Below are 144,179 nucleotides of genomic sequence, written 5' to 3'. Positions count from 1 at the left end.
AGCCTGTCGTCCAAATCAAATTACAGTAATTGGCCCCAGAGGTTACTGAGGTGCATCCGAGTCTATTCTCTGGCGCGCTGAAGAGCTTGTATTACGACGGAGCGCAAATAATGACGGCGCAGCGCACACTGGAGGAGCCGACGCACTTTCACACCGCAGTCATTAGAGAGTTAATTACTAAGATAATTACCACAGCAAATTACATCAATTTTCAGCAAAACAGGATTTTTATGGCCTGTGAACAAACCTCACAGAGAGAATTTAAATGATGCTGCGCTGGACTCAATGTCATTCATCTCCAGAGAGAGAGAGAGAGAGAGAGGTCAGGCCACAAACGCAGACTATAACACTGTGTCTCTCATGCAATCCAGCCTAAATACCACTCGAAAATAGAGTGTGTTCAAATGTATACCGTATCCAAAAATGACCCAGATTAAATTTCCATTAGACAGTGTAGAACCGTCACTACTCGCTTAAGTTGTTCATAATACATTAGGAGTTGAATGGGAATTTGATTAGAACTACAAATGTAGATCAAAGGTGTAAACAAACTACAAACATGGCGGACGCATAAGTCAGATCAGTGGAAAGGCTACTGTAAAGATAAACCTGATGTAAACCTCAGAGGTGTTATTCATGCTCCCTTCCAACAAAAAGCTGGACATCGGGTTTACAAGGACATAAAAAAAGCCAAAGACTGAAAGGTTTCACACCAAGAAGTCAACCATCAGTCAAGTCAACATGTCAACAAACTACTAATTAGGCCTGCTGAATGAAGCCCACCATCTGATCTGATGTGTTAGTGTAAAACATTCAAGTTTTTGGCTTTTTTATGTCCTTGTAAGCCTGATGTCAGGCTTTTTGTAGGCCGGGAGCATGTATAATAACTCTGCAGTGTCGATAGTGTTTGTCGTAAGCACAATTGAGGGTGGACGATGGAGAAAGTCGTAGTTAATGGATACAACAAGTTGGACATCAGCCTTATAAGGGTGCGTTAGGACATAAAAAGTCACAGACTTAAAGTTTTTACACCAACAAGTCAAACATCAGTCAAGTTAACAGGTCAACAAGCCATTAACTAAGACTTTAAGCTCAACAAACGACTAATTGAGACTGCTGAATGTTTACTTGGTGTAAAACCTTTAATTTTTTGGCTTTTTATGTCCTTGTAAACCCAATGTCCAGCTTTTTGTAGGCATAATAGCTCCAAAGTGTCGATAGGGTTTGTCGTAAGCGCAATTGAGGGTGGACGATGGAGAAAATCTTAGTTTATGGTTACAAAAAGATGGACATCAGGTTTACAAGGACATGAAAAAGCCCAAGACTTGAAGATTTTACACCAACAAATCAACCATCAGGGGAGGCAGTGGCTCAGTGGGTAGCACGTTCGCCTCACAACAAGAAGATCGCTGGGTTGCTGGTTTGAACTTGGCTCAGTTGGTGTTTCTGTGTGGAGTTTGCATGTTCTCCCTGCGTTCGCATGGGTTTCCTCCGGGTGCTCCGGTTTCCCCCACAGTCCAAAGACAAGCGGTACAGGTGAATTGGGTAGGCTAAATTGTCTGTATTGTATGAGTGTGTGTGTGGATGTTTCCCAGAGATGGGTTGCGACAATAATAATTCAGGACAAACACAATCAACACTTTGGAGTTATTATACAAGCTCCCTGCATACAAAAAGCTGGACATCAGGCTTACAAGGACTTAAAAGGGCACCCGCTGCGTAAAAACTTGCTGGATAAGTTGGCGGTTCATTCCGCTGTGGCAACCCCGGATTAATAAAGGGACTAAGCCGACAAGAAAATGAATGAATTAATGAAATCAACCATCAGTCAAGTCAACATGTCACCAAACCATTAACTAAGACTTTTAGCTCAACAAACTACTAATTAGGACTGCTGAATGTTAACTTGTTGGTGTAAAACCTTTAATACAATTTTGGCTTTTTATGTCCTTGTAAGCCTGATGTCCAGCTTTTTGTAGGCAGTGTGTCTATTGTGTTTGTCTTAAGTGCAATTGAGGGTGGATAATGGAGAAAGTCTTAGTTAGTGGTTCCAAAAAACTGGACATCAGGCTTACAAGGACATTAAAAAGGCCTAGACTTACAGGTTTTACACCAACAAGTCAACCCTTTAAACATTAACTATGACTTTTAGCTCAATAAACTACTAATTAGACCTGCTGAATGTTGACTTGTTGGTGTAAAACCTTCAACTCATTTTTTGGGGGCTTTTTATGTCCTTGTAAGCCCAATGTCTAGCTTTTTATAGGCAGGAAGCATGTATAATAAATCTGAAGTGTTGATTGTGTTTGTTTTAAGTGCAATTCAGGATGGAGCATGGAGAAAGTCTTAGTTAACGGTTACAAAAAGTTGGACATCAGGCTTATAAGGGTGTGTTAGACATAAAAAAACATAAAAAAATCCAAATAACTAAAGGTTTTACATCAACAAGTTAAACATCAGTCAAGTCAACATGTCAACAAACCATTAACTAAGACTTTTAGCTCAACAAACGACTAATTGAGACTGCTGAATGTCCTTGTTGGAGTAAAACCTTCAATTTTTTGGCTTTTTTATGTCCTTATAAGGCTGATGCCCAGCTTTTGTAGGTAGGGAGCATGTATGATAACTCCAAAAGTGTTGATTGTATTTTTCTAAAGTGCAATTGAGGGTGGACGATAAAGAAAGTCTTAGTTAATGGTTAGTTATTGGTTACAAAAAGCTGGACATCAGGCTTACCAGGGTGCGTTAGGACATAAAAAGCCCCCAAACATAAAGGTCTTACACCAACAAGCCACCCATCAGTCATGTCAACAAGAAGGTAGACTTGATGGTCTGAAAACCTTAACCATTTGGCTTTTTACATCTTAATACAGACTTTTATGTGTTACATTTTTTATTTTTTTTATTTTTTTTTGGGTGGGGGTGGTGGGGGGTTGGGTAAATTATTTTAATGTAATATTATTTTATATGCATTACATTAATGTGTTATTTTTAATGTATTTTAATGCACATCCCATGCTGTTAAGACCTCAATTATTCACTCTCAATTGTGCTTAAGACAAACACAGTCGACACTGCAGAGTTATTATACATGCTCCCTGCCTACAAAAAGCTGGACATGAGGCTTACAAGGACACAAAAAGCCAAACACTTAAAGATTTTACACCAACAAGTCAACCACTAGTCAAGTAAACATGTCAACAAACCATTAAGACTTTTAGCTCAATAAACTACTAATTAAGCCTGCTGAATGAAGCCTTCAACTTTTTGGCTTTTTAGGTCCTCATCAGCCTACTGTTTAACTTTTTTGTCGGCAGGGAGCATGTAAAATAACTCCAAAATGTCAATTGTGTTTGTCTTAAGCACAGCTGAGGGTGGACAATGGAGATGGAGTCTAAGTTAATAGTTAAAAAGCTGCACACCAGGCTTACAAGGACATGAAAGAGCCAAACAACTAAAGGTTTTACACCAACAAGTCAACCATCAGACGCTGGGCTTCATTCAGCAGGCCTAGTTAACTGAGCTAAAAGTCTTAGGTACTGGTTTGGTGAAAGCATGAATTGTACATTAAAATAAAGTGCTTCCAAAAAAATGTACAGAGATTCTCCATCCTCAATTGCATTCAGGACAAACACAATCAACACTTTGGAGTTATTATACAAGCTCCCTGCCTACAAAAAGCTGGACATCAGGCTTACAAGGACATAAAAGAGCCAAAGACTTAAAGGTTTCACACCGGCAAGTCAACCATCAGATGGTGGGCTTCATTCAGCAGGCCCCTCTCCGCCGACTGCCCTGAACTTTCACTCAAATGTCCTGCAGGCACAAAAACAAAGCAAGCAGAACTGATTGCTGCGCCGCGGCCCCGCTCCGTTCCGCTGCATCTCCACTCTGTTTGGCTTCCTAATGAGCTCACTAAAAACCCAATTCATCACCCATAACCCCTGCTTGAAATGCAGTCGGAGGGTGGGGTGTCGGTGCGCGGACCAGCGACATTTCAGTCCCTTTCACTTTAGGAATGTGTGCCTCTCTAAAAGCGGCCCTACAGCAGAGATTTCCACATTAATACCCTTCCTCATCCCTGGGAAGGCTGGAATTCGGTGGGAAGGGAATGCTGGACGGGCGGAGGGCTTGAAGTCAGAATGATTTGCCCTCCTGTGAATCTTTCTCAAATGTTTGCCAAAATGATGTTGAACAGATTCAGGAATTGTTCACAGTGTTTCCTCTAATATTTGTTCTTCTGGAGAAAGTCTTATTTGCTTTATTTCGGCTAGAATAAAAGCAGTTTTTAATTGTTTTAAAGCCAATTTAAGGTCAATATTATTCACCCCTTCAGCAATATTAGTGTTGGATTGTCTCCAGAACAAACCATTACCCTAACTTTACCCTAATTACCCCAGTGAAGCCTTTAAATGTCACTTTAGGCTGAACACTAGTGTCTTGAAGAATATCTAGTCTAATATTATGTGCTGTCATCATGGCAAAGGCAAAATAAATCAGTTATTCCACTATAGAAATCAGTTTCTATTATAATAGAAATGAGTAACTATTATGATCAGAAATGTGTTGAACAAATCTCTCCGTTAAACAGAACTTGAGGGGAAAATACACACAGGGGGGCTGATAATTCTGACTTCAACTGTACAGTTTTGGGATGTGTGTGTGTGTGTGTGTGTGTGTGAGAGAGAGAAAGGGGTGTGTGGGGCGTAAAGTCCCTGAGTTCCTCATTACACGCGGTCAGAGCGATTCCTCAGGGCTCCCGAGCTGAAAGCCGGAGATTAAAGCATTGATGAAGCCTCGGTTTAAAATGCAGCTGTTTTATTCTGCTTTGGTAATTAATTCTTTTTCCGATAGCGTATTGATTAAGCACAGCCCCTGATGAAGTTCAAACTGTGAAGGGCCCCCCCATGGGCCTCGGATACCTCATCGCCGAGTCAATGAAAACTTCCTCGGATCTTTGCTCACATGCACATCTGCAGTTTGCGCTCATGAATTAGTCAGCGTTTGGTCGGCCGCAGCTGTCCGGCGATGGGCAATCGCGTTTATAAATCTCCCAACTTCTCAATGAATGAAATCCCTTTTCATTTGAGTGTGGGGCGACACGGTGGCTCAGTGGTTAGCCTTACAATAAGAAGGTTGCTGGATCGAGTCCCAGTCAGTTGGCATTTCTGTGTGGAGTTGGCATGTTCTGCCTGGGTTGGCGTGGGTTTCCTCCGAGTGCCTCTGGGTTCCCCCACAGTACAAACCAGCACAATCTCACTGCAATTCGTAACTTTTTTAATTTAGTGGCTAATTCGTATGAATTCGTACGATCTAATTCGTACAATTTAGTACGACTTGCTCATCCCCCAATGACGGTTGGGTTTAGGGGTGGGATTTGGTGCCACGCCTCCTTTTTAAAAATCGCACAATTTTGTACAACTGAAATTGTACGAATTCGTACAAATTAGCCACTAAACTAGCATTACGTAAAATACTTACGTTTTCTCGTGAGATCAGGCTGGCAATTCGTAACTTTTTGATTTAGTGGCTGATTCGTATGAATTCGTACGATTTAATTCGTACAATTTAGTACGACTTGCTAATCCCCCAATAACGGTTGAGTTTAGGGGTGGGGTTAGGTGCCACACCTCCTTTTTAAAATTATACAATTTCGTACGACTGAAATCGTATGAATTGGTACGAATTAGCCACTAAACTGGCAAAACGTAAAATACTTACAATTTTTCATGAGATCAGGCTGGCAATTCGTAACTTTTTGATTTAGTGGCTAATTTGTATGAATTCGTACGATTTAATTCGTACAATTCAGTACAACTTGCTCATCCCTCAATGACGGTTGAGTTTAGGGGTGGGGTTAGGTGCCACGCCTCCTTTTTAAAATCTTACAATTTCGTACGAATTAGCCACTAAACTGGCAAAACGTAATATACTTATGTTTTCTCGTGAGATCAGGCTGGCAATTCGGAACTTTTTGATTTAGTAGCTAAATCGTATGAATTCGTACAATCCTATGTGTACAAATCAGTATGATTTGCTCATCCCCCAATGACGGTTGGGTTTAGGGGTGGGGTTAGGTGCCACGCCTCCTGTTTAAAATCTTACAGTTTTGTACGATTGATCTTGTGCAAATTTGTACGTATTAGCCACTAAACTGGCAAAACGTAAAATATTTACGTTTCCTCGTGAGATCAGGCTGTCCAAACACATGCACTATAGGGGAATTGATCAACTAAATTGGCCGTAGTGTGTAAATGTGAGTGTGTATGGGTGTTTCCCAGTACTAGGTTGCAGCTGGAAGTGCATCCACTGCGTAAAGCATATGCTGGATAATTTGGCGGGTCATTCCGCTGATGAATAAAGAGACTAAGCTGAAGAAAAATGAATGTTTGTTGTTGTGTGTTTCGTTTTTGTTCATTTAATCGGACAGCACATCGGTCAGCGAAAGTCGTTAAAATTGTGCTAGATGAATGCAACTGCCTCAAAATTGTCCTGGTGTCTGTGCATGGATCCCGATATGCTGACATGCACGAAATCAGAGTCTTGAGTTCAGAGACGCAGTTCGGCGTGTATAGGGAAACACCTCCGGAGTTCACGTGTGCGTTCAGCTGTGAGCTCCCATCAGCCCCGCGGCCCCTGGGGACCCAACTAGCAGAGAAATCAGATACCGCTTTACAAGAGCGCGTCTTATCCAGACACTTCTACCAGCTCCTTTACAAGTCAATAACCGCGGCCCGCTGTCCTTCCCACAGACGTTCCCTGTGTTCAGGCACTCTTCCACAAATGTGAAAATAATGAGCAGAACTGCATTAATGGAGTGAGAGAGACACTTCAGTTAATAACTCAATGATGAGTTGGATTGTCTCTTGTGTTTCATGTATATCCAGAAACTCATCGCATTCAAATCGGGTGATTTCAGGTGAAACTTGCGGCAGAACGTATTGCGAACTTTCTGATAGACAGAGAGATGCTTCTGTTTCCCAGCAGCAGGTTCAGATTACAGCCACTCCAGCTCCTCTAATGCATTGTCTTACTTCACTCCGCTGCTCTTTACATAAAACAAACACATTTGTTTGGCTGATGGGGGGTGTGTGGTGTAGAAATGTGCGTATACAACATCCTGAGCCCTTCGAATTAGTCCCGAAAACACATCTCGAAAAAAAAAATCAGCTTTATGTGTGTCTGCTTCTTCAAAGCGGCTTCGCTTTCCTCCTCCTCTGTGTATGTGTTCTCCCTCTCACTCTTTTTTGGCTTTTTATTGATTTTTCAATTTTCTCTTCCTGTAAAATCTCAACAGCAGATGCAGCCGTTCCCCTAAAGCTCCTGAGCGGAGGCAACGACTTCAACCATCAGGCAAATCAAAGGAGGCCAGAAAGAAAGAAAGAGAAAGAGAGAAACAGCAGCTTCTCCTGACTGTAATCAGGGTGTCCGCGGGGTCTTAAATAGCATTACAAGTTGATAAGTCAATTTAGAGACATTCAAAAGCATTTAAAATCTATTTTACAAGGTGTTAAAGTTTGCCTGAATTTAATCTTTGAATATAAGGAAGCTGCGTAGTTTATGAAATAAAAACAATCCTGCTAGATTTGACGTCACGCTGCTTTGTTTACTGCAGTGACCAAGGAAGCCGCCGTTATTCCTGCTGTTTTAGGCGCCACCTACTGGATTAGCATTTTTATTCAGCATGCGGATAATGTTGTAGGATTATTTTCTGACAATTAGTATTTACTGAATATTCTGTACGTTCAAATGTCACCAATGTTACTGGTTGAAACCTAAAGTGGCGATAAGATGTGTATGGAAAGAGTCTTAGGCCCCGTTCACACTAGTGCGTTTTAGTTTTAAAACAGGGTTTTAGATGAAAAACGTTCCGCGTCCACACTAGCGTTTTAACTAGCGTCTCTGAACATATCTCCGTCCACACTACGCCACCAAAAACGTATATCACGTGACCATTGGCGCACTCTGGGCATGCGCGTTCTAGTATAAACAGGAAGCATGTGTCTCGCTCGGCATTTGGTTATTTTTAGTCAACAAACACCGGTTGAACATTGAACAAAGCAAAGAAAGCAAGAGAGGTATTTTTGTGGACAGACGACGAGGTCGAGTTGTTACTAAACGTAACAAATGAATAACTGCACAATGGCGCCTAAAACAGACAAAAGTGCAAACAACACTCCCATTACTGTGTCCATGTTGTTGTTTACAGTACTGTCTTCCGGTAGCCCTAAAGCCATGTGTTATAGTCATGTGATAGAGGCTTGACGAATAAGGGAAGGATACGCAAAGACACAAAAGCCCCAATCAGGTGGTGAATCTCAGCAGCCCCGCCTCCGTGTTCAGATTTCCCTCCGTTTTCCCTCATCCACACTGAGACGGAGCAGCAGCGCTTCAGAATGAAAACAGCCTCTCCACTGTTTCCAAAACGCTCCGCTTTCGGCGCTTGAGAACTCCGGCGTAGTGTGGATGGATGGCGTAACCGTAGCAAAACTTATGCGTTTTCATACTAAAATGCATTAGTGTAAACGGGGCCTAAAAATAAGGGTCTTAAAAGATGATTCACTGATTTCTGTATATACCATGGTAATGCACGCATTGAGGAAAGAAGCGAATGTGGTAGAAGCGAACTAAACTTTGACACTAGCAAGGATTTCAAACCACAAAATGAGCCAAAATGAATTGCCAAAGACCTCCAGTTAAAGATCACCCTAACCTACCCGGCGCCTCCAGAACCGCAGGGAACACGACTGGTTTACTGCACAAAACTAATGTATTGGACGCCAGCCCACCCAACAGCAGGTGTGTTTTCCTGATCAGCACTATATTCAGGATATGAATGATTTTAGGATTCGTTGCTTACAATCAGCATTTAGTCAATAATTCTGCAATGTCAAAGCTAAAGTGGTGATGAGGTGTTAAAGTGTATCAAAATAGTCTTTAAAAAGGTCTTAAAAGGTATGAAATTTCACTCACTGATTTTTTTATACATCATAGTAATGCACACATTGAGGAAAGAATTGAATTTGGTGGAAGCGGACTATGCTTTGACCTTAGCAAGGGTTTTGAAACACAAAATGAACCGAGCCAAAAAGCTAGAGATCTCCAGCTAACCTAGCCGGCGCCTCCAGAACTGCAGGGAATGCGACTAGTTTACCGTACAATGGTGTATTGGACACCAGCCCACCCAACAGCAGGTGAGTTTTCCTGATCAGCACTATATTCAGCATAAGAATGATGTTTTAGTTTAGGATTTCTTCCTGACAATCAGTATTTAGTGAATATTCTGTAAGTTCAAATGTCGCCAGTGTTACCGGTTGAAGTGGTGATGAGGTGTTGAAGTGTATGGAACGCGTCTTAAAAAAGGTCTTAAAAGATATTGAGTTTCACTCACTGATTTGTGTATATACCATGGCAATGCACACATAGAGGAAAGAAGCGGATGTGGTAGAAGCATACAAAGCTTTAATTAAGGATTTTGAACCACAAAGTGAAAGATCACCCTAACCGGCGCCTGCAGAATCATCGGGTTTACCATACAAAGATGTATTGGACGCCAGCCCACCCAACAGCAGGTGCGTTTTCCTGATCAGGCCATCCTAACCTCTCCAGCACCGAGCTGCTCTTTACTCATAAAGAAGGAAAGTGATCTCGTGGGCATCCTGAGCAGGATCGCAGACCGCCAGGCCTTTGAGGAAGAAACAAACCCGTTCTGACGCGCTTCGGCCGGCTTTCCCTCTTGTTTTGTCTCTCTCTCTGTTTGTTAATAGCGCTGTAGTTTGTCCTGCGGGCCGTGCGAGGGCTAAAGGCAGCGTTCCCTCACTTCAGAGCGCTTCTGCGGGTCGACAGGTCGGATTCGCAGATGTCTCCCGCAGACAGTCGGTCGTCTGAGGACCGCGGCCCAGCGAGAAACACTCAATGCTGGCCTGACCCCGCAACACCGCTAAACACAACATGCCTTTTCTTCTCCATCTCTCTCGCTCGCCTTGTTTGGTTTTGTGCTTTGTCTACTCTGGTGTTTTCCCTCATGACTAGTAAAGCTTTTCCACTGGAGGATGTCGAATGTGGAAAAGCGGCTGCTATCGCGAAACGCCATTGTTTGGTATTACATTGCAGACGTCTCTGCTTAAACTTCCTGCAATTGTTTTTAAGAGGTTAAGTCATCGTAGGCTGAAGGGACAAGGGAAGATGCTTTCTAGAAGAAGATGGAAACAGCGGACACGACAGAATTTGTTCATAATGAGAACTGCTGCGCTACCGCAATTAAAATCGAGAAATCCCATGGGGAGCGTGCATCTGAGGAGCGAGGGGAGAAAAAGGAAATTAACTCCTTAATTCACGATCAGGGCACACACAAAAAATCAGAGATGATCAGCCAGGTCAGTAAAGTTGCAAACTATGAAACACCCACTCAATTCCCCGCCTCGCAGTTTATTTTGTTACACTAAGAAATCCATTTCAAGGGCGCATAAGATCAGAGGAAATGAAGAGAGGAGGCAGCGTTTACCATTCATCAGCCTTAAAACATGGCAAGTGTGTAACCGGAGCTACCTGAACAGCCCGCGAGTCAGTGCTTGAACAGCAGCCTCGTTTCCTCATCCTTTTTTAATGGTGTGTGTGTGTGTGTGTGTGTGTGTCTACAGCCTCCATTCTGAAATTGATCACATTCTAAATGAATTATCATGATGCATAATGAGCGTTATCTCGGCCTCCTCCCTGAAGCCCGCAGCCCTGCGTGGCACGTTGATTTGTTTTGTTGCACATTAGCCTCCGTTCTTCTAGAGAGCTCACCGCTCCAGGCGTGCAAATAAGAAATTATCCTTGCTGACTAACACTCCTAATACCTCCTTAGGGTAATTAGAAATTATTAGACGGCTGCCTCCAATAACGACAGCTAATAGCACTAAACGCCGTCAAAATTCCTCCACCGACAGGACGGCGAACAGGACGGACAAACGGACCGGAGCTCTTCCCCGATACGCTCCCCGGTGCTCGACGACTCATTATGGCACACGAGGGAGCGGAAATCAGACTATAAAATGAGCTTATCTGCAATAATGCCCAAAAAGATTTGCATAAATACGTTAGCCGTGCTTGGGAAGGCAGCATCTTTTTTTTTTCATCCGCCCACTCACTCGTTCCAGAGATACCTGTAGGGCATCGGTGCGGTGACGCGCTTCAGAGACCACACCGCCCAGCACTAGCCCTCCACCAGCTTTTTTAGGGGGAAAGGAGGAGGTGGTGGGCTGGATTAACACGTCCACAAACACAATGGATCTTTTACACAAGAAGTTTAACGGTCATCAGCATCTCAAATCCTTTCGTATTTAGAAACAATATTAATCCAGCCCTGCACTTTTCCCAGTGGCTGAGATGCAGATCTTCAGACCTCAGCAACCCATCGCCAGCGCAGAAACAAGGGTCAGAGTCTGATGAGAGCCGTCCGGGGAAAACATCGCTGGAGACTAGTGTGTGATGGGATTATCACCTCTTAAGGGTGACTTCTTGGCTGACCCCCTCAGGCACAGCGTGCTAAAACAAGAGCCTGGAAAACACTCTGCAGTGTTGTTTGAAGGGCCAGCGCAGTGCAGATCAAGCTACTAGAAGTAAGCAGGCATGTACGGTATTCTTCCATTCATTCTATTTCTACTCTGTCCTGGAGGTTTAGTGCACTTTTATTTTCTATTATTATTATTATTATTATTATTATTATTATTATTTTTATTATTATTAATAATAATAATAATAATAATAATAAATAATAATAGTAATAATAAATATAATAATGCTAATAATAATAATAAAAAATATCTAAATATAAAAAAGATAACAAAAATAAAGGTAAAAATATATATATATATAATAATAATAATAATAATAATAATAAATAATAATAATAATAAATAAAATAATAATAATAATAGTAAAAAATTATAATAATGAAAATAATAATAATAATGAACAGAATAATAATAAAAATAATATAAAATTATTAATAATAAATAATAGTAATAATAAAAATATAAGTAAAATATATATATATAAATATAATAATAATAATAATAATAATAAATAAAATTATAAATATAATAAAAATAATAATAATAATAGTAAAAAATTATAATAATAATAAAAAATAATAATAAACAGAATAATAATAAAAATAATATTAAAAAATAAGAAATAATAATAATAACAATAATACTAACAATAACAATATTTGTATTAATGATAATAATAAATAAATATATTAATATATTATAAATAGAATAATAATAGAAAATAAAAATAATAATAATAAAGAATAATAATAAAAAAATAATAAAAATGATAATAGTAAAAAAATAATAATGAAAATAATAATGATGATAATAATAATAACAATAATAATGATGATAATAAATAAAAAAATAAATATAAAATTATAACAAATAGAACAATAAAAAAGAAAAATAATAATAATAAAATAATAAAAAATAATATTAATGAAAATAATAATATTAAAAATAATAATAATATTTATAATAATATAACAATAATAATAGTAATATATAGTAATAATAATAATAATAATATTAATACATTCTTATTTTATGTTGCACATTTAATCGAAGCATCTCAAAGTGCTTTACAAACATATAAAAAGTATAGAGCTCAAAGATAAAGAAGAGCTCACAGTATAGAGCTACTCAAATATGAACTGTTATAAAGTATGAACATAATCTACATCACTTATCCAACCCAACAACTACCTTAATAACTATTAATAAGCAGATAATTAACAGTGTATTAAGTTAAAATTCTGAGTAATTGGCTTGTTAATAGCAGGAATTCTACATTAAAATAACGAGTGACTGATCTCTTCTTTTCTATAAAGTGGAACAGCAGCAGATTCCTGCACACTATTATGTTGAAATCTGTCAGCCGAGCAGGAAATGTGTGTGTGACCGAACGACACTGAACACACTCATGTGTGTAGAGATAAATGATGGACCGATGGCTTCATTAACTCATTAACACTGGACCGACACGCTCCTGTCATCAGTTAGCAGTGGTTTCACACACACACACACACACACACACAGACTGACGAGCAATCCTTGTGGAATGGCTGCTTTATACAATGCAATATATACAATATAACACAATGATCATTTTAATATTACCTGCTTCCCTACATCTGTGAGAACATTTTAAAAAGATTTGACCCACAACAGTACAGAAACACACACTCACACACACACACACACACACACACACACACACACACACACACACACACACACACACACACACACACACACACACACATTATGATAGCATTATGCACGGTATCACACATACACTAATGTTATCATAATGTGTGTGTGTGTGTCTGCTCTCCACAAACCAACACTAGAGTTAAAGCTTGTTACCTGTCTGTCTCTCTCTCTCTCTCACACACACACACACACACACACACATTCCAGCGCTGTAATAAATGCGTTCTTTGAGCAGGGAGAGCGTGTAGAGAGTGTGTTGTGAGTGAACAAGCGCTCCGAGCACAGAGCGTGAACATAATTGCAAGAATGTGAGAAATGAGGCGTCTGTTCTGCTGGCTGGGGTCAAAGGTCACAGGACGCTGCAGGACGCTGCATTACTGCACCTCATGCCTCTGCCTCCTTATCACCCATGGCCTGTCTCACTCTCTCTGTCCTGTCTCACTGGATCCTGTATTGTTTCATTCTCTGTCCTGTCTCACTCTTTTCCTTTCCTCTTATTGATTTTCTCCTGTTTTACTTCTTCCTCTCTGACCTGTCTCACTCTCTGTATCATTTCATTATCTGACCTGTCTCACTCTCTGTATTGTTTCATTATCTGTTCTGTCTCACTCTTTTAGTTCTGTCTCACTCTCGGTATTGTTTTTAATCTCTGTCCTGTCTCATACTTCCAGTTCTGTCTCTCTTATTAACTCGTATTTTTTTCTCCTCGATTACTTCTTTTTCTGTCCTGTCTCACTCTTTTGATCCTGTCTCCCTCTCTGCATTGTTTCATTTTCTGTCTTGTCTTACTCTTTTGACCCTGTCTCACTCTCTGTCCTGTCCCACTCTTTGTCATGTTTCACTCTTTTAGGCCTGTCTCACTCTCTGTCCTGACTAACTCTCTGTATTTTTCATTCTCGGCCCTGTCTCACTCTTTTGATCCTGTCTCACTCTCTGTCCCGTTTTGCTCTCTGTGTTGTTTCATTTTCTGTCCTGTCTCACTCATTTGGTTCTATCTCACTCTCAGTTTTTTCCCTATTTTAATCATTGCACTGTCCTGTCTCACTCCCTGTATTGTTTCATTTTCTATTCTGTCTAGCTCTTTGTCTTGTCTCACTCTCTTTCCTGTCTTGCTCTCTGAGTTGTTTCATTTTCGCTCCCGTCTTACTCTTTTGATCCTTTCTCACTCTGTATTGTTTTATTCTCTGTCCTGTCTCACTCTTTCAGTCGCACTCTTTGTCCTGTCTTACTCTCTGTATCATTTCATTCTCTGTCCTGTCTCACTCTCTGTGTTTCAATTTTTATCCAGTCTCACTCCTTAGATCCTGTCTCACTCTCTGTATTGTCTCACTCTCTGTGCTGTCTCACTCTTTAGATCCTGTCTCACCTTCTGTATTGTCTCACTCTCTGTGCTGTCTCACTCTTTAGGTCCTGTCTCACTCTCTGTATTGTCTCACTCTCTGTGCTGTCTCACTCTTTAGATCCTGTCTCACTCTCCATATTGTCTCACTATCTGTGCTGTTTCACTCTTTCGATCCTGTCTCACCTTCTGTATTGTCTCACTCTCGGTGCTGTCTCACTCTTTAGATCCTGTCTCACTCTCTGTATTGTCTCACTCTCTGTGCTGTCTCACTCTTTAGATCCTGTGTCACTCTCTGTATTGTCTCACTCTTTAGATCCTGTCTCACTCTCTGTATTGTCTCACTCTTTAGATCCTGTCTCACTCTCTGTATTGTCACACTCTTTAGATTCTGTCTCACTCTCTGTATGTCTCACTCTTTAGATCCTGTCTTACTCTCTGTATTGTCTCACTCTTTAGATCCTGTCTCACTCTCTGTATTGTCTCACTCTTCAGATCCTGTCTCACTCTCTGTATTGTTTCATTCCTCGTCCTGTCTCACTCTCTGTGTTGTTTCATTCCTCGTCCTGTCTCACTCTCTGTGTTGTTTCATCCTCTGTCCTGTCTCACTCTTTTAATTCTCTGTCACTCTTGCTGTTTTTTTTTCTCTTGTACTATTTTCTCTGTCCCGTCTCACTCTTTTTGGTCCTATCTTACTGGTCCTACCATGTCCTGTCTTACTCTCTGTATTGTTTTATTCTCTGTCCTGTCTGACTCTTCTGTCTCACTCTCTCTTTTTCCCCTCTTCAGTAACTTCTTTCTTTATCCTGTCTCACTCTTTCTGTATTTTTAAATTCCCTGTACTGTCTCACTCTTTTGGTCCTGTCTCATTTGTTTCTCCTTCTCGGTTACTTCATTCTCTCCCTCTCTCTATGTTTCTCCAGTCTGTGTTTGGGTTGGTTTGGGCCGGAGCTTGACCGGATCACTTCTAGGCAGTTCCGTATGTCGTACCGTAAGTGTGTTAGCCTGTATCGACCGGCCGTTACTGGATCCAGTGTGAGAGAGTCAATAACTGCAGTGCTCACTGGTACTTATGACTTCAACATGATCAATAATACTTATTTCCCTCTTGCTCTACATCACAGACAGCTGCTTAATGCACAACACATTATATCAAAATAAATTAAATTAAATTAAATTATATTAAATTATATTATATTATTTTATATTATATTATATTATATTATATTAAATTATATTTTATTTTATTATATATTATATTATATTATATTATATTATATTATATTAAATTAAATTATATTATATTATATTAATTATATTATATTATATTATATTATATTATATAAAATCAAATTATATTTTAATAATATATCATATTGTATTTTATTAATATATTATATTATATTTTATTAATACAATACATTATTTTATATTATATTACATTAAATTAAATTATTTTATATTATATTATATTATATTATATTATATTATATTAAATTAAATTAAAATAAATTAATATATCTTATATTATATTATATTATATTATATTATATTATATTAAATTTTATTATATTATATTATATTATATTATATTACTGGTGCATTGCATCGTTTTTGCACGCACCTAATATTTTCTAGTCCCTAAATGCCTATTCACACCAAGTACAACAGCTACAGCACACAGTATAGTGTTTAATAATTTATTCAAATCCCAACTATAACAATAATGACAAAGAAGATCAATGTCATCCAACTGACTTTCTGAGCAATTATTTACAGCTATTTAATAAACATCAGATATTAAAGAATTCAAGCGCTTACAGTGGAAGACAGCAATAGTATTGTACAGTGTTGCCGACACCAAATTTCTGTCCTCGCAAGTCAAGAAAGCCAGCACACACAAACACACACATGCCTGCATTCACACACTCAGGGCGGCCTGCGCAGTGTGTTGCTGTCATATCGGATCTGGTTCAGTACCAGATGGATGTTCAAATCTCAGACTCACCTTGTTCGCTGCTGTTGTCTCCGCTCTGCGACGCCAGGCCTCCGCTGGAGGGTCCCGGTGTGCCGGCCGAGTGTGTGGACGTGGCGTCGTCGTGATCTCTCCAGGACGCCGGATTCTGGAGACGGTCCGAGCGGATCCATCCGTTCCCCATCCGCAGCACAAAGAGAGAGAAAGGACTCATGAATGTGCTGAACGCTGATCTACAAGCCCTCACCAGCAGAAACACCCATACAGCAGAAGTTCTAGTCTAAATATCTACAACTATTAAATCAAGAAGCATCTGAATATAAACAACAGAACTGCATTCTTCCTCATTCACCTTCAGTATAAGGAAAAGAGCAGCGTGAACATTCTGATAACATTCTCTGTTGCAGAAAGTGACCCGTGGTTCGGGGATTAACCTAAACATTAGTCTTGAGGAGCAGTTCATCTTTTAGACTGAGACAATACACACACACACACACACACACACACACACAGACTGGCGCGAGCGGTGGGTTTGTCGTGTGTGAGTGGGCATCTCCTCCGCACCCTTCCGGAGGTTTCTCGGGGTCCGATCGGCCCGCAGGGAAACAGGATTTATTTCTACTGTACAGGAAGAGCTTTATCTGTGTTACACACTGACGAGCAAGAGGAGGAATTTCCTTTACCACTCCAGCAGGACACACACACACACACACACACACACACACACACACACACACACACATACATACATACATATACATTCACACACTAACAAACAAATTCAGACACACACACACACACACACACACACACACACACACACACACACACACACACACATACATACATACATATACATTCACACACTAACAAATTCAGACACACACACACACACACACACACACACAGACACACACACACACACAGACACACACACACACACAGACACACAGACACACACACACACACACACACACACACACACACACGCACACGCACACACATACATACATATACATTCACACACTAACAAACACATTCAGACACACACGTACACATTTACACACTAATAAACCCATTTACACACAGACACGCGCGGACACACACAAAAAACAGGTATACACTTACACACACTCCCACACAGCAAACACACACATTCACATACTCACACATACTCTCACACACACATACACACACACACACAAACACACACTTACATGCAAACAAACACACTCACACAAATTTGCACAATACCAAACACACATACACACACACATTCACACAATAACAACCACATTTATACACACATACACATATGACTTCACACAATAGCAAACACACGTATACACACATTCACACAATAGCAAACACACATACACATTCACACACAGTTGCCCACACAAACAAACAAACAAACACACACACGACATGACGTTTCTGGTGTACAGTTCAGGCTAATAACGATGCCCAAATCACATGTGACTTTCTGCAAATGAGCTTGTTATCAGAATGTTCACGCTGCTCTTTTCCATATACTGATGGTGAACGAGTAAGAATGCAGATCTGAAGTCAACAAAACTATCAAAACATCCTGAAAGCGTCCCCACAAGGTGAGAAATACAAGGCACACACTCACACACATACACACTATACGTTTATATCAATAAATATATTCAAATCTCTGAATTAACCTACATACAGAATACCCATTTACACCGAAAATCGCGCTCAACAGCGAACAACTACAGGTTGCAGTCTTTCACAGCCATGAAGCACACGCCTGATGCAACAGAGTCTCATCCAAACAAGCGCATTAAACACACACACAAACACACACACGCGCATTTCTGCAAAAGACAGTGAGCATTTGCTGTAAGCTCATTAGAGACAAAGCTCAAGTCTTAATCTGAGCGCAATCGAGTATGTGCAGCGAACACACACACACACACACACACACACACACACACACACACACACACACAGATTTAAGTGTCTTAGGAGTCTCAGCGGAGTATGTCTGCTGTTGATTCTCTATACACACACAGCTCTACCGCACACATGATCACGCTTATTTAGTATTTTCATGAATTACATCACATTCATCAATTCAATATTCAACATTGACAGTGGCTACTATCAGCAACAACGCTGAGTTCAGTTAGCAGGGACATGTTATTTATTTAAAAATGACTGATAATGTGGTGCCATTATTTATTTCCTTGTGTTCTGCTGTGAAAATACATTAAAAATCAACTGAAACAAAAAAAATATAAAACTGTTGAAATGCAATTGAATTAATGAAATACGGTAGCTTACTGTAAAATATTTCTAAACATGATGTGTATATGTTAGTACTTCAAAACGTTGGTGTTTTACACTATTAATTAATGACATACAGTAGTTTACCGTAAAATATTGTAATATGTGTAGATGTTACTTCAAAACTTTGGTGTTTAACACTATGGGTTAATGAAATGCGGTAGTTAACCGTAAAATATTGTAATATGATTTGTAGATGTTACTTTATAAAATTGGTGTATAACACTATGAATTACGGAAATACAGAAGTTTACCATAAAATATTGTAATATGATGTGTGGATGTTACTTAAAATCTTTGGTGTTTAACACTATGGGTTAGTAATATGCGGTAGTTTACCGTAAAATTTTGCAATATGGTAGTACTTCAAAACATCTGTATCAAACACTATGAATTAATGACATACAGTAGTTTGCTTTAAAATTTTGTAATATGTACATGTTAGTACATTAAAATACTGGTGTATTACATTACGAATGAATGAAATACGGTAATTTACTGTAAAATGTTGTTAGTACTTCAAAACATCTGTGCTTAACACTATTAATTAATGAAATACAGTAGTGTACTATAGAAATTTGTAATGTCTTGTTGTTAGTACTTCAAAACTTTGGTGTATTACACTATGGGTTACTGAAATGTGGTAGTTAACTATAAAATATTGCAATAAGATGTGTAGAAGTTACTTCAAAATATTGGAGTATAGCACTATGAATTACTGAAATACAGACGTTTACTGTAAAATATTGTAATATAATGTGTAGATGTTACTTCAAAACTTGTTTAACACTGTGAATTACTAAAATACAGTAGTTTACCACAGAATTTTAAAAAATTGCACATGTCAATACTTCAAAATATTACTGTATTACACTGTGAATTATTGAAATACAGTAGATTAACATATTATTTTGCAATATGATGTGTAGATAATACTTCAAAACTCGGATTAATAAAATACGGTAGTTTACCGTAAAATTTTGTAACATGTTAGCACTTCAAAATATTCATGTATTACAATGCGAATTAAGGAAATACAGTAGTTTACCATAGAATTTTGCAGTGTGTAGATGTTAGTACTTCAAAACATTGGTGTATAGCACTATTAATTACTGAAATACAGTAGTTTACCGTAAAATATTTGAAACATTTTGTATAACACTATAAATTACTGAAATACAGTAATTTACCATAAAATATTTAAAACATTGGTGTATAAAACAATGAATTACTGAAATACAGTAGTTTACTGTAAAATATTTAAAACATTGGTGTATAACACTATGAATTACTGAAATACAGTAGTTTACCGTAAAATATTTAAAACATTGGTGTAGAACACTATGAATTACTGAAATACAGTAGTTTACCGTAAAATATTTAAAACATTGGTGTATAACACAATGAATTACTGAAATACAGTAGTTTACCATAAAATATTTAAAACATTGGTGTATAACACTATGAATTATTGAAATACAGTAGTTTACCGTAAAATATTTAAAACATTGGTGTATAACACAATGAATTACTGAAATACAGTAGTTTACCGTAAAATATTTAAAACATTGGTGTAAAACGCTATCAATTACAGAAATACAGTAGTTTACCGTAAAATATTTAAAACATTGGTGTATAACACAATGAATTACTGAAATACAGTAGTTTACTGTAAAATATTTCAACATTGGTGTATAACACTATGAATTACAGAAATACAGTAGTTTACCGTAAAATATTTAAAACATTGGTGTATAACACTATGAATTACTGAAATACAGTAGTTTACCGTAAAATATTTAAAACATTGGTGTATAACACAATGAATTACTGAAATACAGTAGTTTACCGTAAAATATTTAAAACATTGGTGTAAAACGCTTTGAATTACAGAAATACAGTAGTTTACTGTAAAATATTTAAAACATTGGTGTATAACAATATGAATTACTGAAATACAGTAGTTTACCATAAAATGTTTAAAACATTGGTGTATAACACAATGAATTACTGAAATACAGTAGTTTACCATAAAATGTTTAAAACATTGGTGTATAACACAATGAATTACTGAAATACAGTAGTTTACCGTAAAATATTTAAAACATTGGCGTATAACACTATAAATTACTGAAATACAGTAGTTTACCGTAAAATATTTAAAACATTGGTGTATAAAACAATGAATTACTGAAATACAGTAGTTTACTGTAAAATATTTCAACATTGGTGTATAACACTATGAATTACTGAAATACAGTAGTTTACCGTAAAATATTTAAAACGTTGGTGTATAACACTATGAATTACTGAAATACAGTAGTTTACTGTAAAATATTTCAACATTGGTGTATAACACTATGAATTACTGAAATACAGTAGTTTACCGTAAAATATTTAAAACATTGGTGTATAACATTGTGAATTACTGAAATACAGTAGTTTACTGTAAAATATTTAAAACGTTGGTGTAAAACACTATGAATTACTGAAATACAGTAGTTTACCGTAAAATATTTAAAACATTGGTGTAAAACGCTTTGAATTACAGAAATATAGTAGTTTACCGTAAAATATTTAAAACATTGGTGTATAACACTATGAATTACTAAAATACAGTAGTTTACTGTAAAATATTTAAAACATTGGTGTATAACACTATGAATTACTAAAATACAGTAGTTTACCATAAAATATTTAAAACATTGGTGTATAACACTGTGAATTACTGAAATACAGTAGTTTACTGTAAAATATTTAAAACATTGGTGTATAACACTATGAATTACAGAAATATAGTAGTTTACCGTAAAATATTTAAAACATTGGTGTATAACACTATGAATTACTGAAATACAGTAGCTTACCATAAAATATTTAAAACATTGGTGTATAACACTGTGAATTACTGAAATACAGTAGTTTACTGTAAAATATTTAAAACATTGGTGTATAACACTATGAATTACTGAAATACAGTAGCTTACTGTAAAATAATTAAAACATTGGTGTAAAACGCTATGAATTACAGAAATACAATAGTTTACTGTAAAATATTCAGAACTTTGATGTATTACACTATGAATTAATAAAATATAGTAGATTACCATAATACTTTATTACTACTTTACAACATTGGTGTATAACTCTATGATTTAATGAAATATGGTAGTTTATTATAAAATTTTGCAATATGTTAATACTTCAAAATATTGATGTATAACACTATGGGTCAATAATTTGCAGTACTGTACCGTAAAATATCCTAATAGGATGTAATGTTACTTTAAAACTTTGGTGTATTACCAATTGGATCAATTAAATACGGTAGTTTAGCGTAAAATTTTGTAATATGTGTAGATGTTATCATTCAGAACACTGGTGTATGACACTACTATTTATAATATAAAATCTTTAGATTTTTTAAATTGTTTCTACCATATTTTTAACAGTAAAAGTCTGGTAACCACAGCTATCAGGGTTTTTTTTTTCCAGTAAAGATTTTCTTGTGACAGTGTAAAACACTGCTGCAGCTTCACTCCAACACAGCCGCGAGTCCAGAGCCGATCCCTAAGTGCTGACCGCTGCATGTTTCGCTCCAGCACACATGTGCGTCTTTGCTAGCCTGCTAGAGTTCTGCAGCTGATATCCAGTTTCCTCGCAGCAAAAAAAAAAGCAACAGCCCTTTTCCCACTTATGAATAATGCAGCCGCTCTCGCTCAGGCCTCACATCACAACAAAACAGTTGTCAGAGCTCCCAAGAGTCCATTAAAGTTCAAACAAGCTGTAAAGAAAGCCAGTGAGAGACACGGTGTGACCCAAACGCCCGCCCGCTCGCCCGGGCCTGGGACCCTTCCCCATAATGAGGAGTCAAACGCAGCCGCTCTAATTGTGTTAAAGAGCGCCGTTAGCAGGCCGCAAACACACAATAGAGCAGATAAAGAACAAGATAGAGGGTCGGCGTGTCTCCGGGGGCCGCCCTTCACCGGGGTCACGCACCCAGCGCTGATAATGCACGATGTAATTAATATAAAAGCCGGACACAATGGTGAAGGAGTGCTGCTGACCGACGCACCTGCCCTGCCCGTCAATGCAAAAAATGTATGTCGGATCGGGAATGGCTGCAAACGTGTAGAAATTCCCCTGCTAACACATGCGCATCTCCGAGCGTGACCTTTCTCTCCGCGCGCAGCTCTGTTGCATTTAACATGTAATTACAGCCGAGCTCACAAAACATGCTAAAGGGTCGCGGAAGAATCACTATTCAGAGCCAAACTGCCAATTATCTGACAAGAAGGAGAGCGCTGAGATGACAGCTGAGAGTGTTTTTAATGTCACACACACTGACATAAACACACCTCGGTCATACCGGGATGGAAGAAATGACCTAATGTGTGACCCCGCACTGTAAATCTGCCCTTATGTTTTGCACTGTGTGGGTCATTGTATTTTATGGAAAAAAATGCGTATTTTACATTCAATATTATCCAAAGTGACTTAAAAAGGAGGATACAGGAAGCACTTCAGATCAGTGTACAGTTGAAGTCAGAGTTATTAGCCCCCTTTGAATTTATTATTATTATTTTCTATTACCCCAATGATGTTTAACAGAGCAAGGAAATGTTCACAGTATGTCTGATAATATATATTTTTTCTTCTGGAGAAAGTCTTATTTGTTTTATTTTTTCAAGAGTAAATGCAGTTATTAATTTTTTTTTACCCAATTTTAAGGACAAAATGATTAGCCTGTCTAACCTATATATTTTTTCAATAGTCTACAGAACAAATCATGGTTATATAATAACTTGCCTATTTACCCTAACTGGCCTAGTTACCCTAATTACCCTAGTGAAGCCTTTAAATGCCACTTTAAGCTGTATAGAAGTGTCTTGAAGAATATCTAGTCTAATATTATTTACTGTCATCATGACAAAGAGAAAATAAATCAGTTATTAAAACTAATATGATAAGAAATGTTGAAGAAATCTGGGGAAAAAATAAACAGGGGATCTAATAATTTCTTAAGTATTTATATACTTCAACTGTATATAAATGCTATGACAAGTCTATTTTATATATTAAAAATCATATATTCCATGAAGACTATATGTGCAAACTGTAATTATATCAAACTTAACTTTTGATGGGTGATGTGCAACTTTAAAGGCCATTTTCCCTATATTTAGATGTTGTCCTATTCTAATAATCCACACATCGATTGGGAAGTCATTATTTAGCTTTAATCTGATGTATAAATTTCTTCTTTTAAGAGTTCACATCACAACAAAACAGTTGTCAGAGCTCCCAAGAGTCCATTAAAGTTCAAACAAGCTGTAAAGAAAGCCAAAATATTGCTTGATAATATGAGCAGGTCTGGCATGCTGTCCCTCCTGCCTGGTCAATAAGCATGTAAGGAGGCACGAGATCAGGTTGTTCTCGAGAGCTCCCCCTGGGAAAGGAGAAAAGGGGGATTTTGATCTAAGACCAGTGACAAGATGATCGCAAGGTTTCCATAATCCTGGACCAGGCCGTATCCTGAGCAGCTGCTGTGGTGGGTATGGAGGAGTGGAGAGCATGAGACTTTCTCCTGGGACGCTCCAGTGACAGACAAATCTTTGCTGAGGTCCAGTTTCTCCAGCGCCTAGACTGCAGCTCTGCGCAAGACGTTTGGCCATCAGAAAAATGGTCGTGCCCAACAGAGCCTGGTTTCTCTTGAGGTTGTTTAATTCTTCACTTTAGCCAATTGATGAAGTTTTTCCGCTGTCGCCACTAGCTTACATGGTTCGGGATCGACGGATTACTCTCCAGTGTTTGGACTCTCAGTGGTGATTATTAAACCACACTGAACTGAGCTAAACTGAACTTAAACACTGAAAACTGAACCACACTGTTTACATTCACTATAATCTTATATGTGAAGCTGCTTTGACACAATCTACATTGTAAAAGCACTATACAAATAAAGCTGAATTGAATTGAATTAAGATAGGGTGGGCAGGGGGATTCTTTAAAAAATAAAGATGAGAGAGTAATGCTAGTCAGGCTATTTATAGTGAGTTTGGAACGATCTGATTGGCTTTCTAATGATTACAGATGAGAGATTCAGCATACCACGTGCTCCTCTTCAAATTAGTTTGTGAAACTTCACATTGTTTTTTGTTTTTTTTAATGGACATGTAAGACTGGGTTTGTGGTTCAAGGTCACATAATGAAAACAAACTGCAGTTATTCTAAAGAAGTGACTTGTCACCTAGTATGTGTCATCACTTAATCTGTTGCACACTATGAGGCCATAGAGCATAGGGTGCTGTCACGAAGATCAGATCCATCTTTATTAAAAACAAACTACTTGTATACTAAAACATCCCAGCGGGCACAGGACGTCAACATGACGTCAGAGTGATGTTGTAAATTGGTTATTTTGTTTGGAAATGAAAATCAGACTGACATCAATGTCCAACATCGGACTGACGTTAATCAACCAAACATGTTAGTACTTTAAAACATTGGTGCACTACACTATGGGTTAATAATATGTGGTAGTTTACCATAAAATGTTGTAATATGTTAGTACTTTACTGATGTTACTTTAGTGTTTAACGCTATGGATTCATAAAATACAGTAGGATACCATAAAGTTTTGTAATATGTTAGTACTTCAAAACATCAGTATAAAACACTATGAATTAATGACATCCAGTAGTTAACCATAGAATTTTGTAGATGTTAGTTACTCAGAATATTGGTGTATAACTCTACGAGCTACTGAAATACAGTAGTTTACCGTAAAACATTGTAATATGATGTGCTTTCAACGCAACCTAAAATCAACCAAATATCAACAACAAGCTGGACGTTGTGTGGACGTTACCACTGTGACGTCTATGAGACGTTGGATTTTGGTTGCTCTACCTGACTAATAAATGTCAGTGTTTGACGTCAATATGATGTTGGTTTAAGATCGACGTCGAATTTTGGTCACTTTTTCCGACACAACCTAAAATCAACCAAAACCCTGCTGAAAAAAGCAGCTTAAACCAGACTAAGCTGGTTGGCTGGTTTTAGCTGGTCGACCAGGCTGGTTTTAGAGGGGTATTGGTCACTTCCAGGCTGGTTTCCAGCCATTTCTTAGCTGGTCAGGCTGGGAGATGAGCAGCTAAAACCAGCTTGACCAGTCAAGCCAAAACCAGCTATGTCCAGCTTAAACCAGGCTGGTCAAGCTGGTTTTAGCTGGATTTGGCTGGTCATTTTCCAGGCTGACCAGCTAAGACCAGGCTGGAAATGGCTGGAAAACATCTTGGAAATGGCCAAAACACCTCTAAAACCAGCCTGCTCAACCAGCTAAAACCAGCCTAGGCTGGTTTAAGCTGGATTTTTCAGCAGGGATATCAACGTCATTTCACATCATCATTGCACCTCACATTGTCCTTGGATGAAGGCGACCTGAATCTAACCTAATCTTGGGATAGCACACCTCTCTTTCTCCAACCTGTACATAATGACCCCAAACTTTTCACTACATTTCAGTAACTATTGTCTGATTATGATTATGCCCTAAATTAAAGCACACAAATAACATTGCAAATAGCCAACAATTAAGTTTAATTCAATAATAATCATCTAACAAAATCCAACAAGCATCTGTGCTTTCCTTTAATTCCAGTGTGTGCCACAAATAGACTCGAGCAACATCTTCAGGCGTCCAGTTTCAATAAGATCTCATTCTGAAATGGTGAATTTATTAAACGGGAAACCTAAAACCAGCAGAGACCATCGACAGAGAGGGACTTACACACTTCCGTCTGCAGCACTACAACCACAGCAACAAGTTGTGTGTGTGTGTGTGTGTGTGTGTGGGGGGGGGGGGGGGGGGTCCAGACGAGAGCAGTCAAGCCCTGATCAAACAGATCAGATGTGTGCTGCATGTCTCTCTTTCTCTCTCTCTCTCTCTCTCTCTCTCTCTCTCACACACACACACACACACACACACACACACACACACACACATGCTGCGTTATTACTGGAGGCCCGATGACCTAAATCACAGCACTTTCTGCATGACCAATGCGACACACACACACACACACACACACACATGTAAAATAACACAGCAACACTCACAGCGTGTCACCAGAACACAAGCTGGACGTCTGCTGGAAAACACACTCGATTTGTGGTCACCGAGTGTGTCGCTGGACCCGCAATGAGCACAATCCACGAAGATCACAACAGCGCGACGACGCGAAGTGTTTGCGCTTTAAAAACTTAACACAAACATCCATTTATTTATAATCAACATGACAGCCGCAAACAAATAGGAGAATGCGGATGCCAAAGGCGAATGTCACAACATTTCATAAAGTCACAACGACATGATGACAGACGGCACCGAGGCGATGTCAGAGGCACACAAAAAAACTCAACATGTCATCTGTGCCCTTATTTTAAAAAATAAATCTGCAAATACGAGAGACGAGGCAGAGCTGAGTCTACACAGCGGATTGTTAGCTGGATGTTTCAGATTATCAGACCCGTGGGCGGAGGGGTTCGGATGGTTCGAAAGACCCACCCCTCACTGACAAAAGTCCAGAATTTATCCCATACAAGAGCTCATTTGTCCTATTGTGACTGCCATTCCATAATAAATTGTTAAAATAAACATTGAAGAAGGTTTTAAGCTTTTAGATGCTGCTTTAGCAAGACTGAGGAAAGTTAAATGCGCTGGCCAGTTTGTGTTTGCCTAGTAAATGACAACATGGCTAGTTTTTAACCTATAATATTTAATCTATAAACTTTAAATCTCTCAAATTTTTTCTAATAATATGGTGTAATAAATTTGCATTTGGAAAGTAAGTATTGTTCTGGTATTTGTTTCTTCTATATCTTAAGGAAATGTTTTTGGTAGATAAAAAAAGTGTGGTTGATGACCATCCGACAAGCTAATCCAGCAAAAAAAGAGTGCTTAAAGTGTATTTAAAAGTCATATTTGCACGGAAAATGAGGTGATTAACTGCAAAAGGTCCATATTTTAAGAAAAAAAGAACCGAGCCTTTCAGCAGACCTGCCAATAGATCATCAACAGAGGAAGCGGATTGCAGATCTATTCACCAACTCTACACAGTCCAGAGGTGTTTATAGAGCTGGGTGATTTGGCTTTATTTTAATAAATGCAGAATTTAGGCTTTTGCATGGATTGGAAGCACATCAAAATGTAATGACATCCTGATAAAGGCCTTGATATCAGCATAAACTACACCCAGAGACAATGTAGTATTCAATAGTAAATAAAAGTGGGGATATTCACAGAGAGAGAGAGAGAGAGAGAGAGAGAGAGAGAGAGAGAGAGAGAGAGAGAGAGAGAGAGAGAGAGAGAGAGAGAGCATGTCCTTCATCCCGAGCAAAGCAACTTTCACCAAATGATGTAGCCTCAGGCAAAATCTATTAAAAATGCATATCAAAGCAAAAAAGGAGAGAGGAAAGGATGAGAAAGGTACTACCTAAATAAATTTGCATATCCAACAATCAAGCTGATGTCCTCAAACACACCAAAGATAACCATAAAAAAGGAGTAGAAACGCCACATAATAAAATGCAGGACCAAAGGAAATTAACGGAGCTAATTTATTTAGATTCGCAATAGAAAGCCAGCGGTTGTCTGAGCAGTGTGTCGCCTATGAAGTCGTGCGTTTCTCAGTATGTGGAGCAGCAACAGGCCTGTGATCATTTATTCTCATTAACAAACACAGCCACTCATGCACACTATGCAAATGTGACGTTTGGACCTTCAATGCACACACATACACACGCGCGCACACACACACACACGCATTCTCACATATTTACATAAAGCAAATAAATAAATACAATCCTTCACTTGCAGTCAAATATCTATTAAAACTGAGCGACACCACTAAATCATCAAAGTAAACAATTCATCCTAATTTACACTTTAATAACTTTATGTAATGCAACGCGCGCAAGACATTCCTGTTTTAAATTAAATTAAAGCAGGTAACTATAGGCTATTCATGCACACCCCGTAAAAAAATACGTGAATATTAATTCAAATAACCGTAAATTAAATTTCGACACACAAAATGCAGGAATGAACTTGCATGTTTAGCGTTGACATTATCAAAATGATAACATTCAGAATACACGGCGTTCGGATGGAAATATTCGCGTCTATAATTATAGCTACACTCTGAGATGTTAAGTAGCCTGCGTATACAGTGTGTGGCAATTTAAACAATTGCCTTTCCCGATTTTAAATCGATTAATTTAATGCACTTTAATGGAAGTTAACAGATGCTCAGATGCTCAAATCTGCTTTAATTCTCTCAGCAGGCTTGATCTGCTGCTCTCTGAATATCCCACAGGACGCTCCATATCAACTACACGACGCGGAAAACTTTCTGTTTCCCCAACATTTAACTTACACAACACCGAGATCAACGCGTTTACACAAAGCCGGGAATTTAATGACAAGATTCAGAGAATTCACAGTAATGGAGTCTATAAAACGGACTCAAACCACAACAAAAAAAAATCAATAAGAGACAATTAATGCACAATAACAACATCATCATCGTCGTCCTGGCAAACTAAAGAGAGACACATTATAAAAAGACTACCCAGTACTGCCCGCATAACATATTAATAATACAGCTATAAAATAGCACGTTAATTTGTTTTATCACAACTATAAACAACAATGTTATTATTTGCAAAGCAACAAATTAATACAAAACACAAAATCGCATTTAAATACACAAGCCACAAGTTCAGGGAAAAAAGCCCGAAACTACTTTTAGCATTTATCTCATCCATATCAGCCACTCGAATGCCATTTGTGCGTATATACACAATTCCGTGCACAACAATTAAACAATTAAAGCTTCCAGTTACTTACATGATCGGCTAAGTTGGTCGAAGATCCCGAGAGTTCCTCGTGGTCTGATTTTGAGCTGCCATCCCGTTCATCAATCACTAAATCTATGGGCATTTTTCCTTTCAAACAACTAATGTACCGATGGCAGAAATTGTCGCAGAGTTCGTGCACCTTGAGAAGAGAACAAAAATAAAACCTCTGTCAGTAGCCGCTCCAGAAATAAGCACAATTAAAGGACATCGTGAGTAAAGACGGGGAAACAATAGAGAAATTGTAGCAATGCTTATTATTCTCCTGAGACTCCAGCAACAAGTTAATCGACAAAAACAAACACTACAGCTTGACAATAAGACATATGAACGCGCTGGACATAATTTAGCAGAAAGTATAAAAATAAATTAATTTAATAAATACGAATTATTATATATTATATATTATTTTAAAATCAAAGATAATTTTAACATGGTTTTAATAGCAATCTAAATTTGTCCAAGATTATAATTGAATTTGAGCATCAAAATATAACATCTGAATCGTTCAATTAAAATAAAACACACCACAAAATCACAGTAAATTCGCCGGAAATATTTCTGAAAACACATAAATCCAAATAATTAAATGATTACCTTTTCTAACTCCAAAAGATGAAACCGTAATACTTGTATGGCTTGTATCATCTGTGGAGAGAAACCCAAGCTGTTAGCCGTGTCAATTCTTTGCATTTGAAATTTACATTTAATTATTTATTTTTTATTTTGAACATGCATTTTAATTTTTAATATTCGTTGCGTTATATTACAGTGCACAAACTTATCCAACCCCAAAAATAAAATGACATAAAAATAAGTAATGTTAAAAATAATCAGTAATGTGGCGGAGAAATAACAAGCAATTATTTTTGGATGTTAAATAAATCGCCGCTATATTAACTGGCCTGCGTGAAAGTGTTAACGGTGATATCAACCCCATAATGAGTGACTTATTTCACACTAATATTCCCCACTCCAGACCGCTGTGAGGGTCCCACTTCAAACAATCCTGTCACACATCAAAAATCCTCGTATTTGCTTTTACTATCTCCAAATCCGACGAAAGAAAATAATAAAAAAAATACTAAAGATAGTCTCTTCTTAAAGACAGTCTGATTTGTGTCCTTACCAAATTATCCAATTCTGGATTCGAAGAAAATAAAGGTTTTTCAGCGCGGACCTAAAACACACACACACACACACGGGAATGGAGGTTAATAGCAATCGATGTGCAGCAATTCAATAGTAAGATTTTAATTATGCATTAAAATTCAAATCGTTGCTAATCTGGTTTAAGTGTAGAAAAAGCGCCGATTTAATGCGGCTACTTAGAACTTCCAAGTGTAAACAAAACAGAAAGTCTTCGGGTGGAAGTGTTGCAGCGCGTATGGACCTGTTTGGCGAAGACAGCGATGTCCTCGTTGAAGGAGTCCGAGGAGCAGACGTCTCCGCCGGCCACCCCGGGCTCGCGGGGAGTGCATGTGGCCAGCTCGCACTTCTCGAAGACCAGAGCCAGGAGAGGAAACAGAGGATGGCTGCAGAAACAACAACACGCCAGCCTTTTAGATCTCAGCCATGTCAATGCACAGAGCAATAATGAGCAAAAACAGACACGCGAAACAATCAGTAATAATTCTGCAGAACTCGGAAGTCTCGAAATCGCGTCGGGGTTTGGCGATCTGAGCAGATTTGAACTTAAAGCGAATAAAAGTTTGTTGAGGCGATTCTGAAATAAATCAAAGTCCAAAGCGTGGATTCGCTCCCAAAATCCCGAGGAGAAAAGTTCCTCGAAGCTGCGGGGAAAACGTTAGCAGAAATCGAAGCGGCTCTGGAGTCCGCGGATCCGATTTTAATGCGGAACTCACCCGTAAATTTGATCTTTATCCCTCTTTAACACGTCGTTGACAGCTGAGCCCATGCTGGTGGGCATGACATTGGGATGGGGGGCATGTGTGCCGTAATGCTGGCTGGCGTGGAGCGGCGGTCCGTGGTTCAGATGGTGGACCTGCGGGAGCGGCCGAGGCGCGTGTGGATCCCCGTACATCCCGACCCCGTCCATGCCGCCGTAGTGAGCCAGCTCATCGTACTGCAAGAGAAGCAGAAAGTCAGCAAGAGCACAGAAAAAAGGAGACAAAGAAGCGAAAGTGTGCGAAAACGCGAGGAAAGTCGTGCAGTTTGCCCGTAATTACCAAAAACATGTTGAAGTTGTAAAAGCGCAGCGAGCAAAAGCAGGAGCCCGGAGCTCAGGATATTCCCAGCAAAGTGCGTCAGGCTCAAGTAGTTTTGCGCGTGCGGCGACAGTCGAGGCCTGTGATAGATAGTGCATTGGTGGAGGTGAGTGTTGGAGATTTTAAACCTACCCTTTGCGCCATCAGCCTGCGCTCCAATAAACCTCTGGATCTGTGTCGTAGATTTAATTTCCCAGTCCGCTCACAAACTCATGCGCCGCAAAGATGCCCCCTTTTTCGAGCCGAATTCTCTCCTATTCTCCAACACGGACGAGCGCGGGCATCGGGAAGAGTTTTGCAATTATTCTTCTTTTCCTCTTTGCCCCCCAGAAAAGAAAGGGAAAAAAAAAGTCAAGCACCAAACTGAAGGTTACAGCCGGCCCATCAACAACCTGCATGTAACTAAACTGTCGTGTCTCATGGCTTTTTGCCACTCCAGCTGTCAATCAAAGCCAGAGGTTGTCAAGGTAATGAATGAATGATGGTTGGTGATGATGTTCGGGAGAGGATGAATCTTTTTAGAGCCCCGTTTTCATCCCACAAGTCCCTGTCTCCTTTATGCCTCCGGTCCGCTTTCTTGTTTTATTACTACCACTACCACTGCTGGAGTGTAGCGAGGAGGATTTAGACGAGGAAAAAAGAGGGAAAAAGAGAAGAGTTTTTGAAAAGAGAAATGCGGCGGTCTCGTGCGCGGTCGGAGATGAGTGAGTGTCAGTGAGTGTTGGCAGGTCGGCCGCTCGCTCGCTTATAGAACACAGTGAGTTGAGCTGCGCGCATCGGCGGGAGAATGAAATGACGGAAGCCGGAAGTGGCGCTGAGCACAGCCAGTCCTGCACGAGCTCCACGCCAAAGCCTGCGCGAGAGGCGAGCGTCCAGTGCGCGAGGGGGGAGCCACGCACAAAATCCCACTCACAGAAAACGCGCTCAGAAAAAGACGCGACAGTGCGCTGGGCAGGCGGCCAACGCGTTATTAAAACTGCGCTGTTATTGCGCCTGGAGAAAACAAAGTCTTGCGCACTTTGCGCGTTTTAAAACTACAACTGCAGCTAGATATCAAGTGTCACACTCACAACGAGCCACCCCCCCCCCCCCTCTTTTTTATCTAGACAACTAAACTTTTCCAAAGCTGCATCAACTCCTCGGGAATGTCTTTAGTCACAAAAATTGAAACGCGAGCCGCGCGCGCTCCTCAATTATCAAAGAGATCATCAATCATTAGGAACTCTGAAGTTTCAGAGGAGGAGCGATGATATTGATTGTGCTACAGATGGCCCCTAAACACCACAAACAGACCCTTAAAACACCGCTCCTCATCAATGATCATATAGCCAGCCTGCGTGTGCATATCGCCGCGCGCGCGTGACATCATCATCATCCTATCGATCCGCGTTTATGCATAAATGTCTACATTTAGCGCTTGTTTTGTTGTCCAAATTAACAATTTGCGGGTTAGTGGAGCAGAGCTCGGCGGCAGAGAGGTCAGCACAAAAGCCGACGCCTCGACTTTTTAATCAAGCCGGCAATTAAAAAGAGGATTTTCGTAAATGCAACAACTGAACTCTGTTTATGACAGAGGGGAGGGAAGAGCATGCACGGGGAGAAAGTGCACGGGTTCACTGTGCAATAGCGACTGCAGTGGACACAGAACGCGTGCATGTCTGACCACTGCTTTAGCGCGAGGACGACCGGAGAAACGCACGCGGTAAGTCCAACGCAAACACACAGAAAGCTGAGGACGAGCGCGGCGCATTCTGCTCAACCACACAACCTCTTCTGGAAATTATATATAAAAAATGCTTTATGATCATTTATTTATGTATTATTATTATTGTTATTATTATTATTATTATTATTATTATTATTTCAACAACTTTAAAAATAAGTACAATTCTAAATAAGTACAGCTATAATAAATGTAAATATAATTTACAAGAACTATTAAATGTTGTGCATGCTTTCCAACAAGTGAAATAATACTTTTTCATGCCTACGAAAGTGCGCACATTTCGGTTTTTATTACACTGATTCTCCGCTATTTAAAAAAAAACACCTTTTCCGAGACAACATCTAGGCTAATTGTGTCACACACTCAAAAAATATATATACAGTTTATAAAACACGCTTTTACTTTCAAAATAGATATGGGAAATATCAAACCCGCCTCTTATTTCAGTTACATTAAAAATAAATACTATATTGATTTTAAAATAATCTATTTAAAAGCTGTAAATAAGTGTTTTGAACAGGGGTCCACCTAAAAGATGGCATTAACAGACGGTAAAATTTCATCTGCTGGTGTCAAATTGAGGTCATTTTAGGGTTAAAGCTCTCCATGTCTCTGCCCAGCTGCGTCGGGGAATGCATTTCAACTACAAAACCTCTTTTAAAAGCACTTCCTTTAAACGTAAATAAATTAAATAAAACTATTACAGGAATTACAATGTAGATGCTTAATGCAAAACACATCTCGGAGGCAGATCTTTTTGTATCTTTGCAAACAGTTTCATTTTCAACATGAAAGAAAGTCTCATTATTTAATCCGATAATTCCGATGTAAAGTTATTTGCAGTGATTATTAAAATATAGACGCACTATAAACACATTTCTACAGAACAACAGGTCACAAAAGGCGGTAGTTTATAAATGCGTTTAATAAATATATAAGTAAATAAATAAACAACAACAGAACAACACTAACACTTGATTCGCGCTTTTCATTCGTGCGTTTTAAATCAACTTTAAATATTTAGTCTTAAAATTAATTAGGATTTAGATAATAATAATAGGCCTATGTAGGCTATTTGCAGATATTCCTCTTTGATTCCAGTTCTGATGTGTGTCTGCATGTTTCCCCCCTCGCAGCTCTTGTTCTACAGTGAATATTTATGTTAAGATAATCATTCCTCTGTTTACCGCTTTAGCTGCGTTTAAACTCTCCCTGACCTTAGGGAACATGTCATGCTAGTCCCCGAAGGAAGGCTGAGGAGCGCCAGTGTTTGTAGAAGTTTCGTGAGTAACTGTAAATTCTGGTGTGCGAGGAAAAGGCGCATTTTCCTTCTTGCTGTTATTCTCACGGCTCTGCGAGACTCTCCGCCGGCGTGTTTCTGCGCTCTGCGGCGCTTTAGCGACACCTGCCGGAGCAGATCTGCGCCTCACTGCAGCCCAACGCACAGCCTTATTCAATTTAAAATGTAGAAATGCTAAATAAATAAATAAATGATTTTGAATAAATTGCATTTTAAGAACTATGCTGAGCGGTGGCCAATTACGAAGGGCGAAATAAACCGAGAGTTCGACAACATTTTTTAAATGCTTCTTTTATAATGCGTGATACTTTAATGCGTTACTTAATGCGTTATTTAATGCCCCACCCTATGCTTTAAATTCAGAATTAAATTTATTAAATTATTAAATACTTTTGACGGGCCCATGTTGTTTTTTCTCATCTCTGAAATGTTGAAAAATGTGTATTTTCATCATTGAAATTATATTTATTATTTAGTTTTTGAAAAAAAAATACATTTTAAAAATGTAAGATCATGTCCAAAAAGTAGTGTATGCACATTATAACTGCTCTTTATTATTGCACACGCGCACAAACAAAAATGCAGGGTTTTGAACCCGATGCTGGTGCAAATCTAAACTTAAATTACATTTAAATTACACCTTTTAAACCCGACGTTTTGACCCATCCCAAACGACTCATTAATGATAGGTTAAATCAACCCATCATTTTAGAATGTATTGCAATTAAAAGCTTCCCTCAGCATAAGTGCAAACATTCGATAAATATCTGATAAGAATCATTAATTTTCCTTCGGCTTAATCCCTGATTTATCAGTGGTCACCACAGCGGAATGAACCGTCATATCTGATAATATCTAAAAAATAAAAACTGTCCAGGCCGAATACTTCATTTAATAAAAATAAAATGTAAGTCTCAATATCTCGAATACTCTAATTAATAAGTGAGAAAGCAACAAACTAAATACACAAATCACAAATTAAACCATTCCAGCGTAACACCGCTCTTGACAAGTATCTTGAAATAGATCTGCGTGTCTGGATGTCGGTGAGAGGATTATTAGAAGAAGAAAGTGATCCTGTGATAATAGGCTGAAGTGTTATTTCTGTTCCCGTTTTGTGTGTCGCTTTGGTGTGTGTGCTAAATGCTTAAAACACACCTTACATTCTTCAAACGCGTTTAATTTCACGACAATACACAGCACGAAACGGAATATGTCAGCATGTAATTAAGAGTTTTCTTCCTTTAGATCCTATAGGCGCTTCTTTGTGGGGATTATTGTGACCTTATCAGAATTTCCCTCGCCAATGTACGTCTGTGTTAATCTAACAGGCCTACTTATGAAGCGTAAATCATCTTTTTAGACACGATTACTTCACTCCATGCGTCCAGAAATGCGATAAATGCGCGAAGGGTTAAAGTTGCGCGTACACTCGAGTTTTGGCGACTGCGTGTCAACCGTAATGAATCCCGAGCCACGCCCGCTGACGTCACTGACAACTCATTAGCGCTAATCATTTGCTTCTGGGCTAGAGGACAAAGTCATATCGTTAATGGCTTATTGGTAATTAGCCGCAGTGCAGGTATGCCGATATTCTGCTTTCCGCAGGTTCAGGCGTCATTATGAGCGATTCCCCCCTCAGGACCTCAGATTTTACGCTATTTAAACAAATTCCCGACACATCCAGTAGAACATCTTTTCCCTTCCCCATTCAAATTAAAGGTGTAAAATCCACACTGCTGTTCGCGACGTGCTCAAATAAATGCCGTTGCTATCTTTGTTGTTGTTTTGTTTTTCTCACATCTCCCCATTTGACTGTATCTCCCTTGGTTCTGGAAGAGTTTACATGATCAAGCAGGGGACCCAGGTAATTACCACACACTGTCAAACACAGGGGCCGCTGATTCAAATGCAGACTGAAGTTTCAAAGAGGAGCCTTCCCTTTGCAGAGGCCCCCGATCCACACACACATACACACACTCACACAGAGAGAAAGAGAGAGAGAGAGAGAGAGAGAGAGAGAGAGAGAGAGAGAGAGATTCTGCCACAGGACACACAGTGAGGATGTGACAGCACTTACACTACAGCCTGCACACACACACTCACACACACATGGTCGCACAGCTCTGAAGATTGCCTCTCTACAGCCCTGCAGCTTCACAAAAGAAATCAAAATGGGATTAATCTTTTGATACATTGTATTAATTTGAATGACTACATTTGATACATTGTGTCATTGTATTTGAGTTCGTCTTTGATACATTGTTTTACTGTATTTGTATTAATCATTTGATACATTGTTTCACTGTATAGTGAATTCATTTTTGATTCATTGTTTCACTGCGTTTTGATTATTACCGTATCATTTGACACATTGTATCATTACATTTGAATTAATATCGTTTGACATACTCTATCAATGTGTTTAAATGAATATCATGTCATGCATTGTGTCGTTGTATTTAAATTAGTACAATCTGATACACAGTGTGATTGGATTTAAATTAGCATCATTTTTGTTTGTGTTTTTGTTTTTAATTGGCCTTAATTACTATGTACTTACATTTAAATTTATATCCTGTACAAAAATCCTGGTTGCCTTAATTTTTTAAGCTGAATGAAATTAACCTTATGAGTCCACTGAACTTATATGTTAAACTGACTTAAAACAGCTTGTGTAACTTATAAAATTAAGTTAGAACATGATTAACTTAGTTTAATAAGCTACAAAGAACTAAACCATATGCTGTCAGGACTAATTCATCATATAATTATTTACAGTGTACATGTTTTTACAGTGTGCATTTATTTTTAACATATACGCATGTAATTGCATTATAATTATACTGTTCATGTATGTACCTTACACCTGAACCCACCCGAAAAATAAGCTCACCATCAATCCTGTCCCTATATGTGTTTTGCAATACAATACGAACACAATAAACACACATATTTATTTGACGTAATTACTAAGGGCACTTAAGCGAGACCCTTTATTTTATATGGTGTCCTTTGTTACATGTTTTACAGTATGAACTTACTGCAATAATAATTACAGTTTACCATCTCTAAACCTAACCCTGAATAATATTACTCAGTACTTAAACGTAAAGTTACACCTCACTGTAAAACCCAACAGTCGACTTTATCAAATTAAATGAGTGTGGTGAACTCAAAATTTACTGGAAGTTAATTCTACTCATTTGAAAGGAGTTTTGAACTCAGTGTCGAAGGTATTGCTTTGATTAAATACATCATTACTTCAACTTAAAATAAGGAAGTTCACAGTACTCAAATAGATTAGTTTTCCAGCTAAAATGATTCATAGCAATCGGCTTTCTCAAGTGGTTTGAGTTGCCTAAACCTATTGGGTTTTACAGTACTCAGTTGGTTTGAGTTCTCTTCATTTATTGGGCTTTACTGTGCTCAAATTGCTTCATTTACTCAAATGGATTAAGTTCACAGCACTCATTAAGATTAGATTTTGAACTTAAATGGTTTGTTGCAATCGGTTTCGTCAAACGGTTTGAGTTACCTTAAATTTTTTAGTTTTACAGTGTATAACAATGCTATAAAATAGCGTAAACCTATAATCTTACCACCCGAGACTTTCCCACAGCATTAAATCTGTGCTAAACATATGCAGAACCCAACTTAATAACAAAAAAAGCTGTAAACTAAAACTTAAAACATGCACCTAATGTAACAGACTAATTAATTATAATGTTATTAATTCATATTTAAATCGGAATTAATAAGGCAGCACATCCCACATGAAATACTGTAGTCATCTATATTATTATAGTATATTACACTGTGAATATTTAGTGTTTAACACACTGTGGTAATGAATAGACAAGCATAATATAGCATTAACTATAGTGAACGGATAAACTGTAATAGTCACTGTACTTTTGATTTTACTACAGTAAACAATGGTGAATGGTGGTATAAAACTTGTAGAAAACTATTGGGGGATTTGTTTATATTAGTTAATGTGTCCCCATAGCAGCTGTATAATCACCACAGCAGATTAATTCAAGTACTTTACTATAGTATGGTTCAAAAATACTGCAATATTTACTATAATGTGTTTAAACAGCAAACAGTGCTATTATTAATCTCGGTTAATGTTAGTCTCAACATTTACATTATTAAAGCAAAACGTTGGGTGTCTGCTAACATTAGAACATACAGCGAACTAACATTAATATTAATGATCCTATCAACATTAACACAGGATGGGAAAGGGATTTTGGGTTAACATCATTTTAAGGTGTGTTTACTATATAAATGCCGATCAATTAGGCCTAATTACATGCAATGAACAATAAACCTAACTAGCATTATAACCCTAATATAGTAAGTACATGCAGTACTTTGCAGTACAGGCAAAGCAAGGCAAGTTTAGTTCTACAGCATATTTCACACACAATAGTAATTCAAAGTGCTTTACATAAACAAGTATAAGGACTAAAAATAAACAATTGTTAGAAATATTTGGTAAATGAATAGTTACACAGTAACAACAAAAACATCTTAATATAAAGTATAGACCATTTCAGTGTGTTGATGTCATTGGCCCATGAATATTTCCCGCTTGTTCTCAAACTATTTCATAACTGTAACAAGAAGCAGTTCAATCATACTGTTAAGACAGCTCTCATAACAATATTCATCAATATGTGGCTCTTTTTGGATTCAAGGAAGCTCTAGAAATTATAAACGTAAAACAGGAACACCATTGTTATTGTTTGCAGCCCTCAAAATGGTCTTCTTTACTAGTTATTAACATTAACTAGTGTTAATAAATGTCCTGCGATCAATGCACACGTGATGATATGCACTCAAAAAGATTTGTGATGCTTGTAACTTAATTAAAATGAGCTGAAACACCAATTCTTGAGTTTTTACATTTGGAACAACTTAATCGTTTTATGTTCAATCCGCTTTAATTTGTAAAAAGAGTTAAGCTAACTTAATCGGTTCGTGTTGGGACAGCAAATGAAGGAATTGTGTGTGAGCCAGCATTGTGTACAGTATGTCCTGTGCTATTACAGCTCCACCGCTGCATCACTCACACATCTCACAGTAAGTCCAGATGATGACACATTTGTCCAACAAAAATAAATAATGTTTCTGAATTTTAAACATTTGAACAATCATTTACACTGAAAAAAAAATGATGATGGTGTCTGCAAACAATTTAAATGTGTAGAATTGAAACAAACAGGTTACATTTACTAATGCTGAAATGAATTTGTTTGTTTAAATTTAACAGAAATAAATGGTTTACAACCACTTAACATAAAATAAACTAGTAAATCCAGGCAATCATCTTTGAATTATTTTTTTAGTGTATTTGGTCAAAAATGAAATGATTAAGCTCAACAAATAAACACACGTGCACTCAATAAATGACTATTGCTGTTTGTTCAGACTACACTCTCAGAAATAAATGTACACGAGCTGTCACTGGGGTGGTACCTTTTCAAAAGCTAACCTAAAAGGTCCATATTAATACCTCAAGGATACATATTAATACCTAAAAAGTACAAAAGTGTTCCTCTTAAAATTTTTAGGTACTAATATATACTTTTAAGGTACCAATATGTAGCCTTTAAGTACAAACACGTACCTCATACCTTCATTTCTGAGAGTGTACATGCAGTATTTAAAATGAGCTGAAACAACACACTGCTTGATGTTTTGCTTTTTGGGAATGACCTAATTATGTCTAAGTGAATTAAAGTTATAAAAAAAACAATAAAGTGAACTAAATCCGTTTGTGTTGAATTGTGTGAAACCCAGCATTTCTTACAGTGAACTCAAAAATGATGTTTACTGTTTGTTTGAACGACTTATTTAAAATGAGCTGAAACAACACAATTCACGAGGTTTCTTTTTTTAGGGACTACTTAATTTCTTTATGTTCAATAAAATTTGATTGGATTAACAGTTAAGTTAACTTAATTGATTTGTGTTGGGACAACCATTGGAGGAGTTGTGTGTGAGCCAGCATTTTTCTACTGTGTTTATCCTCTGCTGTTACAGCTCCACAGCTGCATTAATCATAAATCTCACTGCAAATCTAAATAACATTTGGCCAACACAAATAAATAAATGTTTCTACATTTTGAACATTTGATTTGTCATTTATTAAGTCAAAAATGAACTGATTAGGCTACAAACAAACGCACATGTCCTCAATAATTTACAGATTTAAAATGAGCTGAGACAACACACTTCTTGAGGTTTAGTTTCTTGGGAACAACTTAATTATGTTCAATTCATTTAAATATATAAAAACAATTAAGCTAGCTTAATCAATTTGCGTTGAATTGTGTGCAAGCCAGCATATTTTACAGTGAACTCAAAAATGACAATTGTTGTTTGTTGAAACTACTTATTTAAAATGAGCTGAAACAACACAATTCTCGAGAATTCTTTTTTTTAGGGACAACTTAATTTTTTATGTTCACTCCATTTAAAATTGTTGACACGTTTAAGTTAAGTTAATTGATTTGTGTGGAACCCTGCATTGTTTACACTGTAAAAAATGTTGGGTTCCACACGATTCATTCAGGTTGTCCCAACACAAATCAATTAAGTTAACAAATTTAAGTGGATTAAATAAAAAACAATTAAATTGTCCCAAAAAAATCTTAAGAATTGTGTTGTATGAGCTCATTTTACATAAGGTTGAACAAGCAGCAAATTCTTTTTTCATCAAAAGTTGGCATGGTTTATTTCTTATTTTATATTATATTTAATTAATACATAAATTCATATTAAGTAATGCAATATATTTTTTATCAAACTTATATTTTACAATAAAAAACATAATTCCGTTTTTAATGCAATGGAATAAAAAGCAATTCGTTGAAAAAGTGAGCAAACTGAGTGAATGAACTATGTGCATAATTCTAAAAAAATCAAGTTAAGTCAACTTAACATTTCTAAGTTACAACAGAAATGCTTATATTATTTAAGTAATTTTTACGGCTATGGGTTTACTTGTTTAAGAAAAAGCTTTTTAAGTGTGTGTGCATAATTATAAAATTTAAGTCAAGTCAGAGGGTTTACTCAGTTTTTTAAGTTAAATAAACTTGTCATTTTGAAGGCAAAGGGTTTACTTGCTTTTTTAAGTGATCATTTTTTTACAGTGTACAGTAAACTTTAAAATGATGTTTGCTGTTTGTTCAAACTATTTATTTAAAATGAGCTGAAACAACACAATTCTTGAGGTTTTGATTTTTGGAACAACTTATTTTTTATGTTCAATCCACTTAGATTTGTAAAAACAATTAAGCTGACTTTGTTGATTTGTGTTAAATTATGTAAAACACAGAATTATTTTACAGTGAACTTAAAAAAAATGATGTTTGCTGTTTGTTCAAACTACATTTACATATTTAAAATGAGCTGAGACAACACACTTCTTGAGGCTTAGTTTCTTGGGAAAATATTAATTATGTTCAATTCACTTAAATTTATAAAAAAAATTAAGCTAACTTAATCAATTTGAGTTGAATTTTGTGTAAGCCAGCATATTTTAGGGTGAACTCAAAAATGACAATTGCTGTTTGTTGAAACTACTCATTTAAAATGAGCTGAAACAACACAATTCACAAGTTTTTTTTTTTTTTACAAATTTAAATGGAGTTAACATAAAAAATTAAGTTAACCGATTTGTGTGGAACCCTGCATTCTTCACAGTGAACTTAAAAAAATTATGTTTGCTGTTTTGTTCAAACTACTAAAATAACACAATTCTTGAGGTTTTGTGTTTTTAGGGACAATGTAATTGTTTTATTATAAAGTAGTAAAAAACTATTTAACTTAATTGATTTTTGTTGGGACAACATGAAGGCACTTTGTACAGCGAACTCAAAAAATGATAACTACTTATTTAAAATGAGCTGAGACAACACAATTCTTGAGGTTTAGGGTTTTTTTGGGTACAACTTAATCCACTCAGTTTATTATGAAAACAAGTAAACATAAAAAAAAAAACATTTAAAAGCTTCTCAATTAAGCCAACTCAATTTCTTCACATTATCCCAACACAAAAATCGATTGTGTGAAAGCTGGCATTTCCTCACAGCGATGTTGCGCTGGAATCTGAATCGCGTCTGGCGGGACATTTGAGCGTTTAACATTATAAACATGCCTCTCTCCTGCAGCTCCGAGGGATACTTTACATGTAAATATTCACACAGCGAGAGAGCAGCGCATGAATTATTGAGAGTCCAACAGAAGTCAAACGTCTCCGTGTTTAAACTGAAGATCGGACCGGAAGAGAAGACTGAATTATACAAAAGAAAAGCTAATTGGGGAGGAGGATGAAATAAAGCAGAGCTGGAAAATAAAGATGCCTTTTTTATCCTACATGCACGTGACTCTCTCTCTCTCTCTATAGGTGTGTGTGTGTGTGTGTGTGTGTGTGTGTGTAATGATGACAGGTATTACCAGGGGAAGGGCTCGCAATTTACAAGAATGTTCTATTAGTTAATGTGAGGTAATATTTTTACTAACATTTATTATGAACAAACAATACTTGTGCAGCATTTATTAAATTAATCGCAGTTTACAAATATTGCTAAAATCCACTACCTTTATTTTATATAATGTTGAATAAATACTGTAACAAATGTGAGTACAAAGACAGCATTATCAGTCAAAGAACTGATTTTTGTTTTGTTTTATGCTAAAAAAATCATTGTAATATTAAATTTAGATCACGTTCAGTGAAGACATCTTGTTACATTCCTACAGTAAATATATCAAATGTTAATTACAGATTGGTAATGTGCATAAGCACTTCATTTAGACATTTTAAAGGTGATTTTCTCAGTATTTTTGAAAAATAAATGCATCTCATCTCTTATCCTAACAAACCAAACATCAATAAAATTCAGCGTTCATTTATTTTCATTTCAATTTCCTTCAGTTTAGTCCTTTTATGCATCAGCGGTCGCCACAGCGGAATGAACTGCCAACTATTCCAGCATATGTACACAGCGGATGCCCTTCCAGCTGTAACTCACTAACAGGGAAACACCAATACACACTCATTCACATATGTACACATGCAGTCATACACTACAGCCAGTTTAGCTAATCAGTTTCCCTACAGCGCATGTGTTTGGATTGTGGGGGAAACCAGAGCACCCGGAGGAAGCCCACGCCAACACAAGGAGAACATGCAAACTCCATCCAGAAACGCACCCTGCCAAACCAGCGACATTCCTGCTGTGAGGCCACAGTGCTGACCACTGAGCCACCGTTCACTTTACTGGACTTTCAGATAATGCAAAAACCTCAAGTTCCCAAACTGCACACGTGTGACTCGTCTGGTTGTCAGAAATGTGTTTGTTATTAGTTGTTCATGCTTGTAAATACATGAACTAATAGAGAATTATTGTGTTGATATAAGTGTTAAAGGAGAAGGTGAATTATGAGGACACTGCCCAATCTCCCATTTTTCAAAAAGGCTTATAAATAATAAAGAATTTGTTTTCAGAAATTAAAACTACACACGTTTTCCTGGAGGTTGTGTTGGGGAAGGGGAATAGAAAATACAGTTTGCACAGTCAAAAAAAAAGAATGTAAACCTACGAAATGTCCCCACAATTCACACCAAAACTGTGTGCGAGTGTCTTGTGTTCCTTACATTGTGAGGACATAGCAATACCAGTAAATTGTCACCATGTAGGGACTTTTTTTTGTCTCAGTGAGAAAAAGGGTTCATAAATCAGACAGAAATAAATATTGTGAAAATGTAAAAGTGCAGATTGTTTGCTCTGAGGGGGAGAGAAGAGAATACACGGTCTGTACAGTACAAACATCATGAGAAGTCCTTATAAAGTCTGTGTGTGTGCGTACAGGTTTATATGGTTTACAGGGACTCACGTTTGTATACTAACACTGGTATGACTTAGTAGTGCTCTATTAAGGTGGTTTACAAGAACACACCTTGTGTCCATGTAATTCAGAACACTTAAAAACCATACACAACGAGGTTGTTGACGTTCAACGTTTACCACAAGTTTGCTGTGAGGGTTGGGTTTAGTGTTTTACAGTATACTGCAAAACTGCTTTGCTTAATTATGCTGTGTTCACACCAGACGCGTCAAGTGTGAGTGATTACATGTTAAGTCAATGCAAACGCGCGAATAGACATCCTGCGGCACGATATGCGCGAATGGCATGATGCGAATGGTGTGATACTCGTGAATGGTGTGCCGCAAATTGCGCAAATAGCGCGATGCAAATCGCTCGTGTTCAAAAATCTGAACTTCAGAGGACATTCGCACAGCGTTAACCAATCAGGAGCTTGCTCTTGTGGGGGCGTGATTTTGATGTAGAACCTGTTGTTGGTGTCCCGGGGAAAATCCTCCAGCCGACATCGACAACAAGTCTTAAAAAAAAGCCCCCATCATCCAGGTTAAGTTTCTCGGGGAGTTGATGAGCTCAGAGCTGGATGCACCTCTGAAAGGATCTAACTAGACACGGCCCTAAACGTATCAACACTGTTTTTCAGCCTTCCTAAAGCACATAAACACTGTTATTTTCCTAATAAAGTCAATGTTAGCCATTTAGCAACTAAGCTACTGTCACCAGACAGACAGAAGGCCTGCCCATCACGCGAATCCACGTCTGTTCTGAAGTGAATTTGATGCACGAATGAAGCGGATTTGATGCGTGAATGAAGCGACTAAACTCAAATGTTCACGCTGTTATTTACGTGCGAATTGCGCGATTTATCTGCACGTTCATTAGAGTTTTTGTCTTGTTTCTAGTCCAAATATCTAAATATTACTAAATCAAGAAGCCTTTTCTAGACAAGCAAAACATGTTTTCTTGTTTTCAGAAATAATATGTAGAAATTAAGTGAGTTTTTCCTTAAAGCAAGCTAAATAATCTAGGGTAAGCAAGTTAATATAATGTCTAAACCAAGATTATTTTGTTTACCCCATTGGCAGATTATTTGTCTTGTTTTAAGGAAAAACTCACATCATATGTACTCATTATTTCTGAATACGAGTCTATTTGTCTAAAAAATGCACCTTTATTTAAGAATTTTAAGATATTTGGACTAAAAATGAGACAAAAACTCTAAGAAAAGCGTTTTTCCCAGTGTATAAAATGCATTATGCCTATGGAGAGTCCTGTGAACCATATACAAGTATCTGTGTGTGTGTGTGTGTGTGTGTGTGTGTGGAGACCTATATACTGCATATATACATACCGTACTGTATATATGAATCCGCACAGGCAGAAGTCAGCCGTCAGAACTTGTCAGAGTTGTGTTTTCTGCAGGATCGTGTCTCGGCTCTTTGTTGTGATCTGGCCTGTGGCTCAACACTTGACAGACTGTCAGGTGCTGATGGGAAATGAGCGCCGGCACTAGAAAGACATTCATATCTGCGGCTCCATGCTTCATTATCAAACAGGTAATACTCAGAACACAAGCGCCAGAGAAACACCGGGAAATACAGCGAGATTTCAACACACACACACAAACAAAACATGCTTGTTCAAACTACTTATTTGGAGAACGCTTGAAATCAAAACTAGCCGAATTGAATTTGTTAGCTGACATTGCTAGTTTTGAGCTGAACAATTCATCAAGAAGATCGTGGGTTTCCTCCGGGTGCTCCGGATTCTCTCACAGTCAGTGTGGTGTAGGTGAATTGGGTAAGCTACATTGTCCATGTGTGTGAATGAGAATGTGTGGATGTTTCCCAGTGATGGGTTGCAGCTGGAAGGGCATTCCCTGCATAAAACTTATGCTGGAGTAGTTGGCGGTTCACTCCGCTGGGGCGACCTCTGATTAATAAAGGGACTAAGCCAAAAAGAAAATGAATGAATGAATGAATGTCTGAGATATTGGGCGGGGCTAACATACTTAACCCCGCCCCTCCAATAGTCCTCGCTATGACAACAAACAGAAAAGGTGAGAAGGAGGAGTCTGTCAGGCTGTAATAAGCAAAGACTATAGCTGTGTCTCATTTCAGACATTTCGAAGGCAATGGGTTAACTCAGTTCTTTAAAGTGGAGTCAACTAATCTCCATTTGTTCAGTGCATGACTGATGACTCTCATCTCGGATTCTCAGTTATGCCGCTGAATTTAAGAATGATTATGAATGTTCAGTCGCTCGCAAAACAGGCAGATCTCCGTGTTCTGCATAAACACTACACACAGAAATGAAGAATGCATGAAACAGCCCAGAGCGGCGGCGTATACGGCGTCTTAATCCCTGTACTACTATTAAATAATTGTGGATTACTGTATTGTAATTGTGCAAGTAAACTAAAAGTCTATTAGCAATTAAACAGCACACACACACGCACACACACACACACACTGAATTCACGAGTGGCCCTGACGTCTCAGAGGACTTTTAATATGTATGAGGAAGATCAAAGAGGAAGATCCTGACATGTGGCTCCACCAAATGATCAAGCTTATTATCACATATGCAAATGTTTGTGTGTGTGTGTGTGTTTGAATCTCCAGCTTCCTCTAATAAACCTGGTCACTTTCTGATTATGAGTTATGGTGTTTTTTTTGTTTGTTTGTTTGTTTGTTTGTTTGTTTGTTTGTTTGCAAATTGTAACGCACTTATGTGGTATTGAATTTTAAAAATCAGCACTTACTTACACTCACCGGCCACTTTATTAGGTACACCTGACTAGTACCGGGTTGGACCACCTTTTGCCTTCAGAACTGCCTTAATCCTTCATGGCAGAGATTCAACAAGCTGCTGTAAATATTCCTCAGAGATTTTGCTCCATATTGTCATGATAGCATCACACAGTTGCTGCAGATTTGTCGGCTGCACATCCATGATGCCAATCTCCCGTTCCACCACATCCCAAAGCTGCTCTATTGGATTGAGCTCTGGTGACTGTGGAGGCCATTTGAGTACAGTGAACTCATCGTCATGTTCAGCAGTCTGAGATGATTGAGCTTTATGACATGCTGCGTTATCCTGCTGGAAGTAGCCATCAGAAGATGGAGACACTGTGCTCATAAAGGGATGGACATGGTCAGCAGCAATACTCAGGTAGGCTGTGGCGTTGATGCTCAATTGGTACTAATGGACCCAAAGAAAATCTCCCCCACACCATTACACCACCACCACCAGCCTGAACCGCTGATACAAGGCAGGATGGAGTCATGCTTTTTTTCAAGCATCTGATAATATACTGTGCTTGTCTAGAAAATGCCTCTTGATTAGAGAATGTTTAGGTATTTGTACTGGAAATAAGACACCATATCAAAGAATGGAAATGTGTGTGTTCTTTCATTGGTTCTACATTTTTATAGCTGATTTAAAGGCGAATGAAAATCTCCTGATGCGAGTAGATTGAGAGCATTAACAAAAGCACAGAGCGCTGAATTAAACTCTTACAGGAGAGTGTGTCTGATTATAAACTGCCGGCTGGATTTATGAATATCATTCAGCTCTCAGACTTATTGAAAATCCCTCTGATCTCCTGTGATGTTTACATTTAATACACTTGAATATTTCTTTACCGACTGCGGCTCAGTGTTTAGCACTCGGTTCGCGTCTGGCTGGGTCAGTTGATGTTTCTGTGTGGAGTTTGCATGTTCTCCCTGTGTTGGCAAGGGTTTCCTCCGGGTGCTCCGGTGTGTGTGTGTGTGTGTGTTGTATATTATGCATGTTAAAAATGTGAGTGTGTGCATGTGTGTTTAATGTGCATGTCAAATATATGTATATTGTGTGTGTGTGTGTGTGTGTGATATCTGTCATGTGTGTGTTGTGTGTTTATTATGCATGTTAAATATGTGTTGATTGTGTGTGTGTGTGTGTGTGTGTGTCATATCTGTCATTTGTATTGTGTGTTCAGTATGCATGTTATATATGTGTTGATTGTGTGTGTGTGTGTGTGTGTGTTTGTGTGTGTTGACTGCGAATGTTAAATATGTGTTGATTGTGTATGTGTGTGTGTTTGATAGTGTGTGTGTGTGTGTTTGTGTGTGTTGACTGCGAATGTTAAATATGTGTTGATTGTGTGTGTGTGTGTGTGTGTGTGTTTGATAGTGTGTGTGTGTGTGTGTGTGTTTGTGTGTGTGTGTTTGTGTGTGTTGACTGCGAATGTTAAATATGTGTTGATTGTGTATGTGTTCAATTCAATTCAATTCAGCTTTATTTGTATAGCGCTTTTACAATGTAGATTGTGTCAAAGCAGCTTCACATAAATGGTCATAGTAATTGGAACAGTGTGGTTCAGGTTTTAGTGTTTAAGTTCAGTTCAGTTCAGTTTAGCTCTGTTCAGTGTGATTTAATCATTACTGAGAGTTCAAACACTGAAGAGCAAATTCATCGATGCGTAGCTCTACCAATCCTGAACCATGCGAGGCAGTGGCGACAGCGGAGAGGGAAAAAAAACTTCACCTGATGGGAGTGAAGAAAAAAAACCTTGAGAGAACCAGACTCAGTTGGGCACGACCATTTTAATTTCTCCGCTGGCCAAAAGTCTTGTGCAGAACTTCATTCGCCGTGGCTTATGCTGGAAGATGGCCTCAATGAAGACTCGTCTGTCCCTGGAGCGTCGCTGGAATCAGACACATGTTCTCCACTCCCCACGACCATCAGCGCAGCAGCAGCTCAGGATATGGCCTGGTCCCGGATATGGAATCCTTGGGATCATCACGTCGCTGGTCTTGGATCCAATCAGTGACTCCGCCTAATCTGAGGACCTCGGGATGAGTATCCCCAGGTGAAAATAGAGAATAAAGAGAATAATTAGCGTAGCTGCTGTTCATAGTGTATATAAGCAAGATGTAGAAGCCAGTGTGGAACCTGCTAGGTGATGCATTGAGTGTATGCTTTACTAAACAGATAGGTCTTTAATCTAGTTTTGAACTGGGAGAGTGTGTCTGAGCCTCGGACATTACCAGGAAGGCTATTCCAGAGTGTAGGAGCCATGAAAGAGAAGGCTCGACCTCCTTTACTTGATTTTGCTATTCTAGGTACTACCAGAAGCCCTGAATTTTGAGATCTTAAGGAGCGAGTTGGTTCGTAGCGAGACAGAAGGTTGGTTAGATAAACAGGAGCTAGATTATTTAGAGCTTTATAGGTGAGAAGTAATATTTTAAATTCAATACGAAATTTAACAGGCAGCCAGTGTAAGGAGGATAAAATTGGGGTGATATGATCATATTTTCATCATATTTTCATGATCATATTTTTGTGTGTGTGTTTGATAGTGTGTGTGTGTGTGTTTTTGTGTTGACTGTGAATGTTTAATGTGTGTTGATTGTGTATGTGTGTGTGTGTATGTGTGTGTGTGTGTGTTGACTGTGCATGTTAAATATGTGTTGATTGTGTATGTGTGTGTGTGTGTTGACTGTGCATGTTAAATATGTGTTGATTGTGCATGTGTGTGTGTGCATTTACTGTGTGTGTTAAATATGTGTTGATTGTGTCTGTGTGTGTGTGTGTGTGTGTGTATGTGTGTGTGTGTTGACTGTGCATGTTAAATATGTGTTGATTGTGTCTGTGTGTGTTATATCTGTCATGTGTGTGTGTGTGTGTGTGTGTGTGGTTACTGTGCATGTTAAATATGTGTTGATTGTGTGTGTGTGTGTGTGTGTGTGTGTGTGTGTGTGTGTGTGTGTGTGTGTTATATCTTTCATATGTGTGTGTGTGTGTGTTTACTATGTATATGTGGGGATTTTGTGAGTGTGGTATTGCGTGTGTGCGCATGTATGTTAAATGTTTGTTGTATGTGTGTTGTGTTTTAAATGTGTACTGTATGTATTTTGTCATATATGTTGACCCCTCCTTCTAAAGTGTGTGTGTGTGTGTGTGTGATGTGATGTGTTTTTCTTGTCATCGATGTGTATGTGTTTCTGTTAGTGTGTGTGTGTGTGTGTGTGTGTGTTTATGCATATGTGTGTGTGACATGTTGTGATGTGACGTGTTTTTTTTGTCTTCAGTGTGTGTGTGCGTGTGTGTGTGTGTGTGTGTGTGTGTGTGTATCAGCAGTCCAGCACACAGTCAGTAGCCCTTTTGTTGGTGTCTCTCCTCAGTGAGATCCCGCACGGCGTCTCGTCTCGTCTCGTCTGGCCTGGTCTGGTCTCTCCAGCGCTCTTGTCTTCAGCTTTAATAGTGTGTGCTGGTTAATTATTAAAGGTATGTATTTGAATTATAAATATACTAGTTATACAGAAGTAGGCAAAGCAGGCCCAGCGCCTCAGGCTAAACTCCTCCATTAGCCATTATTTTCCAGTCTCCTGCCTCCGTTTCTCTGCCTCCGACTTCTGTGTCATCTCCCCCGAACACAGTGTGTGTGTGTCTTTGTACTCTCCGTCTCCTGACCAGCGGATCCTTCATGTCACACCTGTCTGACATCTAATGAACGCCTTTTTTCTTCACCGTTTTTTTTTTCCCAGAATTCCCGGGTGTCAGCCGTCATCAGTGCGCTGCTGAACATCATTAGCCGTGTCAGGATGACGCCGCGCACAGGCTGGCGCTGGCCCTGCACACACACACACACACATACAGTGAAACAAACAAAGAGTTACAGCATCATCTGTGCATGTATGAATATAATACAATACCACACGCCGCCGTCACTGACAGATGAACGCTGAAATTCAGACGCCTTTCTGTGCTCTGCTGGAGGAAACCGCGTTGTTTTAGTGCAAAAAACCCAATGCTTTTCTTACTTAGAGACATTTGGCCCGGTCATACACCCAGCGCAGTAAGCCATAAGACATGTTTGACGTGATTTGTAGCTGTTTTTAGACCAGTGCTTTTTCTGAATTGTCGGTTGGATCTAGGGAAAGGGGGGAATGGTGTGATTGGTCAGTCAGTCGACAGCGGCCTCTGGTGGATTAACCTGAGAACAGCATGCCACTCGCGAGAGAAATTTGAGATCTGAAAAAGCGTTCACAGCGCATTCACAAAAACTGAAACGGCAAAAAATGTAGCTCCTGGTATGTATTTGGTGTTCTCCAGAAATGTATACAGGGGTACATTTCCCTAATGAGCTTGGTTTGAATAAGTGTGTTTTGTTCAAAAGAAATCAATTAAATTTAGGAAATAAATCAAATCCTACCCAACTTATGAAACCAACTTACTAACTATTATTAAACAGCCAATCAGGTGTTTATTGAGGCAAAATGCATAGTTAATGCTTTAATAATAGTGAGAATTGTACCAAATATTATAACTGGGTGCAAATTAATATTTGGGAAAAAAAGTGTCTTGTTTTCAGTCCAAATATCTAAACAAAAACAGTTACTAATCTGGCAAAATAGGGGTGAGGCAGTGGCGCAGTAGGTAGTCGCTGGGTCAAACCTCGGCTCAGTTGGCGTTTCTGTGTGGAGTTTGCATGTTCTCCCTGCGTTCGCGTGGGTTTCCTCCGGGTGCTCCGGTTTCCCCCACAGTCCAAACACATGCGGTACAGGTGAATTGGGTAGACTAAATTGTCTGTAGTGTATGAGTGTGTGTGTGAATGTGTGTGTGGGTGTTTCCCAGAGATGGGTTGCTGCTGGAAGGGCATGCGCTGCGTAAAAACTTGTTGGATAAGTTGGCGGTTCATTCTGCTGTGGCGACCCCGGATTTATAAAGGGACTAAGCCGACAAGAAAATGAATGAATGAATAATCTGGCAAAATAATGTTATTTCAAAGAAAACAAGATTATTTTCCACATTGTCAGATTATTTAGCTTGATTTAATGAAAAACTCCATTATTTTTGACTGATTATTTCTGAAAACAGTTTTTCGGTTGTCTAGAAAACGCTTCTTGATTTAAGAGTTTCAACACATTTGGACTAGAAACAAGACAAGAACTCTGCATTTTTTTTTGCAGGTGATGAGCAGTAATGATCACAGACAGCACCGAAGCTGTATTTACAGCCGACGGAAACCGAAACTCCTGGATGTTTGCATGTGTTTGTGTTTGTGACGGATGAGGGATGATTGCTGACAGCTTCACACTCGCTGAAAGATCTGTGCCGCTACACGTCTGTCTGCTTCAGATCAAGGAGAGACTCTTAATGAGAAATATCCACGCAGAAGACAAACACAACACATTCAATAACAGCTCAAGAGCGTGGAGGATTCACTGAGCGCTCGACTGTTCTCCACGACGCAAGATTGATCAACTCAAACAGCTACTAGATTGCAAAAAACAATGAGAGGTTTTGTCTTGATTCTAGTCCAGATATCTAAAAGTTCTTAATAATTTGGCTAAATAATTTTACTTTATTTCTCAGAGATGGGTTGCGGCTGGAAGGGCATCCGCTGCGTAAAAAACTTGCTGGATAAGTTGGCGGTTCATTCCTTTGTGGCGACCCCGGATTAATAAAGGGAATAAGCCGACAAGAAAATGAATGAATGAATGAATTTTACTTTAAAGCGAAAACAATACACTGCCCAAAAATACTTGTCTTACTTAAAGATTTTGTCTCGTTTCTAGACCAAATATCTAAAAGTTCTTAAATCAAGAAGCATTTTCTAGACAAGCAAAATGAGGCAAGCAATATAATCTTGCTTTTCCTTTTGACATAAGATTATTTTGCTTGTCTTAAGGAAAAACTGGCTTGTTTTTAAATTATTATTATTATTTCTGATTATGTTTTGCTTGTCTGGAAAATGCTTCTTGATTTAAGAGTTTTTAGATATTTTGACTTGAAACCAGACAAACACAGTCTATAAGTGGAAAAATTAACTCCTGCCTGTTGAATTATTGTAAAATAATGCATCATTTTAGGATTAGATATTGAATAGGTTTAGGGTTGTAAAATAAGGTGATGTAAATGTGTGCTTTCTGCATAACAAACAGCCAATATTTTATTAATAGATAGATCATAATACACTAAAAATAGTAAAAATTGGTACTTAAACTGAATTGTGACTGAAAAACGTTGCTCTCCTTCTGGCCAGACAAATTGAGGTACACACATATGGATGTGGTGTTGTGCAGTGGTGCCCAACCATGCACAATTGGTCGGTAGAGCATTTGCGGGCTGCACAAGAATTGATTCATTATTTCTGTTTTATTTATTAAGAGTCTGAACCATCTTTTATTTTGAAAATGACCGCATTCTCTTGGTTGCATCTCGGTCACTTGAGTGCCAAAATTTAACCTACAAGCAGCAAAATAAGAAACAGACATCTTTGGAAAGTTTGCGAAAGGTAAAATACCAAGTGAAGGACCTACACTGCAAAAAACACTTTTCTTACTTAGATTTTTTTGTCTTGTTTCTAGTCCAAATATCTAAAAACTCTTAAATCAAGCAGAATTTTCTCGACAGCAAAACATATTGTCTTGTTTTCAGAAATAATATGCCAAAATTAAGTGAGTTTTTCCTTAAAACAAGCAAAATAATCTGCCAATGGGGTGAGCAAAATAATCTTATGTCAAAAAGAAAAACAAGATTATTTTGCTTTCCCCATTGGCAGATTATTTTGCTTGTTTTAAGGAAAAACTCACTTAATTTTGGCATATTATTTCTGAAAACAAGACAATATGTTTTGCTTGCCTAGAAAATGCTTCTTGATTTAAGAGTTCTTAGATAGTTGGACTAGAAACAAGACAAAAAATCTAAGTAAGAAAGGTATTTTTTGCAGTGTACAATCTGCCGAAGAATGGATCCGCAACCCCTTTGTCAATAAATCCAACATAGGTTCATTCTGAAAACACAACCCTATTTCTTATGTAGACAGAAGTACGTGTGGCTGCATTTTGTCTTTAAAACAAACATTACGGCGCGGTATGACGCCGTTCCTTTTCACGCATACCAGCTGACTGCTTACCTTTGTATAGACGGCTATCCGGATGTTACCAGTTTGTCCAGTGGCTTACCATGTGTTTCGATAGACTTGAGATGCAGAAAGAAGTTGACCACGGTGACTGGGTTCGAGTCCTGCGAAGAACAGTTCCAGAAAGCAGATTAGACAAAAACGAGAAGCAAAAAATAAAACAAGTAAATAACAGGGGGAGAATGTGGTAAAATCTGAAAACGTGGTAAGAATCAGGAGAGGGCTTTTTTTCTGGATTGCCTTTTAAAACACTGTCGCTTGGGTTTAGGGAGGGAGGAGGGTGGATCGGTTGATTGTTCAGTCAGTCAGTCAGTCAGTCAGTCAGTCGAAAGAGTTTCTAAAATGTTTGTGAATTTATTAAAGATAAAAAGCTGTAAAATCCAACACAATCTCACGGCAATTCGCAACTTTTTCATTTGGTGGCTAATTCGCATGAATTTGTACGATCTTATTCATACAATTTAGTACGATTTGCTCATCCCCCAATGACGGTTGGGGTTAGGGGTGGGATTAGGTGCCACGCCTCTTTTTTAAAAATCGCACCATTTCGTACGAATTCGTACGAATTAACCACTAAACTGCCAAAACGTAAAATACTTAAGTTTCCTCGTGAGATCAGGCTGGAAAAATCACATGTACATGTACATTTTGTCTCCACTGATCATTCTGGAGATGTTTCAGCAGCTTCATTAGAGTTCACCTGTGCTCAATTCAGCTGATGAACATGACCTGAAAAGGCTACACCTGTCTATATAAGCTCTCAGGGTTGACAGTGCATGTCAAAGCACAAACCAAGCATGAGGACAAAGGAATTTTCTGTAGATGTCCCGGACAGGATTGTCTGGAGGCACAAGGCTGGGGAAGGTGACAGAAACATTTCTGCTGCTCTGAAAGTTCCAGTGAGCACAGCGGCCTCCATCATCCGTAGGTGGAAGATGTTTAACCAGCAGGACTCTTCCTAGAGCTGGCCGGCCGTCTAAGCTGAGTGTGTGTGCACAGCTAAGTGTGGCACCCAACCCCACCCCTAAACTCAACCCTCACTGGGGATGAGCAAATCGTACTGAATTGTACGAGTGAGATTGTATGAATTCATACGAATTAGCCACGATATCAAAACGTTTGAATTGTCGTGAGATTGTGTTGATCATCTATAGGTTTAAATGAGCTCTTATACATCTGGTGTTGTGTTCACATTTATGATTGTTTGTTTATTTCAAGAGTTCACACTTAGCTGATGACTGATTATAAAGCTTGTTTGGCTTGCTGTCCCGGGAGAGAACCCTGATCTCATGCGATCCTCAAGCCCGGGGCTCCCTCCCGTTGCAAGGTGGGAGGGGAGTTTGAACTCGAGATCTCGAGAACTCCCCTGCAGTAGTAACCAATGAAAAGTAAGTGATTGCTCTTTGGAGATAACTACATACTTGATTTGGATTAGTCAATTAACTTAATTTGCATGTTTTTTGGACAGTGGGAGGAAAACGAGGAACCCGGGGGAAACCCACGTGAGCACGGGGAGAAAGTGCAAACTCCACATAGAAATGTCTGCTGGTTTGATAAAGCCTGGAACTAGAGACATTCTTGCTGTGAGGCAACAGTGCTATGCATTGGGCCACCATGTCACCCATCTAGGAAGGAGGAGTAGGGGTGGAAGGGGGGGACTTTTCAAAACGAAGATAGCAGTGGAGTGGAACCCAGGGTGTTTATATCAGCCTAGGAGTTGTCTGATTGGAGCATGTGAATTGGATAATGCGGATCCAGCGCTAGCAATCATAAGAACTTGATCCTCTCGAAATTAGTTTATACATAAACTTCACGTAGCACCACAATCCTGTGGGAGACCACATTTCGTTCCACTGTATGTCGACACATGTAGAGGAAAGTCTTCTATGGGAAAAACTCCCTTATTTTTGACTCATTTCTGAAATCAAGACACTATTTTGTGCTAGGAAACGCTTCTTGATTTGTGCATTTTTAGATATTTAGACTAGAAACAGCGACCCAACAATCCGGGGACGGTGCTTTATAATCTGCTCTTTAAAGCGCAGAGAAACAGTGGCATTAAAGCAAGCCAAACCGCGCTCTTTTCCCTGAGAATAAGACGCATCCAGACACAGCTTCCTGCGCCGTCAGTCATTTACAGCAGCAGCATAATTTAAGCAGAAGAAAGTTGGAGTCCTGCTGTCAGACGTGCGCTTGATGGCCTCTTTGTCTCGGCGCAGACTCTAATTGCGTGTGACGTTTATAAAGAGTTCAGACTCTGTTCATTTCCGTGAGTAAGAAAGCTGTACATCCTCCTGCCATCTGCCGAGCAGCGTGAGGACCGCGATCTGTTTGGAGACGCTCCATTCCGCTATGAAGATATAATTGTTCCCCCTTAGCCGCAAAACAAAGAGCAATCAAACTATGTGTTTATTTTTAATTTCCCACGCATGCTTTATCGCAGCATATGCCGAGAGGACTCTATCTAGAAATGACTTCGCGTATGTGTGCCAGATAAAGACGGAAGAACATTATCACACTCCTACATTTCCACAGGGATATTATCACTCATCACTTATATATTTATATACCGCGTATATATGAGTGTTCTGGAGGATCGTTCAGTCATTTTCCTTCCGCTTACTCCCTTTACACATCAAGGGCCACCACAGCGGAATGAACCACCAACTATTCAAGAATATGATTTTACACAGCGGATGCAACCCAGTACTGGGAAACACCCATACACACTCATCCACACACATACACTCCAGCCAGTTGAGTTGATCAGTTCCCCTATAGCGCATGTGTTTGGACTGTGGGGGAAACCGGAGCCAAACCCACGCCAACATGGGGAAACCATGCAAACTCCACATAGAAACACCAACTGAGCCAGGACTCAAACTAGTGACCTTCTTGCTGTGAGGTGACATGCTAACCACCGTGCCACCCCTTTTCATCACATCTCTCTTTTTTTTTGCAGTGTAAAGCTTTAGCCCAGGGGTCCTCTAACTACCCGAGTTCGCTCCTGCTCATCACAGCCTGCGTACGGCATGAGGAATGGTCTGTCTGGAGCCTCCGGATTGGCCCTGTCACAGCCTAATATTGGGAGTGATTCATGCTGAGAATGGATCAGGAATATGTCCTTCTGTCGGGACTATTAGCCCATCTCTCAGCTCGTAATGATGACGACTGATGGATCCTTCACTTCTGTTCTCGCCGAGCTGAAGCCATTCCTGCTGGACAGACCCGTCGGCCCCCGAGCAGAAGAAGATTTGAGGAAAATGTATATTTCTTGTGAACATTAATTATGGCCACTAACGTTCTGGAGATGGATTTCATGTGCAAATCATGTTACAATCAACGATGTGGTGAAATGTCTGATGCAGAGCAATTATTTTTGTCTTGTTTCCAGTCCACATATCTAAACATTTACACGGCGAGCAAAACATTCAGAATTGTTTAAATTTAGTGAGAACAAGCTACATAATATTTTTCCAAGGCAAAAACTAGATTATTTTGCTCACCACATTGGCAGATTGTTTAGCTTGTTTTAAGGAAAAACTCACTTTATTTTGATTCATTATTTCAACACAGCCTTATTCTGAAAATGCACCCCTATTTACATTTTTGGAGATTGCCAAGTATGTATCCAGAGGTACCCAGGTAAAAAAAAAAGTGCACTAAAATACACTTGATTTAAGTATACTTAGTACACATTTCAATAATGTACTAAAAGTGCTCTATTTTCACACACTAATTTTGTACTCAATGCACTAAAAGATAGTATTAAGTATATGTTCAGATAAACTTAACACCATCTAAGTGCACTCAACTGTGCTATTTTGAGACACCCTGAAATTGAACTAAAATGTCCTTTCAACATACTAAATCTGTATTTTAAAATATATATATTTACTTACAACTAGAAATACACTTGAACCCTACTTTTAAACATTTAAATATATTTATGACTAATTCAAAGTATAATAGTAATATATTAAAAGAATACACAAATTGTAAAAAAAAAAAGCAAAGTGTGCTAAATACTGTATTAAAAGTATTTTGGGAAAATGTACTTCTACTACGATATATTACTAATAGATTTTTAATATATTAACCTATTTTAAACTTAGGATTAATATGTAAACAGTGTATTAAAATCAACTTATGTTTAAAGCATTTAAAGCACACTTTTGTAAAACACACTAATAAAACTCTTCTGGATGTTTTTTTCTCTAGTGTACTTTATTGTAGAACACTAAAAAGGTATATACGTATTACTGGTATTTAGTATACTTTTGTCAAGTGTACTAAAGTCCTACTGAAGTATAAACATACTTTTAATTAGTATATTTATAGTGTAAAACCATCAAACTTGTAACACAAATAATAACAATGTACTAGAAATGTATTTGCGGGTATTTAAGTGTATTTTAATTGCATTTAATTATATATATTTTTTACACCTGGGTACATATGGCTGCATTTCGTCTTTAAAACTAACGCCGTTTCTTTTCGTGCTTACCAGCTGACCGCTTACCTTTGTATAGACGTCTTTCCAGCTTTTACCAGTTTGTCCAGCCGCTCACCATGTACACCGGTGGACTTGTGACGTGGAGCGATGACGGGGTTCAAGTCTGGTGTAGAACGCTTCCAGAAAGCAGGTATAAAAATATAATAAACACCTAAATAATAGTTTTTGCAAGATCAGATATGGTTGCGGCCAGATGTTAACGAAAATTATGTATATAACTTATAAAATTTCCCATGACTTGTATTTTATTACGGTCTACCCCCAACCCCAACCCAACCATCACAGTAGGGTAAAAACAGCACTCATACTGAGAATTATTTATGCTATCTATTAAATTCAACACAGGCTCATTCTGAAAACGTAGTCTCGTGGACATTCTGGAGACTGCAAATTTTATAGCCGAAGGTACGTATGGCTGCATTTTATTTTTTAAGCAAACGCTACAGGGCGGTGTGACACTGTGAAAGGCTTTTGCGTTGCAACCAGTTTGTCCAGTTTCATTTGTGAAAATTGTACGACGTTGTGTACGGCGGACTTAAGAGGAGTTGAACAAGACATTGACCACGACCAGGTTCGAGTCCGGGGAAGAGCGGTTCCAGAAATCAGGTAAGACAAAACCGAATCCAAAAAAATTAAACCAACGAGTGAAACGTGGTAAAAATCAGACAAGGGGTTTTCTTTTTCTGGACATTGGTTGGGTTTTGGGAAATAAGCGGGTGGGTGGGTCAATCAGTACAATTGGTTGAGTTTAGGGAAGGAGGAGGGTGAGTCATTCGATTGGCCGGTCGGCCAGTTAATCATTCATTCAGTCAGACAGACGGTCGGTCGACAGTGGCCTCTGGTGGGTTTACGCGAGAACAGCGAGGGCGCAAATAGCACTCGCGAGAGACATTAAAGATACGATAAAGCGCACACAGCGTCCTCTCGCGGATTCTTGACAACAAAAACTGCAAAAATACATACCACCCAGGACGTAGTTCGCAGTCTCCAGAAACGTCCACAGGACTACGCTTTACAAAATAAGCCTGGGTTGATTAAATTACCCAATAAATTCCCACCCTAAACCCAACGGTCACAGTACTGTAAAAATATAAATTATCGTTATACAGTGTCATAAAAAAAGCTGCTATATTGATGTGCATATCGCACTTCCAGCTGGCCATGCATCCTATCTAGACCTTACCATCAATAACAGCGTGAGAATCTGGTAAAACCTAAAAACGTGGTAAAAATCAGGGCTTTCCTTTTTGTGGATTGCTTTTGAAAACACTGTTGGTTTGGTTTAGGGAAGGGGAGGGTGGGTCAGTCGATCAGTCAGTTGATAAGTTTGTCAGTCGACAGCAGCCTCCGGTGGATTTACGAGAAAAGCAGGAACGAATGGCACTCGCAAGAGAAATTGAGATCTGAAAAAGCGTACACAGCGCCCTCTGGTGGATTCGCGAAAAACCAAAACTGCAAAAAAGCATACCTCCTGGGATGTATTTGGTGCTCTCCAGAAATGTATACATGGGTACATATCAATAATGAGCCTGGGTTGCATTATTTCTAGAAACAAGACAAAAAAGCTTGAGTAAGTAAAGCATTTTATTTTTTTGCATTGCAGAAATTTGCTGTCATGCTTCTGTTTATTTAGGAAAAAATATTCTAGCATACCTGCTTTTCTGCAGTTGTTTGTTTTCTTTCTTCCTTGTTGTTTAAGAATAAACTATGTTGTGAAAAAAGGCATGCGTAAAAACTGGCCTGAAATGGCTCATGTGTGGCTTTCTACGAGTTTTTAGTCTTGTTTCTAGTTCAAATATCTTCTTAGATTTAAGTAAAAATGATGTTTCTCTGTTTTCAGAAACTTACAAATTGTGATCCTTAATTTAATATATATTCTTAAAGGTTTATCCGTTAAAAAACATTAGTCATTAAAAACATTATTAAACAGATTTGCAATTCCAATGGTTGAAAAACAAAATTCCTAAACATCGCATATAAGTCATATGTTGTATATGTGAAATCCAAACATGAACTTAACGTGCATTTATTGCCATATATCAAATATCAATATGGTTTGGGTTGCGATGACCCACTGTTTTGGTCATACTTTATTTTATGATACAATTCAGGTTATTTACTATCTATTAACTATGACTTTTGCCTCAATATACTCCTAATTTGCCTCTTATTAATAGTTATTTAGGTAGTTGTTGGGTTAGTGATGGCCATGCAGAATATGTGCTTTATGCAAATTAATAAACAGGTAATATATATGTATATATATATATAAGACACGACTTACACTTAAAAATAATGTTTGCTATACCTGGATGGGAGACCACATGGGAAAGCTAGGTTGCTACTTGAAGTGGTGTTAGTGAGGCCAGCAGGGGGCGCTCAACCTGTGGTCTGTGTGGGTCCTAATGCCCCAGTATATTGATTGGGGACTCTATACTCAGTGGATACCGTCTTTCAGACATTAAACCAAGGTCCTGACTCTCTGTGGTCATTACAAATCCCAGGATGTTCTTTGAAAAAGAGTAGGGGTTTAACCCTGGCATCCACATTTGCCCACTGGCCTCTATCCATCATGGCCTCATATCCATCCTCATATCACAATTGGCTTGTTCACTCTGTCTTCTCTCCACCAATCAGCTGCGGTGGTGTGCGGTGTTCACACTAGTGGTGGATGTGGAGACCCCCCCCCCCATCCCATTAAGTTAACTTAATGTCTTCAAGTTGTCCCAACATACACTGATTGTGTGGACCCAGCATTTTAACACAGCTTTGCTTGAATCCCTGCACACTACAGCCCAGAAATGCATATTTTTTTTAGTGAAGGCAGTGTAAAAGTATGCATTGAAAGCACATAAATGTCATGATGTGGGATGTCCTGTTGCTCAGGTGTCTGCAGACTCGTGACCCCAGAACCAAGTCTTAAAATGCAACGCTAATGCATGTGGCTGTTCATTTTACTGCTCATTTAAGCAGATTTACAGCACCCGTTCTATCTCTTGACCGCAGCGCTACTCTTATCTGTAATGAAAAGCGAGCGGAGCATTAATCAACAGCCCCGACTATCACATTAAATGTACTGTATATGAGGAGTAAACACGCCCCGAGACTCCTCCGTATCAGGAAAACAAACCCTCGTTATATTTGTCACAATTTCACATCTGCTGTTTTTGAAGCAATGTACCATGAGGCCGTAAACCGCATTACAACCACGCATAAATTTGTCTGATTTGTGGCTGGAGTAACTAATTCCTTGAGTACATTTTAGAAAAACAAGCAGCCAGGCCTGAAATTGCAATTCTATAAGGGCTTTAAATTACCGAGTGGGGTATCGAGGACTGGCCTGATGTGCGGGTTATGGAAAGCGACGTTGCTTCCCGAGATTGAGTCAATAAAAGACAAGATGACTGAGGCATGTACTCAACCTGAATTAAAAGGAGAAGAGCCATGCATCTCATTTAGGCAGAGAGAGAGAGAGAGAGAGAGAGAGCTGCAGGCCATGTGTTTCATTCACACGTCTACAGCACTTACAGTGTCTCAATGAATAATGGCCTCCCAAACAATTGTTCTCTTCAAGCAGTCCTGCAGCTATTTCCTCTCAAAGTTCTCCAGATTCTCCAATAAGTGCATTTAATTACAGCCATTTATGACACTAAGTGCAGAACACTGCAGATGGAGAAAACCTACAGACCCGCTGGACGAACAAGAGACACATCTACAGATCACTGAGACACCAACCTACGGCAGGACTACTGAACTGCAAACTGGATAAAAATACTGAAGAAACACCTCGACGACCATTTAGAATGCCCTAACAACCAGCTAGCAACACTCTGACAACCATTTAACAAACACATAATAACACCCTGATAAACATTTAGAACACCGGACAACCACCCTGAATGCTCTTGAAACACCCTGACAACCACCCATAACACTCTAAAAAAACACCATGACAACCATTTAGAACACTCAATCAACCACCTAGCAATACCTTGACAACCGTTCAGAACACTCTAACAATCACCTACTGTAGCAACACCTTGACAACCACTCTGATATATAGAAACACCCTGACAACCACTCAGAACACTCTATTGACCACATAGCAACACTCTGACAATCACCCAGAACACTAAAAACCATCTAGCAACACCTTGGCAACCACCCAGATCACACAAGAAACACCCTGACAACCACTCAGAACTCACAAGAAACACCCTGACAACCACTCAGAACCCTAAGAACCACCTATAAACTCGCTGACAACCACTCAGAACTTACTAGAAACACCCTGGCAACCACCAGGAACACTAACAATCATCTAGAAACACCATGACAACCACTCAAAACACTAACAACGCCCTAGCAACACCCTGAGTACCATTCTCACTAAAACACTCTGACAACCACTCAGAACTCACTAGAAACACCCTGACAACCACCCAGAACACTAACAATCACCTAGCAACACCCTGACAACCACTCAAAACACTAATAACGCTCTAGTAACATCATGAGTACCATTCAAAACTCACTAAAACACCCTGACAACCTCTCAGAACTCACTAGAAACACCCTGACAACCACTCAGAACAGAAACAACCACATAGCAACACCCTGATAGCCACTCAGAACTCACAGGAAACACCCTGACAACCCCTCAGAACACTAAAAACACCTAACAACACCCTGACAAACATGCAGAGCATTAAGAGCCACCTAGAAACACCCTGACGACTTCTCAGAATACTAACAACCACCTAGAAACACCCTGACAACCACTCAGAACACTAACAACCACCTAGAAACACCCTGACAACCACTCAGAACACTAACAACCACCTAGAAACACCCTGACGACCACTCAGAACACTAACAACCACCTAGAAACACCCTGACGACCACTCAGAAAACTAACAACCACTTAGAAACACCCTGGCAACCACTAAAAACACTAACAACCACCTAGAAACACCATGAAGACTTCTCAGAATACTAAAAACCACCTAGAAACACCCTGACAACCACTCAGAACACTAACAACCACCTAGAAACACCCTGACGACCATTCAAAACACTAACAATCACCTAGAAACACCCTGATGACCATTCAGAACACTAACAACCACATAGAAACACCCTGACAACCACTAAAAACACCCTGACAACCACTAAAAACTCTAACAACCACCTAGAAACACCCTGAAGACCACTCAGAACACTAACAACCACCTATCAACACCCTGACAACCACTCAAAACACTAACAACCACCTAGAAACACCCTGATGACCATTCAGAACACTAACAACCACATAGAAACACCCTGACAACCACTAAAAACACCCTGACAACCACTAAAAACTCTAACAACCACCTAGAAACACCCTGACGACCACTCAGAATACTAACAACCACCTATCAACACCCTGACAACCACTCAAAACACTAACAACCACCTAGAAACACCCTGACAACCATTCAGAACACTAACAACCACCTAGAAACACCCTGACAACCACTAAAAACACCCTGACAACCACTAAAAACACTAACAACCACCTAGAAACACCCTGAAGACCACTCAGAACACTAACAACCACCTAGAAACACCCTGACAACCACTCAGAATACTAAAAACCCCCTAGAAACACCCTGAAAACCACTCAAAACACTAACAACAACCTAGCAACACCCTGACAACTATTCAGAAATCACTAGAAATACCCTGGCAACCATTCAGAATACTCTAACAACCACCTAGAAACCCCTTATTCATCTTTGGCAGTTTGGTGAGGGAAACAGCACTCAGTTCAAACTTCTCCAATCACCTATAGCTGTACGGCTGTTTACGAAATTTTTACCACATCCTTGAGCTTCAGATGACAAACGACACTCTAAATTTTACAGCTCCAGTGACGAACAGAGTCATCAATTATTCCTCGACTCCAGTAATTCTGAAGGAAGCATATTAATACTGCGGAGCAAAACAATTCTTCAATCCGACTTCGAAAGGGGAACTGGGCAGAACGGAGGCGCAAAATTAAAATAATTTCTCTTTTAGTGTGTAAAACAATAGCAGTCGCTTAGCTTTATTAAAATGCCCAATAATAACTGATTTAAAGGCTATAAAATAGTATTCATTAGAGAGTCGTGGTTAAAGAGTTATTGGAAGTGTACCTAAACGTGTCACTTTTATAGCGAGCCAGCCAGATCATATAATTTGAAAAGAGTGTGATTATATTTGAGATTTGTCCTGAAGCATTAGCGGGGAGCTCGTAAAGAGCTGGGATTTAATATGATGCTTTCAGTCAGTTTAATTGAATTTTAATTGCCACTTTGGGCAGAAGGTTTAGATCGGATCAATAAAATATTAAAGATTCAGTGCTTTGGTGTGGATTCTTCTCCGGTTTCGCACTGCTGAGGATCTGGCCGCTTGTTTAAGACTGCAGATCTTGATGCTTAATTCAGACTGTATCTGATTTTGTACATCTTCTTTTAAAAGTGACTGGTATCTGACGTCTGCATTTACACCGCATGACCCAGAGAGAAAAAAAAGAGTGGGCGTTGACTGACAGCTGTGATAATAGAAGAGTCATAATCTGTTCACAGGGTTTCATTAATATTATTTTGACAAATTAATTTGTTAGTACTTATTGTAGCCATCGTCGGCTGCACATCCATGATGCCAATCTCCCGTTCCACCACATCCCAAAGCTGCTCTATTGGATTGAGCTCTGGTGACTGTGGAGGCCATTTGAGTACAGTGAACTCATCGTCATGTTCAGCAGTCTGAGATGATTGAGCTTTATGACATGCTGCGTTATCCTGCTGGAAGTAGCCATCAGAAGATGGAGACACTGTGCTCATAAAGGGATGGACATGGTCAGCAGCAATACTCAGGTAGGCTGTGGCGTTGATGCTCAATTGGTACTAATGGAGCCAAAGAAAATCTCCCCCACACCATTACACCACCACCACCAGCCTGAACCGCTGATACAAGGCAGGATGATCCATGCTTTCATGGTGTTGAGGCCAAATTGTGAGCCGAGCATCCGAATGTGTCAGCAGAAATGGAGACTCATCAGAGCAGCAACGTTTCTCCAATCTTCTATTGTCCAGTTTTGGTGAGTCTGTGTGAATTGTAGCCTCAGTTTCCTGTTCTTAGCTGACAGGAGCGGCACCCGGTGTGCTCTTCTGCTGCTGTAGCCCATCCGCTTCAAGGTTGGACGTGTTGTGTGTTCAGAGATGCTCTTCTGCAGAGCTCGGTTGTAACGAGTGCTTATTTGAGTTACTGTTGCCTTTCTATCAGCTGGAACCAGTCTGGCCATTCTCCTCTGACCTCTGGCCTCATCAACAAGGCATTTGCGCCCACAGAACTGCCGCTCACTGGATATTTCCTCTTTGTCGGAGCATTCTCTGTAAACCCTAGAGAAGGTTGTGCGTGAAAATCCCAGTAGATCAGCAGTTTCTGAAATACTCATGTTCAAAGTCTCTTAAATCCCCTTTCTTCCCCATTCTGATGCTCGCTTTGAACTGCCGCAGATCGTCTTGATCATGTCTACATGCCTAAGTGCAGTGAGCTGCTGCCATGTGATTGGCTGATTAGACATTTGCTTTAACAAGCAGTTGGACAGGTGTATCTAATAAAGTGGCAAGTGAGTATAAGTTGGCCATATCTGTGAGGGAATAAAAGCGTAACTGGGTCAGGCAGTGTAAATGCAGCCTATGATGTGTTTTCCAGTGTCTGGTGTGTTTCCGGTCTGTCCGACAGCACAGGGTGGATAAATCCAGCAGAAGAAGAGCGCCGGATGCCATTAATTAAGCGACTGGAGGAGGAGTGTTGGGTCACCTTCAGAGGGAAGGCCTTAATGTGCCAGAGCTATAAATATTTTGAAATGTCACACCTCGCCGAGACGGCATCAGAGCCCAATCAGCGGCATAAATCAGCAGCGCTAAACGACGAGGACAGAAAAGATGGCTCTTTGGTATTTTAGAAATAATTACTAATACAAAAAGGGTAATGAACGAAGCTATAAATTCCATTAAAAACAGACTAGCGCTGGGTTATTTGCGATCTTCAGAAGAAAATGGTCCTTGCTGAATGGTTCTGTTTGCAAAACTGTTTGCATGATGTCATGGCAGCGGCTGATTAACGGTCCGCTAACTGACCACAGTGCTGAAGACCAGAGCACAGCGTAAATGATATGATGTCAGATTACCAAAACTGCATTAATAAATATAGAGCGCTGAAGGGATGATGTAATTGCAAAACTAGTAAACACTCTAAGTCAGTGGGCCTATCACACTGCAAGATAACGCTTTTCTGACATGAAGCTTTTGTCTTGTTTCTAGTCCAAAAATCTAAAAACTCTCAAATCATGAAGCATTTTCTAGATGAGCAAAAACACATCGTCTTGATTTCAGAAATAATATGCTAAAATTAAGTGAGTTCTTCTGAAAAACTCACTTTATTTAGGGTGTGGTTACTATTAATTATTATTACTTTAGGGGGCGACGAAGTGGCGCAGTAGGTAGTGCTGTCGCCTCACAGCAAGAAGGTCGCTGGGTCGAACCTCGGCTCAGTTGGTGTTTCTGTGTGGAGTTTGCATGTTCTCCCTGCGTTCATGTGGGTTTCCTCTGGGTGCTCCGGTTTCCCCCACAGTCCAAAGACATAGGGGACTATAGGGGAATTGGGTAGGCTAAATTGTCCGTAGTGTATGTATGTGTGTGTGTGTGTGTCTGTGGATGTTTCCCAAAGATGAGTTGCGGCTGGAAGAGCATCTGCTGCGTATAAACGTGCTGGATAAGTTGCCGGTTCATTCCGCTGTGGTGACCCCGGATTAATAAAGGGACTGAGCCGACAAGAAAATGAATGAATTATTTTAGAGTGGAGTTATCAGTCATTTAGGGCGTGGTTATTAGTCATTTGGGGTGAGACTATCAGTCCATTAAAGCGGGGCTATCTGTTTTTTAGGGTGGAATTATTAGTCTTTTGAGGGGGTTATTGGTCTTTTCGGGTGGGACTATCAGCAGGCTTATTAATCATTAAAGGTGGAGTTATCAGTCCTTTAGAACGGGACTATTAATCATATAGAGCAGGGTTGTTACTCATTTAGGGTGGAGTTATCAGTCCTTTAGAGCAGGATTATCAGTCCTTTAGGGTGGGCTTATTAGGGCTTTAGGGTGGACTATCAGTCATTTGGGGCAGGGTTATTAGTCATTTGAGGTGGAGTTATCAGTCTTTTAAGGTGGGACTGTCATTTAGGGTGTGGTTATTAGTCATTTGGGCCAGGACTATCTGTCCATTAGAGCAGGGCTATCTGTTTTTTAGGGTGAAATTACAAGTCCTTTAGGGCAGGGCTATTGGTATTTTAGGGCGGGACTATCGGTCCTTTTGAGCAGGGTTATTAATCATTAAGTTATCAGTCCTTTAGAATGGAACTATCAGTCATTTAGGGCAGGGTTATTAGTCATTTAGGGTGAAGTTATCAGTCCTTTAGCGAGGGGTTATTAATTGTTCAGAATGGAGTTATCAGTCCTTTAAAGCGGGGTTATTAGTCATTTAGGGCGGGGCTATCAGTCATTTAGGGTGGGTGTATTAGGGCTTTAGGGTGGGGTTATTAGTCCTTTAGGGTAGATTTAAGGTGTCATTTAAGGTGGGATTTTTAGTCATTTGGGGTGGAGTATCAATCCTTTTAGGCGGGGCTATCAGTCCTTTAGAGTGGGGTTATTAGTAAATTAGGGGAGAGTAATCTGTCCTTTAAGGTGGAGTTATCAGTCCTTTAAGGCAGCACCATCTGTCATTTAGGGCGTGGTTATTAGTCATTAAGGGTGGAGTTATCAGTCCTTTAGAGTAGGACTCTCAGTAATTTAGGGCGTGGTTATTAGTCATTTAGGGCTGGACTATGCGTCCATTAGAGTGGGGCTATCAGTCCTTTTGGGTGGAGTTATGAGTCCTTTAGGACAGGACTATCAGTCATTTAGGCGGGGTTATTAGTCATTTAGGGTGGAGTTATCATTCCTTTAGGGTAGGATTCTCAGTAATTTAGGGCATGCTTATTAGTCATTTGGGACAGGACTATCCATCCGCTGTGGCTTTCTGTTTTTTAGGGTAAAATTATTAGTCCTTTAGGGCGGGGTCACTGTTTTTTTGGGGCGGGACTATCGGTCCTTTTAAGAGAGGTTATTAATCATTAAGGGTGAAGTTATCAGTCCTTTAGGGCGGGGCTATCAGTCATTTAGGGCGGGGTTATTGGTCATTTAGGGTGGGGCTATCAGTCATTTAGGGTGGGGTTATTAGTAAATTAGGGGAGAGTAATCTGTCCTTTAAGGTGGAGTTATCAGTCCTTTAAGGCAGCACCATCTGTCATTTAGGGCGTGGTTATTAGTCATTTAGGGTGGAGTTATCAGTCTATTAGAGTAGGACTCTCAGTAATTCAGGGCGTGGTTATTAGTCATTTAGGGTGGAGTTATCAGTCCATTAGAGTAGGACTCTCAGTAATTTAGGGCGTGGTTATTAGTCATTAAGGGTGGAGTTATCAGTCCTTTAGAGTAGGACTCTCAGTAATTTAGGGCGTGGTTATTAGTCATTAAGGGCTGGACTATGCGTCCATTAGAGTGGGGCTATCAGTCCTTTTGGGTGGAGTTATGAGTCCTTTAGGACAGGACTATCAGTCATTTAGGCGGGGTTATTAGTCATTTAGGGTGGAGTTATCATTCCTTTAGGGTAGGATTCTCAGTAATTTAGGGCATGCTTATTAGTCATTTGGGACAGGACTATCCATCCGCTGTGGCTTTCTGTTTTTTAGGGTAAAATTATTAGTCCTTTAGGGCGGGGTCACTGTTTTTTTGGGGCGGGACTATCGGTCCTTTTAAGAGAGGTTATTAATCATTAAGGGTGAAGTTATCAGTCCTTTAGGGCGGGGCTATCAGTCATTTAGGGCGGGGTTATTGGTCATTTAGGGTGGGGCTATCAGTCATTTAGGGTGGGGTTATTAGTAAATTAGGGGAGAGTAATCTGTCCTTTAAGGTGGAGTTTTCAGTCCTTTAAGGCAGCACCATCTGTCATTTAGGGCGTGGTTATTAGTCATTTAGGGTGGAGTTATCAGTCCATTAGAGTAGGACTCTCAGTAATTTAGGGCGTGGTTATTAGTCATTAAGGGTGGAGTTATCAGTCCTTTAGAGTAGGACTCTCAGTAATTTAGGGCGTGGTTATTAGTCATTAAGGGTGGAGTTATCAGTCCTTTAGAGTAGGACTCTCAGTAATTTAGGGCGTGGTTATTAGTCATTTAGGGTGGAGTTATCAGTCCATTAGAGTAGGACTCTCAGTAATTTAGGGCGTGGTTATTAGTCATTAAGGGTGGAGTTATCAGTCCTTTAGAGTAGGACTCTCAGTAATTTAGGGCGTGGTTATTAGTCATTTAGGGTGGAGTTATCATTCCTTTAGGGTAGGATTCTCAGTAATTTAGGGCATGGTTATTAGTCATTTGGGACAGGACTATCCATCCGCTGTGGCTTTCTGTTTTTTAGGGTAAAATTATTAGTCCTTTAGGGCGGGGTCACTGTTTTTTTGGGGCGGGACTATCGGTGCTTTTAAGAGAGGTTATTAATCATTAAGGGTGAAGTTATCAGTCCTTTAGGGCGGGGCTATCAGTCTTTTAGGGCGGGGTTATTAGTCATTTAGGGTGGGGCTATCAGTCATTTAGGGCGGGGTTATTAGTAATTTAGGGTGGAGTAATCAGTCATTTAGGGTGGGGCTATCAGTCCTTTAGGGTGGAGTTATCACTGTCTCCTTTCTGCACTGCCTTCACAGGAGGAAGTGTTTAAAATAAATAATAAGATTCTGACTGTAGAGTTTAGCTCCTTGTTTCTTTTCATCGTCAGGCATCTGAAAGCATCCTGCAGCAGGTGGGGCCGACGGTCACTCCAGTGGACAGTAGAATGCTCCACAGCTTAGAGAAAACTGGCATTCAAATCTTCCCCGATTCTGTTAGCCACACCCATCTTTCAATGATCCAGCTGGTTCCCAAAGAATAAAAAATAAGAGGTAAAGAGGACAATCTTAACTTCCGACTTCAAGATGTTTGTGAATACGGGCACAGGGCTCTTTTACTAGTGATTGAGTCTCCATCAGCTGAAGATCTGGCAGGCTTCAGGTCTGTACACAGTATATACAGTACTGATGTGGTTTCAGTCTTCTCAGTGATGTGTTGAAGCAGAAGTTAGATGTGTGTGTGTGTGCTGGATCAGCTCTGTTCTCTTGTAACGATTAAGCGAGAGTGTGTGTGTGGACAGATGAGATGAAGAGCAGCAGATGAAGAGATGTGCAGGTTCCTGCTGCTCCTGCAATAAAGATCTGCACATCTGCTGCGCCGTGGAGGAGAATCTCTGACTGCAGATGACGCTGCTGCTGAGGGTCTTAATGACGGATCGCAGCTGATTAATGATGCTAATGAACGCTATTGTTCTCCACTGACACCGCTGGCTTGGGTGGCAGCCAGATGCTCGCTAGTTACACGCTGTAAAAACATTCAAATGCATCATTTTTGTCTTGTTTTGAGTCCAAATATCTAAAAGTTGTTAAATAAACAAGCATTTTCTATTGTTTTCAGAAATAATGAGTCAAAATGAAGAGAGTTTTTTCTTAAAACAAGCAAAATAATCTGCCGGGTAAATGATCTAAAAGAAGATTATTTAGATATGTAGATGTCTGTATGCTCTTGTTTGGTATTTAATGTTGTTTCATTGTGAATTGTACTCAAAAATAACAACATAAATAAAAAACCTTCCCTCTGAGGAGTTGAGATTTCACAGGAGGGGAATGATTTAGTCTTCAGCTGTATAAACGGTGATGCTGACATGATTCCCTGAGCTGTGGATAAATGATGGCCGTTGTTTCTCTCAGTTCTTCTTCTTCCCGCGAGCGCAGAGTTTTCCCTCAGACAGTGAGCGTTCGGGACGTCCCGCGCCGGGGGACCACAGACAGACGGATCTTCTCTTCATCAGACGCCTCGGGCTTCTCCACACATCTGTGTCTGCTTCCTTCTGTCCGCCATATTCCCATGATGCACTGCCACAAACGCCACCATTTCTCCAGCTCTGCAGGAAAACACGGCACTGTTTAGTTGCTCTTGGTTTGTTTTCTTTTTTATTATTAAGATACAAAACTAAAGTGATTTCAATAGCACATTGAAGAAGCTTTTTGGTAAACAATAAATAAATATATATATATTTAATATATTTATATAATATATTTATATTTATATTTATATATATTTAATAAATATATTTTTAGCTATCTCCACCTATAATATGTATATATATATATATATATATATATATATATATATATATATATATATATATATATATATATATATATATATATATATATATTTTTTTTTTTAATCCATGTCCACCTATTATATATATATGACGTGGTTCTTTTATTAAAAAAAAAAAAAAAATATATATATATATATATATATATATATATATATATATATATATATATATATTTTTTTTTTTTTTTTTTTATATATATATGTTTATAAAAAAATGTTTTATCTATGTCCACCTATAAAAAAAAAAAAAAAAAATATATATATATATATATATATATATATATATATATATATATATATATATATATATATATATATATATATTTTTTTTTTTTGTAATCCATGTCCACCTATTATATATATATGACGTGGTTTTTTTATAAAAAAAAAAAAAAAAAAAAAAAAAAATATATATATATATATATATATATATATATATATATATATATATATATATATATATATATATATATATATATGGTGGGAATAAATAAAAAAAATGTAAAAACAATTTTAATGTTATTGATCTGAACTGAATCAACACTAAACTGTTTTGAGTGTGTGTGTTTGTGTGTGTGTCATGTTGTATAACGTGTTTTGTGAATAAATATGAAGCATTGGTGATGCCAATGTCTGCTGTACTTACTTCAGTCTGATCTGATGCTTACTCACCCAACACACTCACACACAGACACACACACACTCGCATGCACACACACTCAATATCACACACACGCATACACACAGTCTTGTTTTCAGCATCATTAAGCTCTGGCGCGCCACAGTTTTCCTGACAGGATGAGGAACAGCAGCGGGTCTCACCCGCAGGTACTGCAGCCATTATTACTGCAGAAAACACACTCATACAGGCCCCGCTGCAGCTCAAGGGGAGACCACTAATTAGGGGACAAACACGGCTGCAAAATCACTCCCTCAAACCTGTGGACTTCTGCATCTCTGCAAAGTCGCGCTTCATTTGTATGCCATAAAAGAGAGGGAGAGTGGAGCGTCAGCCTGTACAATAAAATACCACCATCCTCCAATTAACACACACTACTTGTTTGGTTGCACTTGCACACACAGCTGAAACTCACAATCCATGATTACCTGGACTGTAAAGACACCTCTCATTTTCACACACACACTTCTGAGTCTTGTTTACCTGTAAAATTACCAATCGATATTTCTGTCTAGCCTTGCCGTGCCTTTTGATCCTAGCCTTGTTTAATTGTTTATGCTGTGACAGCCACAGCCATTTCACCCTGCAGCCTAAAACTGGTCACTCACTGAAGCTAAGCAGGGCTGAGCCTGGTCAGTATCTGGATGGGAGATCACAGCTAGGTTGCTGTTGAAAGTGGTGTTAGTGAGGGCTTAATCTGCAGTCTATGAGAGTCGTAATGTCCCAGTAAAGTGAAGGGGACACTATCCTGCCAGTGAGCACTGTCTCCTGGATAAAATGTTAAAGCGAGGTCCTGACTGTCTGTGCTCATTAATAATCCCATGGCACTTCTGGTAAAGAGTAGCGGTGTAACCCCAGTGTCCTGGCCATAATCCATCATGGTCTCCCAATCATCCCCATCCATTGAATTGGCCCTATTGTTGGTGTTTGGTTAGCACTAGGGATGTAACGATTATAGATTTTGGTTTTGCGATTATAGTCTGAAGAAAAATCATGGTTTTCACGATTATTATGCATTCGTTAATTTGAAAACACAGCTAGTTTAGAAAATCACATGAAAACTCCTTATATTTTAAAGTGTTGTTTATAGCTGCTCAATGGCGCATTAGGTAGTGCTGTCGCCTCACAACAAGAAGGTCGCTGGTTCGAACCTTGGCTCAGTTGGTGTTTCTGTGTGGAGTTTGCATGTTCTCCTCGTGTTGGCGTGGGTTTTCTACAGCGGTTCATTCCGCTGTGGCGACCCTGGATTAATAAAGGGACTAAGCCGACTAGAAAGTGAATGAAAAGTTTTGCCATTTAAACATAAGAAATAATTTTACACTGAAAATAAATGTCAATAAAAAAAAAAATTAATTAAATGTAAATAAATAAATCAATTTAAAATAATAAAAATGTATTAATTAATTAAAAAAAAAATAAAATAAATGACAATAAATAAATAAACAAATTTTTAATAAATTAATAGAAATTTCAGCAAATGAAAATAAATTAATTAAATATAAATAAATTAAAAATAAATTACAATAAATAAATTAAAATAAATAAAAAAGTTAAATATAAATATAACATTTAAATAAATTATTTTAAAATAAATTAATAAATAAATAAAAAATAAAAAATAAAATTAATTAAAATAATAAATAAATAATATTCAAATTGATAAAATCAATCAATAAATGAATAAATAAATAAGTAGTATTAGTTTAATGTGAATCTAAGTTAATAGCTAACCATTTCCCTTTGAAAGGGAAGAAATGTATTCAAAGGCTGCTGAACCTGTATTTTGTATTTTGTTTCTCAGTGTAGGGCGCTCACGGCATTCTTTCAACTAGTAGGTGCATCTGGAAAGCACGAGTCCGTCGCTCCATATATGCAAGCCACACGCCTCTATTGGAAATAAGAACTTGCGTGTGCAAAAGACGCGATATGCGACTGGCCCTTAGTCAATAGCCTCAGCCATAGTTAATCCAGTGCACATACTTCAAACTAGCACTCAGTTGGCATCACTTTAAGTTGCAGCAGTTTTGTTCCATGCAGAAGCACGGTGTTGAGAAGCTTCACGATTAATTAACCGTGACGAATTGAAGCACAGTTAATAGTGAAATCTCTTAATCGTTGCATCACTAGTTAGCGCACTACTACCGTTGTCCTATGGCTGCCATCGAATCATCCAAGTGGATGCTGCACACAGGTGGTGGAGTAGGGAGAAGCGCTTTGGGTGTATGTTTGTTTGCGGCCTGCCCTGACCTCTTTGTCTGTGACCACGACTACGCTATTGGACTACCCCCATCATACCATTTGCTCCTGTTTTGACCATTGCCTGTCTGACCAAGTCGTAAATAAACTGCATTTGTACTCTAAACTCTGTTTTCACCCCGACCATTGTTACACCGGTGATGGAGCTGCGTCATCTGTTCTTTAAAGCACAGAGAAACGGGAGTTAAGCAAGCCAAACTGAACTCCTTTCACTAAGAATAAGACATGGGTTTAACATGGAGTCCTACTGTTTTTTGCTAGTCCAGAAAATGATTCTTGATTTAGCTTATTTTAGATATTTGGACTGGAGACAAGACAGAGATTAAAATATCTTCTTGTATAGTCAGTCATAGCAGAACCCATTCATTAAACACCCATATGGACGTCATTAGTTTTCATTTCTTGACCGAGCTTATAGCCGGACATGCACATAATAAAGAGAAGAAGACAAAACGAAGAGGAAAAAGCCGAAAGTTTCAGCGGCGTGGAATCAGGATGGATGTGCTGGGTTTTATGGCTGCTGTAATGACTGGCCTTTTGTTGAAACAGGAGTTAGTTCCAGCGTTTAACCCCGGCGCATTAATTTCTGCTGCGCTCTGGACATCTCCATCAGACGCTTAATGAAAGACACAGATACACTTCTTCATCCTGCTGATTACTGCTGCAAAAACCTGCTGTAAATTTCAGACGCTCGTCTGCGCATAAATCATGACCGCGGTGAGGGGAGGAAAGTGTCATGAATACCGTGGAAAACTCAGAGAGGAGAAAAGTCACATGCAGTGCTCAGCATGAACGAGCAAAACCAATGTTTCATCCATATCCCAGAGAATACAGACTACATGTTGAGCTGCATTTAAACAGTCTAATCTTTATGGTAAACTACTGCATTTTACTCAGTTATAGTATCATACAGCAGAGCTTTGAATTCTGGGAAAGTCACTTAATGGTCATTAACTGTACTGTATATATTAAGGAAACCTACTGTTCTCCATTCATTTATTCCTTTTTTTTTATTTCAGCTTAGTCCCTTTATTAATCAGGGGTCACCAGTGGAATGAACCGCCAACTTATCCAGCATATGTTTTTACGCAGTGGATACCCTTCGATTTGCAACCCATCTTTGGGAAACACCCATACACACTCATTCCACACACACACTGTGAACAATGTAGTTGATCAGTTCCCCTATAGCGCATGTGTTTGGACTTGTAGGGAAACCGGAGCACCCGGAGGAAACCTACACCAACAAGAGGAGAACATGCAAACTCCACACAGAAACACCAACTGACCCAGCCGAGACTCAAACCAGCAACCTTCTTGCTGTGAAGCGACAGCACTACTTATTGCGCCACCGCGTCACCACTGTTATCCAGGTCAGGTTACCGCAATTTTTACAGTTTTTTTAACATTAAAAAATAAGATAGAAACTATATATATATCTCTTTTTTATTTTATTTCATTAATTTTAAGTAAAATTTGTTAAGATTTCAAAAATAAGGAAGAAATCATAAAATATTTTTACATTGTTATGGTAAACTACAGTATTTCAGTATTTGATTAATTTATAGCATCATACACCAGTGTTTTAAATTCTGGAAACTCGATTTATTTTTATTAACTAAATAATAATACAGAAATGTATGCATTACAGTTGACACATTTAAAGAGTTTTTACTGCAGTATTTTTACAGTTTTTTAGTGATTTGTATTCGGGGGAAAGACAATTTACAGTTATTAACTATATATATCAAGGACACTATGCTGTTAACCAGGTTTCAGATCTTTACTGTAGCATTTTTACAGTTTTTTTTACAGTAAAAAATGAGGTAGAAACTATAAAATATGTCAACTTTTTTTATTGTAAACTACAGTATTTCATCAATTTATAGCATCATACACCAGTGTTTTAAATTCTGGGAAAGACTATTTACAGGTATTAACAGTATATATTAAGGAAACATAACGTCAACCAAGTTACAGATCTTTACTGGAGCATTTTTACAGGGTTTTTTCCCCATTGCAAATAAAATTGAACTGTAATATATAATTTTGCTGTAAACTACCATATTGTATTAATTTATACTATCATAGATCAGTGTTTTGATTTCTGTGAAAGTCAGTTTATGGTTATTAACTGTATATATTAGAGAAAAGAACTGTTGAATAAAGGCATTTTACAGTTTTCTTAACCATTTAAAATTAAGATAGAATATGTGTGTGTGTGTGTGTGTGTATATATACACACACATATATATATATATATATATATATATATATATATATATATATATATATATATATACATACATATATACACACACACACACACACACACACACACACACACACACACAATATATATAGTAAACTACTGTATTTTATTAATTTATAGTATGAATCACCAGAGTTTTAATTCTGGGAAATCAATTTACAGTTATTAACTGTATAAATTAAGGACACATACTGTTAACCAGCTTACTGATTCATACAGTAGTATTCCTACAGTTTTTACTGTTAAGAATAAGGTAGAAACCATAAATAAAAACAAAATGGTTAACTACCATATTTCATTTGTTTATATTATCAAACACCAGTGTTTTGAATTCTGGGAAAAATTATTTACAGTTATTAACCGTATACATTAAGGAAATTTACTGTTAACCATGTTACAGATTTTTACTGTTGCATTTTATACAGTTTTTACAATGAAAAATAAGGTAGAAACCATAAAATATTGTAACATTGTTATGGTAAACTACAGTATTTCATTAATTTATAGCATCACACACCAGTGTTTTATATTCTGGGAAGTTGATGTACGGTAATTAACTGTATATAATAAGGAATGTACTGTTAACCATCTTACAGATTTTTACTCTAGTATCTTTTTTTTTTACTGTTAAAAATAAGGTAGAAACCATGATGTAAAAAATATGGTAAAACTACTGTATTTTAATTGTTTATACTATCTTTCACCAGTGTTTTATATTCTAAAAACCCAATGTGCAGTTATTAACCGTATATATCAAGGAAATGTACTGTGGTACAGATATTTACCGAAGCATTTTATACAGAAAATAAAGAAGAAATCTAATTCTACTTTATTTTAAACTGTACAATCTGTAAAAAAAATGCTACAGTAAAAATTTATTTATTTTAATTTTACAGTAAAGTACCGTATTTTACCAATTTATAGTATCATACAGCAGTCTTATGAATTCTGGGAAAGACAATTTACAGTGATTAAGCGTATATATTACGGAAACGTATTGTTAACCAGGTTACAGAACTTTACTGAGGCATTTTTATACAGTTTTATACTGTTTAAAATAAAGTATATATATATATATATATATATATATATATATATATATATATATATATATATATATATATATATATATAAAATATATATATATAAAACACATATATATATATAATAAAATACGGTAGTTTACCATAAAAAAACATTATATGTATGTGTTTGTGTGTGTGTGTGTGTATATATATATATATATATATATATATATATATATATATATATACACATATATATATATATACACATACACACACACACACACACATACACATACATATAATGTTTTTTTATGGTAAACTACCGTATTTTATTAATTTACAAAAGTTTTTAAAGTATCTGGAAATAGAGTTATTAACTGTATAAGGACACATACTGTTAACCAGGTTACAGATTTGTACTGTAGCATGTTTACAGGCTTTTACAATTAAAAATAAGGCAGACAAATACATGTTCCTCCCAGATGAACGACAGAACACAACAATGAAGTGTCCACAGCCTGCAGCGGCGCCACGCACAACATTAACATGCTAATTTACATGAAATTACTCCCGTCCTGCAGCAGTAATTGAATTTGTTTGACCAGTACAGTGCAGCCGGCAGAAGACATTCGCAGACATTATTCTTCCACATGAGCAACTCTGAAACATGAGTGACGGAAAAAAACCCTACTGTACACACACACACACACACACACACACACACACACACACACACACACACACACACACACACACACACACACACACACACACACACACACCTGCTGTGTTTTTTCCTGCAGATGTGAGTGTGCTGGTCTTTGTGCTCGGCTGCTGTCATCACACGTCAATCAATGTCATCAGTGTCCTGTCAGGACCGCTGCTTTCTCATTATACACTCGTGTTCTGCAGCTCACCGTAATGAAAGATTTCTGCAGCAGCTTATTTTAAACATGTCACCCGCCTCACGTGCCTACTACAGCGTTACAATCATAGAAATCTGACATAATTACAAGCCAACACAACCCTACACAGTGCCGCAGCCTGTAACGAGTGCTGTTTTTTGTATTTGATATAAACAGAGTTTTAGCGAATATGCCTTATTGTCGAATATGGACAAACCAAGGCATGTGTTCATGTTATCACTTAAATTTAAATGACATTTTTAACCCAACCACTGGGTTATAAACCATACAGGATTTTCTTTGAGTGCATAAAACAAAAGTACTGTAGTGTTGTTTTTATGACAACATGTTAAAATGTCAGTTTACAGCCTGTAATATACACTCATTGGCCACTTTATTAGGTATACCTCCCTAGTAACAGTTTGGACCCCCGTTTGCCTTCAGAACTGCTTTAATCCTTTATGGCAGAGATTCAACAAGCAACTGGAAATATTCCTCAGAGATTTTGCTCCACATTGACATGATAGCATCACACAGTTGCTGGAATCTCCCGTTTCATCTCAAAGCTGCTCTATTGGATTGAGCTCTGGTGACTGTGGAGGCCATTTGAGTACAGTGAACTCATCGTCATGTTCAGCAGTCTGAGATGATTGAGCTTTATGACATGCTGCGTTATCCTGCTGGAAGTAGCCATCAGAAGATGGAGACACTGTGCTCATAAAGGGATGGACATGGTCAGCAGCAATACTCAGGTAGGCTGTGGCGTTGATGCTCAATTGGTACTAATGGACCCAAAGAAAATCTCCCCCACACCATTACACCACCACCACCAGCCTGAACCGCTGATACAAGGCAGGATGATCCATGCTTTCATGCTGCTGAGGCCGAATTGTGAGCCGAGCATCCGAATGTGTCAGCAGAAATGGAGACTCATCAGAGCAGCAACGTTTCTCCAATCTTCTATTGTCCAGTTTTGGTGAGTCTGTGTGAATTGTAGCCTCAGTTTCCTGTTCTTAGCTGACAGGAGCGGCACCCGGTGTGCTCTTCTGCTGCTGTAGCCCATCCGCCTCAAGGTTGGACGTGTTGTGTGTTCAGAGATGCTCTTCTGCAGAGCTCGGTTGTAACGAGTGCTTATTTGAGTTACTGTTGCCTTTCTATCAGCTGGAACCAGTCTGGCCATTCTCCTCTGACCTCTGGCCTCATCAACAAGGCATTTGCGCCCACAGAACTGCCGCTCACTGGATATTTCCTCTGTGTCGGAGCATTCTCTGTAAAGCCTAGAGATGGTTGTGCAGATCTATCTATCTATCTATCTATCTATCTATCTATCTATCTATCTATCTATCTATCTATCTATCTATCTATCTATGTGTCTGACTTTCTTTATCTTTGTCTCATGGCTTGAATCTCTTGAAGCTGTCTGGCTCTGGCTGCTTTTTCAGCCGCATATTTCTCAGTGTAAGTGATTAAAGCGAGAATCTGTCCGTCCATCCGTGTGTCTGTCTGTCTGTCTATCTGTCTGTCTGTCTGTCTGTCAGTCTGTCTGTCTGTCAGTCTGTCTGAATGTCTGTCTGTCTGTCTGTCTCTCTCTCTCTGTGTCTGTCCGTCTGTGTGTGTGTTTGTCTGTCTGTCTGAATGACTGTTTGTCTGTCTGTCTGAATGTCTGTCTGTCTGTCTGTCTCTCTCTCTCTGTGTCTGTCAGTCTGTGTGTGTGTTTGTCTGTCTGTCTGAATGACTGTCTGTCTGTCTGTCTGTCTGTCTGTCTGTCTGTCTGTCTGTCTGTCTGTCTGTCTGTCTGTCTCTCTGCCTGTCTGATGTGTCTGTCTGTCTGTCTGTCTATCTGAATGACTGTCTGTCTGTCTGTCTGTCTCTCTGTCTGTCTCCCTGAATGTCTCTCTCTCTCTCTCTCTCTCTCTGTCTGTCTGTCTGTCTGTCTCTCTTTCTCTCTCTCTCTCTCTCTCTCTCTCTGTCTGTCCGTCTGTGTGTGTGTCTGAATGTCTGTCTCTCTGTCTGTCTGATGTGTCTGTCAGTCTGTCTGTCAGTCTTCGTCTCATAGCTCATCTCTTGAACCCATTTGACTCTGGCTGATTGTCCAGTTGCAATATTTCCCAGTGTCAGTGAATAGAGTGAGAATGTATCTGTCTGTCTGTCTGTCTGTCTGTCTGTCTGTCTGTCTGTCTGTCTCTCTCCATCTCGTGGCTTGTTAAATCTCTTGAACCCATTTGGCTCTGGCTGATTTTCCAGTTGCGATATTTCCCAGTGTCAGTGAATGGAGCGAGTGCGTGTGCGCGGCTCTGACAGGTGAGCTGTCACCGCTGCCTCTCAATGGCCGTCTTTAACTCCGCATTCACAGCCGGCTGACAGAGAAAATACCCAACAGCAGCACAGAGAAAGACTTAATGTCCTATTCACCCCCAGTCACCGCTTCAAAATTGCTTGCCTTTTCTGCTCACGTATTAGATATTGTTTCCGTGACAGAAGCACTTGCTATTATTGCACTCTGAAATATGAAAGTTTCGGGGGGGACAGAAGCACATTTGGAGAAAAGAGGTTGAGTGGGGGGAGAGGCTGGTGAGGATGTAATTATTTAAAATAGTCTGCTAATGTGTATTATCATGCCATTAAATGTAAATGAGATGAGGCTAAAAGACCTGACTTGTCAATTGCTTGAATAAAAAGGGAAAAGAGGCTAAAAAGGAGGGGAGAGAGAGAAAAAACAAATCTTCGGATGAAAAGATGAAAAGGCCACTTATGTGAGATTGAGAGCGGGTTCAGCACGTTCAACACGCAACAAGAGAAAGCATGTGTTCCACTGTGTGTGTGTGTGTGTGTGTGTGTGTGTGTGTGTGTGTTATGGTTATGCCGTAGATGCAGAATGACTGAAGATAATAAGTACAGCAGAAGTTACAGATCATTCATAGTTTTTAAGTGTATTTTTAGGTTTCATATTTTTTGTTTAGGGTGGCACGGTGGTTCAGTGGTTAGCATTGTCACCTAACAGCAAGAAGAAGGTCACTAGTTTGAGTCCTGGCTGGGTCAGTTGGTGTTTCTGTGTGGAGTTTGCATGTTCTCCCCGTGTTGGTGTGGGTTTCCTCCGGGTGCTCCGGTTTCCCCCACAGTCCAAACACATGCGCTATAGGGGAACTGATCAACTAAATTGGCCGTAGTTTTTGTGTGTGAATGAGTGTGTGTGTGTGTTTTCCAGTACTGAGTTGCAGCTGGAAGGGCATCCGCTGTGTAAAATATATACTGGAATAGTTGGCGGTTCATTCTGCTGTGGCGACCCCTGATGAATAAAGAGACTAAGCCGAAAGGCAAATGAATGGATATTTTTGTTCAGTGTTTTTTACACTCTCAGAAATAAAGGTACGCGAGCTGTCACTTTGGTGGTACCTTTTCAAAAGGTACATATTTGTACTTAAATGGTCCATATTAACACCTAGACAGGAACCACCAAAATTACTTACAGCACGCTAGACCACACAGAAGCTAAAAGACACACTTTCAAATCTGAGTTTATAAAACAAATACAAAAAGCGCCTCTTATTTAGGTGTTTATTAGAACAAAGACAGCATATACAGATATTTTAAACACTTTTAAAAGTGTTTATTGAAAATTCAAAGGGTTTTCTTTAAAATGATACCAAATTTTTGCATTTACACGTCTGAATGCGGATTTGGGAAGGTTTTAAATTTAGGTAGGCACAATACAGGCGGAAATCCCAAAATAGCACTTGGGGTTTAAACAATGTGGTGTAAAACGGGAAAATTAAGGTTGTGCTGGTCTGAAAATAGCAACATGTCGGGGCACACACGTCTTGTGCCTTATTGCTTATTAAGACTAAAATTATGGCCTCGTGTTTTCTGACAAAGTATTGTCGTTAGAAAAATGCCATTACAGGAGAGATTAAGAATATATTATTTATTTTGTGAAGAGCATACATCTACTTTATATTTCCTATTATACCTACACAAAGTGTTACTATCTAATCTTTTCTGTTAATATTCTTGTTTTGTCTCTCGGTGTGTCCAGAAATGACGGGTCAGTGGAGCTGGATGTGCTTCTGTCCTGCCGTCTGCTCTTCATGACCCGTTATCAGCTACATTAGACTGAATATTAATGCTCCACAGTCAGATGATTTCCATTAAGCCGTTCCTCTCCATCTTTCCACACCAGAATTAATGAATCGTGCTTAACGCGGCAAAAGCAAGAGCACGTTCTTCAGGCCGGCCAAACAAACGTGGCGTTTCTCAAGCGAGTGGCTTTTAACAGTATTATTGTGCCGTTAGAACAAATAAGGCCTCCCATTCCCGCTTCTTCTACGCCATTTCCCGTGTCATGAGATTTCCGAATTAATTCTGGGTCTGCGAGAGCTTTGTGCGGGTCTGCGGAGCTGAAATGACAGTCTGATAATGACCCGTTGCTGGAGGAGAAGCGTTGCGGCGGGTCGGGTCTGGAAGGCGCTTATTACTCTGTAAGTGCGGCGCGGTAAAAGTGAGCTGTTAACCAATGTGATTCTTCAGTGAATGGAAAGAGGAGCTCTTTTGATATGCAGAGGAGCTGACCCCCACACCGCTCCTTTAATTGGGTTTTTAATTTTCCAGGCCATCTGACAATATCAGACATGATCCTGCAGCTCTGAAACGGAGACTGGAGACGCCCCGACAAGAGGGTTAAAAGAAGAGGGAGAGGAGGAGAGGAGGAGGAGTAAAGGAGGAGTGGAGGAGGAGAGGAGGAGAGGAGGAGGAGAGGAGCAGAGGAAAAAGAGAAGAGGAGAACAGGAGATGAGAAAAGAAGGAGATGAGGTAAAGACAGGAGGAGTAGAGAAAAAAGAGAAAAAAAAGAGGAGTAAGAGAGTAGAGGAGAAGAGGAGAGATGAGAAGAGAAGAGAAGAAATGACAAGAGAAGAAAAGAGAAGAGAAGAAAGAGAAGAGAAGAGACGAGAAGAGAGACGAGAAGAGAAGAGTAGAAGAGAAGAGACAAGACGAAAAGAGACGAGTCAAGAAGAGACGAGAAGAGATAAGACGAGAAGAGAAGAGAAGAGGAGAAGAGAAGAGACGAGAAGAGAGACGAGAAGAGAAGAGACGAGAAGAGAAAAAGAGACGAGACGAGAAGAAGAAACGAGACGAAAAGAGACGAGTCAAGAAGAGATGAGAAGAGACGAGAAGAGATGAGACGAGAAGAGATGAGACGAGAAGAGAGACGAGAAGAGAAGAGGAGAAGAGAAGAGACGAGAAGAGAAAAAGAGACGAGACGAGAAGAAGAAGAAACGAGACGAGACGAAAAGAGACGAGTCAAGAAGAGATGAGAAGAGACGAGAAGAGATAAGACGAGAAGAGAAAAGAAGAGAAGAGACGAGATGAGATAAGACGAGAAGAGAAGAGACGAGAAGAGGAGAAGAGAGACGAGAAGAGAAGGAGAAGAGAGACGAGAAGAGAAGAGAAGAGGAGAAGAGAGACGAGAAGGAAGAGGAGAAGAGAAGAGACGAGAAGAGACGAGAAAAGAAGCGAGAAGAGAGTGAGAAGAGACGAGAAGAGAAGAAAATAGACGAGAAGAAAGACGAGAAGAGAAGAGACAAGACGAAACAAGAAGAAACGAGAAGAGAAAGAGATGAGACGAGAAGAGGAGAAGAAACGAGACGAGACGAAAAGAGACGAGTCAAGAAGAGACGAGAAGAGATAAGACGAGAAGAGATAAGACGAGAAGAGAAGAGAAGAGGAGAAGAGAAGAGACGAGACGAGACGAGAAGAGAGAAGAGAGACGAGAAGAGAAGAGGAGAAGAGAAGAGACGAGAAGAGGAGAAGAGAAGCGAGAAGAGAGACGAGAAGAGAAGCGAGAGACGAGAAGAGAAGAGCCGAGACGAGAAGAGACAAGAAGAAACGAGAAGAGAAGAGAAGAGCTAAGAGGAGAAGAGAAGAAAAGAGAAGAGACGAGAAGAAACGAGAAGAGAAGAGACGAGACGAGACGAGAAGAAACAAGAAGAGACTAGACGACAAGAGAAGAGACGAGAAGAGACGAGAAGAAACAAGAATAGAAGAGAAGAAATGAGAAGAGGAGAAGAAACGAGAAGAGAAGAGACGAGAAGATAAGAGGAAAAGAGAAGAAGAGTAGAACAGAGGAGAAGAAGAGAAGAAACGAGAAGAGAAGAAGAGAAGAAACGAGAAGAGACGAAAAGAAGAGAAGAGAAGAGGAAGAGAAGAGACGAGACGAGAAAAGGAGAAGAAAAGAGAAGAAGAAGAGAAGAGAGGAAAAGAGAAGAGAAGACAAGAGAAGAGAAGAGAAGAGAAGAGAAGAAGAAACGAGAACAAGAGAAGAGGAGAAGAGAAGACAAGAGAAGAGAATATTTTTTGTTTGTATGGAAATGTTTCTTGATTTGAGAGTTTCATTTATTTGACTAGATAAGACAGAAACTCGTTGTTTGCAGTAAAATTATCAACATAACTATATAAGAGGTTTTGTAAAATGCTGATTTCAGAAGACCAACGCAGCCGGCACGGTAAAGGCTTCTGCATCTGAACTCTTTATCGTGTTCATGATCCGCTCCCGCTAGTTTTAGTTTTAGGGTCTCGCTGCGCAGCTTCATCGGTCTGCAGTCAGTCGAGTGTGTTTTCTGAGCATTTCTGTCCTCTGTTTGCACAATCAGCACGACCACACAAAGAGACTCAACCTCCTAATCTCTTAACCAAACAAGACAGCAATTACACTGGCTGATAAAGTGGGAACGTTTCCATCGGAGAGTGTCTGGAGCTCGCCGGTCTCCAGCTTCTGCTGCTAATAATGGGCTGAGCTCAGCATGTGCTGTCCTGAAATCTGTCAGTAAGAGAGACATAGGAGATGTTTAATAGATGACCAGCTCTCAGCCTCAACACACTGCTCGCTGACATTTAAAAGTGCTGGAAATAATGACTAACATGCATACAAACAGCAGGAGATCCGGCGCTCCTCTGGGGGAATAAAAAATAATTAGATTTTTCAAGAGTGGGAATAAAAAACAGCAATAATGTGACAATGAAAATAACGAGAACAACTTAATTCACTGATTCTTGACACAAAACAGGTCTGGTTATTACATTTAAAATATACAAGCATTTTGAATTGTGAATGCTATGAGAGATTAATTAAAGAACTTTATTAATTTTATGAATGTTATATTAAATTCCTAACACTTTGACTAAAAAGTGCTTATATTATCAAGAGTTTTTGTCTTGTCTGTAGTCCAAATATCTCAAAACATTTAAAAAAATATCTCCAAATAAATCAGGGGTGTGCTAGAGGCCTGGTTTCCTGCTAAATTTAGCTTTAACACATCTGCCATGAAGTTTCTAGTATATCTAGTAAAAGCTTGATTTGCTGGTTCAGGTGTGTTTGATGAGGGCTGGAGCTAAACTCTTCAGGACACCGGCCCTCCAGGACCGAGTTTGGAGTCTTAAATCAAGAAGCATTTTCCTGACAAGTAAAATATATTGTCTTGTTTTCAGAAATAATGAGTCAAACTTAAGGGAGTTTCTCTTTAAATCAAGCTGAATATCTGACCATGGGGGAAGAAAAACAGTCTTGTCTTTTCTTAGATATAGATCATTCCGCTTACCACTTTGGCAGATTGTTGTGGCCCAAAACTAAACCATTTACCGACCAAAACTAGCTTAATGACCAACCAAAACTAGCCCAAAACTAAACCATTAACCAACCAAAACTTGCCCAATGACCAACCAAAACTGGCCCAAAACTAAACCATTAACCAACCAAAACTAAACCATTAACCAGCCAAAACTAGCCCAATGACCAACCAAAACTAAACCATTAACCAACCAAAACTTGCCCAATGACCAACCAAAACTGGCCCAAAACTAAACCATTAACCAACCAAAACTTGCCCAATGACCAACCAAAACTGGCCCAAAACTAAACCATTAACCAACCAAAACTAAACCATTAACCAGCCAAAACTAGCCCAATGACCAACCAAAACTAAACCATTAACCAACCAAAACTTGCCCAATGACCAACCAAAACTGGCCCAAAACTAAACCATTAACCAACCAAAACTTGCCCAATGACCAACCAAAACTGGCCCAAAACTAAACCATTAACCAACCAAAACTAAACCATTAACCAGCCAAAACTAGCCCAATGACCAACCAAAACTAAACCATTTACCAACCAAAACTAGCTTAATGACAAACCAAAACTAGCCAAAAACTAAACCATTAACCAACCAAAACTAGCCTAATGAACAACCAAAACTAAACCATTGACCAACCAAAACTAGCCTAATGACGAACCAAAACTGGCTCAAAACTAAACCATTAACCAGCCAAAACTAGCCTAATGAACAACCAAAACTAAACCATTAACCAGCCAAAACTAGCCCAATGACCAACCAAAACTGGCCCAAAACTAAACCATTAACCAACCAAAACTAGCCCAATGACCAACCAAAACTGGCCCAAAACTAAACCATTAACCAACCAAAACTAGTCCAATGACCAACCAAAACTAAACCATTAACCAACCAAAACTAAACCATTAACCAACCAAAACTAAACCATTAACCAACCAAAACTAGTCCAATGACCAACCAAAACTAAACCATTAACCAACCAAAACTAGCCCAATGACCAACCAAAACTAAACTATTAACCAACCAAAACTAAACCATTAACCAACCAAAACTAGCCCAATGACCAACCAAAACTAAACTATTAACCAACCAAAACTAAACCATTAACCAACCAAAACTAGTCCAATGACCAACCAAAACTAAAGCATTAAGTGAACAAAACTAACCAAACCAATAACCTTGTTTTTAGCTTTTTACATGTTAAGAAACAAAAATGCACTTTATTTGTCTTAATAAATCTACTTTTTTTTAAATTCTCACCCTGTTTTGTTCAGGATTTAGTTCATCGGGTGTTTAAAACACACATATACATCAATTTACACCAGTGTGTGTGGGTTAAATGAGCTCTTCACACATTTAAATATTTCACACACTCAATTATTGAAATCTCATTAGAGAAATCACTAATTACAGCCCAAATCCTGATGCCGCATGTGTAAAAGGAGAATCCTCATGGTAATTAATGTGTCCAGTATTAATATAATCACATCATTTAGGACAGTTGAAATAAATGATCGGGCTCATATGAGATTATTTCCTCAGAATGAGCCATTGTGTCTCACTCGACGATCCCTTCGGCTTTATAAAACGCTTCTCTTTTCTTCTCTCAGCATGTTATATGGCTGTCAGTGGACTCCAGACCTGCAGAAGTCTTTGTTTGTAACTTATTTGTTTGAATGTTTTATACGTTAAAATCTGGTCTTTAAAGGTCATGTGACATTAGATTTCTACATTAAAGTCCTCGTGAAACAGATTCAGCCTGGAATAAGAAAAGTGTGCAGGGCTTGATTTCGTTTACGAACGATTGATCGAATGGTTGTAGTTTGCTATTGGTTGATCACATGTGAATGAAAACTTGGTACAAATGATAAATTATCCATAAAATAAATCCATAAATGTTCCAAATTATTTTGATAATGTTAAAAAAGATAAATATAAATGTATATATATATACACACACACACACACACACACACACACACACACACACACACACACACACACAAACACACACACACATTTGTTTATGTAACTTTAGTTGTTGTGTTACCATAGCAACTGTAGAATCAGCACAACAGATCACTCACTATAGTTTTTTTGTTACCATAGCAACAGCAGAATCACAACAGTTTCTCACTATAGTTGTTGTAACCATAGCAACTGTAGAATGTCCACAACAGATCAATTACTGTTAGTTGTTGTTACCATAGCAACTGTAGAATCTAGAAACTGTAAAATGTAGTGTGTGTGTGTGTGTGTGTGTGTGTGTGTGTGTGAGAGAGAGAGAGAGAGTGTGTGTGTGTTTGTGTGTGCATATTATTTTGTGTGCATGTGTTGTGCAAGGACAGAGACTGAAGGGAAGCCAGAAACACACACACACGCCTCCTGCTGATTTACTGTAAATCAGGTGTGTGTGAGTCAGATGTTCAGAAAGCTGCTTCCTGAGTCAAAAGTGCAGCCATATTTACATGATAACAGTGTCTCATCAGAACCACAGGAACACACACACTTCTTCATCATGACACACAAGCAGACTTAATCTCTCTCTCTCTCTCTCTCTCACACACACACACACACACACACCATTAACTTCCATAGTACTTGTTATTCCTGCTATGTGAATCAATGGTTACCCAAAAATATCTCCAACATATCTTCTTTAGTGGTCAACAGAAGAAAACATATGTATAACCACTCGAAGGAAAGTAAATAATGAGTCATTCATTTTCAGCTTAGTCCCTTTATTCATCATGGGTCAATGGCCAACCATGACTAACCAAATAACCAACCAAAACTAGCCCAATAGCCAAACAAAACTAGCCCAATAGCCAACCAAAACTAGCCCAATAACCAATCAAAACTAGCCCAATAACCAACCAAAACTAGCCCAATAGCCAACCAAAACTAGCCCAATAACCAATCAAAACTAGCCCAATAGCCAACCAAAACTAGCCCAATAACCAATCAAAACTAGCCCAATAACCAATCAAAACTAGCCCAATAACCAATCGAAACTATACCAATGGCCAACCATGACTATCCCAACAACCAACCAAAATTAGCCCAATAACTAACTAAAACTAGCCAAATAACCAACCAAAGCTAGCCCAAAACTAAACCAATAACTAACCAAAACTATATTAATGACCAATCAAAACTACCACAATGACTAGACCAATAACCAATCAAAACTATCCTAAAACCAAACCAATAACCAACCAAAACTAGTATAATGACTAATTATATCTAGCCCAAAATTAAAACTAAATCAATAACCCACCAAAACTAGCCTAATGACCAGTCAAAACTAAACCAATGGCCAATCAAAACTGGAAAAAACTAAACTAATAACCAACCTGAACCAGCCCAAACTATATTAATATGCAACCAAAACTAGCCCAATCAAACTTAGCCCAATAATACCAAAATTAAAACATGAGACAAACATTCTTAAATCAAGAAGCATTTTCTAGAAAAGCAAAAAATACTGCCTTTTCTTAGAGATAATGAGCCCAAATTAAGAGATTTTCTTTTTCCTCAAAACAAGCACAATAATCTATTTAAATTAAAAACTCACCTAATTTTGACTCATGATTTCTGAAGGCAAGACAATATTTGTTGCTTCTCTAAAATGCTTTTTAATTACATATTTATTTTTAGATATTTGGACTAGCAACGAGGAAAAACTCCAAGAAAGAGAAGCATGTTTTGCAGTGTGGTCTTGCTTTATGCGATGTGGGATCTGTTGCGGGTCACTGGCAGATTCTGGACGGGTTGAGCTGATTAAACGCTGCTCGTGTCTGGAGTCGACGGTGGCAAACGCTTCTGTCGGCCATTATTCCGCTCACTGATTGTAATAATAACTCTCGTTTTCTTCTCCATGCTGCCTTTTCTCCTTAACAACCTCCTCTAAAAGTCATTATTTAAAAGCATTCTCTAATTCCGCCTGCGTCTGTCTGTCTGAAGCGCTTTTACACGTCAGCTATTGTGTGCGCGGCCTCTCATTTGTTTCACTTTAAATGCCACTATTGTGAACTTTTCTTAGTCTCGTTTCCTTCGCCTGACGGCCCTTTCTCAGACTAAAATACACACTGGAATATTCTGTGAATGCCAACACTGCTGTTACGGCTTGTGAGATGTTATTAAGAAAGAAATCATGTACTATAGTGTAAAAAATATCATGTATAAAATATCAATATGAATTATTCATGTGTTATTTCCCGCGGTGAGTTGCATTAGGGGTTGTTGATCTCTGCTCTGTCCACTTTTGATGTTGAAAATTCAACTCTACAGTTTAAAAAGTGATTTTTACTGACGTTTTAGTAATAATATCATGTATAAGAAGTATTATCTAGAGAAATAAGTGTGTAAAACAACCGAACATGTGCTGCAGTTTATTACAAGGTTTCTGTTGGGTAATGTACAACACCAACACACACAATATAGCACTGCAGACTGTTACAAGTGTTCGCTTTACACAACTTTTCAAGGTTAAAAGTTGTCGGAGGAAAGATCAAGATCCCATAATGCAATTTAAAAGCAGAAATAAATGGGGAAAAATTAAAAATGAATCCCAAAATAGGGTAAACTGATCATTTACGTACATTTTTACAGTGTATTATAGATAATGTAGACCACATTTTATTTAAACGGGACAATTCTTTCTGTTAATGAAGCATTAAGTTTGACCTTTTTAAACTCAAAATTAGCTGCTTATGAATAACTAATATTGTAGTAACCGGGTTTAGGTATGTAGAATAAGATCACAGAGAATATGTACTTCATAAATATTCATAAACAGTTGATATCTTATTAATCGGCAGGTAATAAGTTAATAGCAAGAATTGGTACTAAAGTAATACCTTGGATATTTTAGGTATTAACATTCACTTTTACGATGATAATAATCAAGCAATAATAATAATAATAATAATAATAAGCTATTCGTTCATGCATCAATAATAGGAGTAAAATATCTGATCTGCCGTGTGTCGTTGCTGATTTTCTCTGCTCATTCTCACACATCTGATGATGGTCACCGTGTGGGTTTTGTTTGATTTAAGCGTTGAGTAAATCCCATCTGCCTTGGCCGTGACACGCATCACATGACCTCCGTCCACACGCCGAGGATCATGGGAAGGTGAGGAAGGCTGAAGGTCAAAGGGGAGCTCCTCGTGTCACGGACACTTGTGTGGCGTGAGAGTGGCTGCTTTCCTCTGGCTAATTTGTTAAATCCGGTCAGAGCATCTTCAGTGCCAATATCCTCACACGCACCTCATCTGACGGAGTGTGAAACAACACAGCACAGCTGCACGTCTTGTAATCACTGCCGACTTATTTTCATGTAGTTCACTTTATTTTCTACAGACACTGAGGGTACATTTACACAACACTTTAATATATGACGCAAAACCTTTCATTGCCTTTGTTAGCTGTTTATTTTTTATTGTGCTGTTTTTATTTAGTATGATTCAGGGGAAGCTCTGAGCTCCTGTGTGTTGAAGTGTGTTATACGTTCAGTCTGTAGTCTACCAGATCAACACTGATAAGTGAAGTGAGTACTGTTGATTTTGTTGGTTTTACACATACTCAATATTAATCCTCGGCTTTTGACTCACTCATGTGCACAAACACACACCCTGTGAGAATGTACTGTATGGCTGGCCAAAACTAAACCAATAACCAACCAAAACTAGTCAGATCACCAATCAAAACTAGCCCAATAACCAACCAAAACTTGCCCAATAACCAACCAAAACTAACATAATAACCAACCAAAACTAAACCAATAACCAACCAAAACTAACATAATAACCAACCAAAACTAAACCAATAACCAACCAAAACTAACATAATAACCAACCAAAACTAACATAATAAACAACCAAAACTAGCCCAATAACCAACCAAAACTAACATAATAACCAACCAAAACTAACATAATAACCAACCAAAACTAACATAATAACCAACCAAAACTAACATAATAACCAACCAAAACTAGCCCAATAACCAACCAAAACTAGCCCAATAACCAACCAAAACTAACATAATAACCAACCAAAACTAACATAATAACCAACCAAAACTAAACCAATAACCAACCAAAACTAACATAATAACCAACCAAAACTAAACCAATAACCAACCAAAACTAACATAATAACCAACCAAAACTAACATAATAACCAACCAAAACTAGCCCAATAACCAACCAAAACTAACATAATAACCAACCAAAACTAAACCAATAACCAACCAAAACTAACATAATAACCAACCAAAACTAACATAATAACCAACCAAAACTAGCCCAATAACCAACCAAAACTAACATAATAACCAACCAAAACTAAACCAATAACCAACCAAAACTAACATAATAACCAACCAAAACTAACATAATAACCAACCAAAACTAACATAACAACCAACCAAAACTAACATAATAACCAACCAAAACTAGCCCAATAACCAACCAAAACTAACATAACAACCAACCAAAACTAACATAACAACCAACCAAAACTAACATAATAACCAACCAAAACTAGCCCAATAACCAACCAAAACTAACATAACAACCAACCAAAACTAGCCCAATAACCAACCAAAACTAACATAATAACCAACCAAAACTAACATAATAACCAACCAAAACTAGCCCAACAACCAACCAAAACTAACATAATAACCAACCAAAACTAACATAATAACCAACCAAAACTAGCCCAACAACCAACCAAAACTAACATAATAACCAACCAAAACTAAACCAATAACCAACCAAAACTATTCTGAACACCAATCAAAACTAGCCTAATAACCAACAAAAACTAACATAATAACCAACCAAAACTAGCCCAATGACAAATCAAAACTAACCCAAAACTAAACCAACAACAAACCAAAACCAGCCCAATGACCAATCAAAACTAGCTCAATAACCAACCAAAACTAGTCAGATGACCAATCAAAACTAGCCCAATAACCAACCAAAACTAATCTAAAACTAAACCAACAACAAACTAAAACTAGCACAATAAGCAATCAAAACTAGCTCAAAACTAAACCAATAACCAACCAAAACTAGACAATGACCAATCAAATCTACCCCAATAACCAACCAAAACTAAGTCAATAACCCAATGGCCAACCATAACTAGGCAAACAATCAACCAAAACTAGCCTAAAACCAAACCAATAAACAACCAAAACAATTAAAATTACCAATCTAACCTACCCCAATGACCAAGCAAAACTAATACAATAACCAACCAAACTAATCTAATGACCAACCATACCTGGCCAAATATCCAACCAAAACTAGCCCAATGACCAATGGCCAATCCAAACTAACCTAAAACTAAACCAATAAATCAACCAAAACTAACTCAATAACCAACCAAAACTAGCCCAATAACCAATTAAAACTAACTGTTGCTCCCACCAGTAATTTCACGAGCACAAAAGATTCTCTGATGACTGGCGATTTATTAACTGGTTCACCATGAATATGACACCCCAATTCGAAATGCTGTGAGAACTGAATACACACAAAAGTCAATCAGAACACAAAGACCAAAAATACTTAAAAACATACATTATCTTTGTAAATCCTTAAAACAGAGTAAACTTTAAAAACGTAAAAAAATTTTTTTACATGCGCTGTCACATTCATGTGTTCTGCTATATAACACCACAATTCACAAACAACACATATAATATGAGTGAACTTACTTTATTGGCTGCTTAATACAAAAAGAGGAACTTCTTATAGCACTTCTTATGCTTCTTAAATCCAGATGAATATAACTGAAGCAGGGAAACATAAATTCTACTTTACTTGCCATGAGGTACAGCCATTTTGTCTTCCTGGTTACTCTGTATTGTTTTCATAATAAAAGTTTCAACCCCATACAACTGTACTTTGTCATTTTAAATTTAAAGTTTTTAATAAAGTGTGTGAAATAATTAAATTAGAAACAAACTGATTATCAGTCAGTTACACTAACCCAATGGCTGACCAAAACTAAACCAATAACCAACCAAAACTAGCCTAATAACCAACCAAAACTAGCCCAATGACCAATCAAAACTAAACCATTAACCAACCAAAACTAGCCTAATAAAAAATCTAAACTAAACTAATAACAAACCTAAAACTAGCTCGATGTCCAATCAAAACTATCTCAAAACTAAACCCATTACTAACCGAAATTAGCCCAATGGCCAACCAAACCTAAACCAATAACCAAGCAAAACTAGCCCACTGACAAATTAAAATTAGCCCAAAAGCAAACCAATAGCCAACCAAAACTAACCCAATAACCAATCAAAACTAGCCCAAAAGTAAACTAATAAACAACAAAAACTAGCCCAAATGCTCAACCAAAACTAGACAAAAACAAAACCAAAAATTAACCAAAACTAGCCCAATGGGCAATCCAAACTGGCCCAAAACAATACCAATAACCAACCTAAACTTACCCAATGACCCACTAACACTAGTCCATTGGCCAACCAAAACTAAACCAATAACCAACCAAAACTTGCCCAATGACCAATTAAAATTAGCCCAAAAGTAAGCCAATAACCAACCAAAACTAGTCCAAAAAAAAATTAATTAACCAAAACTAACCCAATAACCAATCAAAACTAGCCCAAAGTAAACCACTAAACAACCAGAACTAGCCCAAATGCGTAACTAAAACTACCCCAAAACAAAACCAACAATTAACCAAAACTAGCCAATAACCAACCAAAACTAGCCCAATGGGCAATCCAAACTGGCCCAAAACAATACCAATAACCAACCTAAACTAACCCAATGACCCACCAACGCTAGCCTATTGGCCAATCAAAGTAGCCCAATAACCAATCCCACCGAGCCCAATAATATCAAAAATGAAAACGTCACCATTCATTTGAAAAACTCCTAAATGACATCACTGTATGCACCATATGTGGCTCCTTCATTGAAAAGATAGTAGTAGTGTATGGAGATATGTGTTTCTGCACAAACATCATGAAACCGGATTGGTCCAACACCCCGCTCTACATTACTGTGTATTAAACAGGTGACCTGTTCTGAACTCTGATTGGCTGCGATTGTGAATCTCTACTTTTGGCATACTCAGAAAATGTCTCTTGATTGTGGAAACTCGCATTTGGCTGACAGTGAGACGACGAGAGGAGGACGCTGATAACCCGAGTGTGCTCCAGACGCTCATACATTTATTTCAACCACGTTTATTGAATTTGTGATAATCTGTGAGCCGCTCCGGTCGGCTTATTAAAGCATGCAGATGAGCACATGACGAGATGAGCGCGTGATGGCCGATCGGACCTGAGACGCCGAGAGCTTGTCAATTAAACTGAAGGAGAGGCTGAATTAATGCGGCTCATCTTCATCTTTGTGTTTTCCGCTTGACTGAGTTTGGAGTTTCATGTCGAACAGCCGCATAATTGAGAGCTGAGGGTCTCGGCTGAACGCTGCCACTGTTCAAGTGCAGCAGAACAAAGATAGAAAGAACAATGGCAGCTCCTCTGAATTATTCTCTAAAGGAAAACACAGCACAGAAACACAAAGTCATAAAAAAGCAGGTCGTTTATTCAATGCAGGAAGATGATGTGATTGAAATGAGTTAGTAATGATGATATCTATAAGCTAGTGTGCTCCAAAACATTAACAAAATTCACATTTAGAAGATATAAACTTGATATTAACATCCATGGTTTGCAGTTCATCAGATTCGCCTAAATTTATTTGTATTTTTTGCTGTCATCGCATACTTCAGTTTCTCATCAAATCTTCTGACCAATCAAATGCTCTCTAATGTCTGACATGCCCCGCCCCCTTCACTTTTCATTTGATGTGTTTGAGCTCAACCCCTCTCGATATTGGTCCTCAGCTTTTAACCCACTCATGTGCACAGACACAAACACACACCCTGTGAGCACGTACTGTACAGCTGACCAAAACTAAACAAATAACCAACCAAATCTAGCCAGATGATCAATCTAACCTAGACCAATAACCAACCAAAACTAGCCCAAAGCTAAACCCATAACCCAAATGACCAATCTAACCTAGTCCAGTGACCAAGCAAAACTAGCACAATAACCGTCCAAAACTAACTCAATTGCCAACCATAACTAGTCAAAAAACAAACCAAAACTAGTCCAATGTCCAATTAAAACTAGCCCAAAACTAAACCAGCAACCAACCAAATCCAGCCCAATGACCAATTAAATCTAGCCCGATAATTAACCAAAACTAGCTCAATAACCCAATGGCCAACCATAACTAGTCAAATAACAAAAAAAAAACAAAAAAAAAAAACTAGCCCAATGACCAACCAAAACAAGCCCAAAACTAAACCAACAACCAACCAAAACTAGCCCAATGGAAAACCAAAACTAGCCTAAAGCTAAACCAATAGCCAATGAAAACTAGCCCAATAACAAACCAAAACTAACCCAATGGCCACCAAAACTAGCCCAATAACCAACCAAAAACTAACCTACTGGCCAACCAAAACAAGCCCAAAACTAAACCAACAACCAACCAAAACTAGCCCAATGGAAAACCAAAACTAGCCTAAAGCTAAACCAATAGCCAATGAAAACTAGCCCAATAACAAACCAAAACTAACCCAATGGCCACCAAAACTAGCCCAATAACCAACCAAAAACTAACCTACTGGCCAACCAAAACTAGCCCAAAACTAAACCAACAACCAACCCAAACTAGCCCAAAACTAAACCAACAACCAACCAAAACTAGCCCAATAACCAACCAAAAAGTAACCTACTGGCCAATCAAAACTAGCCCAAAATTAAACCAACAACCAACCAAAACTAGCCAAATAACCCAATGGACAACCAAAACTAGACCAATAACAAACCAAAACTAGGCCGATGGCTGACCAAAACTAAACTAATAATCAACCAAAACTTATCCAATAACCAACCAATCAAATGCTCACTAGTGTCTGGCATTCCCCGCCCCGCCCCCTTTGCATATCATTTGATGTGTTTAGGCTCAACCACTCTTACTGGCAGAGTTGTAATCAAAACAAAACGCTATTGGCTATTTTTTGAGAGGGGAGGAGCTAAATAATGCCCCTCTTATTTTTTTCTTTTGAGTTTAAGTAAAACACTGAACTAAAAAAAATGCACATTTCAAAACATTTCACAGAAGCTTTAAGTAACACTTGAAAATCATAGTAGATCGATGAGTACTGAGTAGTCGTTAAAGCCATACTTGAATTGTAAGAAGATGAAGTTATGATATTATGTGATGAATTATATAGGCAGTTTACATCTGTAACCCTTTTAAGTGCAGGATAAGTAGAATTCAATCATTCAAATGTACTTTATTGTAGACTTTATTACCCTTTTTAATGAATTCATGAATTAAATAATTAAAAAAAGAAACAAAACAGAAATACACACTTAAATTAAATGACAAAAATACACAATTTATTAAAAAAACTATATATATATATATGTGCGCGCACACACACACACACACAAACTGTAGCGCCATTAATCCAAGACCTGTAAAGAAATGATTCCAACCATAGAGCACTTCTAGAGGTCTCCATAATCCTGGACCAGGCCGTATCCTGAGAAAATGCTGTGGTCATGGAGGAGCAGAGAGCATGAGACTGATTCCTGAAAGACCCCAGTAACAGACAATTCTCAGCATTGAACCAGCCTGAACATCAGCCGATGACCCACTCACACCTGCAGCTTCTTCATGATGGACGTCCAGCGTTCTCCACCCTCCGGCACTTAGACTGCAGCTCTGCACATGAAGTTTGGCCAGAGGAGAAATGGTGGAGCCCAACAGAGCCTGGTTTCTATCCTGGTTTTTTTTTTTCCTTCACTTTGGTCAGTTGGTGAAGTTTGCTCCTCCACTGTCACCACTGGCTGGCTTGGTTTGGGCCTTGTGGAGCTGCTCATGGATGGATTTGCTCTTCAGTGTTTGGACTCTCAGCAGTGAAGATTAAACCACACTGAACTGAACTGAACTGAACTTCAGCTCTGAACACTGGACTCACACAGCTTCAGTTTACTAGAACTTGCTGACACACAATCTACATTGTAAAAGCGCAAGAGAATTAAAGATGATGTATACAAACTGTCTTACATGACCTCTCAAGTGTATGCTATCATGCATTCATCATTAAGGCATCCATTACAAATTGGCATGAGATAGCACAGGACATTTAGGTATTATTGAATGTTTGATTATTAGATTTTGAGCTTGTTGTGTTATTTACATTTACATGCAGGAATTCTCATCTACTTCCCCTCTCATCAATATGGGGAAAAATAATGACATACAGATGCTAATTGTTTAAACTAAATTTAATCATTACCAGGTCTTAAAATATGTATAATAATAAAACAGTTTGACAATTGGAAAGTAAATCATGCTTTTGAACCTACATACTCCAGATTTTCATAATCTGGTGCTGCGAGCGAGTGTAGATCAGAACCGTCTCCGTCCTGACAGTTTCCAGGCAATTATAAACAGGTTCCCGAGCGCTTCATTGACAGCTCATGGTGCAGCAGCGATCGACTGAAGCGCTCAGAACAATGGAGCGTCAGCCGCTGCAAACAGATCATTCAGCTTCATTAAAGCCCGGCTGATTGTTGCCGAGCTGAAATTGAATTAAATCATGCGCTGCCGGAGAGCGGGCCTGCATGCGGGGCTCTGAGTGCTCTTTCAGGCAATAATATCCAGCTGCAGGCCCGCTGTAATGAGCGGTGCGTACACGCTGATAAAAGTTCCAAGAGCAGCGTTATTCAAGATACAAACAGAAGCAAAACGGCGTAATCCTCAAATGTAATCCAAAGAACAGGCAAAAGTCACAGCAGGCAGCAAACACTAAAAAAACCTACAGAACACAGTCCAGTAATCAAAACACCAAGGGCAAGAGCAGGAGCAAGGGGATGCTAGGGGTTGCACATTTCACAGGGATACAACACTGAGTCCAAATAGTGAGAATTAGGAACTGCTGAAGCAAAACAGAGTTGAGATCCTGCGTGCTTATGATTAATCACGGCCGGTCTCGTATTAGCTAATCAGTATCTTCCAATCATACGAGCCCTAAGCTACTATAAATAACCACAGTTTTCAGTCCACTTTATCTTCATTTGGAAGAAACCCCCCTTCCTCCCCAATTCCCCTCCTTTACCATTGATCGGGCGGCCTGGCGGCCCAGTGGTTAGCACTGTGAGCCCCACAGCAAGAACACTCCCGGCCCTGGTCCCGCCAGGCCGGTAGGCGTTTCTGTGAGGAGTTTGTATATTCTGCCCGTGTCCGCTTGGGTTTTCTCTGGGTTTTCTGGTTTCCTCCCACCATCCAAAGAACATAGCAATCAAGCACTTGTCTAGCCTCTTTTCTCACATGTTCCCTTAGCTACCGCAGCCGAGATCCACCAAGATCCACCGAGCTCAAGCTGCCCTCTCGCTCTGCGAACAGGAGGAAGTCCCAGGCTCGAGGATCCCTTGAGCTCGGGACTCTCTCCCGGGACGGCATGCCAAACAAACTTTTAATAGATTGTCAGCTAAGTGTGAACTCTTGAAATTGCAGATGTTTCGAAACACCCAGGTCACTGACTAAATTAATTCAATCAGCAACTACACAAGTTCTGAGACCTATCGAATCGGCGTTTGGCTCACAGAGTCGGAAACAAAGAGTTAATTCAGATCTCAGGCTTGTTAAAGCAAAACGCACAAGACGAAGCCATAAATTAACAAATGTTAAATGACAAATAATAATAATAATAGTTGCAGATTCGAACCCAATACATCTGCATACCAGTCAAGAACACTAACCACTCCACTAAATCACTTGTCTTGTCAAAACAACATGGCGAAAAGTCCTCAATTTGCGTAACTGTTTCTTTGTTGAAGTTGTTTAAGAGCAGCACTTAAATATGACCACTAGATGTCACTGAAGAGTCCAAACGTTTCGAAGTTTGCTTCGACTGTTTCAGTGTTTTGCGAAGCCTCGTTTCGCCCTTCACTAGTGAGATGGTGGTGGTTATTCATCTATTTTCTTTCAGCTTAGTCCCTTCCCTGCAGGCACACGACGTCAACATGATGTCATATTGACGTTGTATCCCAAAGTAGTTCAGAAATGAGAATCAGGTTGACGTCTGAACCCAATGCCATTTCTGTGTGGAGTTTGCATGTTCTCCCTGCGTTCGCATAAGTTTCCTCTGGGTGCTCCGGTTTCCCCCACAATCCAAAGACATGTGGTACAGTGACGCAGTTCCTAGAGCAATGGAATATTAAATAAGAAAACAGTGGGCGTGGCTTGTTTTTCCACTGCGAGCTGATTGGACGTAGTAAGTTAAGAAATTCATTCAGAAAGATGAGGAAAGGTTTTGGGGAGCAGGGCCGGCGCATCCATACAGGCGACCTAGGCGGCCGCCTAGCGCGGCAGTATAGAGAGGGCAGCATCCGCGACACCTCCCTTACCACCCGCGCCCTCAGTTATGTCCGCGGCACCTCCCTCACCACCCACTTCCTCAGATATATTCGCGCACAGACGCAAGAATAGAGAGGGCGGCGTCAGCGACATCTCCATCAGCGCCCGCGTGTCCTCAGTTATATGCGCATATGGCGGCAGAATAGAGGTCCACGACACCCGCGCGTCCTCAGTTTTATCCGCGCATAGGGCGGCAGAATAGAGAGCGCGGTGTCTGCGACACCTCCCTCCGTCCTTTAGCACCCGCGCATCCTCAGTTATATCCGCACATAGGGCGGCAGAATAGAGGTCCGCAAAACCTGACTTCATTTTCATTACCGGTCACTTTCGTTTTCACATTGGGGTTGAGGGCGGCGTGATCGTCCTCTGCCTAGAACGGCAGTTCAGCTTGCTCCAGCCTTGTTGGGGAGGGTTATTAAAACAGACTCCTCCTCCTTTCCATTTATGCCACCATAGCATTGGCAGTTGATGAGGCGTGGTTAAGTGTTTTAGTCACGCCCAATACCTCAGACAGACCTAATCTGAGAACTGAACTGGAATTTTTATTTTCAGATCTCAATTAAAGCTAAAGGTTTTTGTTCTTAATGACATGCACAGATGAATTGTTCAGCACAAAACTAGCAATGTGATCTAACACAATAACGAGGTTAGTTTTGATTTCATGTGTACTTTAAACGCGTTTGGGTCTGCAGTTGGATATATCTCCTTTATTATATATAGAAATATCCGCTGACAGCTGAAATCCAAGGGAAGGCTCTCTCCTGCATGACTGCAGCTTGGTTCGGCTGAAAGCGCAGCGCTCGTCATCTTGGAGTGCACTAATTAGACTCCAGCCTAATTTTCCAAGCTGCTCGACTGGCCTTTAAGCCGCCATTTAAAATTCAAAGTGATGGTAATTGTACAAAAGCACGCTGATCCAGTAATCACCCTGAGGTTGGCGTTTTCTCCTGGTCTCCCCCTCCTCTTTCTCCTCCGGCTGGTTTTTTTATTGTCTGAAGCTGGAGTCTCTTATGAAGAGGCTTTAAGTAAGCACACAAACAAACCCCCTCGCTCATGAACCCTGCCCTCGGAGCGCAACACAAACCACGGGTCAGGCTTCCAGGGGTTTCACAAGCACCTCCGCCAAATTAGATGTCAACATAAGTGTCTGCTTCTAGCCGAGAAGCAGTGGGTGCATCGCCTCAAATAAGAGTCGTCAGATGCCATGTCAAGAGACCAGCAAAACACAAGACGAGTCCGTAAAGAGGCCTGAATGACAAGTCAAGTGGCCTTCGCAGGGGACTTAAACTGCCAGATGAGTAAATCACCGATTCGCTGCATATCCAGATCAAGAGTGAGTGGAAGTCGTGGATGAAATCCATTTTAATTCTAAATACTTGAAGTAAATCGTCTTGTATTTGATGCGGGTGAACTGTATTATTACATACAGTGATGATCAGCTTTTAAAGGACGTTGACAGTAAGCACAATAACGATGAGGACATTGTTATAATTAATGTAAATCAACAGTAGAGTTCAGAGCGCAACTATAAAGATGTAGAGAAACGATATCGTTGTGATCCCTTTCATAATGGGTTATTATAGCTAAGACTGACAGCCAATCAAAATCAAGTTCGAGTCGTACAAAACTGTACGATTTTAAAAAGGAGGCGTGGCACCCAACCCCACCTCTAACCCCAACCGTCATTGGGGATGAGCAAATCGTACCAAATTGTACGAATTAGATTGTACGAATTCATACAATAAGCCACTAAATCAAAAAGTTACAAACTGTTGTGAGATTGTGTTGGCTTTAGGACAAAGTGTGAGCGAGTGAGGCATCCTAGCTTGACAGGTTCTGCTTGCTACACAACTGAAACGTGCTAGATATACAGTTTCATTGGGACTTGTAGTATTCTAAAGTACTGTACAGTTTGGTTAAACTTTACATGGAAGTAATGCAAGGCAGGCTATCAAATTGATGTTTAAAAATAAAAGTGCTTCAGGTATAGTTTTACTATCTAAGGCTGGGGGAAATAATTAGTGTTGTTTTACTGACTGCGAGATTACACAATAGATTACACGAGCTGGATTCACTGGTCAGATGCACTTACAAATAATAGACAAAGTTAAGCTGTTTCTAGAATTTATTTGGTGTTGTGGTATGAAGTGTGTGACAATAATCTTACATTCTTCTATTATCCGCTTGTTAAATGTGACATCACCAGAAGCAGCTTTCGGGTCCAAGCGTCATGTCAAACTGTATGGGGAGACTCATCAAATAGTAATAATAAATATTTACAAAGCCATTATAATACTTTCGAAAATCACAATCGCAATATATATATATATATATATATATATATATATATATATATATATATATATATATATATATATATATGTCCATGCCTAATATCCGATGGCCAGAAAGTGATTCATTTTTTATAAAAAGTAAAAATGTTGATATTTGTGATGCAGCAAGTCCAGAAATTGATGTGTACACCACAATTTTATATATAGATTACTTTACTGTGTGATATGACTAAAAAGTGGCCATAAACTAATATTTTCTCAATTCAAATGAGTAGCGGCCTGGAAACAATGTTACATACGTCACCAGCACGTCACGACTTAAGCGGATATGTGCCTGTTAATATCATCAATATGAAAAGGAACAAGGGTTGCGTAGTGGGTAGCACGACTGCCTCACAGCAAGAAGATCACTGGTTTGAATCCTGGCTGGGCCAGTTTAAACAAAACAAACCTTTAATTTTCACTGTATATTGAGTCATTTCAAAATGGTTGTAAACTTTCTAACCAAATCTGTTTACTGCAGTAAACGTTTTTATGTTAGTGCACATACTATAACAATTATTCACAAATTGCATTGCAAAACGCAATATAGGGCATTTTTCACTCATATGACAACATGAATCACATTTCGTATAATTACTTATATTTTAATTGTCTTACGCCCCATTCAAGTGTCAGCTTCAACGCTTCCAGTTCACTTTGAATGGATGACGTCAGGTGTTGACGAACTGCATCGTGGATCCGTCAGCGCCGCTTCAGAGGCATTGCTTGTTGCAGAAGTTTGGACTTTCTCAACTTTTCAAACAACGACCTAAGCATCAGCCTATCAGATTGCTGTATGCAAATACACCAGCTCAGACAGTAGCCGATTGCTGGCTAATTTCATTGGCTGACGCTGCTATGATGATCGCGTCAGCCCCAACTTCAGACACGCCCTCTGTCAAGCGTTGACGCTGAAGCCGCGTGTGAATGGGGAGCTCCAATCAATCTTATTTTCTTCAAAAGTGATTTAACACTCGAGAGCTGTTGGGGATGGTTCCACTCTGGGGTGATTTTAAGTCTTAATTTGCCCACAAATTTCTCTGTGTTCCAGCAGATGGAATAATTTTTGGTTTTTAAAAGTTTTTAAAAAATTCTACACAAAATTTACAACCCTTTCGTTTTAATGGTAGCTGCTTTTGCCTTATTGACTTCCATTATAATGGCAATGTTTTGATTGCACAGGTATGGCAGTTTATAATCATGCATTCTTGATTGTTGCTGGTTTTCCCATTTTATTTGAGTTTAATCATATTAAATGCGACACACAAGCTGAGGACAGAGTCAGTTGATAGAAACACATCCGATCTATCGACATTATCTTTTGAAAATGTTTTCCAAAACAAACTATTTTGGTAGACAAACAAAAGCTGACGCGGAAGCGGTTTGAAACACAGACCTACTTTCCTTCACTAAAAAGCAAAACAAACACAAAGGAGAAATGCGAGTGTCCGCAGCTTCAGATGTGCACCATGCATTTGAATTTTGCATTCAAAGGCAGGAATACCCAGAGCTGTCTGATGCTGTTTGTTATGGCTGCGGCGGCGCTGCTGTCAGCCGCTCCAGGAGCTCTTGAAAGAAGGTCTTGAAGTGACTGGAGTGTCGTCTGCTCTGGAAATGTAAGCCGTCACTGTACCGATACTGCAGGATGGATGTCTCAGAAGAGCCCGAGCGTCTGATCCATCCTGACAGTCTGTACCTGCTGCAGGTGAAACCACGACCGCAGAAAATGAAGCTTATTTTTTCCTTAAGCTTAGAAGAAATGTGTCGAAAAGAGAACACAGAACTGCGCTTAGTTTCAGAGAAGATCAGATGGATGTTTGATGAGCTGCAGTTGAGAATCTCCTCGTGAAATCGTTTACAGCAGTGATGTGAATAACCTAAAGGCAGTCTGACATTATCAGGACCAAATGTATTTTCAATGAGGGCTGGTTTCTGCCACGGATAAAAGTGATTACAACATTTTATCTCTCAGTTCAGACTGTTTTCAGCACTAACTCAAGTTAATAATCACCATATTTTCACACAGTGGTGAAAAAATATCTAAAGTGTACACTCAGAAATTGTATCAACTGAAAAAAACGTCATTGTTTTCCATGTAAAATCTCCACAGATCCTCAGTGAGTCAACACGTGCTTTGGGATGAAGATTAATTTGCATCTGAGACTGCAGTACTATGAAACTGGAAGTACATGTCTCACATGATCATTCACATGCTCAATCAGATCATAATATCTATGAGTGGGATCCTCATATTTGGTTTACAAGATCCACTTTTCTGCAAAATTTAGCTCCAACAATGATCAAGCTCTGTTGTGGTTGTCATGTTGACAACAGACAGCTACATCGAACCACAACGCAACACAAAAAAGGCATCTTTTGACAGCTAGCCTGAGTACCAAATCACCTACTACTCTGGTATGTACTACATTTAAATATGAGTTTACTACATGACCGAAAAGTGTGTTCTATATAGTATGAATGTGTGTAGTATGAATGGAACTCAAATATATCCGCGTCTAGGGCGTCAGAAAAGAGAGGGCGGCGTCCGCGACACTATACCCTCACCACCCGCACCCTCAAATATATCCGCGTCTAGGCGTCAGAAAAGAGAGGGCGGCGTCCCCGACACTATACCCTCACCACCCGCGCCCTCAAATATATCCGCGTCTAGGGCGGCAGAATAGAGAGGGCGGCGTCCGCAACACTAACCTCACCACCCTCACCCTCAAATATATCCGCGTCTAGGGCGTCAGAAAAGAGAGGGCGGCGTCCGCGACACTATACCCTCACCACCCGCACCCTCAATTATATCCACGTCTAGGGCGTCAGAAAAGAGAGGGCGGCGTCCCCGACACTATACCCTCACCACCCGCGCCCTCAAATATATCCGCGTCTAGGGCGTCAGAAAAGAGAGGGCGGCGTCCGCGACACTATACCCTCACCACCCGCACCCTCAAATATATCCGCGTCTAGGGCGTCAGAAAAGAGAGGGCGGCGTCCCCAACACTATACCCTCACCACCCACACCCTCAAATATATCCGCGTCTAGGGCGTCAGAAAAGAGAGGGCGGCGTCCCCGACACTATACCCTCACCACCCGCACCCTCAATTATATCCGCGTCTAGGGCGTCAGAAAAGAGAGGGCGGCGTCCCCGACACTATACCCTCACCACCCGCACCCTCAATTATATCCACGTCTAGGGCGTCAGAAAAGAGAGGGCGGCGTCCCCGACACTATACCCTCACCACCCGCGCCCTCAAATATATCCGCGTCTAGGGCGTCAGAAAAGAGAGGGCGGCGTCCGCGACACTATACCCTCACCACCCGCACCCTCAAATATATCCGCGTCTAGGGCATCAGAAAAGAGAGGGCGGCGTCCCCAACACTATACCCTCACCACCCGCACCCTCAAATATATCCGCGTCTAGGGCGTCAGAAAAGAGAGGGCGGCGTCCCCGACACTATACCCTCACCACCCGCACCCTCAAATATATCCGCGTCTAGGGCGTCAGAAAAGAGAGGGCGGCGTCCCCGACACTATACCCTCACCACCCGCACCCTCAAATATATCCGCGTCTAGGGCGGCAGAATAGAGAGGGCGGCGTCCGCGACACTATACCCTCTACACCAGCGCCCTCAAATATATCCGCGTCTAGGGCGTCAGAAAAGAGAGGGCGGCGTCCGCGACACTATACCCTCACCACCCGCACCCTCAAATATATCCGCGTCTAGGGCGTCAGAATAGAGAGGGCGGCGTCCGCGACACTATACCCTCACCACCCGCACCCTCAAATATATCCGCGTCTAGGGCGTCAGAAAAGAGAGGGCGGCGTCACCGACACTATACCCTCACCACCCGCGCCCTCAAATATATCCGCGTCTAGGGCGGCAGAATAGAGAGGGCGGCGTCCGCGACACTATACCCTCTACACCCGCACCCTCAGCTATATCCACGTCTAGGTGCCCCCACCCTGCTTTCACTTTAGGGTTGAGGGCGGCGTGACCATCCTTTGCCTAGAGCGGCAGTTCAGCTTGCTGGCCCTGGACCTACTATGTCATTTGTGTCGCTTCACTCCATTTATGAATTCTCTCATGGTGCATTATGAGATAGCGTAGCATCCATTAGATGCACACTACAGTATCTTGCCGGAAGTAGTAGGTCATCCAGGTACTTCTCACCTACTGTTTTTCAAATACTCTGAATTTAAACATATACTCGGTTTGTATACTGTCTTTAATGTAATATATAGTATGGAAATATGCGATTTCCGCTAGTCAATGGTAAACAGAGTACTTGAACATAAACTTTCAGATGGCAATTCATGTGTCGAATATTAAAAAATTAGACATTATGGATTTGGATGGTTATAAACTCAATCCCATCTGTAAATTATTTAAAAAATCTGTTACGTGCTTCTGAAAAAGTAATGAGTTGGGGACAGCGGGGTTGAGGATCCAAGTGCAGTTTATTAACAATCATCAGGCTGGCAAAGGTCAAACAGCGACAGACTGGAGCATATAGGTAGGAATGGCTGACATGAAACTGACGTTTCGACACAGTGTCATGATCCCGAAGAGCAAGTGTTTTAAAAAACTGCACCGAAGCATGATCTGAAACACCCAGGTCACATGACTAAAGTGTTTTGAAACACCAGGTTACATGATTAAGGTGATTTGAAGCACACAGGTCACGTGACTAAAGTGTTTCGAAGCACACAGGTCATGTGACTAAAGTGTTTCACAACACCAGGTTAAGTGACTAAGGTGATTTAAAGCACACAGGTCACATGACAAAGATGATTTAAAACATACAAGTCACGTGACTAAAGTGTTTAGAAACATCCAGGTCTCAAGACTAAAGTGTTTCGAAACAACAGGTCATGTGACTAAAGTGTTTCGAAACAACAGGTCATGTGACTAAAGTGTTTCAAACCACCCAGGTCATGTGACTAAAGTGTTTCAAACCACCCAGGTCACATGACTAAAGTGTTTCAAACCACCCAGGTCATGTGACAAAAGTTTTTTCAAAATATCCAGGTCACGTGACTAAAGTGTTTCGAAATATCCAGGTCACGTGACTAAAGTGTTTCAAAACACCCAGGTCATGTGACTAAAGTGTTTCAAAACACACAGGTCATGTGACTAAAGTGTTTCAAACCACCCAGGTCACGTGACTAAAGTGTTTCAAACCACCCAGGTCACGTGACTAAAGTGTTTCGAAACATCCAGGTCACATGACTAAAGTGTTTCAAACCACCCAGGTCACGTGACTAAAGTGTTTCAAACCACCCAGGTCACGTGACTAAAGTGTTTCAAACCACCCAGGTCACGTGACTAAAGTGTTTCAAACCACCCAGGTCACGTGACTAAAGTGTTTCAAACCACCCAGGTCACGTGACTAAAGTGTTTCAAACCACCCAGGTCATGTGACAAAAGTTTTTTCAAAATATCCAGGTCACGTGACTAAAGTGTTTCGAAATATCCAGGTCACGTGACTAAAGTGTTTCAAAACACCCAGGTCATGTGACTAAAGTGTTTCAAAACACACAGGTCATGTGACTAAAGTGTTTCAAACCACCCAGGTCACGTGACTAAAGTGTTTCAAACCACCCAGGTCACGTGACTAAAGTGTTTCGAAACATCCAGGTCACATGACTAAAGTGTTTCAAACCACCCAGGTCACGTGACTAAAGTGTTTCAAACCACCCAGGTCACGTCACTAAAGTGTTTCAAACCACCCAGGTCACGTGACTAAAGTGTTTCAAACCACCCAGGTCACGTGACTAAAGTGTTTCAAACCACCCAGGTCACGTCACTAAAGTGTTTCAAACCACCCAGGTCACGTGACTAAAGTGTTTCAAACCACCCAGGTCACGTGACTAAAGTGTTTCAAACCACCCAGGTCACGTGACTAAAGTGTTTCAAACCACCCAGGTCACGTGACTAAAGTGTTTCAAACCACCCAGGTCACGTGACTAAAGTGTTTCAAACCACCCAGGTCACGTGACTAAAGTGTTTCAAACCACCCAGGTCACGTGACTAAAGTGTTTCAAACCACCCAGGTCACGTGACTAAAGTGTTTCAAACCACCCAGGTCACGTGACTAAAGTGTTTCAAACCACCCAGGTCACGTGACTAAAGTGTTTCAAACCACCCAGGTCACGTGACTAAAGTGTTTCAAACCACCCAGGTCACGTGACTAAAGTGTTTCAAACCACCCAGGTCACGTGACTAAAGTGTTTCAAACCACCCAGGTCACGTGACTAAAGTGTTTCAAACCACCCAGGTCACGTCACTAAAGTGTTTCAAACCACCCAGGTCACGTGACTAAAGTGTTTCAAACCACCCAGGTCACGTGACTAAAGTGTTTCAAACCACCCAGGTCACGTGACTAAAGTGTTTCGAAACATCCAGGTCACGAGACTATAATTGTTTTAGAAATACTTTCGAGAGGATCACGTGCTTATGATTGCTTGCTGCCGATCCCACATTGTTCAATTTATGATGCATTTATCAGACGTTTCCTAAGCCACAATGAATACCCTCAGTTCCATATAACAGCCATCTTGGTTTTAAAGAATCCCCTTCCCCCGTACTCCTCCTCCTTTCCTCCTCAGACTCCCCTCTTGCCTAGCAAACGGGAGTGAGCCCCAGGCTCGAGGATCATATGAGCTCAGGGCTCTCTCCTGGAACAGCATGCCACACATAATTTATAATCAATCATCAGCTAAGGGTGAACTCTTGAAATATAGGTGATCCAAAGAATGGTCAAAATAACAGGTGAATGGTCAAGACAGCCTGCAAAACAACATGACCAAAAAAAGGTCAAAATATGGCTAGACAAGGCAAGGATAACTCTAAAAATTGCTAACTTACAGCTTACAAGCCAAGATATGTGTGTGTGCTGTGGTTATAGTCTGGGTAATAATCCTCAAAAGCTTTAGTTGTGTTGGCAGTCAAGGGGGATCTGGGTCTGGTGTGTGAGTGCAGGTGATGATGGGAGTTGTAGTGGCAGTATTGTGGTTTGGGTGATGCATGATTTTACAGTGATCTACAAGCCCTAGATCGCTGGTCCAAATACTGTCCGAATAGGTCGCAATTGGGAGAATTCCTAGTTTGTGAATGTGAATTTGTGAGGAAAGGAGTCTGACTTGTGATGTGTCGTTTTTATTCCATGTCCTAAATATGCTTCCATTTGATCTGTTTGTTTGTTCTGAGAGTAGACCATTACTTGTGTTTCTCTCCTGGGCAGTCTGGATCAGCCTTTTGTGAAAATTCCCCTTACATTTCTTGACTAGCGTCCCTTCTCTCCATTATCAGGAGGTTCAATCGTTCACCCTCCATTTGATGAGTGTGAAGAAATATAGGCTATTTGTTTGTTTGGGTGGATAAACAGCGGTCATTTCACTCTGAACACGCTGTCAAGCGGTGATTTGACAATGAGGGGTTTGCCGGCCGCTTGGCTCCCACTGAGGCGAACACTGCACGTGAATGACAGCCGCCGGTACCGCGCCTCACTCCAAACATGCCGCAATTTAGCCATATTTCACTTTAGACAAAAGTGCTTTATTCATGCGCTTCAATAAACAGTGAATCCCAAACCACAGCACAGGTCACAGAGCGCCGCAAACACAGGAGACCTGCGGCATTCTCACAAAATGACTGTTTTAATGGGCCCTTTTTTTCTGGCATGTGTTTTATTAATGCGTGTTTGTGGATGTGAAACACGAGAGATTACGCCAAGACTCACTGTTTGATTATCTCCAGTGTTTTTCTGCATGTTCCTCGTCCTCTTCTCTCCCACAGGAAAAACTCATGATTTTGTTCACTTATCGTGGGGAAGGAGATGAAGGCCAGCACTTCTTTTCTTCTGTCAGATTTGCAGAGATTACCTCCAGCATGATCCTATTAGCTTGTGGGGGGGTGTAACTGTTTAAAATGGATTTATGAACAAAAAAGTCATCTGGAATAACCCTGCTTTGCTGATTCGGAGAACTTCCCCCCCTTGCCCTTGCTTCATTCACATGAAGCCTGTGGATTCGCCTGTGCGGGACAACAAGTGCTGAAGTCATGATCCCGGAACGCTCCTCGACTTCCCAGCATGCACTTTGCTGAGCGCTGGGAATAATGTGATCTCTCTGAGAATGTTTTCATCTGGCTCTCGTAATCATTAACAATGTCAATCACAGATGCTTTCATTAGTCAGTGCTGATCACAATCACGACTACAAAAACTTTACTGTAGGAGTTCTGCTTCCTGGCCTGTGTGCAGGTTAGTGAGTGTTCTGTCTGTTGTAAGTGGTTGTTAGGGACCTTTGGGTACAGATCGGATGTACTTCATAGCTGAAGTCAGTGGCTCTTACAGTGTTCTGAAAGAAGCTCAGTCTTTTAGGGTGTTTTGGGTGTAGATAGGATGTAGGGAGTGGTTATTAAGCATTTGGGGTGTTCTGGGTATATCTAAAGTGTTGTAAAGAGACGTTTATTCTAAAGTGTACATCAGGTGTTGGTTGTAGGATTCTGGTGACACTGGGAGATTTGGGTGTAGCGAGCATGTAGTCAGTAGCTGTTTAGGGTGTGTTTTAATGTAGTGAGGATGTAGTCAGTGGCTGTTAGGGTGTGTTTTGGGTGTAGCGAGGATGTAATCGGTGGCTGTTTAGGGTGTGTTTTAATGTAGTGAGGATGTAGTCAGGAGCTGTTAGGGTGTTTTGGGTGTAGCGAGGATGTAATCGGTGGCTGTTTAGGGTGTGTTTTAATGTAGTGAGGATGTAGTCAGGAGCTGTTAGGGTGTTTTGGGTGTAGCGAGGATGTAATCGGTGGCTGCTAGGGTGTGTTTTGGGTGTAGTGAGCATGTAGTCAGTAGCTGTAAGGGTGTTTTTGCTGTAGCAAGGATGTATTCAGTGGCCGTTAGGGTGTGTTTTGGGTGTAGCGAGCATGTAGTCAGTGGCTGTTTAGGGTGTGTTTTCATGTAGTGAGGATGTAGTCAGTGGCTGTTAGGGTGTTTTGGGTGTAGTGAGGATGTAGTCAGTGGCTGTTTAGGGCGTGTTTTGGTGTAGTGAGGATAAAGTCAGTAGCTGTAAGGGTGTTTTGGGTGTAGCAAGCATGTAGTCAGTAGCTGTACGGGTGTTTTGGGTGTAGCAATGATGTAGTCAGTGGCCGTTAGGGTGTTTTGGGTGTAGTGATGATGTAGTCAGTGGCTGTTTAGGGCGTGTTTTGGTGTAGTGAGGATAAAGTCAGTAGCTGTAAGGGTGTTTTGGGTGTGGGAAGGATGTAGCCAGTAGTTGTAAGGGTGTTTTGGGTGTAGCAAGGATGTAGTCAGTGGCCGTTAGGGTGTGTTTTGGGTGTAGCGAGCATGTAGTCAGTGTCTGTTTAGGGTGTGTTTTAATGTAGTGAGGATGTAGTCAGTGGCTGTTAGGGTGTTTTGGGTGTAATGATGATGTAGTCAGTGGCTGTTTAGGGTGTGTTTTGGTGTAGTGAGGATGTAGTCAGTAGCTGTAAGGGTGTTTTGGGTGTGGGAAGGATGTAGCCAGTAGCTGTAAGGGTGTTTTGGGTGTAGCAAGGATGTAATCGGTGGCTGTTAGGGTGTGTTTTGGGTGTAGCAAAGTTGTTGTCAGTGGCTGCAAGGGTGTTTTGGGTGTAGCAAGGGTATAATCAGTGGCCATTAGGTGTTATGGGCGTAGCCAGGATGTAGTCAGTGGCTTTTAGGGTGTTTTGGGTGTAGCGAGCATGTAGTCAGTGGCTGTTTAGGGTGTGTTTTGGTGTAGTGAGGATATAGTCAGTAGCTGTAAGGGTGTTTTGGGTGTAGCAAGGATGTAATCGGTGGCTGCTAGGGTGTTCTAGCTGGGGCATTGTTGTGTTCTGTGTGTTGGCATGTGGCTCTTAGGGTGTTCTGGGTGTAGGTGGGATGTAATTGTTGGCTGTTACGGTGTTTTGGGTGTACTTATGGTTAGTTAGGTGGCTGTGTTTATGTGTTAGGGTGTTCTAGGTGTAGCTAAAAGGTATTTGTATTGTTGTTAGGGTGTTCTGAATGTAGCTAGGATGTAGTAAAACGGCTGTTAAGCTGTATATAATGTGTAGCTAAGTGCTGTCAATGTGATTTGCGTGTGCATAAGATGTTGTTAAGTGATTGTTAAGCTGTTGTGGGTGTAGCAAGTGGCTGTTCTGATTGAATTCTGGAGTAGTGTTTTGTTTATGAATGGTGGTCAGCATGACATGACGCGTTTTAGCCAGTTAATAGTTTTGCAAAGTGGTCGATAGCGTGTTCTAGGGGGACGCTAAGGAGTGTTAAGCAGTATCGGAACGTCATGCAGTTGCTCAGATGTTCTGTGTTGCTACTAGAGTGCTGTTAAGTGTGTCTGATAATTCCTAAATCAATTTAATATGTTTTTGTATTAATAAAAAAACATGAATGACTACATTTTGACAAGAAGAAATCATTTTGTTTAGGAGTATTTCAGGAATCGTTCTAATAGAGATCAGTCATTGACAGGGAGCTCAAGTAGAGTCCAATAGAGGATGTGCCCTCTCTGAGGGATGGAGGTGTTAAGACATGAAGGGCTTGGCCTGGCCTTCCACATTACCACCATCTGCCACAGACACACACCTCAGCCCCGTGGGGGTTCTCCATCCGGCAGCATAAAGTGGCCTGATGATGGAGGTCTTCCAGTTTCCCAGCAGGAACATGACAGACCGCAGCTATGTTAAGATCAGCTATTCTCAGTTCGGGCTATTGTGAGCAATACTCTAAATGTGGAGCGGCACAAACCACACAAAAAGGCACGTCACTGAATTCAATGAACACGTGCAGACGCATCCCGCCCTTTATTTGGCTGCACGGTGGGGGGGGGAAGTGATTCCCCGGCAAAATATCATGTGAATAATTAATTAAAAACATCGATTAGCCAGTTAGATAATATTTAATTGAGGTGCCTCGTTAGAATCCCTCATCCGCAGCCATTAACGGGTCATTAGCGCAACTAATTAATTAACCGGCTCCTGAATATAAAAAGGATTTCAATCTATAATGAGTAAATGTTTGCTGATTAGATCCTCCCGTGCCTCAGACAAACTTTAATTGTCTGTGCATGGAGAACCAATCATTTGCACCATGTTTTTTTTTTTGGATGCGTTTGCATTTAAATTTGTGTTCATGGCATCAGTGAGCTGGGGATTGTGTCGTCTTCATGTCTGCACAGCCATCAGATGTTCCAGCGGAACATAACACTCGTATCCGTGCATCCATCGGTTTCCACACAGGCCACATCGGCGGTGAAACGTAGAGATAGAGCTCAGTAAAACGTAGAGATAAAGCATCCGTCCATGTGATCGGAATCGAACCCCCTGGGTTCCGCCGCTACTGTACCCTCCCAATCCCATCCTCCCGCATAAATAATGGCAGTTATCTCCCGTGGCGGTGCCTCACTGTCCTCGCCGCGTGTTTAATCAAGCGGCTTCTGACAGGATAGAGCCGTTTTTCAGGAATAATCAGAGGCGGTTTTGCCCTGGTCAGATGTACTAATCCCGCTTTCCTATAACCGGCCTTATCAGCAGCAAAGCCTCTCTCTCTGGGGAAACGCTCTGCCTTCTACCAGCCGCTAATCTGCCCTGAGAAATGGTTAACAGGATGTAAATGGGTTTCAGGATAAAATATAGGCCTGTGTAGAACATACGGCGCATTGTTAAGCCGCTCGCATGCCGGTTATAGATTACACGGCCAATGCGCTGATCGACACGTATGTGAATTTCTTCAGATGCAAATGATCACAGGAGATGGTTGAGCTCTCTGACGGCGCGCAGGCATTATGGGAGAGTTTAGAGCCGAGCTGACCGTATCTCTGAGACCTGATAGTGTGGTTGAAGACCCAATAATGCGATCCCACACAAACACGCACGTGTTCATCATTGCTTTTTTTGGTGGAGCATGAAATGGAAATGCTTTTTTTTCTGGGTGTGCAATGGAAAATATATGGGTGGTTGACAAATATGCAATGCGTGTGTGTGTGTGTGTTTTGTTTTGTAAAGCACAATTTTTTAAGACGGTTGGTTATATTCATGTAGATTGCAGTGTGATGTTTGAGAAAATATAGGCAGTCACTAACTTCATCATCGCTTTCACTGCTTTTTTACTGAACTGTTCTATAAAATGTCCCACTTTGTGACAGTAAAAATTAACAACACTACCCACATAGCAAAATTTCTCTGGCCCAGCTTTGGCCCACACAATCAGGTTTAGCTTGGCCCACATGCCGCAGTGAATTACGGTACATGACTGGACCAAATCTGGCTTCCAGACAAGGGCCAAACACAGAGCATATCTGGGCCGAGTCTCAGCCAAGTTAATAACTCATAACTGGGCCTGAACTGGGCCAGATAGGTTGGTGTGTCACGATTGCAATGAAATTGATAAACCCATGGAGGGATGCGCTTTAGGCACACTATGGGCACGCTTTTTCTCAAAGTGACCTGATTGGTAGAATTTTTTTTCTTTACTCAAAAATGATTTTAGTGTATTTTAAATGTGGGTCAAGACTGGCCAAACTCACATGGCCCACTTATCACATTTTTAAATCTGGGCCACATTCAGATTACATTTTGCCATAAGTGCCAAATCTTACTAATATCTTTGCCTTAAATTTTGGCCCCCTTTTGGCATTGTACAGGCGGGCCACTTCAGGCTCACATTAATTTTGTCCGGGCTGAAGGAAGACCACCAGTGCCGCATAACTACCTAAGGTGGCCCAAATTCGTATGCTATCTGGGGTGTCTGTGCTCCTTGTTTCGAGTGTTGCACTTTGGACTCGAGACGTATTTGGATCCTCACTGTATTATTTAGCAATATCAACACAGAGACATGGGAGTATTAGTGTGTGCATGGCCTCAGAGTGCGGTCACACACACCAAACACACAAACAGCGGCTCACCTGGAGGACTCATCTGCCAACTAACAGATACTGGAGTGGAGCGTCTGTCTGTCAGCCGTCCAGCGGGTGCGATCGCTCCTCATCTTCATCTGCACGGTGGCAACTTTTAATGGAACTGTTATAAAGCAGATCCTCAAATGAGGAATCATTTCTCAGCAGAGGCTGGCGGTGTGTCGTCCCCCCGCTGGGCTCTGATTAGGCTGCGTCCGCAGGATGGACATCGCCGGGCTTCCAGAGAGAATAAATTTACACCTGCACTACGCCGAACAATGGCGCTCGTGCTAATGCCGAGAGATGCGCTTAATTAAAAAACATGGCTAATTTGCACACTCCGCTCTGGATCTAAATTGGAATCCAGTTCACCACTGAGTGTGTTAATTTGAGGAGGAAACAGCTGACGGCGGACGGTCCGCTGGCACCACTGTAAACTCATCAGCACAATGAAGAGCCAAAAGAGGAAAGACACTTGTCCAAAACCACATCAACTGGCATCCTCTTGGTCTTTTCACAGCATGAAAAATCTTTAGATTTCTTTATATAAGAGTTGAGTGTAAGATTGGATCACTACATGGTGACTAGAGAAAGATTTAAACAACAAAAGATTTAAAAACAGCATTCTGAAATATAAATGCATTACCCCATATGTGTAATATTTATTTATTTATTTATTTATTTATTTAAAGTTTAATGTAGGGATGATTTGAACACATTTTTAAACATTCATTCATGCATTCATTTTCTCTTTGGCTAAGTCCCTTTATTAATCTGGGGTCACCACAGCGGAATGAACAGCATATGCTTTACACAGCGGATGCCCTTCCAGTTGCAACCCATCTCTGAGAAACACCCATACACAATCATTCACACTCATACAGGGGATTTGGGTAGGCTGAATTGTCCGTAGCGCATGTGTTTGGACTGTGGGGGAAACCGGAGCACCCAGAGGAAATCCATGCGAACGCGGGGTGAACACGCAAACTCCACACAGAAATTTTCCTGGCCAATTTGCTTTGGGTGTAACTTTCGTAAATTTTCGTAACTTTCGCAATTCGTAACTTTTTGATTTAGTGGCTAATTTGTATGAATTCATACAATCTAATTCGTACTATTTATGCCGCCCTTAGTCACAACGCGAAGGCTGAGGTTCCTTTTTCACAGATGTTTAATGCACTAATCGACACAGATGCCGACATCAACACCGTAGAACTGTATAAATGATTATAATAACAACATCAGATACATTCACATGCATAAGGATTAAGCATGCAACTTTAAAGTAATTAATGAACAAAAATACATTCACATACCACTTTGCTTGCTTGTAAACTAAGAGAGGAGGGATACATCCTTCGAATTCTTGATTATAGCACTTATAACTTACAAAAGAAACGTCCTTAAATCTTGCCGTTACTTTCCTCTTTCACTTTCGTGCGAGAGCCAAACCCGGAAGTAGTATTTTAGCTGAGCAAGATGGGAATGAAATTAAAAAATGTCCAAAACCGTCAGAATGAATAACTTTTGCTCAAATAAACCATAGATCGATAAATAAGTCAAAAACAAGCAGTTTAAAATTATCAAAAATTATACATATTAAACTAATCACAAGTTATTGAAGAAAACATGTTTAAAGTACACTAGCGCCATCTAGTGGAAACAAAATACCACTGCTTTATGACAGCAGTTACACTATTTAGTATGATTTGCTCATCACCGAATGACGTTTGGGTTAAGGGTGGGATTGGGAGCCACGCCTCTTTTTTAAAATCGTAAATTTTTGTTCGACTGAATTTATACGGATTTGCCACTTACGTTTACGTTAAAATACTTGCGTTTCCTTGAGAGATCAGGCTGAATTAATCAGTAAAAGATTGTTTGGCGAACAAACCATTGTCTTCATTGGCATCAATGTGAAACCCGACCAACACAGACGTATTTCTGGAGAGAGGAAGGTACTTCTGACTTAATTTCGTTTGTAAAGCAAATGCCATGGGGCGGTAGATGCCGCCAATAGATTCTGTTCTTTTTTAGTGATAGCAGCTGACCGCTTATCTCCATCTGGATGGCTTTTCCGGTGTTACCAGTTTGCCATGTCAGTTGCTGCATATGCTGGTGGACTTGGTATGCAGAGCGAAGCTCACCACAATGACAGGGTTTGAGTCCGACGAAGAACAACTCCAGAAACCAGCAAAAGCTAAAGCAAAAAATAAAATACTACAAGGCTGAACACATGGAAGCCGCGATGACTTTTCTTTTTCTAGATCACTTTTGAGAACCCTATGGGTTGGGTTTAGGGAAGGAGAGGGCGGGTCAGTCACCTAATCAGTCATCAGCAAGCTGGCCTGGTTGGCTGAAGTACATATTGCGCCCTCTAGTGGATCTACATGAGAAGAGAACTCGCGAGAGGAATTTGTAGCCATCAAAAAGAGTGCACAGCGGCCTCTGGGATACTTGCAAAAACAAAAACTGCGAGCAGACATACCTATGGTTATGTATTTCACTGTCCTCACAAATGTAGACCTGGGTACATATCTGCAATGAGCCTGGGTTGAACCCGACGCTATCTCATGCCAATTCGTAACTTATTTTAAATTTATTAACTAATTCGTTTTAATTTGTGCAATCTCATTTGAGCACTTTAGCATTATTTGCTCATCCCCCAATGAGGCTCGGGTTAAGGGGGCTTGAAAGCGCATACATTTTCAAACAACTGAATTCTTAAATAGCCACTGCATTAAATAGCCACTGGGCGAAGCAGTGGCGCAGTAGGTAGTGCTGTCGCCTCACAGCAAGAAGGTCCTGGGTCGCTGGTTCCGTTGGCTTTTCTGTGTGGAGTTTGCATGTTCTCCCTGCGTTTGCGTGGGTTTCCTCCGGGTGCTCTGGTTTCCCCCACAGTCCAAACACATGCATTACAGGTGAATTGGGTAGGCTAAATTGTCCGTAGTGTATGAGTGTGTGTGTGGATGTTTCCCAGAGATGGGTTGCGGCTAAAAGGACATCCGCTGCATAAAAACTTGCTGGATAAGTTGGCGGTTCATTCCGCTGTGGTGACCCCGGATTAATAAAGGGACTAAGCCGACAAGAAAATGAATGAATGATTGAAATAGCCCCTAAATTGACAAAGCGTATAATAGTTAGGTTATAGTAATATCGAGCTGGTGAATCCTCATATCTGCGCGTGTATGGCACTGATGTCCTGCATTGATGAGCTCTCTGTCATCTGCCTTCCTAAGACGCGGATGAATTATGACAGTCTTCATATTAAGCGAGACTTATCTGCAGCAAAGAGCATTAAGCAAGCCAAGAATATCAGCTTATAGCATCAGAAATTAACCTGCCAATCAGACGGCCGGGGCTCCAGAGGTGCAGATAGCGTCTGGAGGTCAGCGTGTTCGTCTGCGCTTCCCAAAAATAATGATCCATGTTTGCATAGGCTTCACCACACTGATGTAACTGCTGGAAGAGCCCAACAAGAGACTGTATTTCCACAGATTGTCAAGTAATCTCACTGATATTTGCTCCCTTGATGAACACTAACCTCGGCAAACCTTCTCCAGGTGAAATTCAGAGCCTTCATGATCATAATGTTTGAATCTGTGAAGGTGAAAGCATCCTGCAGCTCGTCACGTATTGATCATTATCATGTGTTTTTCAGCATTCATTCATTCATTTTCATCAGGAGTCGCCACAGCGGAATGAACCAACAACTATTCCAGCATGTGTTTAACACAGCGGATGCATTTCCAGCTGCAACCAAGTATTGGGAAACACCCCAACACACTCATTCACACACACACTCATGCACTACAGCCAGTTTAGTTGATCAATTCCCCTATAGCGCATGTGTTTGACTGTGGGGGGAATTAATTTGATTAATAAATGCTGTACATGTGTTGTTCATTATTAGTTCATGTTGGTAAATCCCTGTGATCTGTGCACTTGTGATACTTTAAAAGTAATTTACAGCTGGCCGAGTGCCGTGATATTTTCTGTGCCACCCTAAAGTGACCCGATTGGCCAGTGCTCTGATTAGCTCCGCCTCGGTGTGTGTCTGCTGTCCGTCATCAGTGGCGGTGTGTGTTTTTCACAGCGCTGACAGACGCTTGTTTGCGTTGGAGGTCAGAGGAAGTGTTTCTGTGTCTCTATCAGACTTCAGGCTGGATCTGCTGACCTGCTGACCTGGGCTGGAGGTGCAGGTTTCAGCTCTTCATAATCCATCAGTGCGGCTGCATCCTAAAGCAGGGGTCAAGGTCTCCTGTGGGTCTACACAGGCTGCACCCCAGCAGAACACACTCCCTTTCTGTTTAGTGGAGTCCTTACACGTTTACCGAAGCATCAGAGGCACAGACGTTGTGCAGCATCAAGATGCGCTCAAAAAGCAAAACTGCATTGCTTTAAAATGGAAAACAGACACTGATGTACTAATTGGACTGTGGATCTCTGAAGTTTGCAACTGTATAGCTTTGGAGAAGATCACATATTCTTTAAGAGGAAAGGATGAAGTGTTTAAAAAGATTTGGCATCCGTTTTTGAATTATATTAAACAGTACCACTAGATTTGATTTGACTTTTTTTTCCACTAGTTAATACTGCATCTCCTCCCTTTTTATTTATTTATTCATTTTTATTTTACTTATTTATTGTATATACTGTATATGTTTTAGTTTACTTTGTTTGCTGCTTTTTTGGGTAAGGCAGTGGCGCAGTAGGTAGTGCTGTCACCTCACAGCAAGAATGTCGCTGGTTCGAACCTTGGCTCAGTTGGAGTTTCTGTGTGGAGTTTGCATGTTCTCCCTGCCTTCGTGTGAGTTTCTTCCGGGTGCTCCGGTTTCCCCCACAGTCCAAACACATGCGGTACAGGTGAATTGGGTAGGCTAAATTGTCTGTAGTGTATGAATGTGTGTGTGGATGTTTCCCAGAGATGGGTTGCGGCTGGAAGGGCATTCGCTGCGTAAAAACGTGCTGGATAAGTTGGTGGTTCATTCCGCTGTGGCGACCCCGGATTAATAAAGGGACTAAGCCGACAAGAAAATGAATGAATGCTGCTTTGTTTAGATGTTCTGTATTGTTAATTCTTGAAAAAGCAAAATAAAAATATATAATCAAAAAGAAACACATTTATTGCAGTGTGGGCATGTTTTGGAAACGGTAGTGCATGAAAAAGTGTCTGAGTTTATATCTACATACATTCATACATACAGTCAGAATTATTCACCCCCCTGATTTATTTTTTCCCAATTTCAGTTTAACAGAGAGAAGATGTTTTCAGCACATTTCTAATCACAATAGTGTTAATAACTCATCTCTAATAGCTGATTTATTTTCTCTTTGTCATGATGACAGTAAATAATATTAGACTAGATATTCTTCAAGACACTTCTATACAGCTTAAAGTGACATGTAAAGGCTTCACTAGGGTAATTAGGGTAACTAGGCAGGTTAGGGTAATTAGGCAAGTTATTATATAACGATGGTTTGTTCTGTAGACTATTGAGAGAAACAAATATAGCGTAAAGGGGCTAATAATTTTGACCTTAAAATGGTGTTTAAAAAATTAAAAACTGCTTTTATTATGGCCGAAATAAAACAAATAAGACTTTCTCCAGAAGAACAAATATTATCAGACATACTGTGAACATTTCCTGAAAGGAAAAATTCGAAGGGGGGCAAATAATTCTGACTTCAACTGTATATATATATATATATATATATATATATATATATATATATATATATATATATATATATATATATATATATATATATATTTATATATATATATAAAAGAGTCAATCGGTTGTGCTTTTGTTTTCAGCCTCTGTCTTGTGTGTGTGTGTGTGTGTGTCTGCCATGTGCACTTCTCTCTCCAGCTGACGGTCTGTGAAGTGTGTGTTGTGGTGGTTTTGTCAGTGTGGCGTGACTCTGGAGATCTGCATCTGCTCGTCTCTTTGTGTGACGCAGCGTTTGCGGTGTTTCTCCCCATTGTGCTGCGGTCTGTGCGGATACTGCGCTCATTGTTGCAGTAACAATCGTAAGAGTGATAAGTGCGGTAAACAGAGTGTGGCTTTTCACTGCGTCCGTTTTCACCTGCGCCGCTTTCAGCACCTCTGACGGCAGCATTCAGGTGTTCACACACACACACACACACACACACACACACACACACACACAGGCTCAGACCTGCCACAGCTGCTGTTGATGGGGAGCTGGATGTTGACAGTGTTGCCGGTGTGTTTCCTGACAGCTCTGCCAGCTGCCGGTGTGTCAGTGTGTGTGTGTGTGTGTGTGTGTGTGTGCATGTGTGTGTTTCTGAAGGCCTGATGACAGACGCTCTTCACTGCAGCCGTTACTGTATCTCCTGCTGGAGCTAATACTGCAGAGCAGAACGTCATCACACACACACACAGCTTACACACTCACACACACACACACAACATATGCAGTAAACACAGAGTATACACACACATACTCATCAAACACATCCTATCAACACACACACACACCATACACAGTCTATATACACATAATCACCAAACACAAACCCACAACACACACACACACACACCATACACACTCAAACAACATACACATTAAACACAGACTATACACACACACACACACACACACACACACACACACACCATACACACTCAAACAACATACACATTAAACACAGACTATGCACACACACACACACACACACACACACACCATACACACTCAAACAACATACACATTAAACACAGACTATGCACACACACACACATACACACACACACACCATTCACACTCAAACAACATACACATTAAACACAGACTACACTCACACACACACACACACACACACACACACACACACACACACACCATACACACTCAAACAACATACACGTTAAACACAGACTACACACACACACACACACACACACACACACCATACACACTCAAACAACATACACATTAAACACAGACTATACACACACACACACACACACACACACACACCATACACACTCAAACATAATACACAATAAACACAGACTACACTCACACACACACACACACACACACACACACACCATACACACTCAAACAACATACACATTAAACACAGACTATATACACACACACACACACACACACACACACACACACATACACACACACACCATACACTCTCAAACATAATACACAATAAACACAGACTACACACACATACTTATCAAACATACACACACACACACACACAAACTATACACATTTAAACAACATAGACAATAAACATAGACTATATACACATATTCATCAAACACACAATAAACACACACACACACACCTTACACACTCACACAACATACACAATAAACACATACTATATACATATAATCATCAAACACACACACACACACACACACACACACACACACACACACACACACCATACACACACACACAACATACACACACACCACATACACAATAGACACAGACAATAAACATCTATTCATCAAATGCTCACACACACTCACACACCTCACACACTCACACAACATACACAAGAAACAACGACTGTACACACACTTAAAAACAAACCATACGCACGCACACACACACACACACACACACACACACACACACACACACACACACACACACACACACACACACACACACACACACCATACACACAAACCCAAAGTTACCGTACATTACACGCACATGCACAAAGAGATTGTATAACACACACACACACACACACACTCGCGCGTGTTTATGTGCGCTCCACATGGCTTTAATGATGATTCTACTGGAAACCAAAAAAATCTCCCGACAAAGCCAAAATGTACTGGTATGGCTATACTTGTGGGGACATTTGGCTTGGTCTCCACAATGTGATGAATTCAAGACCCATGCAGACACACACACATGTTCACCTCTGTCCTGCTGGATGTAATGAAGGTCTGTATGAGTGATGTGAGGCAGGAAAAGCCTATTAGAGCTGACAGAGGAATGATGATGATGATGATATTACAGCACACACACACACACACACACACACACACACAGATCTTCATCCGTCTGCCTCTCGGCTGCGTCTCCTCTGGCCTCATCCGTCTTCCTCTTATCAGTCTGTTCCTCTTTCCCACCACCATCATCATCATCATCAATACACAGACAGATCCTGCCCTTTTCTTAGCCCATCAAACATTCAACATTTCATTTCAGATCTGTGGCAGACGCAGAATAAAAAACGTGCCGCTCAATCTCTGCTGTGAGTGTAATTACAGTAGGAGCTGATCTGGATCTCCTCATGCACAGATCTTCATATTCTTCTGCTTTATGTACTACAGTAAAGAGACTCACTACTGAGGGAACAACTGCAGAGGCAGCAACATATAAAACCCTGCACACCCACACCAACACATGCTCAATCTGCAAACGTACCCCTATATACGTTTCTGGAGATCATGAGTTTTGTAGCCAGAGGTATGTATGGTTGCATTTCGTCTTTAAAACGAACACTACGGGGTGCTATTACTGTTCCTGTTCATGTTAAGCAGCTGAGCTTTTGGACGGCTTCTCGCCGTTACCAGTTTGTCCAGTGGCTCCCCACTTATGTCAGCAGATGTGACATGGAGAGCTGAGTTGACCTCGATGAGGGAGTCCAGCAATAAACGGTTCCAGAAAGCAAGTCATTTGGCTTTAGGGAAGAGGGTGGGCGGGTCAATCGGTGCTTTTGAAAACACTGTCGGTTGGGTTTAGGGAAGAGGGTGGGCGTGTCAATCGGTGCTTTTGAAAACACTGTCGGTTGGGTTTAGGGAAGGAGGTGGGCAGGTCAATCAGTGCTTTTGAAAACACTGTTGGTTGGGTTTAGGAAAGGAGGTGGGCGGGTCAATCAGTGCTTTTGAAAACACTGTCGGTTGGGTTTAGGGAATGAGGTGGGCGGGTCAATCTGTGATTTTGAAAACACTGTCGGTTGGGTTTAGGGAAGGAGGTGGGCGGGTCAATCTGTGATTTTGAAAACACTGTCGGTTGGGTTTAGGGAAGTAGGTGGGCGGGTCAATCGGTGCTTTTGAAAACACTGTCGGTTGGGTTTAGGGAAGGAGGTGGGCGGGTCAATCTGTGATTTTGAAAACACTGTCGGTTGGGTTTAGGGAAGGAGGTGGGCGGGTCAATCTGTGATTTTGAAAACACTGTCGGTTGGGTTTAGGGAAGGAGGTGGGCGGGTCAATCTGTGATTTTGAAAACACTGTCGGTTGGGTTTAGGGAAGGAGGTGGGCGGGTCAATCTGTGATTTTGAAAACACTGTCGGTTGGGTTTAGAGAAGGAGGTGGGTGGGTCAATCGGTGCTTTTGAAAACACTGTTGGTTGGGTTTAGGGAAGGAGGTGGGCGGGTCAATCAGTGCTTTTGAAAACACTGTCGGTTGGGTTTAGGGAAGGAGGTGGGCGGGTCAATCTGTGATTTTGAAAACACTGTCGGTTGGGTTTAGGGAAGTAGGTGGGCGGGTCAATCGGTGCTTTTGAAAACACTGTCGGTTGGGTTTAGGGAAGGAGGTGGGCGGGTCAATCTGTGATTTTGAAAACACTGTCGGTTGGGTTTAGGGAAGTAGGTGGGCGGGTCAATCGGTGCTTTTGAAAACACTGTCGGTTGGGTTTAGGGAAGGAGGTGGGCGGGTCAATCTGTGATTTTGAAAACACTGTCGGTTGGGTTTAGGGAAGGAGGTGGGCGGGTCAATCTGTGATTTTGAAAACACTGTCGGTTGGGTTTAGGGAAGTAGGTGGGCGGGTCAATCGGTGCTTTTGAAAACACTGTCGGTTGGGTTTAGGGAAGGAGGTGGGCGGGTCAATCTGTGATTTTGAAAACACTGTCGGTTGGGTTTAGGGAAGGAGGTGGGCGGGTCAATCTGTGATTTTGAAAACACTGTCGGTTGGGTTTAGGGAAGGAGGTGGGCGGGTCAATCTGTGATTTTGAAAACACTGTCGGTTGGGTTTAGGGAAGGAGGTGGGCGGGTCAATCTGTGATTTTGAAAACACTGTCGGTTGGGTTTAGAGAAGGAGGTGGGTGGGTCAATCGGTGCTTTTGAAAACACTGTTGGTTGGGTTTAGGGAAGGAGGTGGGCGGGTCAATCAGTGCTTTTGAAAACACTGTCGGTTGGGTTTAGGGAAGGAGGTGGGCGGGTCAATCAGTGCTTTTGAAAACACTGTCGGTTGGGTTTAGGGAAGGAGGTGGGCGGGTCAATCTATGATTTTGAAAACACTGTCGGTTGGGTTTAGGGAAGGGGGTGGGCGGGTCAATCAGTGCTTTTGAAAACACTGTCGGTTGGGTTTAGGGAAGGAGGTGGGCGGGTCAATCTATGATTTTTGAAAACACTGTCGGTTGGGTTTAGGGAAGGAGGTGGGCGGGTCAATCTATGATTTTGAAAACACTGTCGGTTGGGTTTAGGGAAGGAGGTGGGCGGGTCAATCAGTGCTTTTGAAAACACTGTCGGTTGGGTTTAGGGAAGACAGCCGGTCAGTCAGTCAGTAGACAGTGGCCTCTAGTGAATTTGCGAGTGAACAACAGGCCCGAATAGCACACATGAGAGAAAGTTGAGATCTGAAAAATAGTACACAGTGGCCTCAGGTGGATTTGCGAAAACAAAAACTGCACGAAAAAACATTCCTATTGAGATGTATTTGGTACTCTCTAGAAATGTATACAGGGGTATGTTTTCAGAGCTTGGGTTGAAAGTTACACTTACTTAGAATATCTTGGTTCTTGTCCAAGTAGCTATCTAGACAAATAGCTATTTTAGTCTTTCTAAACAAGAATAAAATATACTCTTGTGCTCAGAAATAATGAGTCAAAATTAAGTGAGTTTTCAGTAATACAAGCAGAATAATCTGCCAATGTGGTAGGCGAAACAATAGTATTTCCTTTTGACATAAGATTATTTCCCTTACCCCATTGTCAGATTATTTTGCTTGTTTTAAGGAAAAACTGATTTAATTTTGACTCATTATTTCTGAACACAAGACTATATTTTATTCTTGTCTAAAATGCTCCTTGATTTAAGAGTGTTTGGATATTTGGTCTAGAAACAAGACAGAAACTCTTGGTAAGAAAAGCATTTTCTGCAGCGTATACGGGTTGGTGATGTCCAGAAAGCTCACATTATCATTAAGGAGGGTTGAATATAACGATTGTCCTCTTCAGACACACGAGTGCATTAAAGCTGACACCGCTGCATTTACATGCCATGAAAACACTGTAATTGCTCTTCATTATGCACACACTCCTCCATGCATATGAAGAAAAACTATAAAAGCATCACAGCAATTTGCATCCGTCACAGTTTTTGTCATGAGGAAGGTCTCCTGAGGTGATCATGGAGATATTTCTGATGTTTCTGCTGAACTGACAAAGCTGATTTCATCATATTTACTGGGACCAAAGTTTATGTAGATATCTATATGCACTGTAAAAACTGTATTTTCAGTTTGTGAATTGCATTATGGGATGTTGATCTCTGCTTTGTCCACTTCTGATGTTAAAAATTCAACTCTACAGATTAACAAAGTGACTTTTCTTAACATTTTAGTGGTTTAAAATGATCTAAGAAATAATAATTATAATAACAGAAAATGTGCTGCAGTTTATTACAAGTTTTCTGTAATGTAATAAACAACACCAACACACACAATACATTACTGCAGACTGATGCGCATGTGCAGGAGAGACACTTTTAAGGTCAAAAGTTGTAGGAAAAAAAGATCAAGATCCTATAATGCAATTCAAAAGCAGTAATAATCAAATAAAACAAAAACATGAATCACAAAATATGGAAAACTGATAATTATAGATATATTTTTGTTTAACAGTGTTTTATTTATAAATTAGTAATTTAAAATTATTAAATTCAAGAAATTACCAAAAAAATTAACGTTGCTTAGTTTTTTAAACATTTAAACAAATAAACATTGTACCAAATAAAATAATTTATTTATATGACTTGACATATCTAAATTTGAATAGTAAATGACATACTAAATTACATTATGTATATAATTATATCATATATATAAGCATTATCAAACGAGTAGCAGTGCAATATGCATGCTAAGTGTTTCACCAGTGACGATATACAGCCATATTGCACTGCTGCTCCTGTGATATTGCCAACCCAGGCTCATTCCGAAAACTTAGCCATGCAGACGTTTCTGGAGATCGCAATTTACATGACCGGAGGTACATATGGTCGCATTTAGTTTTTTTCGAGTGAACGCTGCAGGGTGTCCGCGTGGAGGGCTTTTCCGCTGCAACCAGTTTGTCCGCTTAGCTCGCAATGTTACGTCGGCGGAGCGGAGACGCGAAAAAGCACGCACAGCAGCCTCTCGCAGATTCTCTCTCGCGTTTAAACAAAAGTTTGACGGCATAATCGTGTATATGAAAAAACAAACAATCTAAAAACTACCTTCTTACACCAATTGCCAACGTATTGTGTAGTCAGTTAGTACAGCATTTCCTAAACTCGTCTTTAACTACTCTTACTGCGTCTTTAAATAAGCCAACACTATAATAATATCTCTGACTTTTCCAGGTCTGAAACACACTTTATTAAAGACTCAAAGATTCAAAATCTACAAAATCAAGACATCCATTTTAATAATTGTGGTCAACGGAGAAACAAACAAACAATTACATAGAATTTCGGTCATTGTATTCAATTTCAAACCTCATAACCAGGGCCAGACGGAATCTGCGGATGTGTTTTGCTATTTCTGCTGAGAATTTTCAACGCAATCTCACGGCAATTCATAACTTTTTGATTTAGTGGCTAATTCGTACGATCTAATGCGTACAATTTAGTACGATTTGCTCATCCCCCAATGACAATTGGGTTCAGGGGTGGGGTTAGGTGCCACGCCTCCTTTTTAAAATCGCACAACTTCGTACGACTGAACTCTTACGAATTCGTACGAATTAGCTAAACTGGCAAAACGTAAAAAACTTACGTTTTCTTGTGAGATCAGGCTGGAATTTTGGTAAAAATCTGCGGATTTCTGCGGAATTATTTTGGGAGTATCATAACTAAAACCTTAATATGTGAAATAAATAATATCTTTTTAACTTTCTTTAATATTTAAAATGCAAATTCAATTAGATTCACTTTATTTGGTAAACAAAGCAAGTCTCTCATTTAAATAGCTACTAAAAGACTGAAAATATGACTGTACACACTGCATTGTACACAAATCAGACGAACATTTTAGTCAACAATATTACTGTTATTAATTTAAAATCTGAATAAATATAGATTTAGACACATTTACTCAAGTAAATAAATAATTAATGATGGACTAAAAATCTGTGGAATTCTGCGCGCGCAGATTTAATGTGGTCCTACTCATAACATCTTCTTTTCATGGAGCTGGAGCTTTCTCCTGAACGTTCTCAGCTAGAAGTCAAAGGTCACATGATAAACATGCGCACTTTTCTGTTTATTATCTTCATCAGAGAAAGACATGAAGAGGAATCACCCACCGAGCTTAATTCTGTGTCCGTCTGCGGAGCGCTCAGTAAGAAAATACCCTGTAAATGTAGGCCGGATTATTCCTCCGCCGATATATGAGCCATCACAAACAGAGGAAGCCAAAGTGGCGGGACTTAACCAAAGACTTTATGCAAAACAAGATCTCTCCGCCTCATTTCTGCATGAAGTAATTAAAGGATTATTCTAATACCAATCACTTCGGCTGTTTGGCGTGGCGTGGAGCGTCTGGCAGGTTGAAAAGCGTCGCGAGGCCGAATAACAGCGGCTGACGGGCAGGAGGACACGCTAAAACCCGAAAGAGCCGCCATTGCGTGTCATTTCCACTAGAAAAATCGTTTCTTTCTGTACGTCGCAGACAGAGCGGTGCGCCAAACAACTTCATTTGATCAGCTTTATGTAAAACGGCAGCTTTTGTGGTGCAGCAAATTAATAGTAAATGTTTACGCAGGATTTTAGCAAGTGTGTTAAGCGAGATAATCCCAATGCTAATACATTTATGAGGAGAACGCGTCTGCTTATTGTCAGCCTGTGACCATTACACTGAGACATCTAAAAAAAAAAAAAATAGAGAAGGAGGATGTTTTAATCGTCTTTCCACACTATTTGAAGCACAAAAAGATGTGAGCTGAATCACGTGAGACACTGTTGGTTGTGTGATTTCACCACTCATCATCAGTCGGCCATGTTGGAGAGCAGAATGTAAACAACGCCACTGAACCACGATATTAGATTTAATGTTGTCAAACGTTTCATCGTAATTAATTGCATCAAAGATGAAAGTTTGCATTTACATGATATATATGTGTGTATTGTTTATATGAACAGGGGTTCATATAAGTCTTATTGTAAGTTATTTTGTTAGATTAGCTGCAGATTTGGCTTCAGCACTGACTAATCTAATGTATATGCACACATAATATTGCAGAGCCTCCTATTAAACATGCACTTAGAGAGATTTGTGAGGGTGTATTTATATATGCTGAGCGCTGTATATATAAATCAAAAAGGTTTTGGCCTTCTCATAATCATTTTAAATAATCATGAGTACAATATTGCTCTAAATAATCACAATTATAAACAAACGTCATCGTGAAAAATTGTACAGTTGAATTTTCCACATCTAAAGTCCACCGAGCAGAGATCAACATCCCATAATGCAATTCACAACCCAAAAATAGAGAAACTGTTCATTTTTACAGTGTATAAAGAACCTGGACGGGTGAAATGATTTAAAGAATTAAAGCAGCATATATTCTGGAGTGGTCCTGCTCGGTTTGGTCTTTGTTGGCCGTGATTGGGCTCCTCAGACGTCATTAGCGGCCTGAGGATCGCGGCGGACTAATTCCTTTAACACATGACACACAATTACAGCCGGAGAAAGCAGACAAAGGGATTGGTCTTTCACCCGTTTCCACACTCGCAGAGGATGTTAATGATGAGCCGCTGTGGTGTAATCAGCTCTGCCTTCCATCAGGAGGACTTAATTAGCTACTGTTATGAGCGTAAACACAGCGGCAGACATCCAGATCGCGCCCGCGCACGCTTTTACACCGGTGTGTGTGTGCTCAAACCTGCTTTAGGAAGTAGCACTTACAACACTAACACATCGACTTACTGATACTTACAGACAAACGGCTAGGAAGGACTCTGAAAATATTAGCTTTTGGTGTAGCCGGATTGCTTACACTGATGGTCCACTGCCAAAAATGGTGTATGCTTGTTTCTAGCCCAAATATCCAAAAAGACTTCCATCAAGAAGCTTTTTCTAGACAAGAATAAAATAGTCTTGTTTTCAGACTGAAAAAACTCCAAATTAAGTAAGTTTTTCTTTGAAACAAGCTAAATAATCTGCCAGTGGAGTCATGATATTGGATGCCCTTCCAGCAGCAACCTAGTACTGGGAAACACCCCAACACACTCATTCACACACACACTCATACACTACAGCCAGTGTAGTTGATCAGTTCCCCTATAGCGCATGTGTTTGGACTGTGAGGGAAATCGGAGCACCCGGAGGAAACCCACACCAACACAGGGAGAACATGCAAACATAAACTGACCCAGCCAGGACCAGTGACCTTCTTGCCACAGTGTTAACCACCCCTGCTGAAAAATCCAGCTTAAACCAGTCTAGGATGGTTGGCTTGTTTTAGCTGGTAGACCATACTGGTTTTAGAGGGGTTTTGGCCATTTCCAGGCTGGTTTCAAACCATTTCCATCCTAGTTTTAGCTGGTCAGGCTGGGAGATGACCAGCGAAAACCAGCTTGACCAGCCTAGCCAGGCTGGGAGCCCAGCCTAAACCAGCTATGTCCAGCTTAAACTATGTCAAGCTGGTTTTAGATGGTTTTAGCTGTTCATTTTCCAGCCTGACCAGCTAAGACCAGGCTGGAAATGGCTGGAAACCAGCCTGGAAGTGGCCAAAATCCCTCTAAAACCAGGCTGGTCGACCAGCTCTGCTTTGTGACAGATCCGTCAAAGCGAGTAGAGCAGAGTTTTGGGCATTTATATTTCAGACGAGCTTTAGAGGCCAAAATACCTGAATGAGAACGAGAAATGAAACCATCCAAGCTTGAAGAATGTTCTGCAGCAAACCCGACTGATTTACAGACATCATTTCCTACATGCATGTCAGAAAGCCGGATTTATAAGTGGAGAGTGAAATTCTTTCATTATTTCAGTGTTATTACTTTTCTAACCAAGAGTTTTTATCTTGTTTCTAGTCCAAATATCCCAAAAGTCTTAAATCAAGAAGACAAGTCAAAAATATTGAGTCCAAATGAAGTTTTTCTGGCTTAAAACATTAATAAATATTCTAGTTTTTGCTTTGAAATATGTTTGTTTTAACGAAAACTCAATTTTGCTCATTATTTTTAAAAGCAAAACAAAATTTGTAGCGCCCGCTTCCAGTGTTATCACTCGATTGAATGGGCGTTATCAGTGTTATCAGATTATGGGCCAGTAGGGGCCTTCTATGCCTACCAGTAGGCTCAGAAGGCTGTTATCATCCATCCACACGGTTAATCAGCTATGCTATTAGAGGAGACTCCAGATCCAGATCTGTTTTTACATTACTGGGAAGGTTGGGTTTAGGGTTGGGGTAGCCCAGGGGTCGACAACCCAAAATGTTGAAAGAGCCATATTGGACCAAAAAAACAATCTTCCTGGGAATGTGCTCAACAAGGAAGAGTCAGTCTCCAGGGGTGTGACAGGGAAAGACGGTGTCGTTTTTTCCTTTCGGAACTCGCAAAATCTGCTCCCAAATGCAGTTTGCATTTCAACGATCGCACCTTGTAAATAATCGCCGTTGAGTGTGTGATCGAGATGGGCTTCTTTGAATTCTCTCAGAGAGGAAAAGAGAGTGAGCGTGCCTCCCTGAACATCTTTGGCGATGGCCCATCACACAGCCGCCGGTTTGTTAACAACAGCCCCTTGCCTGGCATCCACCCTGCTGATAGAAATGTGTGTCGCAGGCTATGACGCAAATCTTCGTTGACAGAAATGTTGAAATTAAATATTTATTCTACACACTTTTACAGCATTGGAAAACGTTAAGAATGTTTGTCCTCCTATAGAAACCATATTAAAACGAAAATATGTTTACCTCCCCTATCGTTTTCCATTTTCAAACATTTTTGAGAAAGCTCCAGGGAGCCACTAGGGCAGCGCTAAAGAGCCGCGAGTTGCTGACCCCTGGGGTAGACGTTAATAAAATACAATTAATAGGAAATGTAATAAATAATTCTCGTTAACTTCTGACGGCAACTGTATGTGATCTATAGCTGATTAGCCATGTGAATGGATGATAACGGCCTTCTGAGCCTACCAGTAGGCCCCTACTGGCCCATATCTATCAGCTGATGACACTGATAACGGCCATTCAATCGAGTGATGACATTTAAATCGGCCGTTTGTACTTGTAATGGCAACCCTGAATACACACCCCTGTATACATTTCTGGAGAGCACCAAATACATCACAAGAGATATGTTTGCAATTTTTGTTTTTCGTGAATCCATCAAAGGCCGCTGTTTACACTTATTTAGGTCTCAAATTACTCTCACAAGTGCCATTCGCACCTGCTGTTCTCACATAACTCCACCAGAGGCCGCTGTCGACTGACTGACTGACCAACTGAACAACCTCCCTCCCTCCCTAAACCCAACCGACCGTGTTTTCAAAAGCAGTCTAGAAAATGAAAAGCCCTCGCCTGATTTTTACCACGGTTTACGATTTTATTACATTCTCTGTTATTTACTTGTTGGCTTACCTGCTTTCTGTAACCGTTCCTCACCGGACTCGAACCCTGTCATTGCGGTGAACTCCTCTCGGCACCTCAAGTCTGCCATCATACACTGCGAGCCACTGGACAATCTGGTAACAGCACGAAAGCTGAACGCACAGGGGTAAGCGATCAGCTGGTGGCACGTAGTGCTCCTTTTAAAGACGAAATGCAGTACTGCATAATTCAGGATATCCAGAAATGTTTTCAGATGAGCCTGTGTTGAGTAATGCCATTGTAGAAGCTTGTTCAGTTCCTCAAAGAACCTTCCAGTGGTCAGCTAATAAAAGAGCCGTTAATCCTCACAGTACATCACTATAATAACGGGAAGAACCTTTAGTGCAATGGACAGATTTAGACGCTGTTTAAGGTTCTCTGGATGCTGATGAAGGGAGCCTGGTTTTTACGAGTGTATTACAGTACAGTACAGTAGATGAAGTTAATTAACATGTGCAGTCACACTCTAATAACTCCGTTACATCTCCTTAAAGTCTAACCCAGTTCTGTGATGCTGAATTATTCAGGCAGTGAGGCTACTGTTCAATGTTCCTACTAGAGACTAAAGAGATGATTCTGTAGGGGAAACACGGGACCTAGAGCGGGTAAAAGAACTATCGAGCAGGTCATGATGTTTCCAGATCAATATATTTCCACAGTGTTGCAGTAGGCAGCACGATCGCCTCACAGCAAGAAGGTCACTAGTTCAAGTCCTGGCTGAGCCAGTTGGTGTTTCTGTGTGGAGTTTGCATGTTCTCCCTGTGTTGGTGTAGGTTTACTCCGGGTGCTCCGGTTTCCCCCACAGTCCAAACTCATGAGCTATAGGTAACCCAGGCGCATTCTGGAAACTTATCCCCACAAACGTTTCTGGAGGCCGTGAAATACGTCCCGGGAGCTACGTATTTGTGCAGTTTTTGTTTTCGCGAATCCGCCCACGCTGTAAATGACCGTCTGTCCGACTGACTAAATGATTAACTTAACCAACCCTTCTCCTTCCCTAAACCCAACCGGTTTTACCAATTGACCCGCCGGCCCGCTCGCTTCCCTAAACAAAGCGAAGATTTACAAAAGCCGTCCAGAAAAAGAAAAGCCCCCTCGTCTGATTTTGACCGCGTTTTTGGATTTCGCCACATTCTCGCCCTGTTATAAACTCATTCGCTTTATTTTTAGGACTGCTTTTGTCTTACCTGATTTCTGGAACTGCTCTTCCCCGAAACTGAACCCGGTTGTCGCTGTCGTTGCGGTCGGCTCCCCTCTAGCTCTCCGCTCCACCAAACACGACGAGCTAACCGAACAAACTGGTTGCGGCAGGAAAGCCCTCCACCCGGAGGTAAGCAGGCGAGTACAATAAAGAGTGGCATCACACGGCCCCGTAGCGTTCGCTTGAAAAAATGAAATGTGGCCATACATACCTCCAGCCACGTAAATCGTGGCCTCCAGAAACGTCCACAGGGCTATGATTTCAGAATGAGCTTGGGTTGGCTATAGGGGAATTGATGAACTAAATTGTCCGTAGTGTACAGTATATGAGTGCGTGAATGGGTTTACCAATATTAGGTAGCAGCTGGAAGGGCATCCACTGTGTAAAGCATATGCTGGAGTAGTTGGCGGTTCATTCCGCTGTGGCAAACTTTGAAAGAGAAACTAAGCCGAAGGAAAATGAATGAATGAATGTCTAATTTTATGCAGGGTACATGTTAATTAATACATGTTAATTAAATACATTTAAGTGGAAGGGTGGTATTTAACATTTAGAATGACGCTATGGAATATTTAGGAATAGAAATATTTTGATTAATCAGGATTTTTTTGTGCACACATTTCATGCAAAGATTTTTTTGAAATAATGAGTCAAAATTAAGAAAGTTTATCCTTAAAACAAGCTAAATATTTTGACAATGGTGTAAATTTAACATTCTCATTTTAAAGCAAAAACTCGATTATTCTGCTTCCCTCTGTCATGTTCACCAGCGAACAACCACCAGATGTCGCTGGTAAACATTCACACTCATTGAACTACATATCTGCAATGTTATGGACTATAACACCCAGTCAGCCCACACACACACAACCGGTTCCAGATCCACACTGATTGCACTCTCACAGCTGAAGACACTCACACAATGATTATTTGGACTATTTAAACCCCTCTTTTTCATACTCATGTTGCTGAGTCTTGTTTACTGTTTAGTGACATTACATCTGTCTGCCTTTGCCGTGTTTTTGGTCCTTTGCCTTGTTTATTTATTTATTTAATGCTGTTTGCTGCCTGCCTCTGACCATATGCCTGTTACCTTGATTACGATTCTGGATTGTCTACATATATCTGTTTGCACCTGAATTGACCATCGCTTGCCTGACTTTGAATAAACCTGCCTTTGGATCCTACCTTCTGTTGTCAGTGTCACTCCCCGTCGTTACACCCTCATTGTCGGATTATTTTGCTTGTTTTAAGAAAAACGCATATAATTTTGCCTCATTATCTCTGAAAATAAACAATATATTTTTGCTAGTCTAGAAATGCTTCTTGATGTAGGCATTTTCAGATATTTGGACGAAAAACTCTCATCAAGAAAGGCATTTTTCTTTCAGAGTTCGATGCTTATTTTTCCTGCTGTAAGTGTGTGACTCTAAATGCACTAAAGCATCACTTCTGTACTGATAAACACGAGGCATAACCTGCAAACACACAATAAGAGTCCGAATAAGCGCAGAGATGCTCCTGATGTCCTCTCCATGAATGTGAACCAGAGTGAATCCATCACAGTGTGAAATACCGCGGTGGGGTCAGGTATTAAAGCAGAAAGTGTGGCGTCAGCAGAAGTGATTTATTGCGCCTGCGTCCCGGCACCGCCAGCCTTTATGTAAAACAAACCCAGGCCTTTTAATCTACTCGGCCCGCTGCAGAACTATCCGGCAGATTTCCCCAAGTGCCCGAATGACAAGGCTTGCATTTAATTGTGGGAGGCTTGAATATGATAAGCCCAGCATAGGTGGGTTATTACAGCGTATAAAGGCTGCCGGTGGGAGCAGTTGAGGGTAATAAACGGCCACAGACCCAGCTCATATATAGACGACGAGCGCAGGTGATGAGATGGAGAACAGCGTCCCAGCATGCTTCACTGCTCTGTCAGGGGACGGGCATGTGTTTGATGCATTACTGCACGCGCTCCAGGACGTCCCGTGCTTAGGGTGCTACACTGATATGATCTGGTTTAAAGGGATAGTTCACCCACAATGAAAATCTCATGTTAATTTACTCACCCACAGGTCATCCGACATGACTTTTGTTCTTCAGCCCAACATTAAAGCAGATTTTGAGCTGAATCTGCTGTTTTTGGTGCTTCATGTAGTGGCAGGGAATGGTGACATGTCTATTAAACTAAAGATAAACACATACAAGCGAGTATGAATCAATAGCCATAGCTCCAGATGGCACACTGAGGTGGTGTGAAGCGAAACCGAACGTTATTTACTATATTATTAGCTTTAGCACACAGCCTGGTCAATTGTTGGCTCATGTGTTAATGTCGTCTGGTTGTTTTGATGACGAATGCTTCGGAGCTGGTGATGCAGTCATCAATATCAACGAATAATCAGACATTATTATTAGATATAATTAAAGCAACCAGACTACAATCGGACATCATTTGCACATGCATCGAGAACTCACACTGTGCACAACCTCTCAAAACAAAAGATTAGTCTTGTTTCTTGTCTAAATACTTATCTAAAAATATTGTTTTCCCTACTGAAAATAACAGCGTAAACCAGCCTAGGCTGGTTAGCTGGTTGACCAGCTGGTTTTAAAGAGGTTTTGGCCATTTCCAGGCTGGTTTCCAGCCATGGTCTTAGTTGGTCAGGTTGGGAAATGACCAGCTAAGATCAGCTTGGTCCAGCCAGGACTCGAACCAGTGACCTTCTTTCTGTGAGGCCACAGTGCTAACCATGCTGCCTTTCTTCAGATCTCCAATGTGAAACTCTAGCGTGCATTAGCAGCGGTGATATTTCTGTGTGATCATGAGGATTATTCCACACACACACACACACAGGTGTGATAACAGTCATTATGATACCTGTGAGCATGCGGCGGTGCCCATTTAAAGACACAGGCCTTCATTAGAAAACAAACACAGGTGAGAGCCAGGTGACACCGCATGGAGACGAAAATGAGCTTTCTTACACTTTTACTCAGACACTTCTTCATAGCATTTACAGACATCTCTCGAGCTGTGATGCGCACACGCACATGTTGCTTGTTACGCTTCTTTGAAAGAGATGTCTAGAAAATGGACTAGAAACAAGACTAGCATGTTTAGCAGTGAGGCTGATTAGCATTTGAGCTAACTCTCCAGCACTGAAGTTGCAGGTTGTGCAGTCCTCATGGATGGTGATTGGGTTCACAGTGAACGAAGTGTGAGTTTGGGCATCAGAAGCGTCCGACTGATCTGTCCTCGTCTCCCGAACGTGTTTCTGCAGGCAGTGAGATGTGGAAAGAGTCGCGGAGCCGCCCGCTGTGCTGTAATGTGCTTGTTATCCATAATCGGCTTGTGTTCAGCAGCTCGTCTGAGTGAAGCGGGAACTCTAATCAGATCTCAGACGAACACACAGAAAGCACACACGTGAGGCTGTGAGGTGGCTGATCTGCACACCTCTGCAGCTCCTGACGCTAATGCTAACACGAAACAGACCTGAGGATTTCACCGTAAGTTCAGGCTGAAATCGAAGAGATTAAAAGGAACGTTAGGATAAAAACGTTATCATTGTGTTGTTGATGGAACGTTTTAAAAACATTAGCTTTATAAATGTTACCCTTGTATTGCTAATGGAATGTTCAAAAAATGCTAGGATAAAAATGTTATCATCATTGTTTGCGTAACGTTTTATAAATGTTAGCATTGGAAACGTTACCATTGAGTTGTTAATGGAACATTTAAAAAATGTTGGGATAAAAACGTCATCGCATTGTTGGTGGAACATTTTAAAAACGTTAGCATTAAACGTTAACATTGAGTTATTAATGAAACCTTTAAAAAATGTTAAGAGAAGAAGGTTATCTCGTTGGTGGAACGTTTTATAAATGTTAGCATTAGAAACGGCACCACTGAGTTATTAATGGAATGTTCAAAAAATGTTAGAATAAAAAAATGTTATCATCTTGTTGGTGTAACATTTTATTAACTTTACCTTTATAAACGTTACCCTTAAGTCTTAATGGAATGCTTGATAAATGTCAAATTTAAAACGTTATCATTGCGTTGTTGGTGGAACGTTTTATAAATGTGAGCATTAGAAACGTTGCCATTGAGTTGTTAATGGAGCGTAAAAAAATGTTGGTATAAAAACGTCATCGCATTGTTGGTGGAACATTTTAAAAACGTTAGCATTAGAAACATTACCATTGAGTTGTTAATGAAACGTTTAAAAAACTTTAGGAGAATCATGTTATCTCGTTGTTGGAACATTTTATAAAAGTTAGCATTAGAAACATTACCATTGAGCTGTTAATGGAACGTTCTTTAAATGTTAGATTAATAACGTTATCATTGCGTTGTTGGTGGAATGTTTTATAAATGTTGGCATTAGAAACATTACCATTGAGTTGTTAATGGAACGTTCTTTAAATGTTAGATTAATAACGTTATCATTGCGTTGTTGGTGGAGCGTTTTATAAATGTTGGCATTAGAAACATTACCATTGAGTTGTTAATTGAATGTTTGAAAATTGTTAGATTGAAACCATCATCATTGCGTTGTGAACGTTATATAGACGTTAGGAACAGAAACGTTACCGTTGAGTTGTTAATCGAACGTTTGAAAAATGTTAGGATAAAAACATTATCATTGTGTTGTTGGTGGAATGTTTAAAAATCATAGTCATTAGAAACGTTACCACTTTGTTGTTAATGGAACTTTCTATAAATGTTAGGATAAAAATGTCATCATTGTTGGTGGAACGTTTTATAAATGTTGCATTAGAAACGTTATCATTAAGTTGTTAACGGAACATTCTAAATATGTTAGGATAAAAAAATGTTATCATCGCATTGTTGGAGAAATGTTTCAAAAATGTTAGCATTGGAAACGTTAACATTGAGTTGTTAAGTGAACATTTGAAAAATGTTAGTAAAAACGTTATCATTGCGTTGTTGGTGGAATATTTTATAAACGTTAGCATTAGAAATGGACCATTGACTTATTAATGGATTGTTCTGAAAATGTTAGGATAAATAGATTATCAATGTGTTGTCGGTGGAATGTTATCATTTGAAATATTACCATTGTGTCTTTAATGGAACATTTGAATAATGATTAAAGACGTTAAAGACGTTATCGTTGTGTTGAAGGTGGAACGTTTAAAAAATGTTAGGATAAAAATGTTATCATGCTGGTGGAATGTTTTATAAAAAATGCATTATAAACATTATCATTGATTTGTTAATGGAACATTTGAAACATGTTAGGATAAAAATGTTCTCATTGCATTGTTGGTGGAACGTTTTAAAAACAGTAGCATTAGAAACGTTAGCGTCGAGCACTTTACTATAGTTGGCTTGTTGAATGCTTTGTTAGTGAAATATTCCTCAAATGTTACAGCTGTGATGCTTTACATTTAAATCAAAAACTACAAATATCCACGACTTGAATTTGCAGTGTGTATATTTAAAATTCTCTATATGGAAATGTAGTGACACTTTCACGACACTTTTACAATTTCAAAAAACAGTTTAAAAGCTATTGATCCTCTTCAAATGTTGATATAAATATAAATGTGCACACACACTTATTTCGAGATATGAGATTGTTGTTATGTCGTCATGTTCTACACACAATTGACCACAAAAAACAAAAGAAACTACAGTTTGTGCTTTCAGAGAGAGAGATTTAATCAGCCAGCAAAACAGAGCCGCCTGTTTTCTTCCAGCTCCCCAAAACAAACACTTGACACTCGGGAAAGAAGAGGATTCTGGGACGCGCTCCTCACGCCATTTGCAGACGATCATTTGCGCTGGTGATTAGATGCTTTTGTTGCACCAACAGTTTTTAATATAGTGTGAATTACCCACTGTGCATTACAGGAGCGAGTCGGGAGGGGAAGATTGCTCCAGAGCCAATATAAAACACAGCACAGCAAACGGCTGGCATTATCGGGCTGGTAATGTGCCTTCCGCCGCTCGGAGACGCTCTGCTTATGTGTCATTAAACCAGAGCGATCCGACTCCCGCTGCGAGACCCTCAACCCGCAATTCACTCTCCGCCGCAATTTCCACATTTCTTTCCCCGCAGAAAAGCGGCACTTTAACAAGCTCTGGTAAATCCCAGATTATTATTAAAACAGCGCATCCTCTTCGTCACGCAGCACTTTAACACACGGGCCATTATTTCAGAGCGGATGTAAATGAACTGATACAGCAGAAAGCCCGGCATCTCACACACTTAAAAGGACGGTTCACTCAGAAATTACAGTTCTGTCATCGTTTACTTGACGTCTACTTGTTTCTCATGCAATTGAAGATATTTTGGAATATGTTAGAGACTTGTGTCCTTCTGTAGTATTTATTTTACTGCTATGGAAGTCAATTGGCCCGTTTTCACTGAGTGGTACAGGATGGTACGGCACAGCTCACCTTTATTAGGTTTGTGCTTCCACTGCCAAAAGGATATCAATGGTAAGGCATAGTGTACGATAGAAAGTTTCAGTCTACGTCATTCTCGCTGAAGGAGATGGGGTAAAGCTGTACGGGTCTCAACTCTACCCCTCAGCCCTTTCCCTTCCCCCTACCCCTCGTTTTGTGCGTGCACACCAACTGGTAGGGGTGTCCCAATTCTCTTTAGCTTGAAGGCGTAGGGCTAAGGGGAAGGGGTGAATAACCCTTCGAACGACGATTTTTCTGGGCCACACTCGAAACCAAGGGGTGGGACAATTTCCCAGAAAACAACATCCACAACGGCAGGATAGCTGCACCCGGAAGTCAGGAGATCCACTAATGAGTATTTTTTTTTTTTGTCATTATTATGAATTTCTACATCAAACAAACACTTTTTTTAATGTATATTTGCTTTTTTATACATGCTTTTTATATAAAAAAAAAAAAAAACACTATAAAAAATGCTAAATTTGGCAATCTATAATCCTCAGTAATATCTCCTGTACAGCAGTCCTACAAAATTCTGACACTCGAATTCCCGGTCAGAAGGAGACATTTTCAGAAGAGCTACAGACGGCTGTGCACCATCATAGTGGCAGATCTGAAACAACAGTGTGTGTGTTGTGAGTGCTGGTCAGGTGTGTGTGAGTGTGTGTTCATGTTTCTGTCAGTCTTTGTTGCTCCTGTCTCTGCTCATCTAGAACTCCACATCTATAATCCCCCCCGTTTACACTGGGTGAAGTTTATTTTTAAACTAATTTCGGGAGGAGCATGTGCTCATGATTGACACAGCTGGTCCACATTAGCTAATTATGATCCTCCAATCAAAGGATCCCAAATCACTATATATATCCTCATTTCCTTTCTACAACTATCTTCGTCTGGAAGAAACCCCCCTTCTTCCTCCTTTATCCAGAATGGGCGGCACGGTGGCCAAGTGACTAGCACTGTTGCCTCACAGCAAGAATACCAATGGTGTTGGGTCCTCGCTGAGCCATCTGGTATTTCTGTGTGGAGTTTGCATGTTCTCCCCGTGTCTGCGTGGGTTTCCCCCGGGTTCCCCGGTTTCCTCCCACCATCCAAATGTGCTCTATATTATAGATAAAATAAGCCTAAACCCTTTTTTATAATGTTTTACTGTCAGGAAGTTCGCCTTGGCCTCAGCAGCGGGGGAGTTTGAGATAGACCTGAGCTCATTCTCCACTGGCCCTGCAAAAGGGGGGGGGGGAGCCCTGGGCTCGAGGATCCCTTGAGCTCAGGGCTCTCTCCAGCGACAGCATGCCAAACAAGCTATGTATAAATCATGAGCTAAGTGTGAACTCTTGAATGCGTTTTAGTTTTAAAACAGCGTTTCAGATCAAAAACAATCCGCGTTCACACTAGTGTTTCACCTAGCGTTTCTGAACATATCTGCGTCCACACTACGCCACCAAAAACGTACATCA

General features: G+C 39.9%; 1 protein-coding gene and 1 long non-coding RNA gene across 12 annotated transcripts in view; both read right to left on the bottom strand.

Moving 5' to 3' along the window:
- The window catches only part of meis2a (Meis homeobox 2a), a 105,582-nt gene extending 72,793 nt beyond the window's left edge, over nt 1-32,789 (bottom strand). For 4 of the 11 annotated variants that reach the window (XM_009293343.5, XM_009293340.5, XM_009293342.5 and 1 more), the window contains exons 1-7: nt 32,173-32,789; nt 31,678-31,898; nt 31,206-31,347; nt 30,942-30,992; nt 30,410-30,460; nt 29,805-29,954; nt 16,607-16,757 (exon numbers count right to left, since the gene is read on the bottom strand). In XM_009293343.5, coding sequence (XP_009291618.1) covers nt 16,607-16,757; nt 29,805-29,954; nt 30,410-30,460; nt 30,942-30,992; nt 31,206-31,347; nt 31,678-31,898; nt 32,173-32,184 — 778 coding nt within the window. In that variant the 5' untranslated portion in view covers nt 32,185-32,789. 11 annotated transcript variants of the gene reach the window in all.
- A 16,444-nt stretch (nt 32,790-49,233) lies between these two features.
- Nucleotides 49,234-95,377, bottom strand: LOC141378400 (uncharacterized). The gene is made up of 4 exons (XR_012392965.1): nt 95,249-95,377; nt 71,251-72,501; nt 54,880-54,989; nt 49,234-51,591 (listed from the first exon to the last, which is right to left on the bottom strand). It is a non-coding gene; the product is annotated as an uncharacterized lncRNA (long non-coding RNA).
- Nucleotides 95,378-144,179: the final 48,802 nt, after the last annotated feature.

The sequence above is a fragment of the Danio rerio genome, chromosome 17, assembly GCF_049306965.1.
Source record: "Danio rerio strain Tuebingen ecotype United States chromosome 17, GRCz12tu, whole genome shotgun sequence".
Taxonomy (NCBI): Eukaryota; Metazoa; Chordata; class Actinopteri; order Cypriniformes; family Danionidae; genus Danio; species Danio rerio.
This window is presented reverse-complemented; position numbering and strand designations above follow the sequence as displayed.